At 42.8% G+C, this 143095-nt stretch overlaps 16 protein-coding genes across 16 annotated transcripts in view; 5 read left to right on the forward strand and 11 right to left on the reverse strand.

Moving 5' to 3' along the window:
• The window catches only part of LOC133447044 (histone H2A-like), a 604-nt gene extending 216 nt beyond the window's left edge, over window positions 1-388 (forward strand). The window contains exon 1 of the mRNA XM_061725454.1: window positions 1-388. This exon is cut by the window's left edge and continues 216 nt beyond it. Coding sequence (XP_061581438.1) covers window positions 1-173 — 173 coding nt within the window. The 3' untranslated portion in view covers window positions 174-388.
• A 3734-nt stretch (window positions 389-4122) lies between these two features.
• On the reverse strand, window positions 4123-4737 carry LOC133446997 (histone H1-like). The gene has a single exon (XM_061725330.1). It carries the CDS (start codon window positions 4735-4737, stop codon window positions 4123-4125), a length of 615 nt encoding a protein of 204 aa, XP_061581314.1.
• A 4463-nt stretch (window positions 4738-9200) lies between these two features.
• LOC133447104 (histone H2B-like) lies at window positions 9201-9626 on the reverse strand. Its single transcript, XM_061725556.1, has one exon. The coding sequence runs from the start codon at window positions 9620-9622 to the stop codon at window positions 9248-9250; it is 375 nt and encodes a 124-aa protein (XP_061581540.1). The 5' UTR covers window positions 9623-9626; the 3' UTR covers window positions 9201-9247.
• Window positions 9627-10872: 1246 nt separating this feature from the next.
• Window positions 10873-11196, reverse strand: LOC133447166 (histone H4). Its single transcript, XM_061725673.1, has one exon. It carries the CDS (start codon window positions 11182-11184, stop codon window positions 10873-10875), a length of 312 nt encoding a protein of 103 aa, XP_061581657.1. The 5' UTR covers window positions 11185-11196.
• A 24820-nt stretch (window positions 11197-36016) lies between these two features.
• Window positions 36017-43443, reverse strand: LOC133442471 (NLR family CARD domain-containing protein 3-like). The gene is made up of 8 exons (XM_061720507.1): window positions 43333-43443; window positions 42981-43086; window positions 40677-42051; window positions 40158-40331; window positions 37328-37501; window positions 37043-37216; window positions 36937-36950; window positions 36017-36672 (listed from the first exon to the last, which is right to left on the reverse strand). Exons 1-8 carry the CDS (start codon window positions 43441-43443, stop codon window positions 36128-36130), a joined length of 2673 nt encoding a protein of 890 aa, XP_061576491.1. The 3' UTR covers window positions 36017-36127.
• A 34149-nt stretch (window positions 43444-77592) lies between these two features.
• LOC133446999 (histone H1-like) lies at window positions 77593-78207 on the forward strand. Its single transcript, XM_061725362.1, has one exon. It carries the CDS (start codon window positions 77593-77595, stop codon window positions 78205-78207), a length of 615 nt encoding a protein of 204 aa, XP_061581346.1.
• A 1858-nt stretch (window positions 78208-80065) lies between these two features.
• Window positions 80066-80476, reverse strand: LOC133447029 (histone H3). The gene has a single exon (XM_061725428.1). The coding sequence runs from the start codon at window positions 80474-80476 to the stop codon at window positions 80066-80068; it is 411 nt and encodes a 136-aa protein (XP_061581412.1).
• A 963-nt stretch (window positions 80477-81439) lies between these two features.
• LOC133447050 (histone H2A-like) lies at window positions 81440-81927 on the reverse strand. Its single transcript, XM_061725468.1, has one exon. The coding sequence runs from the start codon at window positions 81923-81925 to the stop codon at window positions 81539-81541; it is 387 nt and encodes a 128-aa protein (XP_061581452.1). The 5' UTR covers window positions 81926-81927; the 3' UTR covers window positions 81440-81538.
• A 2111-nt stretch (window positions 81928-84038) lies between these two features.
• On the reverse strand, window positions 84039-84456 carry LOC133447120 (histone H2B-like). The gene has a single exon (XM_061725581.1). The coding sequence runs from the start codon at window positions 84450-84452 to the stop codon at window positions 84078-84080; it is 375 nt and encodes a 124-aa protein (XP_061581565.1). The 5' UTR covers window positions 84453-84456; the 3' UTR covers window positions 84039-84077.
• Window positions 84457-86961: 2505 nt separating this feature from the next.
• On the reverse strand, window positions 86962-87280 carry LOC133447142 (histone H4). Its single transcript, XM_061725636.1, has one exon. It carries the CDS (start codon window positions 87271-87273, stop codon window positions 86962-86964), a length of 312 nt encoding a protein of 103 aa, XP_061581620.1. The 5' UTR covers window positions 87274-87280.
• Window positions 87281-97579: 10299 nt separating this feature from the next.
• On the forward strand, window positions 97580-97984 carry LOC133447064 (histone H2A-like). The gene has a single exon (XM_061725494.1). It carries the CDS (start codon window positions 97598-97600, stop codon window positions 97982-97984), a length of 387 nt encoding a protein of 128 aa, XP_061581478.1. The 5' UTR covers window positions 97580-97597.
• A 1048-nt stretch (window positions 97985-99032) lies between these two features.
• Window positions 99033-99443, forward strand: LOC133447037 (histone H3). Its single transcript, XM_061725441.1, has one exon. It carries the CDS (start codon window positions 99033-99035, stop codon window positions 99441-99443), a length of 411 nt encoding a protein of 136 aa, XP_061581425.1.
• Window positions 99444-101253: 1810 nt separating this feature from the next.
• On the reverse strand, window positions 101254-101967 carry LOC133453901 (histone H1-like). The gene has a single exon (XM_061733127.1). It carries the CDS (start codon window positions 101965-101967, stop codon window positions 101353-101355), a length of 615 nt encoding a protein of 204 aa, XP_061589111.1. The 3' UTR covers window positions 101254-101352.
• A 2521-nt stretch (window positions 101968-104488) lies between these two features.
• On the reverse strand, window positions 104489-104865 carry LOC133453918 (histone H2B-like). The gene has a single exon (XM_061733128.1). The coding sequence runs from the start codon at window positions 104862-104864 to the stop codon at window positions 104490-104492; it is 375 nt and encodes a 124-aa protein (XP_061589112.1). The 5' UTR covers window position 104865; the 3' UTR covers window position 104489.
• Window positions 104866-105909: 1044 nt separating this feature from the next.
• Window positions 105910-106230, reverse strand: LOC133447181 (histone H4). Its single transcript, XM_061725700.1, has one exon. It carries the CDS (start codon window positions 106219-106221, stop codon window positions 105910-105912), a length of 312 nt encoding a protein of 103 aa, XP_061581684.1. The 5' UTR covers window positions 106222-106230.
• A 3197-nt stretch (window positions 106231-109427) lies between these two features.
• LOC133453934 (GTPase IMAP family member 9-like) lies at window positions 109428-127807 on the forward strand. The gene is made up of 2 exons (XM_061733129.1): window positions 109428-109517; window positions 126719-127807. The coding sequence occupies exons 1-2, from the start codon at window positions 109478-109480 to the stop codon at window positions 127741-127743; spliced, it is 1065 nt and encodes a 354-aa protein (XP_061589113.1). The 5' UTR covers window positions 109428-109477; the 3' UTR covers window positions 127744-127807.
• The last annotated feature ends 15288 nt before the right edge of the window (window positions 127808-143095 follow it).

Below are 143095 nucleotides of genomic sequence, written 5' to 3' on the forward strand. Positions count from 1 at the left end.
GCGACAACAAGAAGACCCGCATCATCCCCCGTCACCTGCAGCTGGCTGTCCGCAACGACGAGGAGCTCAACAAGCTGCTGGGGGGGGTCACCATCGCTCAGGGCGGCGTGCTGCCCAACATCCAGGCGGTGCTGCTGCCCAAGAAGACCGAGAAGGCCGCCAAGGCCAAGTAAAGCTGCTACTGAACCCCGAACCACAACGGCTCTTTTAAGAGCCACACATCTGTCTTCAAGAGCTGTGATCCGTCTTTATTTACAATGTAAACGAGGTTTTGAGGAGAAAAAGTTTTATATATTGTAGCGTTCCTGCAACTAGACTCAATTGTGACTATTGTGTGTGAGTGAATAAGAAAGGGAGGGACTTTGTGTGAGGGTTGCTAGGAAATGTGTGGCTGTTCTTTTTTCGCTTAGTTGCTGTATGATTTTGTAGTGGTTTCTGCCGAATAACAGATTCACTTTATAATAAAGAAGCTGCTGCTTGTACATGGACTATCTTTACTGCTTTTATTGATATACTTAGCGTTCTGACAATACACAATCTGTCATTACTGGTTTGGTAACTCAAAGGTGATCCCTGCTGTTCTAAAATCATTATGGAAAGTAAGATGGAAGCAATTCCATAGTGATAAATATTTATTCGCTTATCCATGAATTAGATCTCATTTTAATTTGCTCAACATTTTTTCTGTGTTCTTTATGAGAATAGTTTTATTGCTTCAAACCTTGTTTGTGTAAATGCTAAAATCTTATTATAATGGATAATCAGAGGCGTCTGAGACAGGCAGTTGCCGGTTATGCCACTTATTCATGACACTCAAAGCTGGCAAAAACTTCCTCATGCACCCCCCTGGTCTGCACCCTCTACCAACCCCGGTTTAATCTTAAATTTAAGATTAAGATTCCCAGAATATTCTAATTTTTTGAGATAGGATATTTTAGTTTTCTTAAGCTGTAAGCCATGATCAGCAATATTTAAATAATAAAAGGCTTCCAATATTTCATTTGATTTGTAATGAATCCAGAATGTATGACATTTTTGTTTTTGTTATTGCATTACAGAAAATCACAATATACAAATTTTCTGAGACAGTCCTGTAGTTGATTGACAGAGCGATGTCTGCCACTTTCTTCTCGTCGTTACATTATCATCGTTACGTAGCACATCTTCACACTTAAGTGTGTGTTCTTGTTCTCATAATGTAATATAACATAACATAGATAAATTATGAACATCTGCACAACATTGAAACAATAATCATAACCGTTACATTGTATTTTCAGACCAGTCAATTATGTATATAAACGTATTTATTTATTAGCTATAAATGAGCAGTCTCTTTTAAGAGCCACACACTCCTCTGAAAGCCACGATTACCGTATAACAATTACTATGTGATTTTATGCTTTTGTTCTCTCACATTGAAGTCGCTTTAGATACAAGCGTCTGCAAAATGACAGCATAAAACCACTAAAGATCAATCCACTCATACAATGACACAAACTTTAAAGCACAAAAGGATGTATGGAGCAGTAACATCTGTTACTGGAAACTAAACTGTCTCAGAAGAAACGACCAATAACGACGTCTAGAGATGCGAGATGACTGAGTGCAGATTGTTTAGAAAAGAAACATTTTAACATTTTGGATTATAGCACTAACTAGTTCATCGGTTCTCTGCTGGTTGAAGTGAGGCTCTGTAATAACTGATTTTCAGAGGTAATTAAATATATATATATATATATATATATATATATATATATATATATAAATAGCATGTTTGTGAAATGATTTACTTTCTCTATAAAGGAAAATGAATTCACTGGTGTTGCTACTGGGGGTTGGTTTCTAGTGATTGGAGTAAATAAACTAATAAATAAATTAACTAATTTACACAACCGGGACAGAGAGACGGCAGGGGGCGGGGCTCCGGACTAGGCGGGAGTTTTGAAAAGATTCTATCCAATAAACGGCGCACATTGAGGCGCGAGCTCGCTCCCGGGGGGGGCGGGGCTGCAGAGCAGAATCCACCAATCAGGAGCGGAGGTCTGGACTGCGTCACCGAGTCACACACTTTGAGAGCAGCGAGTCTCGCTTCTCCCAGCATTATCGTCCTGATCCAGAATCAGTCACCATGGCCAGAACCAAGCAGACCGCTCGTAAGTCCACCGGAGGCAAAGCCCCCAGGAAGCAGCTGGCCACCAAGGCCGCCCGGAAGAGCGCCCCGGCCACCGGCGGAGTGAAGAAGCCTCACCGCTACAGGCCCGGTACCGTGGCTCTGAGGGAGATCCGCCGCTACCAGAAGTCCACGGAGCTGCTGATCCGCAAGCTGCCCTTCCAGCGGCTGGTGAGAGAAATCGCTCAGGACTTCAAGACCGACCTGCGCTTCCAGAGCTCCGCCGTCATGGCCCTGCAGGAGGCCAGCGAGGCTTACCTGGTGGGGCTGTTCGAGGACACCAACCTGTGCGCCATCCACGCCAAGAGGGTCACCATCATGCCCAAAGATATCCAGCTGGCCCGCCGCATCCGCGGGGAGAGAGCTTAGACCGTCTCCCCTGGAACCACAACGGCTCTTTTAAGAGCCACCAACATCACCACTAAAGAGCTGATTCCAGCAATCTCATTCATAGTTGCTACTTTGTCGCAAAGCACAACATGATTCCCTCAATTCATAGTTTAGCTCTTCCTCCATTATAATTAATATGCTACACCTAACATGAGTATAAGATCTTAAAAATGCCCTAGTATAATTTTATTTCTACTTGTATAACCTACATTCCCTGCATCTTCCATCTTTCAGCCCTTTATTTTACATATTTATGCAACAAAAGACATTTTCAAGTTTTGAATTCTGTAAATTCCACATGAAAAAATAACTACATATCACAATAATCATGAAAATTGTACATTCATTTGACTTCAGTGGAATTTATTCATATTTGGAGGATGAACAATAGTGAAAAACATTATTTTCATGTTTTCATATTTGTTTTTATACCACTGTCATACCAAAACGTTTTTTTGCCCCTCTACACACATGTGCTAATCCAGTAGGTTTCCACTGCTGTGATGCTGGTTTTTTTTTATCAAAACATTTCAAAAGTAGAAAATGACTAAATTTGATTCAAAGTGCTCAAGATATTAAGACACTGATTGACTGTTTCAATTGTATGACTTAAACTGTAATCAAGAAAGAACAGGAAATATCAGCGTTGCATACCAAATGACAACTGACAGGATACATAACTGACTTGAACTTATGCAACTGCAAATTTGTTATTGATTACATTTTTATGAGTACCACAATATTTTCTTATAAGAAAACAATATTTCTTATGTGACACAATTTGCCTTTTAAGGAAGATGTGGTGGCTCTTAAAATACTAATACTCTTTAAATACTAAGATACTGCAAAAAGTGTCCTTATCTGTTAAACAGTCAGAACACACAGTAATATTGAATAACTGCCAGATATTGAAAGTTGAAGTTATCTTGGGAAAGGAATGGGCAGGAGCACTGATTCTTTGCACATTTGACAATTCTACAACCATAAAATCTAATTACATTCAGGCCGCCTGGATTTATTTTCAGTAGTAAAATAAGCCACATGAAGTGAATAATTGATTAAAACACTGAAATGTAGTGGATTAAAAAGTCAATTACAAATAAAAGAGAAAGGGGTTGAAACCTGGTTCTTGTAAATTCTTTGAAACTGTAATTTTACTTTTGTGTAAAATAATATATAGTAATGTTCCCTTGAATGTACATTTGATACATTGAGGGTAATTGTGCAATTTATTGTTGGGAAAACAAAGTGATAGGAAAACAACTCTCAGTCTGTGAGTGAATTATTGATTAAGATACTCTGAAATGTATAGTGGATAAAAAAAAACAACAACTTACAAATAAAAGAGAAATGGGTTGAAACTTGATTTTTGTAAATCCTTTGAAACTGTCATACTTTTGTGTAAAATATAGTAATGTTCCCTTGAATGTACATTTAATACATTGAGGGTAATTGTGCAATTTATTGTTGAAAAAAAAACAAATAGATAGGAAAACAACTCTCAGGACGAGGTGGTGGCTCTTAAAAGAGCCTTTTTCATTTCCTCCAGCAGTGATGCTTCACTTCTTCTTGGGTGCTGCCTTCTTGGCTTTGGGCTTGGCCACCTTCTTGGCGGGGGACTTGTTGGCTTTGGGGGCCTTCTTCAGCACCTTCTTGGGGCTCTTGGCGACCTTCTTGGGGCTCTTGGCGACCTTCTTGGGGCTCTTGGCCGTCTTCTTGAGCGCTGCGGGCTTCTTCACCTTCTTGGGGCTCTTCTTGGCCGCTGCTGGTTTCTTGGCTGCTGCGCTCTTCGCCTTCTTCGCTGCTGCGGGTTTCTTGGCGGCGGGCTTCTTGGCTTTAGGAGCCGTTTTCTTCACGGGAGCTTTGGCCTTCGTGTCAGTGTTCTTGCTCATCTTGAAGGAGCCGGAGGCCCCGGTCCCCTTGGTCTGGACCAGGGTCCCCTTGGTCACCAGGCTCTTGATGGCGGTGTTGACGCGGGCTTTGTTCTTGTCCACGTCGTATCCTCCGGCGGCCAGAGCTTTCTTGACGGCGGCGGCGGACACGCCGCTGCGCTCCTTGGACGCGGCCACGGCCTTCACGATGAGCTCTGCCGCGCTGGGGCCGGCCTTCTTCGGCTTGGACACCTTCTTCTTGGCGGCTTTGGCCGGAGCCGGAGCTGGAGCTACTTCTGCCATGTCGCCTCTCGTCTGTTCGCTGAGGTCTGAGAATCCCGGAGCTCGAGAGGGAACTTAAACACACCATGAGAACCGTGGAGACTCAACCCGCAGCGCCGCTCCGTCATGGCGGACGGACGGCTCCGCTTGTGTTTTCTCCTCGTCGATAAAGGAGGAAAACTGAGTGCTGGAGCCGCGTGAGACGCCGCCGTGAGCAGAGAGGACGGTGGACTCGTGTCTCCGGGGGTCCAGCTCATGTCCAGCTCGGATGTCTCTGCGGTTTGTCCCGGGAGACTTCAGACGTCCCCGAGTGGCCGCGCTGCTCGACACATTTCCTCTCTTATTTTTGTTTTAAAATGTCGTGAAATACGTAAGGGCACTTAAAAAAGCTTTTTTCCCAATGACCAAATGTACGCCCCCAGATGTGAAGTAAGAACAATCCCGTGTTGGTTTTTATTTCTTTATAAAGCTGAGATAAAGTGTGAGCAGCAAACACACTGGTGCAGGTGGAGGCTCGTGTCTTTCCCTTTGGTCTTCAGCAGGAATAATGTTGACAATCAGTGCAACTCTGTTCTCCACAGAGCACACATTGATGATGTGGCTGTATCCTGGCCTCTGACATTAACCGTTGGATGCACAACATGGGTCAAAAGTGGCCCGGATGATCTTTTTTTTTTCTATATCTTTGCAATAAATTAATTTCATAATTTAGTCTTCAAGGCAGTGGTGTAGTTTACTTTTCTGTAGTGGGTATAGTGTCCAAACTCATCCATCCCACCCGTCCAACACCTCATAAGCACCATCACCACCTCTTGTTTCTGATGCTGCCTCCTAACATGTTGATATAACTGGTCTTTAACATTTATACTGTAGGCTGAGCTTTAGTGAATGGGATTCAGATTCAAAGATTTTTTTGTTCATCAATGACAAATCTCTGAACAAACATTTCCATTTGGGGATTAATAAAGTTAATTTATTGTATGCATGACAATACTTGTAACAGTCAATGAATGAACAATAATAATAACTTAGGCTCATCAGTAGTAGTAACAATGAACATATTTTAAATGAACAAGAAAACACCTTAAATTGGCTTCAAACCAGACAAAACCAAATATTTAACAAATAAACTTCACCTCAACAAATGAAGGTTCAAAAAGATAAAATATCCATACTTTTTCACACTCTGAAGCAAACAAAACAGCTGATCCATCACTGGGCTGGTGGACAGCAAGCTGAAGAGAAGGTAACGACACAAAGGCCTAAACACGGTGAGGAAAACAGGACTTTAAACTTTAAGGGCTATCGGTGAGATCACTTTTGAACTCTTAAATACTCTGGAGCTTTTTATTTTGGCTGAAAATGTATCTGTGTTGCTCTGATGGCTAACATATTCTGTGTTCTGGATAAAGTTTAAATAAAAACCTTTATCTACATATATTTACCTTTTTACCTAAATTACCGTAGATGACCATTTAGTAGCCCGGGCGTTTAATATGCTAAATCCACTTGGACCCCAGGCGTTTATAAGAACCAGGTGGGTATTTGCACCAGGCTACAATTTATTTTTGCAATGAGCAGCACCAGACCATTACTTACAAAGAACATATGAGATCACCATAGTACCACTGGAACTAAAATTGTACACACTGTACACAACACAACACCTCACGACGAGCTCCCGATCACGAATCGTGAGGTCGCAAGAAAATCAAGCGTGTTTGAAATCCTGGTCGCTCCTCGTGAAGGAATCACAGTTGAAGCAGCTGCGACCCGATTGGACTCATCCTTTCACAGAGAGCATGCACAATCTCTGATGTTACGTCGAAAAACTATTATTTGTAGTTTAAGTTTTGCAAATTCACATTACAAATCATGTTTTAATAGCAAAAAAAAAGAGCGCATTTCCACGTATGGTGCAGGTCGCCGCGTACCCTACGCCGTAGGCTCTGCGTTGTTGTAACGCGGAACCATAAATCAGCCTTACGGCGTACCCTGCACCGTAGGCTCTGCGTTGGTGTAACGCAGAACCATAAATCAGCCTTCAGTGTGCGCGCTGTCTGCTGAACTCTTTTCTCTCTTCTCACTTTGCTGGGACGCCGGGTTCCTCCACAGACACAAAGACACAACTTTTGCGGTACGCGTTCTTTGTTGTGTCTAAAAATGATTCGCAGTGCACACACCCAATCAGAAACGGTACAGATATTTTGGGATTTTAATATATAAAAAAATAAAATTAAAAATAATAAAGAATCCCCTCGCCGCTTCACTCCACTTCACTCCGCTCACATGCTTTGATATACAAAGACAGTGTGTCTGTGTAACGGCGACACACGGAGCTGATCAGAGCAGTATGAACGATACTGTACACAATACAATGCAAATACAGTGTTATTACCAGGTTATTACCGGTAGTCGCCCGGGCTTTTAATTGAACCGGCGTTTATTATGCCAAATGGGCTCGGACCCCCGGCGGCTATTAGAGCACAGGCGCGTATTTGCGCGCGGGCGACTATTTGGTCATCTACGGTAACTGTACTTACTACATTATTACTTATCTGTGGCTCATGAGCAGTTTCTTTTCCGAGCTGTTCTGTATCGTTTAAACTGAACAAAATAGCACGAAACACAACTGCTTACCCTCCTACTGATTTTAACTGGGACATTTTGCAATGAACGTAAACAGAAATTATTTGATATTTAATTTAGCTTTTCCACGGACCACCTGCAGTACCGTCACGGACCACTGGGTAAACGCAAACCATGGACATTTTCTAGTGGGTATACGGCGTAAACCTGCGTATCACATAGACTACACCACTGCTTCAAGCTATACCTCAATTAGCTTGTTTTTAACCATGAAATATCTTTATTTTTGAATAAAACACCTTTTTTGAGTCACTACTTTTCTAATGCACAATATGGGTCAAAAATGACTCATATCCACTTGTTATTTTATTGTTATTTGATGTATGGCTGAGTGTTAGTATGATATACCTTTCATTATTCCATTTATGCAGTAAATGTCTTGATTTTATTGAGCATAAATACTCTTCATTTTTTGTTCTTACTTCTTACTTCATGAACCAACACAGCTTTTGTATCTGTACATCAAGTTTTCACACATTTTCCACACTGTTTGGTGACACCTGGAGACGTGTTTCAGACGCTTCACAGCGCAGCATTCTGCATGATGACAAAGCCGTGGGTGACAGCACTCTGGGAGAAACCAGAGGGCTGTTTCACTAAAGTAGGATTCAGAAATCCAGGATAAAAGATAAATCCAGGCTTGACATCTCGCCATCAATTCATCCTGGATTCATCCATTTCACAAAGACCAAACCAGCTCAGCAGGCTTTGTTCATCCAAGTGTCAGTAACTCAGGTAAATGCACATCTACAGTTTTCTTCAAGAGACCATGAGATCGATCACGGATTCACTGATTTTACAACAGATAAATTGCGTGCGCCAAATTTCACACAAAATGACCTTTTAATGGAGTGTTATGAAGAAATAAAGCACAAACTAATAAAGAAAAGAAACACTGTTGCTGTTATAAAGGAGCAACAACGCCTGAACGCGTAAATAGCCTCAAACACACATTTTCTAACCACTACTCTTAAGTTACAATCATATCATTCATGGATCTACCGGACATTTGCTCAGATTAACAACTTTAAAGTTGTTAATCTTCTTTGGTGGAAGTCTATAATGTAATGTGTGAATCTGACAGGTGATTAATCTGTTTTTTTTTTGTGACACATTTTATCAATATTTATACAGTAAGAACATGACTGGAACAGACAGGATTTGGCAACAGGTCCAGATTAAGTATAAGAACATTTTGCAGACTGGTAAGTATCTGGAAATAAATGTTTACTTCCCTCTACAAATGACTGGTCTTGATTTAGAAGGTGCTGCTCACAGATTTCATCCCTGTATTTATTTTAGCTATTAAAAAAAAGGCTTGTGTCTGGTACAGGACTCATTTTTGACCCATGTTCCAATCTGAAGGTTGAATAAAGTCTCATCGGTGGACGGATATCACTTTGCACAATGTCCAAGGCTTATTCAGCGCTTCTTAATGACCCCGGCTGGTGGCGTAACGCAGTAACTGTTTCTACTATAGCTTGAACACAAAATACAACTGAAATAGTTCTTTTAAATGACTTAAAAATAAACTCAACTAAAACCAATACAACAATTGTGCACATACACTTGGGTGTCACACTAAGCATACACTGTTCCTTGTCAGTTTATTTTTTGTTTAAACTATCAAACTCCTGATTTTACATCAGTAATATACAGTGTATTTAAAAACATTTTTCCCCCTCACACCCATACCCGCAGGAACGTAATTTAGCTGTCTGGTTTCAGTACTGGTGTTGATGTGATACTGCTAATCATTTAATGCTCTTAAAACACCATTATCTTTTGTTACAGTAATTGTTCACAAACTCAATAAATCACAAGCTCTGCAGATTGTGTGTGTGGCTCTGAAAAGAGCCGTTGGTTTGTATTGGGTGTTGGTCTACTTGGAGCTGGTGTACTTGGTGACGGCCTTGGTTCCCTCGGACACGGCGTGCTTGGCCAGCTCCCCGGGCAGCAGGAGGCGCACGGCGGTCTGGATCTCCCTGGAGGTGATGGTGGAGCGTTTGTTGTAGTGAGCCAGACGAGACGCTTCAGAGGCGATGCGCTCAAAGATGTCGTTGACGAACGAGTTCATGATGCCCATGGCCTTGGAGGAGATGCCGGTGTCGGGGTGGACCTGCTTCAGCACCTTGTACACGTAGATGGCGTAGCTCTCCTTCCTGCTCTTTCTCCTCTTCTTGCCGCCTTTCCCGGCGGTCTTGGTCACGGCTTTCTTGGAGCCCTTCTTGGGCGCGGACTTGGCGGGTTCAGGCATGTTTCCTTCTTCAGAAACGAATGAACTGCTTCGGTCAGAGAGGCTGCTTTTATCCAGCTGCAGGCAAACCGCGCTGCGCCGTCGCTCCTCTGTGATTGGTCGAGACTCCGCTGGTTGTTCAGCATGCAGACGCCTCCTCACTGCTGCTGCTGCTGCTGCTGCTGGTTGTGACGTCGCAGCTTGAATGAACAAACGCCACAGACATTTTTATTCCTGAAGTTTGGGGGTGAATAAATAAAGTAAATAAGTGACGCAGCACAGCCGCTCTACGAAGCTGCTGCTTTTATCAGACCTAGTATGTTAATCTTATATCTAGTTTATTCAGAATATTTTAATCGTGTGTTCCGTCTTTTTCAACTTTATTTGTCCCACGCTGCAGGTATTTGGACGGTTCTCTCTGGAGCAGCTGGGTATCGACACACAACCGACCGTTACGTTACCAGTCTGTTTTCTTCTATTTGTAAACCCTCTGGAATTGTAGACCTGAAAAAAAAAAAAAATAACTAGGCACACTCACATTGCGTGGACAAAGAAAATACATTAAATCAATGAATAAAATGCTCTCAGGATTTTTATCCAACACTTCAAAAAACTATAACAATCTAAATTAAATATAATAATAACAATAATAATAATAATAAACACCTAGATGCCCTCCTAATTCTTTTATATTTACACTCATTTGACTTTTATTCGTTTTCCAGTTTTATGTGATGTTTGGACCATTACATCAGAGCAGTTTCTGTTTTAATGACATTGTGCTCCTCACACAGATCAGTAAACAGTAAATACTTGAATCAGCAGATGTAAAGCACCAGACTGAACAGGATGAGGAGAAAGTGGAGCTGGACTGAAATGAGACCCAGCAGTGTTCACATGCTGATCAAACTTGGTGCTAAACTCATCGTAACCAGGAACTGCTGGTTCAAATGAGCAAGTCAGTCATGGTTTGTGGAGTTGGACTCGCCGCTGCAGGACCAGTATCTTTCTACCTGCATGGCCTGGTGTGGTTACGTTACACAAGTGCTGCAGTGAGCACTTGGAAAGGGAACAAAGTTTGTAAGTTTATAGTGGGCCGAAAGAACCGGGATGTAGGTTATTTATTACGTTTGATGTTTATTATAGACCACTATATTCCGATGTAAGAAATATTAAAGTATAAAAGTATTAAAGTACAGAGGTATACGAGCTCTTATGGTTGTAGTGGGTGGCCCTGAAAAGGGCCGTTGTTTGGTTGATAGTTAGATGGTTTAACCCCCGAATCCGTACAGGGTGCGTCCCTGTCTCTTGAGCGCGTACACCACATCCATGGCGGTCACCGTCTTCCTCTTTGCGTGCTCGGTGTAGGTGACGGCATCACGGATCACGTTCTCCAGGAAGACCTTCAGCACACCGCGGGTCTCCTCGTAGATCAGACCGGAGATACGCTTCACCCCCCCGCGGCGAGCCAGACGGCGGATGGCGGGTTTGGTGATTCCCTGGATGTTGTCACGGAGGACTTTACGGTGACGCTTAGCGCCTCCTTTACCGAGACCCTTTCCTCCTTTTCCTCGTCCGCTCATGTTTGCTGCTAGATTTGCTGATTCAAAGTGTCTCAGATCTACTGAATGCTGATTATACCTCTTGTCTGAGGACGTGTTAGAGGACAGGGGCGGGCCTGCTCTTCTTCTCGTGGTTAAACTGTTGTTGGTGAGTAGTTTGTGTGTCAGCGCCTCCTATTGAAAAACAACTGGTAGTAGCCTCGTGTTTTGTTGTTTCGACTGAACGAGGGTTCATTTCACAAATAAAATTGGGTTATTTCATACATTTTAAAAGTTAATTTGATTTGGGGCTATTTTAAAACGGATTTTACAAGAATCTATAGTCGAGTGACGACAGATCCAGGCTTTGTTGGAGCTTTGACGCTTGATTCAGAAAAGCTTTCCCTGCTGGAGGCTTCGATGACCCAGTGCTCCAGTTGGACATCTAGCAGTCGATACAATGAAGTGCGGTGGAGACGCGTCGTTGGTCAAATCCCAGCAATTTGCGTTAGTGTCCTTTTGTAATGTCTGATTGTAGCCGTTTACATGATACCCGACTTGTTGGGACACATTTAAACAGAGCTGCTACATGAACGTGACGTGCTCCACAAATACAGACCCATGTACGTTAACAGGATCGGTGCAAACACACATTATATTATGGAGGGCACTCAACAGAAAGGTCTGACTAAAGCTGTCAGTTACATATATGAACTATTGCTGAACCACTCATTGACTTGTGTTTTCTGCTGACAGAGTCCAAAGCTGAATGTTGTTCACAAATCCAGGGCATAGCGTCCATTTAAACCCCCCAGGCCTTTGTCATTTTTAAGAGAATCAGTAGGACGAAGGGAAGTTGATCAGGTAGTCGCAGATGTCGGGACATTGGAGGTCTGGCAACTCCGGTGCAGTTTTGATGCTTTTAAAAAGTCCTCTCAGAGCTTTGTACGGGTCAGGAAGTTTAGCAACATAGTTTTCTTTATCTTTTGGGTTTAAATGCGTGGTTAAATCAGACACTTGGGAGTTCATGGTTGTGCCACGACCTTTGACCTCTATAAGCAGTTCTCTTTCCTGCCCAAATGGACCTGGAAATTAAACAGGTTATTGGGGTCCGGAGCTCTATTCTTCTTCTCTGTTTAACGGTTGTTGATTATTAGTTTTTCATTATATTTGCACCACCTTCTGAAAAACATCAGGGGCCTCATGTACAAAGACTTGCGTGGATTTTTTTTTTTTAAATTTATTTAGCACAAACAGTATCATATAAATAAACAACATGAACAATCAACATTACTGGGATGTGCAAAGGGGAGGTATGAAACCCAAGAGGGCTTATATGAAAACCTCACCCAACATATTCAAATATCAAATTTGTTACAGTTTAAAAACAACATAGGAAAATAATTGAACAGTAATGAGAAATAAGTAGAAAAGTGTAGAGAATAAACAGTAAAATATATAAGGAAAAAAAAAAAAAATAGGAATACGTACCGTATTTTCGCGACCATTCGGGCACCGTGTGGAAAGGCGCACCCTCATTTTTGTGTGTCATTTTTAGATTTAAAACATACATATGGCGCACCGACCCAAAAGGCGCAGTCTACAGAGCAGAGCTGCACACACGCGTGCCGCAAAACACGCCGGCCGGAAAACACACACACCCGCTGCAGAACGCACACACATGCAGAACGCACACACAAGCACACAAGCGCTTATTTAAAAAATAGAGCAGGAGCAAAACCTCTGTTTCTGCATTAAAGAGCTCCACTAATTCAGCTGCGCCAGTCCGAATTTCCTCGGTGTCAGACACTTTCTGCACAACAGTAAATAAACTTTTTATACCCCGTTGTGCGGATCCTCCACCGCGCAGAGCCCGTCTCTCCCCAGCGGGGTGGAGCAGCGCGCGTCACAGCGGCTTTAACCGGGAATGTGACCTGTTCGGACCGGCTGGGACCGAGGCCACCCACCTGTATGGGAGCAGGGGCTCCCGGGGAAAGACCAGCGGCATTTCGGCCGGATCTGCCCCGGGGATGGTGCGCCCTGGCCCGGCAAACCCGCGGCGGGAGCCTGGCGGCTCCTGAGCGCATCCTCTGCATCTTGGTTACCGGAGATCAAACCGACAGATTTGCCTGAAAATCTCGCAGGGTGAAGTTGATCCGACCTGGGACAGACCCCTGAAATCCCTGCTCCTAAAGCGGGTGGGAACCAGGAGAATTTGATCTGATCCAGCTTCGGGAACCTGGAAGTCGGGTTGCAGCGGTGCGCGTCACACGCGCTGCAGAACACAGTTACACACACGCACGTGTGCTTATTTAAAAAATAAAGCGGGAGCAAAACTTATTTTGATTGTACTTAATTTCACTTTACCGTACACATCAAGCAAATCCTTCAAACTCTTCTTCTTCTTCATCACGTCCGCAAACCATGGGTGCTTCACACCCCCCACCTTCCCCCTTTAACGTCTGTGGCTGGTGTCATTCACGTCCGCAGACCACGGGTGCTTCACACACCCCCCCTTCCCCCTTGTCTGTGGATGGTCTCCTTCACGTCCGCAACTCCCCCGGGCTTCACCCAAAGCATAGATATGGCGCACCGTTTCATAAGGCGACCGGCACATTTAAAAAAAAAAAAAAAAAAAAGGGCGCCTTATGGTCGCGAAATTACGGTACATAAATGAATAATACCAAAACAAAAATAACGAATAAGCTCATAAGGAGAGAGAGAGAGAGAGAGAGAGAGAGAGAGAGAGAGAGAGAGAGAGAGAGAGAGAGAGAGAGAGAGAGAGAGAGAAAAAAAAAACACAACAATAATTATCTTATGTTTGATTTCCTACTGAAACATGGCGTACGCTTAAATCCAGAAAACGTCCTACGCACAAAAAAATCCAGATGTATGAAACTGTGCGTAGGCATGAATCCAAGCACATTTCCTTTGTACATCCCAATCAACGTGGAATTGAGCGCACATGTAGGAGTACGAAACTCCTCCCTGTCCACGCCCCCATTTAAATATGTAAATTTATTTAAATAGGCCCTGCAGGTGAGATTCCCCTTTCTGCGCGATCAGATAAGACAAAACAAACAATGAGTAAGACTGGAAAGAAAAGGAATTTCACTGAATGTGAGGTGGAGACGCTCCTCAGTGAGGTACAGGCGAGGAAGAGAGTCAACGCTGTCCTCGGGCATAACTAGTAAACGCAAGAGGAGTGAGTGGGACAAGGTGTGTGAGGCGATCAATGCTGTGGGGTCAGAGCAGCGGACACACGCAGAACTAAAAAAAAAGTGGTCAGACATTAAGGTGGAGGTGAAGCGGAGGAAATAGGTAAATTATGTGCAAAATGTATGTACAGTTTCCATTTGTTAATTTTATACACCACTTACATGGATCACACACTATTGCTGTAAATTAATGCAGAAATGCGCCGGGGACAAAGTGAGGCTGATAGTCATTTCAAACTTTACGCATGTGTCTCAAACTTTACGCATGTGTTTATTGACATAAGTACTTTACACACAGAGACAATCAGGGGCTTGTTAGAAAGTTCCGAAGCTGTAGTTTAACCAGCAAAACACAGCAAGTCACTAACTTGAACCACTGACTAGTAATGATGCTCTGAAGACAGGATGATATTTGGGGGCGCACACGCTCAATGCGCATCTGGGGGATTAATATTAGGACAATTACGGATTAATTATTTACTCACCAAGAAGCCACCCATCGCGCACGGTGCCAGCTTGTAGTCTGTTCCCAACCATGCTGTTAGTTAGAATGAATGAATCGTGCATTTAACCAGGCCACCTCGCCACAATGTTTGTTAATTGCATTTGCGCATCACATATAATCTGTACATTAATGGAATGAAAATACTTCCTGTTAACGTACACATATTCATCCAGTGATGGTGCTTTTATAGCAACGTGTGTGCAGTCGATAGCTCCGATTACATTAGGAAAACCGACTCTCGCTGCAAATTGCGCTCGAATGTTGGCCTGTTCAACTGCATTGTATGGGAATTTGATGAACCTGGCTGACATGCGGATAATTCCGTCCCACACAGCTGGCATGGCTCGGCTCAGGGTCGACTGGCACAGTCCCGATCGGTCGGCCAGCTCCCTCTGGAATGTCCCTGTTGCTAGGAACCCCAGTGTGGTCAGCACCTGTATGGGTACCGGCAATGCATGGCTCCTCGCCGTGTCGCGCTCCAAAACTGGCCGCAGCTCCGCGCACAGTTCCAAGAGGATCACCCTCGGGAACCTAAAGCGGCTGATGAGCCAGTCGTCATCGTTTGCCAGTAAATCCTCTCGCTCTCTAAATATTCTTTCTCTTCTTGCTGCGCCATTTGCGATATCTTCTAACACTGCCAAAGCTGGCATTGTTGTTAACGGTATTTTCTGCACCACTTTGCGCATGCTTTCACTCGTGTAATTGCAGACAGGTGAATGTGTTAATTGTTCATCAGTGTGTCTCTGATGTGCACATCACTCTGAGGGATAATTGTTTTCACATTATTAACAGTTTCCCAGCATCACCTCTAAGTGTCGCCAACGGACCAATAGCTGTGGAAACGTGCGTACGCCAGCCATGAAGTTGGCGTCGGGCACCGCACATTTCCACGGTCATTTCACTCTTGATACATCCGAACGTTTGCGTGGAAAAGGGCGTACGCACCCTTTGAATATGAGGCCCCAGGTCCTGCAGTGTTGGAATATCAGAACCGCATTATTCAATATGTTCCCTCGATAGCCCTGTCGCTTCACCGTAGTGTTTTACTGTGTTGGTGTTGAGATGACAGAATCAAAGTCAACACATTCCTTTATACGTAGCCTATTACAGGTAGCAATATTTTACCATCTTGTCTAAACGTGGCTCCATTTCATGAATTCTAAATCCTACGTATTTAATTTGTGTGTTTGCTGTTTGGACTCGGGAAAAACAAAAGTAAATAAATCCTTGGAATCCACAATTCAAAATGGAATAAGAATCAACTTGATTCCCCATGTTTGTACAAATAAACAAATAATTTGATTCAGTAAACTTTGTCTCTCAAGATGAAGTAAAAATAAATGAAAATAAATACAATAGATTAAATAAAAGCTAGAACATCAAAAAAAAATATTGACATGGTATTAATGCCAGAGCCAATATTTACAGATATGAACATATTGATACATATCAAATAGGACAGAGTTGTTACAGCACCCAAATGAATCACCTAAGAAAGTGTCTGAAAACTGCTTCCTACATGGCATTAATTCAGCCATCTGTATTTGCTTTGCAGGCTTGTCTTTGCTTGATGCAAGTATTTCTGATGCCACTATTTCAACTGTAAAATCAGATTATCTAGATTGCTGTGTTTCTTTAATTTATGTATTTTTAATCAAATGTCCACATGTTCTTCCAGCAGACAAAGCCCCGAATCTGTGAAGTGTATTACTTGTCATATGATTACTGGTTCTGTTCTAGGGCTGGATGAAATGTATATACAAGGACTTATATAAGTAAGGTTTGAGTATTAGTAGAGTCACAACCAGCCTCCCACCCACATTTACATTAAACATAATCTTCTTTATATGTACATGCTTAGCCTCCACTTAAAGCCAAATCACTGTATAAATAAAAAATAGATAAGAAGAGGAATAACAACTTAACATTAAAAACTTATATTTTTTCAGTGACGCAAATTGCAGTCAAATACGTAAGTCAAATACGTAAGTATATAATGTAATAGTCAAATAAGTATATTTTTTCAATCTTCAAATAGATGTAACCCATCACCTCTTTTCAGAAGGTGGCAGCAGAGAGACAGAACCAGTAACAAACAAATAGATAAATTACAGTGTATCAATTAATGGATTAGATTTACTACACAAAAAATATAATTATTTTTTTAAAGACATTTAAAAAAAAAGTACCCTGGTCTGGTATGAAGGAATGTTATAGAGATTTATGAAAGGAAAGATCAAATAAAAATAATATTAACATTTATAAGATTTGTCCTCCCACCAAAATATAAATAAATACATTTCAAAACTCTACATGGTATCTATCCGCCAAACGAGTTCATATGACATGGATTTAAAGTTAACAGTGATAACTGCTACATATGTAATAAACTTGAAAGAACAGCTTTTTCCTTTTTTGTTAATCTGCAAACACGTTATGGAAAACTGCTCAGCCTCCTGAGCATACATGAACCCTGCTCCCTTCAAATTGTTTTACATGGATATGTATCTGAGAATAAAAGTGTGGAATATCTTATTAAAAGCATTATTGGCATTTTAAAACGTCATATACATATGTTCAGATATGGCAAATCTAAACCTTTATTGTCCGTTTTTAAACAGGCACTGTTAAAACTGCCTTTGGACAAAATTGATCAAACCTGCAAAAGCAAAAAATCTTTCTTATCACCACTCTCAGATAATTTAGCCCTCTCTCAATATAATTTAATCAAGTATACCATTTTCTTTTTAAAATTATTCATGATTCATTTTTATTTCATTTTCATTTTTTTATGTTTTATAAACCGGATTGCATAATCTACAATATAATTGATTTTGTTAATGAGATTTCTCATAATTATCAGGAGGTATTATTATTGTTATACGTTGGTTTGTATAGTTTGTTCTTTCTGAGATTGTCCCTTTTTCTTATAATTAATAAAAAAAATATTATACAAAAATAAACCAGTGAGAGCAACTCAGTCCGTGACCTCAAATCAACTTCTTTCCGGTTTGTTGTTAAAAGCGTCCAAGCAACCATCGTAACAACCAAAGATCGTAGTATTCCTACTTCAGAGAAGTGGAAGAATATAGGTCGAAACAAAACAATTACGGATCGTATACACAAACCGAATAGATACTATGAAAATTAAGTGCACGTTTGGCGCTAGAAAAGTTCTCAAAAGGAAGCTAAAGCCACAATCTATCTTAAAATATAGACATTTCCACCCAAATAAAAGGAAGGTCCGCCATATCTTTTGTTCACGCCGACAAGAAACTCGGACGTCACGTGACCTAGTTTTTTTAAAAACTTTAATTAACAAGAACAATGACAAACTCAGATGTAAACGTAAATACATCAGATTGAGAGAACAATCACACATCCTAGTGAGATTGCATAAAGGGAAAGGAATAAATTAAATAAGTAAATAAATAAGAATGAGGGAAAATAAATAAACAAATGACTATCCACCTTATTCCTACGGCCCATGAGGCTTTGCGCGAATTGTGGGAGCTACTTCCGGTGCTGCCGGAACCGGCGTTTGTTTACATGCTGAGTGAACGCGTTAACCCTCTTTCTCCGAGCGTCGGGGATATAAAACATGTGGAAACACCACCAGTCACAGCTCAAACGGGACAATATCATCTCACCTCTGCCTCCTGCTGTTGAGGGATGGGAGGACGACCTGAAGAAGTGAAGAAATGCTTAGAAGATGGGAAGTATCTCATTCTTCCCAATGGGCAAAGTGGATACTCCTCCAGGTGGGTAAATATTGTTACTTATCAGTACTCGAGATGAGGGGGGATGGCATCCCCCCTGAAATAAAAACGGTCCAAATCCTCCCCCTTTCCATCCCTTATGTCATTTAATTAATGAATGTGGTTTTACTGCTATTTAAACATTTAGAGTCATCACCAGAAAATAACATTTGGCAATTTTCACCTGTTTCAAGTAAATTTTCACTTGAAATAAGTAGAAAAATCTGCCAGTGGGACAAGATTTATCTTCTTATTACAAGCAAAAAGATCTTGTTCCACTGGCAGATTTTTCTACTTATTTTAAGTGAAAATCTACTTGAAACAGGTGAAAATTGTTGTTTTTTCCAGTGATGAGTCTTGTTTTAAGTGTAATGAGATTTTTTTACTAAAATGAGACATTTTAACTAGAAATAAGACAAATATTCTTGTTAAGATTTTGAGTTTTTGCAGTGATCCATTTTACTTATCCTGTGAAGGACAGAGTCATATTGATAAGTTCAGAAAAGTGTTTTTTATTGTTGTGTTTTGATGTATTTGATGTAAGCCCAGTGGATATTTAAAGCTTACAGAAGGCTGCATTTAACTGCTGCTATGTCATTCCTGCAGTATTTCTGCAGCTGTTTTTGGTCAGTGCTATTGTTTGTAATATATTATATTATTTGTAATCAGCACAAATTATCTGTCCCCATATGATAAAATCCACCATCCCCCCTGATTTTTTTTTTACAACTCGAGTACTGGTTATAATCTATGAACTAATGTGACAGGTAGGCTACTTGTGAACCTTCATTAAGACAAACTGTAAGCCATCTTTTATATTTATTCTTTCAGGTCCAGCTGGCAGTGATGTGCCAGGGGCTGCAGAGCTGCAAGCTGCTTATCTGGACACCAACTGAGCACCTGGAGTTCCAAATTTCATTTGACAAAGACTTCAGATACACACATGAAACACCTCCAGAACTTTTCACACATACTTCACACAAACATTTGTAGATGAATTTGGTACAAAGAAGATTCAGCTCTGCCTCTCTGTATAAAGCTAGGGGGAAAACAGAACAACAGACTTCATTTTTGTTTTCAGTTTTATTAAAAACAGAACCTGAAAGATCCCCTCCTGACATATTAGGACATACAATATAGGGACATGAATCAAAACATTTTAACACAAAAATATTGTTTAACAAAAGCACATTACATTTGTGTCTTAAGTGAGAGAAATTCAGTTTACTGTCGGAGGACTTAAGAAACCAGAAAAATATTCACACCTGACAAACTGAAATCACAATATTTAGACTTTTATCTCCTCAAAAAAACAACAATTGCAGCTGGACCTCAGTTGTTTTCAGAAAATGTTTAATGAATGAAATATGTAAGCGCAGCTCTACAAACTACATACAGCACTTAACCTGTTGAGAGTTGTGTGTTAAAGATACTGTAAGTGTAACGGTACCTCAATTGTTTTCAGAAAATGTTAAATGAATGAAATATGTAAGTATGTTTAAGTGCAATATTAAATGTCTTCTCACTTTTCACTTGAAATAAACTCAGCTCTTTAATTCACTAAACCAGCACAAATCTTGAGCATTTTGTTAATTTGGTCCTGTTTGAGAAAGAATCCTGTACACCTTCAGGTGCCTTATTCAACATGAATGCGGGCATGAGCAATGCGGCGTGTGTGAGTGACCTCCTCACTGGTCAGCTGGCATCCTTTACCTGTGAATGCTGGAATGATTAGCTTCCCCCTACGCTCCTCCAGCAAGTCTCTAACTGTGAAACCACGGTCACCCATCACCTCATCTCCAGCACGTAAATAATAGAATAGGTGTGGTCCTCCATCCCTGGGTCTGACCACTGTGTTTGGGCATCACAGGAAGCTTTGGTGTTGATCACAGCTCCTCCTTCTGATCCATCTGGTCAGGCTCATCTGAGGGAGCAATACAGTACACAATTATTAAGATAAGATATGATACATTAGGGTTTTCCCTACCATTATAACACCCCCAGCCCCCTCATCAAATGTACCTGGGGGAAGACCCACAACCCCCCCAACTGCAACCATCAACATGTCTGTAGTGTATTGTATTTTTATTCTAATGCTGCCCTGCAGTCCGTGCCATAAACACACTTTGTATTTTAACTTCACAGAAAATAATAATAAATAATACTAAAGGTTGTCATTACCGGACAAATACTACAATGCTGTGTCCTCCATACACCTGAAATCATAACTGATGTTCTCATGACATTAACCTGAAATCATACCTGATATTCTCATGACATTAACCTGAAATCACACCTGATATTCTCATGACATTAACCTGAAATCACACCTGATATTCTCATGACATTAACCTGAAATCATACCTGATATTCTCATGATATTCCTGTCAATCCTCTGAGGATTCCCGTCTCTCCTCCGGCAGTCTGTCGGATCCGAGCCACAAAGTATGATGCAGGTTTTCCTCCACAAAACGACGTACCCGAGCTCCGCAAGGACATTTTAGTAAATGCTACAGTTGATAAACATGTTAAACATTAAATGTCAGAAAACAAAACCGTAACTTCTCTGCTAGATTGAAAGAAAATTGCTTTAAAATAAACCGCTGTTCATGCTCAGCTGCCATGGTTAGTCAATGGCGTTACGCAACTTCCGGCGGCTAACCGGAAGTTACTCCCACAGCCGATTCTACAGTAGAGGCTCCAGGAATAAGGTGGATAGCTCTTGCCTGAGGACGTGTTAGAGAACAGGGGCGGGCCTGCTCTTCTGCTCGTTGTGTAAATGGTTGTTGGTGAGTAGTTTGTGTGTTAGCGCCTTCTACTGAAAAACAACTGGTAGTAGCCTCGTGTTTTGTGGTTTCGACTGAACGAGGGTTCATTTCACAAAATAAAATTGGGTTATTTCATACATTTTAAAAGTTAATTTGATTTGGGGCTATTTTAAAACGGATTTTACAAGAATCTGCAGTCGAGTGACGACAGATCCAGGCTTTGTTGGAGCTTTGACGCTTGATTCAGAAAAGCTTTCCCTGCTGGAGGCTTCGATGACGCAGTGCTCCAGTTGGACATCTAGCAGTCGATACAATGAAGTGCGGTGGAGACGCGTCGTTGGTCAAATCCCAGCAATTTGCGTTAAAGTGTCCTTTGTAATGTCTGATTGTAGCCGTTTACATGCAAACCCGACTTGTTGGGACACATTTAAACAGAGCTGCTACATGAACGTGACGTGCTCCACAAATACAGACCCATGTACGTTAACGGGATCGGTGCAAACACACATTATATCATGGATGGCACTCAACAGAAAGGTCTGACTAAAGCTGTCAATTACATATTTGAACTATTGCTGAACCACTCATTGACTTGTGTTTTCTGCTGACAGAGTCCAAAGCTAAATATTGTTCACAAATCCAGGGCATAGCGTCCATTTAAACCCCCCCATGATTGATTGACTGCGAGAAGAACGGGCAGGGTCCTGGGGGCATCGAAGACCCTGCCCGTTCTTCTCTGTGGGGGGTGGCGGGGGGCTGCGGGGGAGACGCACCCGTTTCGGGGAAATGTCGCCATCTGCTGGACGAAAAAATGCACCACAACAACAAATGGATGGATAATGGATAAAACGATAATAGATAAAACAGATCAGCACCATTTAATTAGGACCATAAGTTAGAATCAGGTATGATGATGAAGGGAAATAACTCAAACATGCAGGACAGTGTGCCCTGCATGCCCCGATAAAGATAAAACCATAACATGGTTTATATTAAATGTGTTTCTCTTTCAGATACGTGGGCCCGGAGAACAACCAGACGACATACCATACATGTCCTCTCTGGATAGTAAAGCTGCAAAAATAAATAATATATATATATGAATAAACCAGATCCTGTTTTGGCTACTTACTCCAGTTATTTATGTTATTTATAACAAGAACAATTAGGAACAAAAAGGTTTTCCCTGAGGTTTTTTTTTCAATGCGATCTCATCTGTTCCAGTCATGTAATTAACAATCATTTCAAGTGGATAATCAAACTATATTTATGTATAATTTAAAGGGAAATTTTCGTTTTTTACCACCTGGACCTTATTTCTGGCATTTTTTATGGTCGTATACTCACCCAGAAAAGTTTGGTGTCATTTGGAGTCCTTCGGAAGATATTAGGAGTTTTGTGCGAGCCGCTTATCCATATATGGCCCTTTTGCACTAGTACCACCTATTATGATTATAAAGAATAATTTAAAATCAAACTGAATATGTAAACTGCATGTGCTCACTAATCGAATCTGTGTATGTGTTGAAACTAAGGTGCATTCTTCTGTCTTTTCACTGAAAGTACCATGCTGTAACAGGCACGAGATAAGAGAGGCCCCCAGCAATAAACTAAGGGGGGCCCCAAGCCACCCCTACTTTCAGAGGTAATAAACTTGTTCTCAAGACAGAGGCGGGCAGATCTGTTAGGATGGCTGCGGAGAGCTGTCCTGCAGGTCTCCCTCTGCAGAGGTAATGTCTTTAATTGTATTCCAGTTTTGTGTCTTATTTACCTTTTCCAGCTCAATTTAAGAACCCGGCGTGATGAATTCGATCACAACAATTTGGGGGCGTCGTCCGGGATTGAGATCAGGAAAGAGGTAATTATGAAAAAAAAAACAGCTTGGTGCGAAAAAAGGCGAGGACACGGCCCGCGCGGCAAATTCAGGGTAAGCAGACCGTTTATCTGCATTGGATATACTCAAATCAAGACCGTGTCCAAAGTCTTAAGTAAACACCCAGCTGCTGAATTTAAGAACTGCTAAATTTAAGGAATGATAACGGCTGAATTTAATAACTGCTAAATTTAAGGAATGACAACTGCTAGAGCTGGAATAGAAATAAAGAGGAAATATATAGAAATTAAGAGGAATACGGTATTTATTAAGGGTTAGAGGCCCCAAAATTGTCATGGTTTTAGGCCATTTGGCATTTTTGAAAGTCTCGGGCATGGCTGCCCCACCGTAGTACCGACGGGCACTACGGATTTGCTTGGTTAGAGTCCAGGGATTTGAGACCCCCCGAATTCTAAGAGCTGCCAAAGAAACTTTGAAAAGAAAAGTTGATGGTATGCATGGAGGATGGAATAGGATTTAGGTAACTGTAGAGAGGTTTAAAATGCCCGAGAAACTTTAAATGTTGAGGGTATTTGGCTTTGTGAAGATATTATAAGACCTAAGTTGACATGAGCCTGAAAAATAGAAATATAGATGGTAAGATTGTGAATTATATGTAAAAAATTCACCAGAAACTGCTGGCCTGGCTATGAGAAAGGAGGGGCTGCGCTTGTGGGTGAAGCGCCTGCATTTACGTGTGTGCTGGTGTGTGTATGTGTGTATGTGTGTGTGACAGAGACAGAGACTGCGTGTGTATGTGTGTGAGAGAGAGGGAGAGAGAGATGTGAGAGATAATGTGTGTGTGTGCCTTTGTGTATTGTATGTTCATGGAACTTTGTAGATATATTCTGTCATTTTAAGAGAAAGAAAAGTATGATTTAATTGACTTCGTGGTTGGCTTTGGAATCGAAATTGGTTAAAGGTAGAAAAGGTAAAAGAGAGATTTTGGAAGTTGCAGGTTCAGATGCCATGGTCGTTAAAGTCCTCAGTCAGATCATGATCTGCTTTGAGCGATAGCAGATTTTATGGTGCTTGGAGATGCAGAGAAGCAGAGATGCAGCGTTTCTCCGATGGAAGGAGGAGGGGCTGTTTGGGTCTTTCGGCAGCACAGATAACCAGTAATGCTTTAAAAAAGCTAGAGATTATGTTGATAATAATCTTATTTAGGGGTTGAATAGGTGACAAATTTTAGAATATATTTGGATATTATAAGATAAAATGTTAAGAAGTAAAAGGTTTAAATTCATATGAGCCTCTTTCTGTTGACTTGGTTAAAATAACATGAACAATGAGCTTCTTTAAATGATACATTCTGTGTCTATAAAGGAGACTTTTTATCTGTTAAAAATACATGAGCTTCAGCTTCTCTGTTGACATTTTTTAAGATAACATTAACAATGAGCTTCTTTAAATGATGCATTCTGTGTCTAATAAAGAAGACTTTTTTATTTGATAAAACATACATGAGCTTCAAGAAGAGGACTTTTTGGGAGTTTGTTTGTTTAGGTCAAGAACATTTGTCTGTGTACTGGAGCGCCCCCCCACAGCGGAATATGGTGAATTGGTTAGGGGCGGCTCACATTCACAGTTTCAAGTGAGGGCATAATAATATTAACGTTAGTTGATACAAAGTGTTGATAAATACAGATTTTGGAACCGGTGATAATAGGGATGATGTAATTCTGTCTGTAATTTGTATAGTTGAGGTTACTCTCATTTTTGGGAAGTGCTTTTGCAATTTCTATTTTATTTAGGAAAAGGACCAGATTGAAATGATAAATTACAGATATGGGTTAGTTTTACAATGTTATTTAGGACTATACTACGGTTATTAATATTAGGACAGTCAGTGGATAATTTACTTTTACATTTTTGAACAGGGTTTGTCACTTTCTGTTTACTGTAACTGTTGTTGAGAGAGGAAAAATATATAAAGATTATTTTCTTTTGACAAGCATTTGTTATTCCTCCATTAGTGAACCAAGGACTTTTAAATAAATTCGGATTAATATGAACGAGAAAGAAGCCTACGGACGCAAAAAAAGTTTACTAGGGAATTTAAAGGAGTGAAAACTGAAAAGCCACTAGGATAAGACAAGAGGGTCGAAAAGATAACGAAGGAATGTAGGGGTACGGTACAGACCAGTCTTCACTAAACCATGTCGTAAACATGTCGGGTGAAACAAAAAAAAAAAAGAGGGGAAACTTTCAGCGCCAGGCGCAGGGTCAGTGGGGTGAGGTCAAGCCAAGAGGTACTGGTAGTAAAATCAGGCATTAAACACACACAAATTTTATGAACCACCTTGAGCACCCAACCCCCACATTACCAATACGCATACATAAGGATGGGTGGACTAAAGGGGAGGGGCCCGGGGGTTTGGCGAGGGGGTTGCCATAGAGACCCAGGAGAGATACGCCCCACAAAGAGACACCAAGGGACTGGCTGCTTTGGAGAAAAAACAGACTTTACCATTCACATGCCCCCTCAGGATGAGGGTGAGGCGTAAGCCCTGAGCTCCCTGTGACCTGATGGGGACAGACCAACTGATCATGTTAGGGGTGATGATTCAGTGTGGTCCCGATGGTTTAACGCTGACCTTTCTGGACGGGGGACACGGAGTCAATCAACCATCTGAGTGGACATTGCATGTTATCTCCTCAGCCAGGTCTGGCTGCAGCAGTACAGTATGTTGGACTTTGTTTGAACCAGAAACATCGGTTACTCCTGGCTCGATATACGGTCTATCAACAGTGGCGCCCCTGAGTCACACCTGGTGTCCTTACGCTTGTTCCCCCAATCCTTTACATATCACATTATTTTATGATACACCTAATGGTAACATGATGCCTTGCACTCACATTATGACACGACTAAGGTGGTATGAAATTATCAAAAGGCTTGCCCTCATGTATCATTGGTTTTTGCGTCTGGCACATCAGGCTAAGGATTTAATGCCTCCAGGGCAAAATTATTATCACCACCCAATAGTTGTACGACATGGTGAAACAACTAGGCGTTACGATTTAGAGTTTTTTCTGTAACAGGATCATCAACAAGTGATCCTGTTTCAAAAGGGGGAGTAAGGTTGGTAATTATGTGACGTGTAAACACGACCCTACATGTATACAGCATGTAGCAGTTAAAGAAATTAATCAAAAGAAATTAAGAAAATGAAGCACCAAATATTTCGTACACACACGACGGATAGCACAGGGGGAAAACCACACAAGCGCATGCAAAGAATCGTTCGTGACGATAAAGTCAGGGAAGACTTAGTGAAAACACCATTTGACAAAGCGATTAATTTGTTTGTAGACGGATAGTGTTTTAGATACTGGAACAAAGGGTTACAATTAGCATAAGCGATAGTAAACGAGGAAGACGAAATATGGGTAACAGTAGATGCTAGAAGGAAAATAGGAATTAGAATCACAATCAGAATCAGATTTATTAGTCAAGTTTGAATATTGCCCAAGGAATTAGACTCCGGCTATTTCGCTTTCCACTCAGATTTAAAAGTAGCAACAGTAAATAATAAATGTACGGTAGATAAAAGTGTGGCACGTATTAAAATATATACGATTAAAAAAAGTGAAAGGTGTAACAGTATAGAGGTAGTAATGGTAAAGACAGCTCTTAATAAGAAATATAAATAGTAAGTGGCCTTGAGATGGGAAACGGAGATTGGAATGAGTAGAGTTAAACCTGAGACCACCTGATATATTGTACAAGCATTATGGGAGTAGTTTTATTCTTTAAGGTAAAGAATACCAGAATGGGCAAACAGATGGCGATTAGGTGAATTAAATTCAGTCCAGGAATGGCATGAGTAATTTTTCTTTTTTGTAAAAGGTCAACATTTTTTAGATAGCTGGGATAAGTATTACAGTAATTAATAGTACAGGAATTTAGATGTTGTCCAAACAAAGGATTATAAAGAATAAGAAGAGCAGAGCGTGGAAGCAGGTGTCTCGCTTTGAAAAGCAGACCGACATTTTTAGATTCTTAGATATTTAGTTTTGCAAAAGTGATCTATATGACGATTAGAGTTTAGACAGTCATCAATGAGGACTCCAAGGAACTTTGTAGAGTTTACTTTCTTGATTTCTTTATATTTTATTTTGATCTGAAAGGCCAGATTTTCCATATTCTTTTGTTCTTTATTGAAACTGAATGATATATAATTTGTTTATCAATATTAAGAGAGGTTTTGTCATTTTTGATCCAAATATCCACCTTAGAAAGCACATTGTTAAGGAGATTTTGAATTTCATGGATGTTGTTATGTGATACAAGAAAGGTTGTTTCATTGAACATTCCTAGAAAACATGTCAGTGTTTAGCCCCGGAGGCAGATCATTTTCAACTTTATTCTGTACGAAGATATGTCTTTATGTAACATTCAACAGTGAACTACGGAGGAGTTTAACAAGAAGGAATATGTTTTTCAGTTATTGTAATAATTCAGTTGATTGTCAACCAGTATTTTGGGGCAAATATGCCATAGTTTCATAAGAGTGAATGGTTTTTACTTTTTGTTACGTAGAAATGTCACTTTTTCATATAGGAAATGTTAATCGTGTGGACAATCCTGAGTATCCCCTCAACGCGTAAAGGATTTAACAGAGTATTTTGCATGTCTGGATTGTTGAAGTGGGTGTACATACAGTGCCCAAAGGGAAAGAAATCAGTAATGTTCATAAATAAGCAATTATTGCTCCACACCTATCTGTATGAAATTGTAGGATAACGTATTGAATCATCTGGAGTTGAGTATTGTGTAGTGGGTGACATCAGGAAGGCGTTTGGGAAACGCTGGATGGGACATGCGAATATGAAGACTAAATTGGCAAAAATCTGTGCACAGACCAAAATGACATGGGTGGACGCGGGCCACGGACTGACCCGTACGAACTACAGACTGGACGATTTTTTCTAGGGCCGCAGAATGCGCCCTACTTGAAGGAGACTGACGAATAACAATTTGGTCAGAAAGCTCACTTCTCCGAACTGCAAAGTTTGGTCTCTGCTTACTCCAAACAGGTCGGAGACGGACGGACGGACGGACACGGACCTCACAGACAGAATGGGTTCCCCTGTGAGTCATCAAGAGACAGTGGTCGGAGCCGAGGTGGACAGGACCCAGAACGGACCTCCCACGTCATCCGACTCCACAGGAAAGGTGACACGTGGTGTCAACGATCGCAGTGGGCAACACCGGACCCCCCCCCACGAAGATTAGGACTCCAGATCCGGCTGGATCTGGCACGGCAGCGTTCATAAGGCCTTAGCTCAAGAAAGGGGCAGAATAATCCCCTGAGCAGGGTCCACCGGGTGTTCAGAATAGTCTACCTCTGACCCTGAAGAGGAACAATAAAGAAGAAAGAAGATACATAGGGTGATCTCTGATTAGAGATCAAAAGGGGGAATATTATGATTATAAAGAATAATTTAAAATCAAACTGAATATGTAAACTGCATGTGCTCACTAATCGAATCTGTGTATGTGTTGAAACTAAGGTGCATTCTTCTGTCTTTTCACTGAAAGTACCATGCTGTAACAGGCACGAGATAAGAGAGGCCCCCAGCAATAAACTAAGGGGGGCCCCAAGCCACCCCTACTTTCAGAGGTAATAAACTTGTTCTCAAGACAGAGGCGGGCAGATCTGTTAGGATGGCTGCGGAGAGCTGTCCTGCAGGTCTCCCTCTGCAGAGGTAATGTCTTTAATTGTATTCCAGTTTTGTGTCTTATTTACCTTTTCCAGCTCAATTTAAGAACCCGGCGTGATGAATTCGATCACAACACACCTTAGCTCGGTTCTACCCGTTTTGCGCTTTCGCACTAGGGCTGAGACGGGTAGAGCCACTCCAAGCCGATACATTTTTCTGTAACCATTCGAGCGAGGTTCTATGCGGGCTGAGCCGGGACTATTTCTGAGGTCACCACCCTCCGCGCCACTGATTGGTCGTCAAACGGGGCGGGGCCGTCAAACGTTTGAATCAGGAAGCGGGAGTCAGCGCGAGGCGGCTCGCAGCAATTTTATTATACAGCACAAACGTCTGTTTGGTGATCCAACTATGAGGTGCAGATGTTCATAAACCTGGTGGCTGTCGAGAGAATTAAAAAAGGGATGTAGACGGGCTGTTTTTTTCTCAGCCGCTCCCGGCTCCAGCTGATTTCTCATCTGCGCCGACACAAAGGTGTTGCGCAATCGAGTACGTCACAGCAGCTTCACCCCAACCTGCCCACTTCTCCCCTGGCTGTGGAAAAACACACGGGTGGAGCCGCGTCGAGCCGCGCCGAGCCGAGCTGGGCTGAAGCGAGACTAGTGGAAAAGTGCCAATAATGGTAGCGAATGTGGGCACAGCGGGACACAGACGATGCAGCGTCTAAATAACACATTATTGCCGCGAAACTCGTTCATTTCTTTTATGAATCACTAGATCTGCTTCTGGGCATCTTCCAGGACCTGTTGTCTAGATCAGGGGCTGTGTGTGTAACAAGGAAATCAGTTTATAAACAAGACCTCTGACCTGCATGATGTCATCTCTGTGCGCGCATCCCAGACACAGCTCTGTGTACAGCTGGAGTTCGCTACTGTTAGTTTACTGTTAGTTATTTGAAACATGTTATTTGAGAATTATTATAGTTATTTACTTATGAAGCAAACAAATTCAAGGCAAATAAACACTTTTATGCATGTGTGTAGGCTACTTACTCAATCAAAAGTTGCCCGTTCGGTCCTGCAGGCTTTGGCTGGTTCTTCCAGTTTACTTTCGGGACCCAAAAAAAAGTCTCTACCACTGCCCGGTTGATCATGGACGTGAAATCCTCTGTTGTTGTGATGCATTCATTTATGGAAAGATCCAGGCATGCATCTCCTGGCCTCAAATCCCACTCGGAGCAACAAAGGCATTCCTCCTCTGTTGGCAGAGGCGAACATTGTCCACACGAGCACCACCAGTTACTATCTATTCGTGGACGTGCATGTGGTTGTTCTCTGGCCAGCTGTTCCTCTCTCTGCCTCCGCATCCTCTGTTCAGTGAGCTCTTCAGCCGTATACTCTGGCTCAAAACGGTAAGGATGTCCATCATATTCAAAGTCGTCGTCCACAACCTCAGAATTTGACAAATATTCAGACATATTTCAAATAACTACAGCGGGGAGAACAAGTATTTGATACACTGCCGATTTTGCAGGTTTTCCCACTTGAAGAGCATGTAGAAGTCTGTAATTTTTATCATAGGTACTCTTCAACTGTGAGTGATGGAATCTAAAAAAAAAATCCAGAAAATCACATTGTATGATTTTTAAAGGAGCTGTATGTAAGAGCAATAATAAAACGAATCATAAAATGACCCCGATATGTCAACAGACATTTAAAAATCATGTTCATTTCAAATACTTATGTCACTGACAACAGCACTCAAGCCAGGATATTCCAGTTTAAAAAGAGGAGTTGCAGCCCTCAACTGATGTTTATGTTGTCATTTTTTGTTTTGGCCTGAAGCTCCACCCTCCACCTATCTCCCAATCACCAAGTCAGTATTGTTTCTGAAGCTCCACCCTCCACCTATCTCCCAATCACCAAGTCAGTATTGTTTCTGAAGCTCCACCCTCCACCTATCTCCCAATCACCAAGTCAGTATTGTTTCGGCATCCGGGTTGCCATCTCGGCTCTAATTATGGCAGCCATAGCAGCCTACGTTCCTGCTGCATTCTGCAGCCTACCTGGCAACCTCTGGTCGGGGGGAGGAGGGGGAGGGTACACGCCGCTCAACAATATTTTGAAAGTGACTGCAGTACCAGTTTTGGCCATTTCTTACAGACGGCTCCTTTAAGTAATTATTGCATTTTATTGCATGACATAAGTCAGGTTAGTTTAATTACACCACATGATTGTAACCTGCTCATCCTGCCATTACTGTCTGATCACTGATCAATACCTGACTGTGACATCACTGTCGTCTGCTCGTTTCCAGTCTAAACTGTATAATGGCAGCAAGAATTATTGTAAGTTGTGTTTAATTGCAGTCATCATTCTCTCTCTCCTTCATTCTTATGTGATTTAAAGGCACCCAGGTCTGAGTCATCGGGTCCGGCCGCCCCTGACTCTCCCAGAGCCTCTGGAACCCTCTGGAAACCTCTGGAAACCGGTCTCCTGCTCCGCAGCACCCTCAGATTCTCAGGTAACCACCACACTCACAGCTGACTTAACAGACAAAAAACATTAGGATGTTCAGCGCTTACGTCACGCGCGTGCATCCTCGTCAGTCATTTCCGGGGCCAGACAGTTGTTGTGACTATGCCGCAGTGCTGTGTACCTCTCTGTTTCAACAGATCTGAGACTAAAAAAAAATCACAGTCAATAAATCAACATTGCTCATTTAAACATTGCCTATAGTCAATTCAATAAATCAAAAATGCATACAAAATAAGTATTGAGCCTAAAAAGAAACTAAGGAACCGTCAGAGTCAATCTTAAAGGACAACTAGCTTTTTGCATCTAAGAAGAGAAAAAAGGAACACAACTTGACAAAAGCAGAAACAGAGGCATTGAAATGGCTGTCAACTAATGAAAACATCATAATAAAAAGAGCTGACAAAGGAGGAGCTGTGGTCGTGTGGGGTAGAAACCAGTACATCGCAGAGGCCATGAGACAGCTGGATAATCGTGAGTACTATGAACCTTTACGGTCTAACCCAATACAACAAATGAGGACTGAACTTATGGAAATACTTTCACATGCTAAAAAAAAGATGTGGATTTCACAAAAAGAATATGATTTTTTATTTTGTAATAGCCCCAGAATTCCCTCGTTCTATATGCTTCCCAAAGTGCATAAGAACCTAGAGAATCCACCAGGAAGACCTATAATCAGTGGGAATGAGTCAGTTACAGAACCAGCTTCTCAATTTGTTGATTTCTTTATTAAACCATATGTTTCAGAACTTCCTTCTTTTATTCAAGATAGTACTCATGTATTGAATAAGATCAAAGACATTAAGAACATTGGATCTTCCCTTCTGGTTACCATGGATGTGGAGGCTCTTTATACCAACATTGATCATACAGAAGGACTAGATGCCTTATCACATTATTTGGAAGAGAGGCATCCAGAACAGATGCCCCCTGCTGCCTTTATCCTGCAACTGGCTGAATGGACTTTACATAACAATGTGTTTCTATTCCAGAATCAATTTTTTAAACAAAGAAAAGGTACAGCAATGGGAGCCTGTTTTGCACCGAATTATTCAAATCTGTTTATGGGAGTATGGGAAGAAACGTTTGTTTACTCTGACCTTAATGTTTTTTTGGATAAAATCATTTGGTGGGGAAGATATATTGATGATATCATTTTACTCTGGTCAGGTTCAAAAACTGAACTTCTTTCATTTCATTCATATTTAAATAACACTAACAGAAATTTAAAACTTAGTCTTGATTTCTCCCCATCCGAAATAAATGTCTTAGACCTAAAAATCTTTAAAGATGGCAATGGAGATTTACATACCTCCATCTTTAGAAAACCAACTGACCGCAACACAATTCTTCGAGCAGATAGTTTTCATCCTCCTTGGTTAACAGATAATATTCCTTTTGGTCAGTTCCAGAGACTAAAGCATATATGTGATTCAGAAGAAGATTATGAAAAAAATGCTCTAGATATGACCCAGAGATTTAAGGCAAGAGGATATCAACATAAAACTATATCCAGAGCTTACAACAAAGCAAAATGTCTCCCTAGAGAACAACTGTTAGCCCCTAAACAGAAAGAACAACAACATTCTGATCAGGTATATTTTGGGACACAATACAGTGATCATGCAAATGCAATTAAACAAATTGTCAAAAGCAATTGGGACATTTTGAAAAGTGATAGTCTTCTTAGAGAAGCTCTTCCAGATTTTCCGACTATTAGCTTCAGAAGAGCTCCTACTCTGAAAGACAAACTTGTTAAGAGTCATCTCCCTCCTGTATCACAGAAAACCTGGCTTTCAACCTTAAAAGGTAATCACAGGTGTGGACATTGCAATCACTGTAACAATATGATAAATGCCAATTATTTTATTGATGTGACATCTGGTCATACATTTGACATAAATACATTTATTAATTGCAATACCTCTTATGTTGTTTACAGACTTGAGTGCCCTTGTGGACGCTTCTACATTGGGAGAACAAAGCATAAATTGAAGGCAAGATTGGCAGAACATAAGCATGCCATTAGAAGTGGTAATCCACAGTACCCCATGGCTGTTCACTACAAAGATGTAAGTCACGGTAGTTGTGACTCCTTAAAAATATCCGACATAGAACATATTGAAGACTCTATCAGGGGAGGAGATAAACTCAAAAGACTCCTGCAAAGAGAGTCATTTTGGATTTACACATTAAAGGCCACTTATTATCCAGGGTTGAATGGAGAACTTGACTTTTCTCCTTTTCTGTGAGTGTATTTTGTATTCTTTGACTATTAGTGTGTTCTGTTGGCCTTTAAGATTGACTCTGACGGTTCCTTAGTTTCTTTTTAGGCTCAATACTTATTTTGTATGCATTTTTGATTTATTTAATTGACTATTGGCAATGTTTAAATGTGCAATGTTGATTTATTGACTGTGATTTTTTTTTTTTTCTTTCAGTACAGAGTCTCTCACCCTCTGCTTGTCATTGGCAGGTCTTGCTGTTTAGGTCATGTGACCTCCTACCTGCTCACACTGAGCAGCTGTTTGAAATTACCTATTTAATTGTGAATTGAGCTGTCTGACAAACATTTCTCTTTTGTCCTGACGAAGGCCAGTTTGGCTGAAACGCGTAGACACGCTTTTAATGGATTAGCCATGCAATAATAAAGGCTTTTTATTAATCTTACCCTCATGAGTGCCTCAGTTCTCTGTCTACAACAGTTCAAATATGTAATTGACAGCTTTAGTCAGACCTTTCTGTTGAGTGCCATCCATGATGTGTGTTTGCACCGATCCCGTTAACGTACATGGGTCTGTATTTGTGGAGCACGTCTCGTGGATGTAGCAGCTCTGTTTAAATGTGTCCCAACAAGTCGGGTATCATGTAAACGGCTACAATCAGACATTACAAAAGGACACTAACGCAAATTGCTGGGATTTGACCAACGACGCGTCTCCACCGAACTTCATTGTATCGACTGCTAGATGTCCAACTGGAGCACTGGGTCATCGAAGCCTCCAGCAGGGAAAGCTTTTCTGAATCAAGCGTCAAAGCTCCAACAAAGCCTGGATCTGTCGTCACTCGAGTGCAGATTCTTGTAAAATCCGTTTTAAAATAGCCCCAAATCAAATTAACTTTTAAAATGTATGAAATAACGCAATTTTATTTGTGAAATGAACCCTCGTTCAGTCGAAACCACAAAACACGAGGCTGTACCAGTTGTTTTTCAGTAGGAGGCGCTGACACACAAACTACTCACCAACAACCATTTACACCACGAGAAGAAGAGCAGGCCCGCCCCTGTCTTCTAACACGTCCTCAGACAAGAGCTATAAGCAGCATTCAGTAGAGCCGAGACACTTTGAAGCAGCAAATCCACCAGCAACCATGAGCGGACGAGGAAAAGGAGGAAAGGGTCTCGGTAAAGGAGGCGCTAAGCGTCACCGTAAAGTCCTCCGTGACAACATCCAGGGAATCACCAAACCCGCCATCCGCCGTCTGGCTCGCCGCGGGGGGGTGAAGCGTATCTCCGGTCTGATCTACGAGGAGACCCGCGGTGTGCTGAAGGTCTTCCTGGAGAACGTGATCCGTGATGCCGTCACCTACACCGAGCACGCAAAGAGGAAGACGGTGACCGCCATGGATGTGGTGTACGCGCTCAAGAGACAGGGACGCACCCTGTACGGATTCGGGGGTTAAACCAACTAGCCATTTCAACCAAACAACGGCCCTTTTCAGGGCCACCAACCTGATCTGAGAGAAAATTACCAACTTTTATACGCACACATTGCAAATTAATGCATAATTTCTCAATCTCTTATTCTGAATAATGTAAGCAGCTAATGTAAGCGTTGAAAAAAATAAACAGCTCTCAGCATAACGACAGCTTTGACATGAACAAAACTTGGTCATAAACTATTCAGTATGTAAATCGAATACTCTCACTGTTTTTACTTGCACTGTATTTGTTTTCAATTACATTTTTTTAAACGTGTATATATGTTCGTGTTCAGTCTGTCGTGAACTGTCACCCGCAACCGACTGATGAATGAACTGCTAGTTTGCTCTCTTGGAAAGTGGAGCGGGGTATGAAATTCAGTGACACTTCAGTTATTGCAATGTAACGTATACAATATTTACAATGTTTTTGTGTTTGAATTGATTAATACAAACTAGCAACACGTTAATTTAATGTAAATATTTGCTTTATTATTGTCCATTGCATTTATGTGGGCATATTGTTAATTCCTTTTTTAGCATGATGTATCTTGTATAATATGCATTTTGTCTTATTTGTATCATACTATCAAATATTGTACAAACTGGAAAAGTTGAATGTAAAATGGAAATGTTTAGATTTGAAGCTCAAACTTTCTTTCAGGGAAGAAACAAGACTAAGAATCTAAACGTGAAGTCAAACATGAAAACATTTAGAGACAGAATCAAGAATAAAACAAGAATAATGAGATAATAATCTAATTTATGATCAAACATCAACAATCCAGTAAATTATTTAATGTTTAAATGTGAAAAAGATAAAATAAAAATACAATAAACCAAAAAACTAAAGATAAACAGTGATCGTCGTTGTCATCATCGAGACACTGAGAAACCAGAACCAGAGTCCAAGTCCAGAATCCAACAGAGACAGTTTCTCTAACAGGACTCTTGAGACTAAACTGGACACAGAGACATTGAGGAACCAGACCAGGACCAGAATCCAAATCCAGGACAGAGAGGTTCAGTGAAGGTCGTGTTGGAAGTGTGGAGGTGGATCAGTCTGTCAGAGACGACTTCATAGAAGGACAGAGTTCCAGCAGGACAGTCCACGTACACTGCTACTCTGCCAGAGTCTGAAGATGAAGATGAGGAGATGAAGGATGTTTCTCTGTTATTGTGCCGGACACGGTACTGACCACCTGGATAACAACCCAGACTCCAGGAATGATCGTTTCTTCCAAATCTACAGTCATCAGAGTTTCCTCTCCTGCTGATTCTTCTGTAACTCACTGCTACAGAAACATCTCTGCTCCACTGGACCTCCCAGTAACAGCGACCCGTCAGAACCTCTCTACACAGCAGCTGAGGATGAACATCAAACCTGTCTGGATGATCAGGATATGACTGATCCTCCTCCACACGTGTCATCTTCCTGTTGTCATCAGACAGTTCAATCTTGTTGTAGACTGTGTTTGTGTCGATGGTGAGTTGACAGGAATCTGATGAAGAGAACAAACAAGTAGCTGGAGTTATTATTGATCAATTATTAATCACTGATGGACTCATGAACGAGTGAAGATGGTTGAACAAAAACACACTTACACTTCCTCAGACCTCCTGGTCTCAACCATCGTTGTCCAGCAGGCTCCACGCTGAAAGGGGGAGGGGGGTCAGACCAGTTCAGTCTCTTTCAGAGGAAGCAGAGATGTCAGAGACCCCCCACCCCCCTTACCTGTTGGGCACTCCCATATCCGCTAAATAACATCCCACCACACCCCTGAGCAATCAACTGCGGAAGATGAAAACCCCCACGCCTGTGCCACCATAACTAACACAATATAACCCCCCCACCCAGTAGTGTGTCCATACCTGAGAGTGTTCAGCCTCCAGCGGGGATCCTCCAGTCCAGCAGACAGAAGCTGTCCTGCTGACTCCCCTGGATGGTTGTAGCTCAGGTCCAGCTCTCTCAAGTGGGAGGGATTGGAGGTCAGAGCTGAGACCAGAGAAGCACTTCCTTCCTCTGAGATCAGACAGCCTGACAGCCTGCAGGCACACAACACAGGTCTGTTGCATGTTCTCTGCACAAATGTCCTGATGCAGACATATTTAGCAGTATGTTCACTGGAACTGGAAAAGACTTGAATGAATCCTGACCTGAGAGACTCCAGTTTACAGTGTGGACTCTCCAGTCCAGGACACAGCTTCTCCAGTCCAGAATCCTGCAGGTCGTTGTTACTCAGGTCCAGTTCTGTCAGACTGGAGGACTGAGAGCTGAGAACTGAGGACAGAACTGGACAGATGTCCTCTGAGAGGTTACAGCCACTCAGTCTGCAGACGGAAGTAAAGAACGACAACCAGGTTTTTTCACTGTTATGGAAGAAAATATACTTGTGCCTCCAACTTTTCTGCTGGTCTTCAGTAAAGTTTGTATTAAATCACATTTCAGCAACAAACAATTCAAGCTGCTTCACATGATAAAAACATGAAAAGTAAAGAGGAAAAAATAAATATCATGAGTTTTAGTGCAGTTGGCAGAATAAATAAAGTTAGATTTTAACTAGAGTTACAATTAACTACTAATCTTAACATTGTTCTAAGTTAAATCCAGAACAGTTTCAATAATCCACCAAAGTCTGTCAACCAACAAGTTTTAACTTGATTCAAAGGAACTGAGGGTTTCAGTTCCTGCAGGTTTCTGGACGTTTGTTCCAGATCTGTGGAACATAGAAGCTGAATACTGCTTCTCCGTGTTTGGTTCTGGTTCTGGTTACACAGAGCAGACCTGAACCAGGACACCTGAAAGGTCTGGGTGGTTGCTATGGTAAAAAGTATCTGATGTATTTTGGTCCTGAACCATTCAGTGATTTTTAAACTACCAGAAGTATTTTAAAGTCTATTCTCTGAGGTACAGGGAGCCCGTGTAAAGACCTCAAAACTGGACTGATGTGGTCCACGTTCTTGGTTCTGGTGAGAACCAGCAGCGTTCTGGATCAGCTGTTTGATTGACAGCTAGTCAGACCTGTGAAGACGCCGTTGCAGTAATCAAGTCCACTGATGATAAACATGGATGAGTTCTTTAAGGTCCTGCAGAGACATCAGTCCTTGATCCTGGAGATGTTCTTCGGGGTGATAGAAGGATGACTTTGTACATGTTTTAATGTCTCTGAAGGTCCATGACTACACCGAGATTTCAGGTCTCATCAGTGGTTTGTAGCTGTAATAGCTGAAGCTGTGTGCCGACTCTTAAACGCTCTTCTTCTGGTCCAAAAACAACTCGTTCAGTTTTGTTTGTGTTCACCTGAAGAACATTGTCCCACATTGATCTGTTCTCTGCATCTACTCAACACTTGTATGGGCTCATTGTCTCCTGGTGACATTGAAATGTACAGCTGTGTGTCATTTGCGTAGTTATGGTAACTTATCTTGTTGTGTATTATTATCTGAGCTACTGAAAGCATGTAGGTGTAAGTTACATGTTAACACAAAGTAGTCCCTGTCCTTTAAGTGAGACTCAAACCAGTCAAGTATTGGTCCACAAAGTCCGACCCAGTTCTCCAGTCGCTCTAGTAAAATACTGTAACAACGGTAGCAGATGCTGCGCTGAGGTCCAATAATACCAGCACTGTGGTTCTTCCACAGTCTGCATTTATGTTGATGTCATTGAACACCTTGAAAAGGACGGTCTCAGTACTGTGGTGAGCCCGAAAACCGGACTGGATGACGTCGGCTCATCCTGGTCCAAAAAGGAAATGTCCACCTGGACGGACGGATATGCGGACACACAGCTGTACCGATGGAGGTTCCCACCTCCAAGGTGTGTGGATGTGGGATGAAGAACCCCTGGTTCCTCCTCCAGCATCTCTGGATGATTCTTCACATTCTGCTTTTGACCAGAGGATAAAAACTGATGCATCACGTTGATGCAGCATTTGACAGATACCACGTCCCTATGGCGCTGCAGGGGCATTCTGCATCACTTCCTGTTGCGGTATGTGTGTCGTTGCGCGTCTCTCCTGTTTGCATCACTGATTAGACACTCTATTTCTGGGTTTATCCACATGTTTACCGCCGTGAACTCGGGGTACCCACCTGGCCACTAAAACACTAAGTTAGTGCGGTACCGCTGTATTACACTACCAAAACAATGTGGGACTCCAGAGTTTTCTCTGGACCTCAAATCTGACCGGTGACATGTTTCACGGCATGTCGTCCTTCACCGCTGGCAGTCCGGGTAGAGACCAAGCTCCGACCATCTCACTTCTGGGTCGGGTCTCATGAGGAACTCTGACACGCTGCAGTTCCTCGACTGGCAGCTAGAGGCTGCAAAAACCAGCTCATAGTTGATTTCACATCCACGGCACGAGGACGGTGAATGTCTCTGTACCACGTCAGGAGAGTTTATAGAAAACATTACATCTATTTGTTACATGACTGATGGACAGTCGGCTTAGCTGATGGTCATCCAGCACCACTCCTTCATCCCTCATTGTCATGGTAACAGTCATCAGTGGGTTGTAGTGACCCAGCGTTGCTAAACGCAGTAATCCTGGATTTCTCTGGTGAATCAACATGTGGAAGGAGATATTCTGCTGGAATCCTGAATCCTGCTGCTGCACAGCTGGATGATGTTGTTGACAGAACTACAACTTCAATGTCAACAACGTTGGACGGTGTCGTCCCTCAGGAACAGAAGGTCAACGGTCAGTGCAGGTCGGCCCCGTGGTTGAATTCATCACTGCAGGTTTTAAAGTAGACCTCCAGAAAGATGGAGAGAAAGTGTCGTTCCCATAACTTAATCAAGATTACATTAATCAAGAATCAATAATACCATACTGATTAGACCGCACTGAGGTTTAAACCTTTGATTTCTGTGTGGAATGTTGAGGTGAGTTTGTAGGGAAGTGGGTTCTACCAGTAAAACTGGACTGAAGTGAATTATCTGCTGCAAGGGAGTCAGCAGGAAAATACTTGAATTAATCCTGACCTGAGAGACTCCAGTTTACAGTGTGGACTCTCCAGTCCAGGACACAGCTTCTCGAGTCCAGAATCCTGCAGGCCGTTGTTGCTCAGGTCCAGTTCTGTCAGACTGGAGGACTGAGAGCTGAGAACTGAGGACAGAACTGGACAGATGTCCTCTGAGAGGTTACAACCACTCAGTCTGCAGACGGAAGAAAAGAACAACAACCAGGTTATTTCACTGTTATGGAAGAAAATGTAGTGGTGTCTCCAACTATTCTGCTGGTCTTCAGCTCATCCTGCCCCCCCAGTACAAACAGAAATGAAAGTGTTTCCTTGTCAGAGTTCATGCTTGTGTGTGATTTTAGGTCCAATGTGTCATTAAAGTCTCTGGAAATTAAAGAACCAGCGTAAACTCACTCATGTGAGGTTGTGCTGAAAAAAGACCCAAACAAGTGAAGAAAACATGAAATGTGGAGGTAAAACCAGACGTAGTCAGAAACTACCATCCATTCCAGAGGTCCAACATGTGTCTGTTGGTACTTACAGAACCTTCTTGGAGGCTTGGACCACCGGCAGCAGCCTCCGTAGAGCCTCCTCTGAAGCTGAGAACTTCTTAAGGTCAAACACCTCCAGATCTCTTGATGACAGTAAGATGAAGACCAGAGCTGACCACTGAGCAGGAGACAGTTTATCTGTGGAGAGACGTCCAGACCTCAGGGACCGATGGACCTCCTCCACCAGAGACCGATCGTTCAGTTCATTCAGACAGTGGAACAGGTTGATGCTTCTCTCTGCAGACAGGTCCTCACTGATCTTCTCCTTGATGTATTTGATTGTTTTCTGATTGTTCTGTGAACTTCTTTGGTTTGATGTCATCAGACCTCGAAGGAGGTTCTGATTGGTCTCCACTGAAAGACCCAAGAGGAAGCGCAGGAACAAGTCCAGATGCCCGTTTGGACTCTGTAAGGTCTTGTCCACAGTTCTCTGATAGAGGCGAGTATCGTCGTCATCATCATCATCATCATCATCATCATCATCATCATCATCATCATCATCATCCTGAACTTCTTCTCGTGTTTCAGATGTGTGAGACGTTGTCTGATCTTCCAACAGGTTGACTCCAGAGTTGATGAAGGTCTGATGGACATGAAGAGCAGCCAGAAACTCCTGGACACTCAGATGGATGAAGCAGAAAACCTGGTCCTGGTACAGGCTGCTCTCCTCTCTAAAGATCTGGGTGAACACTCCTGAGTACACTGAAGCCTCTCTGACATCGATGCCACACTCTCTCAGGTCGGGTTCATAGAAGATCAGGTTTCCTTTCTGCAGCTGCTCAAAAGCCAGTTTTCCCAGAGACCCGATCATCTTCCTGGTCTCTTGACTCCAGTGTGGATCTGTCTCAGCTCCTCCATCATACTTGGCCTTCTTCAGTTTGGCCTGGACCACCAGGAAGTGGATGTACATCTCAGTCAGGGTCTGGGGCAGCCCCCCTCCCTCTCTGGTTTCCAGGACGTTCTCCAGGACCGTAGCAGTGATCCAGCAGAAGACTGGGATGTGGCACATGATGTGGAGGCTCCGTGATGTCTTGATGTGGGAGATGATCCTGCTGGTCTGCTTCTTATTTCTGAACCTCTTCCTGAAGTACTTCTCCTTCTGTGGGTCAGTGAACCCTCTGACTTCTGTCACCATGTCAACACAGTAAGGAGGGATCTGATTTGCTGCTGCGGGTCTTGTGGTGATCCAGAGATGAGCAGAAGGAAGCAGGTTCCCCCTGATGAGGTTTGTCAGCAGCACATCCACTGAGGTGGACCTTCTGGGGTCACTGAGGATCGTAGGGTTGTGGAAGTCCAGAGGAAGTCGACACTCATCCAGACCGTCAAATATGAACGCGACCTGGAAGTCTTCAAAGCTGCTGATTCCTTTGGTTTCAGAGAAGAATCCATGAACTAGTTCCACCAAGCTGAACTTCTCCTCTCTCAGCAGATTCAGCTCTCTGAAGGTGAATGGAAGCAGGACCTGGATGTCCTGGTTGGTTCTGCCTTCAGCCCAGTCCAGACTGAACTTCTGTGTTAACACTGTTTTCCCGATGCCAGCCACTCCCTTCGTTATCACCGTTCTGATTGGTCCTCCTCTTCCAGGTGGGGGTCTAAAGATGTCTTCCTGTCTGATGGCTGTTTCTGCTTCGTCTGGTTTCCTGGAAGCTGCTTCAATCTGTCTGACTTCATGTTCATCATTGACCTCTCCGGTCCCTCCCTCTGTGATGTAGAGCTCCGTGTAGATCTGGTCCAGAAGGGTTGTCTTTCCTTCTTTAGTGATCCCCTCAAACACATGCTGGTGCTTCTTCTGCAGCTGACTTTTGAGTTTGGCTGGACAAACGGCAGCAACGGTATCTAAATAAAGATGAAATAAAGAAAATCACTAAGTGGTTTAAAACCAGCCCACAACAAGTTTTACTTCCTCTAAAGAATCAACATTTCAACATTCACTGATCAGCGGTTCAATGAAGAGTATTGAAGCGTTTTCCTCCGAAAAACCCCTCTGATCAATCAGAGGAACAAGAACGGTGTTACCTCTATGATTCCCTTCAGACACACCAGTTGTGTTTGTTTTGTGTTTGGTGGAACTGAATATTGAATCCACATGGTTCAACACTTTAGAATATATTTACTGGGATATTAATGACCCTATTAATGAGATGTTCCTAACAGAAAACTGGTGCCAGAAGATGAGCTGAGTTACTCCACCTTCCAGTGGGTTTAATGTTGTGTCTGATATGTGAATGTTGGTCATCTACTGAGATGGGGAGGTCGTTTATCCAGCACCTCAGATGTTCAGAGAAACGTCTTACTGCTGTGCAGGAGGTCAGCCAGCTTCTCCTGCTTCCTCCTCCTCAAGAACTTCACTGTGATCTTCACGAATGCCTCCCTGATGCTCTTCTGCTCTTCATCTTCATCCTCCTTCAGACTCTCTGAGGATTCTGGGTAATCTGGACTCAGAACCTTCTGGATCTTCTTGAGCTCGTCCTTCACAAACATGACGATGTCGTCCTCCAGCAGCTGGAACAGAAGACCACATGAATGACCCACTCAGACTGAAATCATGGTGACAAAAATCAGGTCCATGATGGACAGACTGACAGCCCACTGGTCTACAAAGACCAGCATGGAGACAAACATCAGGTCCATATTGGACAGACTGACAGTCCGCTGATTTACAATGACCAGCAAGGAGACAAACATCAAGTCCATATTGGACAGACTGACAGTCCACTGGTCTCCAAAGACCAGCATGGAAATGGACATCAGGTCCATGGTGGACAGACTGACAGTCCACTGGTCTACAAAGACCATCATGGAGACAAACATCAGGTCCATGATGGACAGACTGACAGTCCACTGGTCTACAAATACCAGGATGGAGATGGACATCAGGACAACATGGAGAAGCAGTTGTTGTTCATGTACAGACCTGAAAGATGGAGTCCAGCTGGGTCTGATGCTGCTGGACCGACGGACCACTGGGGGACTCTGAGATCTGCTGGTCCACTCTGTGGAGGAATCATGAAGAACTAGGTCAAATCATGTTGCAAGGTCCATGAAGTCATGTTTGGGATGAGAACAGTCCACCAGAGGACTTCCTGTCATGTTAAAGGTTCGCTGGTCCTCCTGAGATGACTGAGAACGTCTGCGTTTTACTCCCAGTACAAGCTCTCAATCTGGTGGTACAAGAAGGTCCACCGAGTGTCCACAAAGACCATCTTCTCAACAGATCAATGTTCACATGGTTCCAGGAACCATCTGTCCTCCTGCATCCAGGAACACCTGCCACCTGAGGAGAACTTCCTCCCTAAATGATGTTGCAACCACAGCAGAAAGATGCCCCCTGCTGTACAAACTGGTGAACTACAGTCACTCAGAAGAGCCTCCAACACCCCCCTTTAAGCCTGGGATATATTTGCTGTTGGTACTTGCGTTCGCATCCATTCACATCCGTTCGCGTCTATTCACATGCACCACCAACCGACACGTCGCTCGCGTAGTACGCGAGGAGAGCGCGTCGTACCGGAGGTCACCGATAGGGGGCAGTAAGCAGAGCAACAGTTGGAAAAGTGATTAAATATTTAGTAGTAGCAGTAGTAGTAGCAGTAGTAGCAGTAGCAGATTAGATACAACAAACAAGTTTACATGACAACATTGGATGATGTAGGAGATTATAACATTGCTTTGGTTGCGATCTCGGCAAAGGAAACGGCGCCAGCGACCTCCGCGTCGTCACTTATGGCCGGCTGGTTTCTGACCGGTACCAGCGTCACTGGCGGCCAGAGCGAGAACTGCAAGTCGCGTACGCGTTCAGTGTCGTTTTGAGAACGTGCACGTCGACGCGTCAAATGAACGCAGGATACGCGTGGGGGCCATGATGCGTACACAGTCTGAACTGGAAGTATATTCCAGGCTTTATAGTCTGCTGTGTTTCTGGAAACATCAACAACCATCTAAGAATGGCAGCAAAACAGAGAAATGTTGATGAAAACGTTTCATCATAACAACATTTACAACATTTACAAACAACTCACCTCTCTGAAGGAAAACCAGGAGCATCTTTAAAACTGATAATTAAATCCTTTGATGCATCACTCTTCAAGGACACACAGCTGGGACCAAGTCCAGGTCCGGGTTCAGGTCCAGGTCCATGAGAGTCTGTTTTCTGATGAAACCTGGGGACAACAAATCTTTAATTCCTGACAGTTGCATCTAAACTTCTGGAAAAGGTAGTTTCAAGCCAGTCATGTGACCATTTGTATAGAAATGATCTATTTGAAGTTTTTCAGTCATGGTTCAGAATGCATCATAGCACAGAGACAGCACTGATTCTACTGGACCTCAGATAAGGGATTAGTGTCCATACTGGTTCTACTGGACCTCAGATAAGGGATTATTGTCCATACTGGTTCTACTGGACCTCAGGTAAGGGATCAGTGTCCATACTGGTTCTACTGGACTTCAGATAAGGGATTAGTGTCCATACTGGTTCTACTGGACCTCAGGTAAGGGATCAGTGTCCATACTGGTTCTACTGGACCTCAGATAAGGGATTAGTGTCCATACTGGTTCTACTGGACCTCAGGTAAGGGATTAGTGTCCATACTGGTTCTACTGGACCTAAGGTAAGGGATTCATACTGGCATGGTGATTTATGCTGATGACACCACCATTTTTGCATCAGGCTTAAACTCTGAACAGGTCAATAATACACTTCAAAAGGAAATTATGTTGGGTGAATAAAAACACATTTAAATTGAATTTTTCTAAAACTAAATTTTTAATGCTATGTTTGAAATATGCCTTAAGATCCGATCATTAAATATCTCTCTCCCTAAATGATACTAATACTGAACAGGTCAGGGGGGCTAAACTATACGGGGTTACTATAGACAAAACACTGTCATGAACATATCATATTGGTAACATAGTAACGAAAATGAGGAGGGGTTTTTCCATCATCAAGAGAACATTTACAACATATACAAACAACTCACCTCTCTGAAGGAAAACCAGGAGCATCTTTAAAACTGATAATTAAATCCTTTGATGCATCACTCTTCAAGGACACACAGCTGGGACCAAGTCCAGGTCCGGGTTCAGGTCCAAGTCCACGAGAGTCTGTTTTCTGATGAAACCTGGGGAAAACAAATCTTTAATTCCTGACAGTTGCATCTAAACTTCTGGAAAAGGTAGTTTCAAGCCAGTCAGTTTTTCAGTCATGGTTCAGAATGCATCATAGCACAGAGACAGCACTGGTTCGACTGGACCTCAGGTAAGGGATCAGTGTCCATACTGGTTCTACTGGACCTCAGATAACGGATTATTGTCCATACTGGTTATACTGGACCTCAGATAAGGGATCAGTGTCCATACTGGTTCTACTGGACCTCAGATAAGGGATTATTGTCCATACTGGTTCTACTGGACCTCAGATAAGGGATCAGTGTCCATACTGGTTCTACTGGACCTCAGATAAGGGATTATTGTCCATACTGGTTCTACTGGACCTCAGATAAGGGATTATTGTCCATACTGGTTCTACTGGACCTCAGGTAAGGGACCAGTGTCCATACTGGTTCTACTGGACCTCAGATAAGGGATTAGTGTCCATACTGGTTCTACTGGACCTCACCCAGCAAACATTGGACGTCTGGGTGACGTGCAGATCTAGTCTATATTTGGTCGGTCCGTCAAAGACCATTTCTAGACGTCCATACAACATTTGACGTCTAAATATGAACGTCCATACAGCGTCAATATGCAGTTCAATATCTGACCTCTGTTTGGGTAATTTTTTGTGACGTCATGCAGACGTCTAAAACAGGTGCAAGAAATTTTGTGGAATGATAAATGTTACTAAAACTATGTAATATCTTGATTTTACTGATTGTTACCATTTTTTATTTGTGTTCTCCATTTAAAATGGGAAAGTTGTGAATATATTTATTATTGTAATGCTTTGGAAAAAAAATTCTACTGAATGTTCAGTAGCGACCCCTGTGGTAGTGCTGTAGTATTGCTCTACTTTATAACAGCAGTGTGGTAATCAGTGCCAACTGGTGACACCTGGGCCCGGTGTCTACCAGTGTATAAATCCAAGCCGGTTATTCATACTCTCTCTCTCTTCCTTCACTTGCAGGCACCTGGTCGGTGATGTGGCAGCCTTAGTTTCCTTTTTTATCCTGTTGTTTCGTTTTGCATCCTACAACACAAGTCGTTTCTTATTAATAAACTTAATTTGTTATTCCTTATCATGGTGTGTTCCCTCCTTGTCATGGCTGTAAGAGCCAGGCTGTGACAGTTACTATTTGAATGTTACTTTGTATTGCATGCTCTGTTTTAAAAATGGAAAGGTGGAGAGGTCCATTCCAATGTCGAAAAAGACGTTAGGAAGACGTCCCTAATGACCTTGTAGCACGGCGAGTGCTACGGGGCCGACCGACAGGACAGAGGACACAGGTTTCAGTGCAGGAACTCCGTTTATTTTCTCCAGACACACCCAAGACACGTGCAGAACCTTCTCCCAGCAGCAGCAGCCCCTTTCTGCTGTGCAGCCATGACTTATCAAGCCAGGCAGGGTGGAGAGGTTGATTGGGGCCACCTGTGCCCCAATCAACCTGAGTGGCTGCAGCTCCTCCACCCTGCCACAGACCTGTTTCGGACTAGAATTGGCCCTTGTCTGGAGGTCCTGGTGACGTTGATACCCAACGTCAAAATTAAAGACGTCATCTGGCGTTACATTCTTGTACCTTAAAAAGACGTTGTTTAGACATCTTTTTGCGCACTGGGCAGGTAAGGGATCAGTGTCCATACTGGTTCTACTGGACCTCAGATAAGGGATTAGTGTCCATACTGGTTCTACTGGACCTCAGTGCTGCTTTTACCCTGTAGATCAGCATCTTACTGCACAGGTTAGAGCATGTTGTTGGTATTAAACAAGACAGCTCTAGGTTGGTTCAAATCACATCTATGCTGATGATCTTGTTTACTCTGATCAACATCAGACTAAATAAGATCTTCAGGGAAGCTGGCTCTGGCTGGAGAACTTTGAAACATGACGTGTTGAGAGAGGCTTTGCTGATGAAGCGCATCAACCCGACCACTTTCTAACACAACAAGCTTCTTTGCTTTCGCCATCAGGAAATCCTGACAAAGTGATGACTTGACAGAAAATCACACGGAATCCACATTTTGTGCAGATTTTGGCTTTTAAAGGCTGTTGTCTTAAACCTTTGATCAGCTGATGAACATTTGAGTTAAATTGATGTTTTCAACAAACTGATAACTTTTGTTCTCTTGCTCCCATTTCTCTTTTTTTTTCGCATTTTGAAGTTCTTAGAACTGTCAGGAAGGTTGTAGTGAGGACCCAGATGCAGGAGAGCAGGAGGCAGGAGTACTGAAAAATTGTGATTTATTAACTCAAAGAAAACCAAAAACACTGCTAAGCAAGAATCCAAAAATTGTAAAAACCTGAATGTGGTAACATGGAGGTAGAAACGGTACGGACCAGTAAGAAGCAGGGGAAAGACTAGACTAGATATACACAAAGGATAACGAGACTCAGGTGCAGACGATCAGGGCAGATGGGGAACAGGAAGGTCAAGACAGAACTTAAACACAAGGACACAGGCTTCAAAATAAAACGTCAACATGTCAACATGAAATGTCAAACCCTGACAAGAACCTTCTTGAGATCCAGAGTGTAAATATAGACATGTTTCAGGTAGGGCTATTATACCTTTTTTATATGTTTATATTTTATTTTGAGCTTGTCACTGTCTGTTACTTGTATGTTATGATGCTGTGTCCCAATAATATCCCAATCCTGGGATCGATAAAATACATTTTATCTTATCTGGCAGATTCCAGTTTTTAGAATGGCAGCAAAACAGATAAATGCTCACTGTAAACATGTTACAAGGAAAACGATTCAGTATCAGTTACGTTTTTCAGAAACAACGTTTGAAAACAACTTACCTTTCTGAAGGACAACAGGAGGCATCTTTAAAACTTATAATTAAATCCTTTGATGCATCACTCTTCAAGGACACAGAGCTGGGACCAGGTCCAGGTCCAGGTCCAGGTCCAGGTCCAGGTTGTCTCCTGTAATACAGATGTTTGGTGACGTGAGGGCTGAACTCTGACGTGCAGAAGAGTCATGGACAGTTAGAGTGATCATCTCACCTCTCTTCTTCTCTCCGACTCTCAGGTTTTCCCCTCGGGGAGGTTTTAGTGGGAAGGACTCCCTCCTCTTTGTCCTCACACTGATCCATGCTTCTGGATTCACATCAGCTCACACACACCTTCTCCAAGTATCCATCTGCAGAGGAAACACGTCATTGTAGATGTACAACAACCAGCTGCTCCATCTTCATTTTTTGACATGATACAGGTGTGTACTGATTTTCGTGCATGTACGTCAAACCGTATTGTGGGGCTTGAGGCACAAAGATTTTTCTGTCTGGACCAATCAGATGAAGGGTGGGCGCGCTTTTTGGTCTCTAACGCTTTTGACTGAGAAAAGTAAGGCGCATCGTCGCAGGATCGAGACGCACATTTTGATGTATAACACATCTGGGTGCACGTTACGGTTCAGGCCGTATTAACTGCCGAAGGAATGGCATAAATTGCGCCAAAATTACACGATTAATTGAAAATTGCCGACTTCCTGTTCGGTTTCGGCCATGGCACCAAGAGACTTTTCTTTAAGTTGCAACATGATACAGGTGTGTACCGATTTTCGTGCATGTACGTCAACCCGTATTGTGGGGCTTGAGGCACAAAGTTTTCTAGTGGGGCGCTGTTGAGCCGTTTTGCCACGCCCATTAATGAAATGGCCAGCCACCAGCGGCAGCTCTGAGCACCAGCGGCAGCTCCGAGCACCAGCGGCAGCTCCGACCACCAGCGGCAGCTCCGAGCACCAGCGGCAGCTCCGAGCACCAGCGGCGGCAGCTCCGACCACCAGCGGCAGCTCCGACCACCAGCGGCAGCTCCAGCCACCAGCGGCAGCTCCGACCACCAGCGGCGGCAGCTCCGACCACCAGCGGCAGCTCCGACCACCAGCGGCAGCAGCTCTGACCACCAGCGGCGGCAGCTCCGGCCACCAGCGGCGGCAGCTCCGACCACCAGCGGCAGCTCCGACCACCAGCGGCGGCAGCTCCGACCACCAGCGGCGGCAGCTCCGGCCACCAGCGGCGGCAGCTCCGGCCACCAGCGGCGGCAGCTCCGACCACCAGCGGCGGCAGCTCCGACCACCAGCGGCAGCTCCGACCACCAGGAGCTCCAACTAGCAGCAGTGCATCCAGAAGCTGCACTGAGACTGGTACATCGTGCTTCCACCACCCTGCCTCAGCAGCTTCCACCACCCGGCCTCAGCAGCTTCCACCACCCGGCCTCAGCAGCTTCCACCATCTGGCCTCAGCAGAAGCCGCAACTATTGGGTCAGTGTTGTTTAAATTGTTTTAACATTACTAAATATCAGGATGCCACCAAAAAAGCCAGCAATCACAGACAAAGAAGTAGAGGAAATTAAAAAATCTTCAAACTTCTTGTCAGAAGAAATAGCAAACATCTCCAAACAACAAAAAGTGATAATAAACTTGATGGAAGAAATTAAGGAATTAAAAAGACAAAACGCTGAAAAGGATAAAGCGATAACTATGTTAGAATACCGGGTGTCAGAACTTGAACAATACTCCAGGATGAATGACCTGATTGTCAGTGGACTGGACACAAAGCCTCGCTCATATGCCAGGGCTGTATCGAGAGACGAAGAAGTCACCAAGCCTGACCAGGACTCACTGGAGCAGCAGGTGATCACATTCCTGAATAGCAAAGGGATAACTGTGGACAGCAATGATATTGAGGCTGTCATCCTCTCCCCCGGAGAGATAAAAACTACAAACCTGCCATTATAATTCGACTGGTAAATAGAAAGCAGAAAACAGCACTGCTCAAGCAGGGGCGGAAACTGAGAGGAACAAATGTCTATTTGAACGAACATTTAACAAAGAAAAATGCAGACATTGCCCGACAACCACGGTTTTTACGGAAGCAGAACAAGATCCAATCAACATGGACATCTAGCTGCAAAGTATTTATAAAACTCAACGGAACACCTGAGGAGGCCAAAGTGCTGCTTATCAAAGACATCACGGAGCTGGAAAAGTTCAAGAAATGACAATTCAAAGGTCACACAAGCAAAAAGACTGTCACCCCTGAAACTCACAGCCCATGACAAGCCCTGACACAAACCATTCACTCCCAACTGATGTCATGAGACAACAACAAATATGTATCACTGAATGTGAGGCCCTTGGACTTAAAACATCTAGATTCACAGACTACAGGGACCATGACATTGAAAATGATATTGATCCTGGGAATAATTTTTACATTAACATACAGAACCATTGTGAATACTTTACTGAAGAACAGTTTGGGAACAACTTTAGAGAGGAGAGGGGAATCTCAATCATACATATCAATAGTAGAAGTTTAAATTCAAATCTGTCAAAAATCAAACATTGTTTAGAACAGTTAAAGACTCATTTCACAATAATAGCAGTCTCTGAAACTTGGCTAAGCGAAGAACAAACCGCCTTGGATGAAATAGAAGGTTATGAAATGTATCATATGAATAGAAAACAGAAAAAAGGTGGTGGAGTGGCAATATACATTGATAAAACCTACAGAAGTAAAGCTATTGATAGCATGTCACAAGCAATAAACAATATAATGGAATGTATCACAGTAGAAATAGAAATGGAGAAATCTAAAAATGTACTAGTAAGCTGTGTCTACAGAACACCAGGATCTTGTGTTGAAATATTCAAAGAGAAGCTATCGATTACATATGAAAAAATAAATAATAGGAAACTGTTTTTTGCATGTGGGGATTTCAATATTGATTTGATGAACCCTCTTGCAAACAAACACACCATGGAATTCATAAACATGATGTACAGTATGAGCCTCTATCCACTAATAACACGTCCGACCAGAATTACAAGACATAGTGAGACATTAATTGATAACATTTTCACCAATGGTATTGATAAGAATATAATACGCGGAATAGTGATTAATGACACAAGTGATCATTGTTGGGTTATTTCGTGTTACCCCTACAAAGAAATGAGAACCAGACACAATTCAAAGTTTCAGCTTTGCAAAGGGGAGAGAGCTCCTCGGAGAATTCAGAATACTGAGGTGTCTCCGCTCAACTCCAAATGAGCTTCCCTCTTCAGCTTGAATTTATTCAGTACATGGGCGTATTCTTTTTACACATATTGAGTACATGGGCGTATTCTTTTTACACATCATGAGTTAGGCAAAAGTGCTGAGCTTGTTATTTCGCTGTTATTCCAGACAAAAACGAAACGATTACATAAAGGTCATACACTTCCTTTTAGTTAAAATAGCTCCAAGCTTTAAGATCAAAAGCGGGTAAATCAGAAGAACAGGATATAAAACTAATTTCACAATAGACATGAGACACGGTAAAAATGTCACTTGACTTCAGACTTTAAGGGTCAGCATTTAGTCTGTTTAAAGTGATTATACATGAATTTCTCCAACATCTCCCTCCTGTTTATCATTTTAACATACTAAATCCTAGTACACATCAGTACATCATCACATGTCAGGACAGTTTCGATGATCACATCATAATCAAGAGACAAAGTATGGCTTAAACAACATCATCATATTCCTCTCTAACATCCTCATAGTTATCTTCGGTTGGCTTCAACGCTTGATATTCATGTTGGAGCAGTTGGTACTGGACAAAAGTATTTGGCATAGTTTTTTTTTATCATGGATTTCACACAGAGCAGAACACAGGTGGTGAATAAGCAGAATAGTATTAGTACACACAGTATCGGTGCACTAATTTTCAGCAAAAGGTGCCACCAGGGGCCACTGGTTAACCATGATAGGGGATCCCAAGTGGAACCCCCTGAGTTCTCAGCATGTTGTCGACTAAGAAGGTCATCAAGGTGCTGCTGTATAGCTGTCATATTAGAGCTTCCATCTGGGATCCAGGTACAACACGTTTCTCGAATTATTTTACACACTCCGCCTTTCTCTGCCAGGAGGAAATCTAAAGCCATACGATTTTGCATGGTCATCATACGGATGGCCTGTTGTTCGCCAGTTAGCGTGTCGAAGCCCTGATTGGTCAAGGTGGTGAGGTTTTCTAATTCTTCAGACAGGTCGTTAATGCGGTGCGTATTATTGGCTGCTCCAAAGACCGGAAACAAGGACCCCGCGAACCCCATCCCATCGGTGATACGAGCACGTTTTACTCTTTCCGGACGGCGTACTCCTGGAATGTTGGTGAAATCGCGATACACCTGGAAACTTGGGAGTAAGTAGGCCAAGTAACACGTCCCACTCCAGTTATCTGGGAGATATAAGTAGGACCTATGCCCGCAGACCCATACCATGTTTCGTGGGCATCCAAAGCCCCAGGCGTTTGGAATACGCACGGCTACTTCCGTCACGGGGGTTCCATTTTTATAAGCTCCGACGAGAGTAGATGGGTTAGGGAACGCCGTGAGGTTCAGTATTATCAAATCAGGTACTGGAACTTCCAGCCCAGGGGTGTTAAGTGTGTATTGATCCATACGTTTTGGGCACGAGGACCCTAGCTCGCAAGATATGTTCAGATTAAATACACAATTTTCAGCATGGCCCAGAAATACGCTAGTGGACGCATTTTGCGTGAAACACAGGGCTGGGCGCCACCATCCTCCTGCAGAACGATGTGAGAATATCGAGAGGGCGATAGTAGCATTTGTGGCGACTGAGAAGTTAGCTGGATCCCTGATGGGGCGTAGCGGGACGGTTTTGGTCCATTTAAAGTATGTTTCAGCGAAATTTCTTCCGGCAGAGAGTAACAGGAGCGTGGCAAGGGATTCATTCAGGGCGACAGGAACAGGCACATAGATTTCTGAGCTAGGAGTAGCATGTGGGATAAAAGAGCACACATAACAGCTAGATTTTACATATCTGGTGGACATCCGGAGTGCTGCTAACCACCACGAGTTGTCCTTGTGGTCGTGGTGGTCGATGTCATGACTTCCTCGTTTTCGCCGAGCGGGCAGTGGTGCCGTCGTAGCGAGCTGGGACAGGCCTAGGAGGCCCATCAGGATGAGTATTCTCATAGTTGCCACGTGGAGGGTAGACTACCTCTCACGGGAGCTGGTCTCAGGGATTATTCTGCCCTGTGGTTGAGAGACCAGCGTCCTGGGTCCACAGTTGACCTTACCTTGTGGCTGGTGAGTAGGTTTCAGGTGAGTTCTTCGGCGGACAAAGGTTTTGATACCGTCCGACTTCCAACCTACTCAAAGGGGGTCCTGCTGGGTGGTCCCTCCTAAACGTCTGGCTCAGGTACTCGCTGTAGTTTGCAGTGGCTGAGGTGGATCCAGCTGGGTCGCTCGGCTATCTTCGCTGCAACTGGTGAACGCAGTAGATCATTCAGCAACCTTTTACTGCTGCCGGTGCTGTCGGTGTCCTGATCTGGACAGCAAAAGGGCCCGTCCTGACGGAGTGATGACGTTTCACCACTCAACTCAGGATCTGGTCACCCATTTTCAGCAGTTCCTACTTAGGAGAGGGAGAGGGAGGAACAGCAGCCCACTCGCATGTCAACAGGGGTAGGGGTCCCGCTGTCCGTGCTCCCACTCATTGTTGACCTCTGCATCCTGGCAAGTCACAGGTCTGACTTAATGATCCTCTAGGGTCAGTTTTCTATGTCCCTCAGATCGCTCAGATCCCCCCTCCCATCACCAGATTAGAAGGGGCAAAACCTGTTAAATTCCGTCTTCTACCTTAGTCAAAGACTACAGAATTTCCTAATTTCAAAATTTCCTTATTTCAACCCAAGTGGGTTATGGTTTTATTAAAGTAACAACACACGAGTCAATAACATAACGGTCCAATGAACAGTCCTGGCTGTTCATGCTCAGGTGCCTCACAGACAAAAACTGTCCGTGCAGCAACTCTCCTGCAACGTAAAACAACAGTCTTCAGTGAACTTATATATATATATATAAACAATAATTCACAGTCACAAAACGTCGGACTGAAGGAAGCATTCCATCAGATAATGCATCATCAACTTGCTGTTGAGCTCTATTGTAGCACGTCCAAAAGGAATGCCAGAAAGTTGTCAGAAAATTGTCTCCAGATTAATCATATAGTCTTCAGGAGATTCTTAATCTTCTGTTTGCATGCTGCAATTCAAGTGTATGCTCCTCTACAGAGACACAATAATCTGATTATTTAATTTTAACTCCAGATCTACCAAGCCAATTGCGAACTGGTTGGTATCCCGAAATGGATCTTTAAGACCATCCATCCATCCATCCATTGTCCACCGCATTATCCGAGTCCGGGTCGCGGGGGCAGCAGTCGGAGCAGGGATCCCCAGACTTCCCTCTCCCCAGACACTTACTCCAGCTCTTCCGGGGGGACTCCAAGGCGTTCCCAGGCCAGCCGAGTGACGTAGTCACTCCAGCGTGTCCTGGGTCTTCCTCGGGGCCTCCTCCCGGTGGGACATGCCCGGAACACCTCACGAGGGAGGCGTCCAGGGGGCATCCTATACAGGTGCCCGAGCCACCTCAGCTGGCTCCTCTCGATGTGGAGAGCATGGATCTTTAAGACCATCAGCAGCTTTTACCATTTCATCTATTTATTTATTTGTTTATTATTTTTTATTTATCTATTTTTTTTTTAGCCTTCTTTTTCCTATCCCTATTTACTCCTCTTTCTCATTCAAATTAATCAGAATGTATTTACAAAAGTCTTAAAAGAAATGAAACAAATTGTGGGATAAATTCCGATGCGTAAACTACACATAAAAAAAACTCACTAAACATAAACTTCAGATCATCTATATGTGGGTTTGTGTGTCAGTGCATATGTGTAAATCATTTATCCTCAAACTACACTAACCAAACTCAATTGGTGCATTTCAAATTAACTCCCAAACTAAATGATGGCAGCACTGATCACAAATGTACATTTTTTTTTTTTTTTTGGTGTGAACAGGCTGGTGTGCACTCAGAGTTCCTCTTTTTCTAAAAGGATTGCACAACGGGTTTGTTTCTCCTCCACACAACCCTTTCTGTGTAAAAATATCACTGACATGCAAATGACAGTAGGCTCATGAACAGCCTCACTCCACTGTATCCAAAACACAGCGGATCTAATTTCTTTGTATGAAATCCAACCCTGACGACGTTGTCAATTATCAGTAGTGATTTTACAACAAACAGAGTAAGGACAAATGATTGATTTGTTTCACATCCATGTCACAATCAACCCAATGATTTTATGCCTTCATTTATGGCTTAGAATGATAGAAAAAACTATATTTCTCCATGTCTATATTTATTTTTTTTTTTTTATTTATTTATTTTTTTTCAATAGGAGAGCGTCACCTCACTTCACCACTGAAAACCCCCTTTTGCGTCACTGTCTGGGCAATCCCGGGCCCAATGGCCGGGCTTCTTGCATTTAAAGCAAAGATCAGACTGGGTTTTGTGGCCAGGGGATTGTCCCTGTCCCTGTCCACGTCCGCGACCTCGACCGTGGCTTCTGCCATGCCCTCTACGGCCCCCACGGTGCTGTGAGTGATCTGCCCAGAAAACGTCTGACGAGTTCCCCTTTTTGTTCAACACGGCGGTTGCGTGTCTTGCCCATTGCATAATCTGCGCTACGCTGGCTGTGTCATGCTCAACATTATGTTTTGTCACCCACTCAGCAATTTTAGGCTAGTGACAATGTCCCAAAAAATTGACATACCCCTACCGGGGGTAGAACAAAACCTAACAATGTTTTTCCTCATCTCTAAGGTCTCCAATATATGAAATGGATTCTTAGGTTAAAATATTTTACTGCAAACATTGTTAAATTGATACATATTGTTATACACCCCAAACCTAAAAAAGAACCAAAATACAGCCTGGCCGTATGGGAGTTAAGATATATAAACTCATGTAGATTAATAACAGAAGCTCTAACAGCTTTGAAACTTAACATAATTGTGGTCAGGAAGTTGCTTTACCTATTAGAAAAACCTGGATGTGAATATTTGATGTGTGTTACATGTAGAGACCTTTGAACACTTGCCTAAAATAAGCGGACATGCAAAAAAAGAATATCTATGCAGAATGTTCTCATTTACATTATAGTTGCCTGGCCAGGAATTGTCATAGAAACACATATCATGGCTTGTTGGAAAGATGGGGCTGTGCTGAATCCAGTGATACCAAAGATATAAAGATACCATGTATAGGCAATGTGGTACATCAATCAATGTATGAGGTGTCCCAAATTAAAGAAAGTGAAAGATATATACATAATCAAGCCTCCACAGCTGACCAATTCAATATTGCTGCAAACTAAGCAGGTAACTTGCGGATATACATGATGCATTAAATTAATTATACACTCATATGACACCTTTTATCCATACTTGAGATAAAACTTTAATTATGGATACATGTACTGTCATATATGATGGCTTGTTGGAATATGCGGTTATGCTGAATCCATCAATACCAAATATGTAAATAGCATGCATAATCAATAATCACTAAATATAAAACTGTCCCAAATAAAGGAATATGTTGTATTGCATAGTAATGCAACATATTCTGTACTGTACCGGGGGCTGGGTCTAGCTAAGGCTTACGGCTCAGCAATAACACACACACGGGAGACTGGTGACAGGATTGCAGTTCGGCCTTGATGATCATTTTAATAAAACTATAACTAAACTTCACACAGTACAATTAAAATTACCGTCTCAAATTAAACAAATGTTCATAAAACAAAACACTCTGAGGAGGTATGAGCCCTCTCCTCACGCAGCTCTTTGGCTGGTGTTTTTCATGGGCTGCTTTTGGTAGCCATCACTGTCACTCATCCACATTATCATCAATTTAATTTTTTATTTATATAGTGTCTAATACAACAAAAGTTGTCTCTAGACGCTTTCCAGAGACCCATACCCAGAACATGACCCCCGAGCAGTTATTACATAAACAATGGCAGGTAATCATCAGTGACAAAGTGGGTCATATTTTGGCAGTCTTGGAAAGAGCAAGAGTAAAACTCAGTGCAAGTCAAGCCCACTGAAAGACACTTGGCATTTGCTGGTATTATTGCAGTTTCCATCTTTACAGTACAGGTGGGTGATGTCTCAAACCTTTTTAGGTGCTGGTGCATTCTGGCACATGACGTGTTCAATGGACCCATCTTGTCTGAGCCTCCATCCTCTACCAACTGGGTTCCAGAGATGAGGCTTGGCCCGGTGGCTGTTACGCCACACTGCTGTTTGATATAAGGCTCTTAATACGTCTTGCTGGAAGGCATCTTCTGTTGGGGGTAGATTTGCTGCTGAAGAATCTGTGGTAGATGCCAGTATGTACCTCAGCTCATCTAAGTTAGTGCAAGGATAGCCATTCTCCTTTTTCTTTTGGCCATACAGGAGGAAGGCATACTTTCTTGCCACAGGCAAAGCTTCCTCTAGGCTTCCAGACAGTCCAAACTTGGCCATTTCCTTTAATTCAGTCAGGTGGGTCTTCAGTCTTGTGAAGGCAGTGGTCTTCCCAATTCTATACAAGCTGCTTGTGGTATCACAACCTGTGAGGGTGTGGCATGCTGGTAAACACTCACAAAGAGCTGCTCCAAGACGCTGAGCGATTGAACAAACTGGGACAAATCTTTCCTTTAGACCAGTGTTTCCCAACCCTGGTCCTCGAGGCACCCCTATCCCGCATGTTTTAGATGTTTCCCTTCATCATCACACCTGATTCTAATTAATGGTCCTAACATCTAAAACATGCAGGATAGGGGTGCCTCGAGGACCAGGGTTGGGAAACACTGCTTTAGACCATATCCAGAGTACATGAACACTTCTGAGGATCCAAACATCCCTTTGCTTGAATAGTACACAAGCAAAACCAGTACATCTGTATCATCACATTTGACAATGAGACGAGAGTGTGACTTTGCAAGGTGTATTGCATGTAACACCGGTCTTGTGTCAGCCTCCTCCTGGTCACTGTAAAGATCTGTCAAGCAGTCAACACCTGATTTGCTAACTCTCTTGACCTCCTCACCATTTTCAAAGCCACCTACCAATATGACTGTGTTCTCTGAAAAGATTATGTGTGGCCCAGTACTAGTGATGTAATTGCTGACAAAGCTACATAGAGCAGCCTTGTTCCCACTGATCCTCAGGTATTTCTTGTAGTTTGGAACACTTGCTTGTCCTGTAATAATATGTGTTCGCCTGCTGGTTTGGATTTTGCCTCTTCTGAGTGATGATGGTCATACCTGTCAAACACTAAAACAACACAGCTGATTCCTTCCTTTCCCATTAACATTGTGATCTTACTCCAGATACACTCATCCAGGTCATTGAATTTCTGAAAGCCTGAATCATGGAGACTCTGCAGAAGAGCCATACCATTGATGAAATATCCTGAAGGTTCCTTAACACTGTGCAGTTGTTGCGTCTCTTCAACGACTGACTCCAGTTTCTTAGCAAGGTCAGCTTTTGTTGTCTTCCTCATGCTTCCATCATCATAAAACAAAAAGGGTGGGACAGCAGCGAGTTCATGAGACATCACAGTCTCCATGGACACCTCTCTTTGTTTGGAGACAGTGAGTAACCTTCAAAAGAGCACATCTGAGTCCATATGAATCTGTCTAGATACACTAACTCCTGCTGATGTTTTCATATCCTTGAAGGTTGCACACTGGTGCCTTTTCTCTGGATCCCAGAAGCTCTTTGTTCTTTTTGATTTTGTCAGACGTTGTTCAATAAAGATGGCATTCTGCTTTGCACCATCTTGGAGGAAGTTTGACAGCTCTTTTGCAACTTTCTCAGATTCAACCTGACCACTAACAATGTTGATCAGTTCCTCAGGAATGCTATCAAGGTCAAAGGGATTCTGCTTCTGCTCCACAGCTTCCATTATCTTCTGTATGTCTCTCTCATCTCTGTCTATTCTGGATGCTCCATGCTCCTTGTGTGCTTTTGGGCTCGTTGCATCAGTGTCACAAAGCTCTTTCATGGCATCTACATATGCTGTGGTCACATGTCTTGTTATCAGCCATCTTGCGAGAGCTCCCTTTCGTAATGTGAAGCCAACAACTCCACCCTGACTCTTGCCTTCTTGGTTGATGGTTTGCTCCAGTGCCTGATCAGTAGCCACACAGTTGAAGCTTCGATCCTCAGAGCAGCAAACAACAAATCCACCTTGCTTCATGAATGTGTATGCTTCTGGTTGTTCATGTTCAGTTAGGAATGTTAACCAATATCCAAAGTATGCTGATTGCTTAACTCCCTCAGTTGTGAACATCTTGATTCTCTGCTGGATCTCAGGGAGTTCAGTCTCCACCTCACTAATGAGCTGTTGAGCAGTGGCCTTGTCATTACCATCAAATGCATGCTGTACATCTTGTAAAAGTTGCTCTTGTGCTGTAGTCATTGCATATTGGCCTTTTTTTTCAAGCCATGCATGCATGGCTTTCCAGAAGAGCCTGAACAGGGCCTCAGAGGCTAGCTTTATGCTCCTTACGCCTCTTGCCAGCTGGACTGGACACTGAATATGTCAATGTTTCGGTATTCTTTCATTTTGGACACCTCATACATTGATTGATGTACCACACTTCCTATGCATGGTATCTTTACATATTTGGTATCACTGGATTCAGCACAGTCCCATCTTTCCAACAAGCCATGATATGTGTTTCTACGACAATTCCTGGCCAGGCAACTATAATGTAAATGAGAACATTCTGCATAGATATTCTTTTTTTTGCATGTCCGCTTATATTAGGCAAGTGTTCAAAGGTCTTTATATGTACCACACATCAAGATATTCACATCCAGGTTTTTCTAATAGGTAAAGCAACTTCCTGACCACAATTATGTCAAGTTTCAAAGCTGTCAGAGCTTCTGTTATTAATCTACATGAGTTTATATATCTTAACTCCCATACGGCCAGGCTGTATTTTGGTTCTTTTTTAGGTTTGGGGTGTGTGAGAAAGTGAGCAACCCCTCCCCTTCTCACCTGACTTTTTTTTAATGTGTGTGGAGGATTGGGCGTGGTCTGCGGGGGAGCAGCACACAGGTGTGCCTGGTTCTGCTAATTGGAGCCCACCTGTGTCCAATCAACCTCTCCACCCTGCCTGGGGTTATAAACAGCGGCTGGATATCAGAGAGAGTCTGCTGATTTGATGTAGCTTGCTGAGAGGCTATGCCCCTTTGTGCCATTTTTAGACTACAGATTTTGCCTTCACCTGTATGTCTTTGTGTTTTTTTACAATAAAAAGCCTTATTTTTTGGCATTCTACGCTCTGCAAGGTTTTTTTTACACCTCATCACCCAGGTCCAGTTTTGCCTTGTCCCCTTGTACATGGGGAGGCCGCTCGGGTTCCTCACATTTGGTGTCAAGAGTGGGATCTTTGGCGCCACCTGAAAACTGGAGAGAAGAGGTGGGAAGCGACGCCCTGGGTTTGGCGGAGTCTGGGAGACCCGGTGACCAGCAGGAGTCTGGGAGACCCGGTGACCAGCAGGAGTCTGGGAGACCCGGTGACCAGCAGGAGTCTGGGAGACCCGGTGACCAGCAGGAGTCTGGGAGACCCGGTGACCAGCAGGAGTCTGGGAGACCCGGTGACCAGCAGGAGTCTGGGAGACCCGGTGACCAGGAGGAGGTCTGTGACCGGCAGGATGCGTCCTCGGATACCGGGAGGAAGCGTCCTCGGATACCGGGAGGAAGCGTCCTCGGATACCGGGAGGAAGCGTCCTCGGATACCGGGAGGAAGCGGCCTCGGATACCGGGAGGAAGCGTCCTCGGATACCGGGAGGAAGCGTCCTCGGATACCGGGAGGAAGCGTCCTCGGATACCGGGAGGAAGCGGCCGACAACCGGAGGAAATGGCCGTTTTCCGGTCTCGCAACGGGGTTGGCGAGACTCCAGAGGGGGAGGGAACTGTGAGAAAGTGAGCAACCCCTCCCCTTCTCACCTGACTTTTTTTTAATGTGTGTGGAGGATTGGGCGTGGTCTGCGGGGGAGCAGCACACAGGTGTGCCTGGTTCTGCTAATTGGAGCCCACCTGTGTCCAATCAACCTCTCCACCCTGCCTGGGGTTATAAACAGCGGCTGGATATCAGAGAGAGTCTGCTGATTTGATGTAGCTTGCTGAGAGGCTATGCCCCTTTGTGCCATTTTTAGACTACAGATTTTGCCTTCACCTGTATGTCTTTGTGTTTTTTTACAATAAAAAGCCTTATTTTTTGGCATTCTACGCTCTGCAAGGTTTTTTTTACACCTCATCACCCAGGTCCAGTTTTGCCTTGTCCCCTTGTACGTGGGGAGGCCGCTCGGGTTCCTCACAGGGTGTATAACAATGTGTATCAATTTAACAATGTTTGCAGTAAAATAGTTTAACCTAAGAATCCATTTCATATATTGGAGACCTTAGAGATGAGGAAAAACATTGTTAGGTTTTGTTCTACCCCCGGTAGGGGTATCTCGAAAACTAAAGCCCTTTTTGACAGTTTGTCACTAGCCTATTTGCCGGGACATGTTTCGAAGCAGACCGTTTTTGAGTTGTTGCTGGTATACGCCGTCATCTTGATTATTATACTCGATGCCGCTGTGAGTTCTAAACTCTTTTTCGTAGCGTACGCGGAAGTCATCTATTTCCTCGTCTGCCTTTTGAACACTTCTCCATTTTGGGCTCTGCCAGTGAAGTCTCCTCTCACGCGGCTCCAATGTCTCCCCAGAGAACACTGTAAGGCTTCCTCCCTTTTTGGACTTTCTTTCTTCCAGACTTGGAGGCTACACTACCTTCCAACCGGACAACCACTTCTCTCCAGGCATCTACACGTAACCTGGCTTCAACCTTATATTTCTTCCTCCATTTAAGTAACCATTTCACGTTCTCTGGATTTTTCTGGAACATAAACTTTGCATTTCCTTCTAAGCGCCCCCCGTCGGGGGTCTTACTCATGCACTTGCCCATGTCGCCTATGTGGCAGTCTGCGTTGTGTTATTGTATTCAAAAAAAAAAATTACAAATCCAACGTGAAGTGACTTACTTCAACAGACCATTGACAACAATGCTGCTGCTTCAGTCATTTACTATTGGCATTCACTCGTCATTCGCACTTCACACAATAGTCTATCCCTGATAACTATTGTTGGCTAGCCTGATCCTTCCTGCCCCAGGCAAAGGAAGTTTTCTTATACGTATTTTCTTTCCTGCCCCAGGCAAAGGAAATTTTCTGGTTAACCTTGTTTCCTGCCCCTGGCAAAGGAAATTTCACTTACTTCTCAATTGTGCCGGTTCTCGATGTGTCGGATCCCGTCAATCCAGGGCTGACGAAGAGAGTAGACCTATGACGCCGGCCCGCTGAGGAAGTTACCACCCGGGTCTTTCTGTCAGGTCTCAGACCCTGACCGTGCGCGGTTTTTCGGCGCGTCGTCCTCTCCTCGTCAGCCGTGGGTATGTGGGAAGGCGGGTCACAAGGCACCAAGATGTTGGGTTATTTCGTGTTACCCCTACAAAGAAATGAGAACCAGACACAATTCAAAGTTTCAGCTATGCAAAGGGGAGAGAGCTCCTCGGAGAATTCAGAATACTGAGGTGTCTCCGCTCAACTCCAAATGAGCTTCCCTCTTCAGCTTGAATTTATTCAGTACATGGGCGTATTCTTTTTACACATCATGAGTTAGGCAAAAGTGCTGAGCTTGTTATTTCGCTGTTATTCCAGACAAGAAAAAAACAATTACATAAAGGTCATACACTTCCTTTTAGTTAAAACAGATCCAAGCTTTAAGGTCAAAAGCGGGTAAATCAGAAGAACAGGATATAAAACTAATTTCACAATAGACATGAGACACGGTAAAAATGTCACTTGACTTCAGACTTTAAGGGTCAGCATTTAGTCTGTTTAAAGTGATTATACATGAATTTCTCCAACAATCATCTGCCAGTGTTTGCAATTATTCAAAGCTCCACAGGATCAAACACAGAAGTCATGAATTGCAAGATAACAAGACAGGACTGGAGTAAAGTCTATGTTGATAAATTAGACGAAGCGTATGACACATTCTTATGTATAGTAATAACTCTCTATGAAAATAATTGTCCTCTGGTAAAGAAACTAATCAAACATAAAACTAACAAAAAGCCATGGCTAACTAAAGGTATATTAAATGCATGTCAGAAGAAAAATGCATTATATAAAGATTATCTCAAGAAGAGAACAAAAGATGCGGAAGATAAGTATAAGAACTATAAAAACAAATTAAAGCTGCAAGCAGCGATGAACGGGCCCTCGCACTCACGTCCACCGCCCCCCATAAGCATATCAGAAATGACACCACCCACGACTCTCTATGTCAAACCATTCAAAAGTTATAGCAGAAAAAAGGAACAACCAATCAGAAGAAGGGGCAGGGCTAATTCAGGCCAATGAAGGTCAAGGACTCCATACAGAGTCTGATGACACCACCCACGACTCTCTATGTCAAACCATTCAAAAGTTATGGCAGAGAAAAGTATTCTAGGGGGCGCTGTTGAGCCGTTAGGCCACGCCCATTAATGCAAACCATGAAATATCAAATGTAGCCTATCGCCAGGCCTGGCTTGCATGCAAAATTTGGTGACTTTTGGAGAACTATCAAGTATGGACCAATCAGATGAAGGGGACGAGCGCTTTTTCGCGTCTAGCGTCGCCACAGTAACACTTTTGAAAGAGAAAAGTAATGTGCGTCGTCACAGGACAGAGACGAACATTTTGATGTAAAAAAAACACAAAAATTGCTGACAAAAATTTCGGCATTTTGCCAGTCTTGAACTCTCGACCTCTGGCAGCAAAGACCGCAATAATCTGGCTGAGCTAAGTCTCAGCTATTCATTTCATTTGACCTACTGGCTTAGGACAGACCAACATAGCGATAAAATGTCTGGAACTTTTTTTTCCTAACTTTTTAAATATTTATAAGTTATAAATATTAGTAAAACCCTAATATTTTAATTATTAATTTTTCTGTAACCATTCTGCCAAGGTTGTAACCGGGCTGAGCCGGGAATATTTCTGAGGTCACCACATTACAGGGAGCTGATTGGTCGGGGGGCGGGGCCGTCATCACCCTACTCGCCACTGATTGGTCGGGGGGCGGGGCCGTCATCACCCTACTCGCCACTGATTGGTCGGGGGGCGGGGCCGTCATCAACCTACTCGCCACTGATTGGTCGGGGGCGGGGCCGTCATCACTCTACTCGCCACTGATTGGTCGGGGGGCGGGGCCGTCATCACCCTACTCGCCACTGATTGGTCAGGGGGCGGGGCCGGCAGACGTTTGAATCAGGAAGCGGGAGTCAGCGCGAGAGCGACTGGCGGCTCGCGGCAATTTTATTATAAAAAAAGGACAACCAATCAGAAGAAGGGGCGGGGCTAATTCAGGCCAATGAAGGTCAAGGACTCCATAAAGAATCTGATGACACCACCCACGACTCTCTATGTCGAACCATTCAAAAGTTATAGCAGAAAATCGGGACAACCAATCAGAAGAAGGGGCGGGGCTAATTAAGGCCAACGAAGCTTAAGGACTCATTACAGAGTCCCATGACACCACCCACGACTCTCTATGTGAAACCATTCAAAAGTTATGGCAGAGAAAAGTATTCTAGGGGGCGCTGTTGAGCCGTTAGGCCACGCCCATTAATGCAAACCATGAAATATCACATTTATCGCCAGGCCTGGCTTGCATGCAAATTTTGGTGACTTTTGGAGAACTATCAAATATGGACCAATCAGATGAAGGGTGGGTGCGCTTTTTCGCGTCTAGTGTCGCCACGGTAACACTTTTGAAAGAGAAAAGTAATGCGTGTAGTCGCACGATGGAGACGCACATTTTGGTGTATAACACACCTGGGTGCACGTTACGGTTCGGGCCGTATTAATTGCCGAAGGAATGGCATAAATTTAGCCAAAATTACACAATTAATTCAAAATGGCCGACTTCCTGTTCGGTTTCGGCCATGGCTCCAAGAGACTTTTCTTTAAGTTGTGCCATGCTACAGGTGTGTAGCGATTTTCGTGCATGTACGTCAAACCGTATCGTGGGGCTTGAGGCACAAAGTTTTCCGGGGGGCGCTGTTGAGCCATTTTGCCACGCCCATTAATGCAAATCATGAAATATCAAATTTATCGCCAGGCCCTGCTTGCATGCCAAATTTGGTGCCTTTTGGGGAACTATCCAATATGGATCAATCAGATGAAGGGGGGGCGCGCCTTATGGCATCTAGCGTCGCCACGGTAACACTTTTGAAAGAGAAAAGTAATGCGCGTAGTCGCAGGATAGAGACACACATTTTGATGTATAACACACCTGGGTGCACGTTACGGTTCGGGCCGTATTAATTCTCAAAGGAATGGCTCATATTGCTCCAAAATTACGCGATTCATTCAGAATGTTCAAAATGGCCGACTTCCTGTTCGGTTTTGGCCATGGCGCCAAGAGACTTTTCTTTAAGTAGCAACATGATAAAGATGTGTACCGATTTTCGTGCATGTACGTCAAACCGTATTGTGGGGCTTGAGGCGCAAAGTTTTTTCTGTCTGAACCAATCAGATCAAGGGTGGGCGGGCTTTTTGGCATCTAGCGTCGCCACGGTAACGCTTTTGAAAGAGAAAAGTAATGCGTGGTGTCGGAGGATGGAGACGCACATTTTGATGTATAACACACCTGGGTGCACGTTAAGGTTCGGGCCGTATTAACTGCCGAAGGAATGGCATAAATTGCGCCAAAATGACACGACTAATTCAAAATGGCCGACATCCTGTTCGGTTTCGGGCATGACGCCAAGAGACTTTTCTTTAAGTTGTGCCATGATACAGGTGTGTACCGATTTTCGTGCATGTACGTCAAATCGTATCATGGGGCTTGAGGCACAAAGTTTTCCGGGGGGCGCTGTTGAGCCGTTTTGCCACGCCCATTAATGCAAACCATGAAATATCAAATTTTTCGCCAGGCCTGACTTGCATGCAAAATTTGGTGACTTTTTGGGCATGTTTAGGGGGGCAAAAAGGCCTTCCTTTTGTCAGAAAAATAATAATAAAAAAAAAAATAATACAAAGAATTCCTGCAAATACAATAGGGCCTTCGCACTGAAGGTGCTCGGGCCCTAATAATAATAATAATAATAATAATAATAATAATAATAATAATAATGATAATGATAATAATAATAATAATAATAATAATAATAATAATAATAATAATAATAATAATAATAATAGCAATAATATAATAATAATGATAATAATAATAATTAAAGCTGCAAGCAGCGATGAACGGGCCCTCGCACTCACGGCCACCGCCCCCCATAAGCATATCAGGCATGACACCACCCATGACTTCCTATGTCAAACCATTCAAAAGTTATAGCAGAAAAAAGGGACAACCAATCAGAAGAAGGGGCGGGGCTAATTTTCACCAATTATGGTCAAGGACTCAATACCGAGTCCGATGACACCACCCACGACTCATTATGTCAAACCATTCAAAAGTTATGGCAGAGAAAAGTATTCTAGGGGGCGCTGTTGAGCCGTTAGGCCACGCCCATTAATGCAAACCATGAAATATCAAATTTATCGCCAGGCCTGGCTTGCATGCAAAATTTGGTGACTTTTGGAGAACTATCAAATATGGACCAATCAGATGAAGGGGGGCGCGCTTTTTGGCGTCTAGTGTCGCCACGGTAACGCTTTTGAAAGAGAAAAGTAATGCGTGTCGTCGCAAGATGGAGACGCACATTTTGATGTATAACACACCTGGGTTCACGTTACGGTTCGGGCCATATTAATTCTCGAAGGAATGGCATATATTGCTCCAAAATTAGGCGATTAATTCAGAATGTTCAAAATGGCCGACATTCTGTTCGGTTTCGGCCATGGCGCCAAGAGACTTTTCTTTAAGTTGCGACATGATACAGGTGTGTACCGATTTTCGTTCATGTACGTCAAAGCGTATTATGGGGCTTGAGGCGCAAAGTTTTTTCTGTCTGAACCAATCAGATGAACGGTGGGCGCGCTTTTTGGCGTCTAGCGTCGCTACGGTAACGCTTTTGAAAGAGAAAAGTAATGCGTGGGGTCGGAGGATGGAGACGCACATTTTGATGTATAACACACCTGGGTGCACGTTACGGTTCGGGCCGTATTAACTGCCGAAGGAATGGCATAAATTTCGCCAAAATGACACGACTAATTCAAAATGGCCGACATCCTGTTCGGTTTCGGGCATGACGCCAAGAGACTTTTCTTTAAGTTGGGCCATGATACAGGTGTGTACCGATTTTTGTGCATGTACGTCAAACCGTATCGTGGGGCTTGAGGCACAAAGTTTTCAAGGGGGCGCTGTTGAGCCATTTTGCCACGCCCAATAATGCAAACCATTAAATATAAAATTTTTCGCTAGGCCTGGCTTGCATGCAAAATTTGGTGACTTTTTGGGCACGTTTAGGGGGGCAAAAAGGCCTTCCTTTTGTCAGAACAATAAGAAGAAGAAGAAAAAGAATAATTCCTGCAAATACAATAGGGCCTTCGCACTGCAAGTGCTCGGGCCCTAATTAACAAGAATCATGAGAAGTAGCAAAAAGGAGTATTACAGTCACCTCCTAGAGGAAAATAAAAACAACATAAAAAATACTTGGAAAATATTGAATGACATCATCAGAAAAAGAAAGGGGAAAGATGGATACCCAAATTACTTCACAACCAACGACAACAAAAGTGTTGATAATTTGAACCTAATTGCAAATGAGTTTAATGATTTTTGTGTTGGTGTTGGTCCTGGTTTGGCCAGAGAGATTGCAGACACTGGTAGTATAAGGGAAGTGGAAATCAACTTTCAGCATGTAAATGAATCTATTTTTTTAAAGGCTACAGATGAAAAGGACATTTTTGATATTGTGAAAAATCTCAAGAGCAAGAAGTCAACTGACTAAAATGATATTGACATGACAATGGTAAAAAGTATTATTAATGGTGTGGTGAAGCCTCTTACATATATTTGTAATGGAGTATTCCCAAGTAAAATTAAATGAAAACCCTTAAATATCACATTTTTCGCCAGGCCTGGCTTGTGTTCAAAATTTGGTGACTTTTGGGGCACGTTTAGAGGGGCAAAAAGGCCCTCCTTTCGTCAGAAGGATAAAGAATAAAGAATAGAAAATTCCTACAGATACAACAGGGCCTTCGCACTGTAAGTGCTTGGGCCCTAATAAATAAATACTTAAAATAAATACTTTCATTTTGAAATATGTGGTCTAAAATCTAATTTCAAACTAAGCAAGAAAAACATTTCTGATCACCTCTTGAAAAGTCCAATCTTTTAACCATGTACTGTATAAATACTGTATTTCTCTGCTCTTAATATGTTGCCTTCAGTCCAGCAACTCTGATCAAATGCAGATTGAAAATGTATATACAGTGAAACGACGTTCGCCTCCATGTGTGATGTGTGTGCCCGCGTCCTGGATTAGCACAGAAAAAAAAAGGGTTTGTATGTGTATATATATATATATGTATGTGCGTATGTATGCGTATATATATAAATGAGATAAATATATTAACAATGCACATATATATGCCTTAGGTTCTTACCAGCATGGTATTAACCATTAATATGTGTGCAGACAAGTAAAAAAAAACAAAAAAAAGAATATATATATATATATATATATATATATATATATATATATATATATATATATATATATATATATATATATATATATATTTCCAAGTGTTTCCAGTAAAAGAGGCTTCATTCTTCCCCACTGAGCCATGACGAAGCCGGTTCAGCCTAAACAGCAAACTCTACCAGCGTAACCCAAAACATACTGTACCCCTTCCAGCTACAGGCAGGTCCTGCTCCATGAATTCAGCTCTGCTGGTCATTTTACGTCAGAATAGACGGACAAAAAACTTTTTACAATCACCTACAGTCAAACTAAACCAAACGGGGACCAAACAGTCACATCTCAAGGTCACAGGAAAAAAAAAAAAGCTTACCAACACCAGCACACACTGCAGGTAAGGCCGCTCGTTTCCACACCAGCTGACTGCCAGTGTTTGCTGTGGGAAATAAGGAGTGTCGTAGTCCCCCACCCGACCTCCGCTTCAGAGCAGCCAAGTGACGTCTGTGATGCCCCTATATAGATTACTCCTAATATGGAGCATCATGCAAGCTAACATTCCAGGTAGTCCTGAAACTGGAGAACCTGCTCATTGAGGTTGATTGCCTGCTTGTGCTCATTGGCGACACCTGGGCCCGGTGTCTCCACCCCTGAGTGTATATAAGCGGCCTGCACCTCAGTCTCAGAAGATCTCTAGGAGAGAACACCTTCCCTCAGCTCTCCATGTCTTTGTTTGTGTTCTAGTTCTTCTGTATTCTTTCCATCCACACACCCTGCACTACACTATGTTTCACTCAGCCATCACTCACACACACTACTGACTTACTGACTCCACACTCCATAGGATCCTTATGGCTTTTTCTGTTGGTTATGGTACCTCAGTTGTTTGTTTTTCGGTAAGCTTAATAAATATTATTTGTTTCACTTCCGTCTCTTGTCCCCTATTTTGCCATGACTTAGAGCCGGTCATGACAAATGGGGGCTCGTCCAAGATGTGAGTATTGTTAAAGCTAAGTTGAGTTGAAGTTAAAGTTAATTGTTTGGCACACGTGGCTTGTGAATAGCCAATTTGAAAGTAATTGGGGTGTTTCCCCTGTGACCTCTAGTTAGGCCAATCAGATGCGTGGGTTTGGTGGGCCTGGCTCTGGATTCCCTTTTTTGGGTTAATGCGGTTCAAGCTCCAAAACTTTTCAAGACGTGCGTGTTTTTGATTTGTTTGGCTTCCTTTTGTTTTCCGTACCTATTTTTGTTTGAACATGGAGTTGGATGCATGTGGAGGGTAGGTTCTTTTTGACATATTTGTTTAAGTGATTTATTGGAGTTGTTAAGCCTTTGTCCCCAGCAGGCTTAAGTTTTGCAGTGTTTCCCCAAGTGGTTTCATTGCATTTTTTGTTTTTCATAGTGTGTTCCACAAAAGCTGGGCACGTGGATACCACCGGGATACCTGGCTGGCAGGGAGACTCGGGAGGGCCACAAGAAGAGAAGGTTGAGTTAGATAAGTTTGTTGTAGGCAGTTAGGGGGGACACTCCCAAATTAATAGATCACTTTACTTTTGTGTCACTTTGGGCTTTATTCCCATTTGCATCCAAACGAGTAAAAAATGGCTCAAGTCAAGGATTTTATTGAGAATCCATCAGTGCATTTTTTAGATTGTTGTTCAAAGGACCAACTTTTTGAGATTGCAGAACATTACAAAATAGATGTTGGGGATAAGAGACGGAGAACTGAGACTATAAAAACAATACTGATTGCGAATTTGGAAGACATTGAGGTATTATCTGGTAAAGAAGATGAAGAGCAGCTGCCGTTGCCAATCCAAAAACCAAATCTTTCATTTGAACAGCAAAAAGAATTGATGTTAATTCAGTTAGAAATGGATAGGAACAAGCAACAAATTGAACTGGCAAAGATCAACTTGCAGAGGGAGAAGTTAGAGCTGGTAAATGAAGGTAAGATTGACCAGAGACTTTTGGAAGGTGAAGGAGATGTGGCTTCAGGTAAGAAGAGTTTTGATTTGGTGGGCAGTTTGAGATTAATGCCCAAATTTAATGAGAAAGACCCCGAAACCTTTTTCTCATTGTTTGAACGACTAGCAGAGTCTAGAGGCTGGCCTGATGCGGATCGGACTGTAATGCTGCAGTGTGTTCTGACTGGGAAGGCACAAGAAGCGTATTCAGCTTTGTCTGTAACTGACAGTGTAAGCTATGCTAAGGTTAAATCTGCTGTTCTTAAAGTGTATGAAATGGTGCCTGAGGGTTACCGTCAGCGTTTTAGGAATATGAGAAAAGATGATAAACAGTCATATCTTGAGTTTTCACGAGAACTGGTTAACAACTTTAATCGCTGGTGTATCGCTTCAGGTGGAAATACTTTTGAAGGCTTGTGCCACTTAATGTTGCTAGAACAGTTCAAAAACGCCATTCCAGGTCGTATAGCAACGTATCTCACTGAACAGCAGGTGAAAACTGTAGCAGAGGCAGCCGCGTTGGCTGACCAGTATGTTTTGACACACCGTGATTGGGTACCGCGGGGTATCCAACATAAGCATGTGTACCGGGAGAACACTGCACCCAGCCATCATTCCAACACACCAGGTCACGATAGCAGTGCACCTTTCACCCCGTTGGTTAAAATGGAGGATGAGAAAAGTCGGGCTGCCCGTGACGGTGACAAAACATGTCATTACTGTGGCAAAAAAGGCCATATTAAGGCAGACTGTTACTCACTCAAAAGGAAGAACATGCATGTGAAGTCGGCAGCGTTTGTGGCGCCTGTTGTGGCAGATGTCAGGTTGGTAGGTTCTCTACATGAGAGCGAGAGGAGTTTCGGCGGTGTAGATGAGGCGTATCAACCATTTGTTGAGAGGGGCTTTGTCTCTCTGGTCGGGTCCAAAGAAAAGGTGCCCGTGACAATTCTGCGAGACACAGCGGCGCTGGGCACATATGTCCTTGAGTCTGTTCTTCCATTCTCGAGTAAGTCGGCGACCGGAGATGCCATGTTGAGCCGTGGTATGGGTATGTCCATAATCTCTTCTCCTACACACAGAATTGAACTTGACTCTGGACTTGTCCATGGTGAGGTGGAGGTGGCATTGCGCAGGGCGTTCCCGATGGCTGGTGTCGATGTTCTCCTGGGAAACATGCATGCGGGTGGTCGGGTGTGGTCAAAAGTGCTGCCGCCACCATTAGTAAGTCCTGATCCTATTGTGAACAGTGAGCCAGATGAGAATGAGCGAGACTTTCCGCAGGTATTTGCGGCAGCGGCAGTGACACGTGCCAGGTCTCGTGAAATTGGAGATGAAAAGAATGAAAATCTTGAAAGTGTTTTTTCTTTGTCTGACGTGCCTATTTCTGTGTCCCAGGCAGAACTTATTGCAGAGCAGCAGGTTGATCCGTCCATCAGAGGTCTCTTTGAGGGAGTTCTGACAGGTAGTGAGGTGCAGGATAGCGCAAATGGGTATTTTTTGGATAATGGGTTGCTAGTGAGGAAGTGGGTGCCTTGTGGGGAACTTGGGGCAGGGGAACCAGTTTTCCAGGTGGTAATTCCAGCTAAATACAGAGATTTAGTTCTGAAACTCTCTCATGACCAGTCGGGGCATTTGGGGGTTAAGAAAACTTACCACCACATTTTGCAGTATTTCTTTTGGCCTAGGTTAAAGAAAGATGTTGCTGCATACATTAAAACATGCCACACATGTCAAATGACTGGTAAGCCAAATCAGGTCATTAAGCCTGCTCCATTACACCCCATACCTGCTATAGGACAGCCATTTGAGCACATCATAATAGATTGTGTTGGTCCTCTTCCTCCTTCTAGGTCAGGTGCCAAGTACCTATTAACTGTTATGTGCCAGGCGACCAGATATCCAGCTGCTTATCCTCTACGTTCAATAACTACTAGGGCTGTGATTAAGGCACTCTCCCAGTTCATCTCCATATTTGGAATTCCACGGGTTCTCCAGAGTGACCTTGGTTCCAACTTCTCCTCCCATCAGTTTGCTCAGGTTCTGAAGCAACTACAGGTGAAACACACTCAATCCTCAGCGTACCATGCTGAAAGTCAGGGGGCGCTAGAGCGCTTCCACCAGACCCTGAAATCATTGTTAAGGGCATGTTGTACAGAGTTGGGCAAAGACTGGGAGGAGGGCTTGCCCTGGTTACTGCTGGCTGCTCGTGAGGTGGTGCAAGAAAGTACTGGATTTAGTCCTAATCAGTTAGTTTTTGGCCAGTTAGTTCGTGGTCCACTTGCACAGCTTCACGACAACTTTACACCCCCGGACCCACCTAAAAATCTAATTGACTATGTCAATGGGTTCAGGCAGCGCTTGTATGTAGCTGGCACTTTGGCCAGAGAAAATCTTGCTAAATGTGAATTTGCTCGTGCTACGGTCACGTACCTTGGTCGTGTGGTCGGCCAGGGGGAGGTCCATCCTGTGCACGCAAAAGTCGTTGCTATTGAGAGTTATCCAGCTCCCACTACGAAAAAGGAACTCATGAGGTTCCTGGGGATGATTGGGTATTATAGAAGTTTCTGTAAAAGTTTCTCATCTGTTGTCTCTCCTCTAACTGATCTTCTTAAGGACAATGTGAAGTTTGTCTGGTCCTCCCGGTGTCAGCATGCGTTTCAAAATGCCAAAATCTTGTTGTGCTCTGCCCCAGTATTGGCAGCTCCTCGCATGGATCAACAATTCAAGTTGCAGGTCGATGCGAGTCATGTTGGGGCAGGTGCAGTATTGTTGCAGGCTGACAGTGGGGGGGTGGACAGGCCAGTCAGTTTCTTTTCTAAAAAGTTTAATAAGCATCAGCTTAATTACTCTGTCATTGAGAAAGAGGCTTTGGCACTGGTGTGGGCTTTGGTGCATTTCAGTGTGTATGTGGGGTCTGGCGTGCCTGTAATAGTTGACACAGATCACAATCCACTCACGTTCCTTAGTTCACTAAAATGTCCTAACCAAAGACTCATTAGGTGGTCTTTGCTGTTGCAGTCTTTTTCACTGGACATTAGGCACATAAAAGGGAAAGATAATGTGGTGGCGGATGCATTGTCTCGTGCTCCGGTTTAAATGTGTTCCTAATACTTTGTCCTTTGTTTTTTTTTTTTAGATCCTGGCATTGTGGTCCCTGGTCTGTCCTGCTCCTTACAGCCCATATTGCTAGCTGAAACACCTGGATCCAGCTGTTGAGGGGGGAGGATAGCCCAGCGGGTGCAAGCCAGGCTTCTAAAGGGGTTGTTTAACACCAGTGTTTGAAATCTAAAATTTTGCTATGGGGAAATTTGTAATTTTAAAGTTAATGTTAAAATTGTTAAATATGAATGCACTTTCTTGAGTTTTGGGTTAATGGTCTTCTAATTTAAATTTATTCTAAATTGGGGAGCCGTGGATCCTCCTAAAGGGACCACGACCTTAGGGGGGGAGGTGTGATGCCCCTATATAGATTACTCCTAATATGGAGCATCATGCAAGCTAACATTCCAGGTAGTCCTGAAACTGGAGAACCTGCTCATTGAGGTTGATTGCCTGCTTGTGCTCATTGGAGACACCTGGGCCCGGTGTCTCCACCCCTGAGTGTATATAAGCGGCCTGCACCTCAGTCTCAGAAGATCTCTAGGAGAGAACACCTTCCCTCAGCTCTCCATGTCTTTGTTTGTGTTCTAGTTCTTCTGTATTCTTTCCATCCACACACCCTGCACTACACTATGTTTCACTCAGCCATCACTCACACACACTACTGACTTACTGACTCCACACTCCATAGGATCCTTATGGCTTTTTCTGTTGGTTATGGTACCTCAGTTGTTTGTTTTTCGGTAAGCTTAATAAATATTATTTGTTTCACTTCCGTCTCTTGTCCCCTATTTTGCCATGACTTAGAGCCGGTCATGACACGTCTTTGTTTGAGAATTTTCAAGGCACGCCCAAAGCAGCCACTATTACCTGGGAAGGTTTTTTTCTCCCCTCCAGGAAGTACAGACAGGTTAACAGTTTGCCGCCATGAACACAAGCTCCTCTCTGCCAGAGCAGATCTGATTACCTTGTTTTAACTGAGTTCCTAATCAAATACAAAACCACAGAATCACAGGATCAGAGCAGAAACCTGTACTTTCAAAAAGAAAAAAAAAAACGTTACTTTTGAACCTCTGTCAGCAACCAAACTTTACTTACATGTACAATCCAAACATTTACAGGACTGTAAGATTCAGTTTCAAAGAATTTACAAGAATCAGGTTTCAACCCATTTCTCTTTTATTTGTAAGTTACTTTTTACTCCACTATACATTTCAGAGTGTCTTAATCAATTCACTCACGGACTTCAGCATTTCTTATTTTGGCTTATTAACCCTTTTCCTACTGTAATTAAATTCAAGCCACCTGGATTTATTTTGATTTTATGAATGTAGAATTGCCAAATGTGCAAAGAATCAGTGTTCCTGCCCATTATTTTCCCAAGATAACTTCAACTTTCAATATGTGGCAGTTATTCAATATCACTGTGTTCTGACTGTAATAACTGTTTAACAGATGAGGACACATGAGTTTTTCAATGTTAAAACTTAGTTTTAATTAGATTAGAAGAAATATTGGATGATTTTGTTAGGATTTTATGAAATTGCTTAAAGGACTTTCTATAGATGCTATATTCTAGGATTATGAGCTTTAGGCCCCGACCATTTGGCCTTTTTGACCTCTTCCGTGCTGTAGCGTGTCCTGGAGCCTGACACGAGGTTCCTTGTCTTTGTGAGGGTTTTTTCATGATGGGGACCGTTTTAAGGGAGGACCTGGTGCGATCCGTAGATTTATGTCTTTTGTAGTTCATGTGAAGCACTTTGGAGCTCCTAGAAATCCTTCTTGGTAACTGTAAATAAATAATTTCCATAACAGTCCTGTTGTTTAAAGTCCTGACTGTTTAAACTTTTTTGCTGAGTTTCCCAAGTAAAAAATAATCAACATGGAGATAAATTAAAACTGACATGTTTAGGTGTATTTCTTGGTGTCTGGCTCATAGATGGGGCTGGAAACCTCCACTCATAGAAAAACAAGAACTCCTTTTTTTGGTGATTGTGTGCGTTTCTCTCCTTCCTCTCTGGTTTCAGACAAATGTACCTCCGACTGGAAAATATTGTGCATGATATAATACAGCTTGTATTAACATAAAAAGATTATTTTCTCTGGTTTTCTTTTGGTGCACCAGGTTAACAAACACGCAGATCGTTCAATTTCTAGGATGCATTGTTAAGTTTTTCTGGTCTCCTCAGCCTAAAACCCACCAAGCATCACAAAAAATGTAATGATGGAGGATGTTAGAAGGAGAAATGCATTTCTAGTTTATTTAGGATAACAGATTTTAAACACATCACTGGTCTCTCATTTGTGGTGGTTCTTTTACATAATCATAGTGTATAGTTTTGACATTGACTCAGTAGCCTAATAGTTAAACTAATCAGTTTTAGTTAAAGCTGCTTCCTGTGCTGACAGACAGCTCTCATCTGCTGGTAGTACATACTGATTTACTATAAAAATGTCATCAGAAAAAAACAGCAAGTTATAAAACATTTTCAAATAGCAAATAAGAGACAACAACATTGTATTCTATTTTTTTTTTTTTTTTTTTACATTAAAACAGAAACAACAGTCGTATTGAGTCTAACAGGAAGTCGCTGCCACAAGAGTCTCCTCCATCATGAGTGTGTTTGCTGCTGCCACATTATCTCAATTTTACTAAATATTTAAGACCTATGGATATGTGTTGTTCTTTTTGGTATTTGAACAATCATTTGGCTCATCTGGAAATCTTCTTTTCTCGGAGCTCGGACGCATTTTAAAGCATTTTAGGAGAGAAAGAAGAGGGAAAAGTTGCTGATCGGCCCCGAGCTCCGCGGCGACTCCACGAAGTTTTAAACCCCCACAAACAAACTCCGGAGAACATCGGACTTCCAGAGTATCTGGACACGAAGAGAAACTAGTCCGCTGTCAGCTTCTCCTCTGTCAGCCTGAAACGACGCTCCAACACTGATTTTGGACCCGTTAAAGGACGAGGAGAAAACACAAGTGGGACTCCGCCGACTGCACACGGGAGCGGCGCTGCGGGTTGACTCTCCACGGTTCTCATGGTGTGTTTAAGGTCCGTCGGAGCTCCGACTTCTCATCATTAGCAGTGACTCTCGCAGCAGCTCGACATGGCAGAAGTAGCTCCAGCTCCGGCGCCGGCCAAAGCCGCCAAGAAGAAGGTGTCCAAGCCGAAGAAGGCCGGCCCCAGCGCGGCAGAGCTCATCGTGAAGGCCGTGGCCGCGTCCAAGGAGCGCAGCGGCGTGTCCGCCGCCGCCGTCAAGAAAGCTCTGGCCGCCGGAGGATACGACGTGGACAAGAACAAAGCCCGCGTCAACACCGCCATCAAGAGCCTGGTGACCAAGGGGACCCTGGTCCAGACCAAGGGGACCGGGGCCTCCGGCTCCTTCAAGATGAGCAAGAACACTGACACGAAGGCCAAAGCTCCCGTGAAGAAAACGGCTCCTAAAGCCAAGAAGCCCGCCGCCAAGAAACCCGCAGCAGCGAAGAAGGCGAAGAGCGCAGCAGCCAAGAAACCAGCAGCGGCCAAGAAGAGCCCCAAGAAGGTCAAGAAGTCCGCAGCGCTCAAGAAGACGGCCAAGAGCCCCAAGAAGGTCGCCAAGAGCCCCAAGAAGGTCGCCAAGAGCCCCAAGAAGGTGCTGAAGAAGGCCCCCAAAGCCAACAAGTCCCCCGCCAAGAAGGTGGCCAAGCCCAAAGCCAAGAAGGCAGCACCCAAGAAGAAGTGAAGCATCACTGCTGGAGAAAACCAAAAAGGCTCTTTTAAGAGCCATCACCTCGTCCTGAGAGTTATTTTCCTATCACTTTGTTTTTTTTTAAACAATAAATTGCACAATTACCCTCAATGTATCAAATGTACATTCAAGGGAACATTACTATATTTTACAACAAAGTAAAATGACAGTTTCAAAGGATTTACAAAAATCAGGTTTCAACCCATTTCTCTTTTATTTGTAGGTTTCTTTTTAATCCACTATACATTTCAGAGTATCTTAATCAATAATTAACTCATGGACTTCAGCATTTCTTAATGTGGCTTATACCTTTTACTACTGTAATCACATTCAAGCCGCCTGGATTTATTTTGATTTTATGGTTGTAGAATTGTCAAATGTGCAAAGAATCAGTGCTCCTGCCCATTCCTTTCCCAAGATAACTTCAACTTTCAATATCTGGCAGTTATTCAATATTACTGTGTGTTCTAACTGTTTAACAGATAAGGACACTTTTTGCAGTATCTTAGTATTTAAAGAGTATCAGTATTTTAAAAGCCACCACATCTTTAAAAGGCAAATTGTGTCACATAAGAAATATTGTTTCCTTATAAGAAAATATTGTGGTACTCATGCAACTGCAAATTTGTTATTGATTACATTTTTATAAATTCAAGTGAGTTATGTATCCTGTCAGTTGTCATTTGGTTTGCAACGCTGATATTTCCTGTTAATCAGTTCTACAAACAGCCATAGTTTCCCTAAACAGCCACTCTGCCCGGCCTTTGTTATGTCATTTATTGTTGGTGTTGATGAAATTCACTACCAGTGAAGACAAATCTCCCTATGGGACAAATAAACTAATCTAATCTAACATGCTCTACACATCATGTAGTACTACATACAATGTGTTTTTTTTTTGTTAACCAATTCCTTTAGTACTTGTGAATGTGAATGTGAATCACATTTAGTCATCTTCTATTGATGAAATATTTTGATTAAAAAAAAAAAAAAAAAAGTTTCTAGAACAACTTTTATTTAACCCAAATGTCAAAGTACAGCAGCACAGCCATGGAAACCTATTGGATTAGTACATGTCTGTGGAGGAAAAGAAAATAATAAATTCCACTAAACTCACATGAATGTACTGTTTTTGTGAGTGTTGATATCTTTTTCGTGTGAAATTGACAGAATTTAAAACTTGAAAATGTCTTGTTACATAAATATGTAAAATAAAGGGCTGAAAGATGGAAGATGCAGGTAATGTAGGTTATATAAGTAGAAAGAAAATTATACTAGGGCATTTTTAAGATCTTATACTCATGTTAGGTGTAGCATATTAATTATAATGGAGGAAGAGCTAAACCATTAATTGAGGGAATCATGTAAAAGGCCATAATGTGAGTTGTGTGTGAATATCCAAAAGGTAAAGTGGAAAAAAGAGAACAAATTAAAAAGGTAAATTCAAAGGGGCAAATTTGTTCTGGATTGTTGTAAAGCTTTCTTTTTGTTGTTTTGTTTGTGTTATGGGATTTATTTTTTCTATAAACGTTATCTGGCCCGGAAGGTATGTGCGCACCGAGAGTTTAAGTGTTTCCTGCACAGGTGAGCTGTAGTTTACACACTCATTAAGACAGCTGCGGCTAGGTGCCGCATCGCTCTGGCCGGGTAAGATTATTTCTAAGTTTGTGGGGGTTTGGCAACATTGTTTCTTTTTCTTTAGAGTTTGAATTAAATTATAATTAATAAATAGAAGGAATCGTGTTGTGCTTTGTGACAAAGTAGCAACTATGAATGAGATTGCTGGAAGCAGCTCTTTAGTGGTGATGTTGGTGGCTCTTAAAAGAGCCGTTGTGGTTACAGGGGAGACGGTCTAAGCTCTCTCTCCGCGGATGCGGCGGGCCAGCTGGATGTCTTTGGGCATGATGGTGACCCTCTTGGCGTGGATGGCGCACAGGTTGGTGTCCTCGAACAGCCCCACCAGGTAAGCCTCGCTGGCCTCCTGCAGGGCCATGACGGCGGAGCTCTGGAAGCGCAGGTCGGTCTTGAAGTCCTGAGCGATTTCTCTCACCAGCCGCTGGAAGGGCAGCTTGCGGATCAGCAGCTCCGTGGACTTCTGGTAGCGGCGGATCTCCCTCAGAGCCACGGTACCGGGCCTGTAGCGGTGAGGCTTCTTCACTCCGCCGGTGGCCGGGGCGCTCTTCCGGGCGGCCTTGGTGGCCAGCTGCTTCCTGGGGGCTTTGCCTCCGGTGGACTTACGAGCGGTCTGCTTGGTTCTGGCCATGGCGACTGGTTGTGGATCAGGACAGTAATGCTGGGAGAAGCGAGACTCGCTGCTCTTATAGTGTGTGACTCGGTGACGCGGTCCAGACCTCCGCTCCTGATTGGTGGATTCTGCTCTGCAGCCCCGCCCCCCCCGGGGGCGAGCCTGCGCCTCAATGTGCGCCGTTTATTGGATAGAATCTTTTCAAAACTCCCGCCTAGTCCGGAGCCCCGCCCCCTGCTGTCTCTCTGTCCCGGTTGTGTAAGTTAGTTAATTTATTTATCTATTTTATTTATTAGTTTATTTACTCCAATCACTAGAAACCAACCCCCAGTAGCTGGGCAGTTATAGTGTGTATACTGGTAAGGAAAAAAGAATGTGTACTTTTTTGGAGGACGTGTTAGAGGACAGGGACGGGTATTCTCCGCCTTAAAGGATGTTGGTGTATTACAGTGTGTTAGCGCCATATACTGAAATGTCGGTAGTAATATATTTTAACATTTCCTTTTATCAGTTCCTATTTCAAAACGAGCAATTACATATTTCCACATTAGATTAATAGACAGACTTTTGGGTTTGAACAGGTCACTTCTAAGTTTCTGAAGCAACACCAGTGAACACATTTTCCTTTATAGAGAAAGTAAATCATTTCACAAACATGCTATTTATGTTATATGTATATATATTGAATTGCCTCTGAAAATCAGTTATTAATTACAGAGCCTCACTTCAACCAGCAGACAACTAGTTAGTGCTATAATCCTATTGTAAATGTTAAATGTTTTTTTTAAACAATCGTTGTTATTGGTCGTTTCTTCTGAGACAATTCAGTTTCCAGTAAATGCAGATGTAACTGCTCCATACAACTTTTTGTGCTTTAAATTTTGTGTCGTTGTATTAATGGATAGATCTTTAGTGGTTTTATACTGTCATTTAGCAGACGCTTTTATCCAAAGCGACTTCCATGTCAGAGAACAAAAGCACAAAATCACATAATACTTGTTAAAATACTCGGTAATCGTGTCTCTCAGAGGAGTGTGTGGCTCTTAAAAGAGCCGTTGTGTTCCGGGTTCAGCAGCAGCTTTACTTGGCCTTGGCGGCCTTCTCGGTCTTCTTGGGCAGCAGCACCGCCTGGATGTTGGGCAGCACGCCGCCCTGAGCGATGGTGACCCCCCCCAGCAGCTTGTTGAGCTCCTCGTCGTTGCGGACAGCCAGCTGCAGGTGACGGGGGATGATGCGGGTCTTCTTGTTGTCGCGGGCAGCGTTTCCAGCCAGCTCCAGGATCTCAGCGGTCAGATACTCCAGCACAGCCGCCAGGTAGACGGGGGCGCCGGCACCGACGCGCTGAGCGTAGTTGCCTTTACGCAGCAGTCTGTGGACACGACCCACTGGGAACTGCAGTCCTGCACGGGAGGAGCGGGTCTTGGCCTTCGCTCTGGCTTTCCCTCCGGTCTTTCCGCGGCCGCTCATGTTGATAAAGTCTTTCTGGAACTGGTGTCAAGAGAAACTGTGTCTCCAGCAGCGGAAAACCTCCTTAAATACCGGAGAGCGCGGGACGAGTCCTGCCGCACCAATCAGGACAGAGAGAAACGAGGCGGGAGTTTTGAAAGGATTCTATCCAATAAACAGCGAACATGGGGGCGGGGTCTCTGTCATGGGGGCTAAAGACCTGAGTCTTGCTTGGTTTTCATTGTATGACAAGAAAAGTTGTGGATTTAGCCTGTTTTATTTTTTTTTAATATAACTGCTTGGTTATCTTGAATGTGGAAGTGTATGCTATATAGGTCAGAACTGACAATCTCCTATGTAAATAAAGATATATTAATCACACATTTTAAATTGTGAAACATTTTTCTCTCTTGAAAATGTAAAAGGAAACTTCCTCCCATCCCACCTTCTATCAGGTCCAGTGGAAAAGAATCAAAACTGGATTACAAGATTGTTTTGCTGTGCCAAATCCTCCAAAGTTTAAATTACATTTCATAAAATGAATAGAAACGTACTGGGAAAAGGTGGCCATGTTGACATAAGTTGTTTCTTAATGAATGGATCAATAAACATGCGTTTAATGAAAAGAAATAACTAAACTAAGACTGATATTGGAGATGTGGGGGCTTCTGTGTTTGCTGGTTGAACCCAATACGACACAGCAAATATGCTGGTTGTGATGGGCAGGTAGGGTTGCCACCTTTCAGAAATAGAAATAAGGGACGCCCCGATTTCAGCAGCGCAGGGGCCAAAAAAAAGCCCCAAAACTTCTAAACTGCATAAAAATCTGTTTATTTTATATGAAAAAAAACAAAACGCTTTGATTTAAAGTTTATAGTGCTTTAATAGCATTGAACTTGCATGACTGTATAGACAGACAACCGTACTAGTAACTGAAATATCCTCCTATGCTATGTATGTCCACATCAGCCAAGATGTATAATATAGCTACAGGTGAAGAATATGGTGTAAAAGTTAATTTATTTCAATAATTCAACTAGAATATGGTGTAAACGTTAATTTATTTCAATAATTCAACTAGAAAATGGTGTAAAAGTTCATTTATTTCAATAATTCAACTAGAATATGGTGTAAAAGTTAATTTATTTCAATAATTCAACTAGAAAATGGTGTAAAAGTTCATTTATTTCAATAATTCAACTAGAATATGGTGTAAAAGTTAATTTACACAATCAAAGATTTTGCTGGCCTTAATGTTTTCTGTGTTTTATTTTGTTCATTATTGTTAAATGTAGATGTTTGTGTGACAGACGTGTGTATGGGGCGTTAATGAAAATACGGAACAAATTGCGGCCCGTATTAGTTCAATACGGGACGCAACATTTTTTTCTCAAATAAAGGACAATTCCGTATTTTACGGGACGGGTGGCAACCCTATGGGCAGGTGAAGCTTCAGGAAGCATTGAAGCCTTTCATCCGTTCACTCCAGTAGTTTGACAGGTATGTCCTAAACACACATTTAAATTAGACTCAGAGGGAACAAAGTCCAACCTCGCAAACAGTTTAGTCAAGAAGTCATTGGAGTTGAGACATTTTCAAGTAACTTAAAATTATACAAATTAATGCTGATGTTCAACAAATAAACCATCTTACACCTTTTTTTGAAAAAAAAAGTAATGAATTTTACTGTCTAGTACAATTATTTTAATTAAAATCATTCAGCTCAACCATGTCAGAAGGTATTTGATGTGCTTTAACAATGCTGAATGGAATAAATGATTTCTGTCATGCCTTACTTGCACTTTTGTGGATTTATAATTTTAGAGTTTATTCTTATACTGTTAAATTCTCTCTCATTAGTCAATGACTACAGAATTTCTTATTTCAACCCATGTGGGTTATAGTTTATTATAGTTTCTGCACACGGATCAATAAGATAACAGCCCAACCTGTTCATGCGTGGTGCATCACTCAAAAACTGTCCGTATAGCAACTCTCCTGCAACATAAAACAATAGTTCCTATTGAACGTATATGTAAACAATAGCAAATTGTTACAAACCACAGATTAATGAATATTTACTAATCATATTTTTTGGTTGAAGTAAGTTTTATGCTCTGCAGATTGGGTGTGTGGCTCTGAAAAGAGCCGTTGGTTTGTATTGGGTGTTGGTCTACTTGGAGCTGGTGTACTTGGTGACGGCCTTGGTTCCCTCGGACACGGCGTGCTTGGCCAGCTCCCCGGGCAGCAGGAGGCGCACGGCGGTCTGGATCTCCCTGGAGGTGATGGTGGAGCGTTTGTTGTAGTGAGCCAGACGAGACGCTTCAGAGGCGATGCGCTCAAAGATGTCGTTGACGAACGAGTTCATGATGCCCATGGCCTTGGAGGAGATGCCGGTGTCGGGGTGGACCTGCTTCAGCACCTTGTACACGTAGATGGCGTAGCTCTCCTTCCTGCTCTTTCTCCTCTTCTTGCCGCCTTTCCCGGCGGTCTTGGTCACGGCTTTCTTGGAGCCCTTCTTGGGCGCGGACTTGGCGGGTTCAGGCATGTTTCCTTCTCCAGAAACGAATGAACTGCTTCGGTCAGAGAGGCTGCTTTTATGCAGCTGCAGGCAAACCGCGCTGCGCCGTCGCTCCTCTGTGATTGGACCGCTGGTTGTTCAGCATGCAGACGCCTCCTCGCTGCTGCTGCTGCTGCTGCTGCTGGTTGTGACGTAGCAGCTTGAATGAACAAACGCCACAGACATTTTTATTCCTGGAGTGTTGCAGCACAGCCTCTCTACGAAGCTGCTGCTTTTATCAGACCTAGTATGTTTATCTTATATGTATTTTATTCACAGTACTTTTTTTTTTGGCGGTTCTCTCTGGAGCAGCTGGATATCGACACACAACCGACCGTTACGTAACAGTTTTTTTTAAATCTTTATTTAAATCTTTAAATACAATGATAAATTAAGAACAAGGGTAACATACAAATACAGAGATTCGAACACCATATTGAAAATAAATAAACAAAATAATATATAAAGGACAAGACAGTTGAATTTTTTAATTAAAAGGATAAATAAAAATAAAAACAACATAATGTGCGAGAGTAGGTTTCATGTAGACACATTTACATACAGATGTCGATGGTCTTTTGTGCCTTTGTGTTTTTTGATGAGTAAATTGTCATTATATATTGATCAAGTTCTTTTTTTAGTACAAGGAGTTCAGGCTTTCTGTGGATGAATTTGGACTTGTGTATGTGAAATTTAGCTAAAAATAAAAACAGATTGATAAAAAAGAAAGCGTCCCTATCTTTGTGATTAAAATTATGAAAACCAAAAATATCATTCTTAAAATAAAGATGAAAATCAGAAAAGACAGAATCAACATTATACTTGTGGAAGTCCCTCCAGAATTTATAAGTGAATTCACATGACCAGAATAAGTGAGAATATGTCTCAGGATGCCTTTGGCAAAAAGAACAATTAACGTCTATATCCTTCTTAAATTTTGATAAATATTGTTTTGCAGGGTAGAATTTGTGTATCAATTTAAAAGAGATCTCTTTGACTTCATTTGTTAGAAAGAATCTTTGTGGTAACGACCAAACTTTTGTCCACTCAATAATAAAATGTGGCTGGTGGGATGGAGGTTAATCCATCCTGAAACAAGGCTTTTACTTTGGCATTCGGAAGCTTAGCAGATGAAAAGCAAACACTACCAAGAGAAGACTGTGACACATCAGGAGGGTTGCATGATAGAGGAGAACTGTAGGAGTACCTGAATAACATGCACAGACCAGAAGGAATAGCATCAAACACGACTGGAAATTCTCTAGGTGTTATTGGTACATTATATCTCATTAGAAATTTGGAGTAATTATACAACAATCCATCTTTTTTGAACAATTGACTAACCAAAACAATTCCACTGTCAAACCATTATCTAAAAATAATGTTTTGTTTTTGTAAACAATATTACAGTTGTTCCAAATTAAGCAACTTTGCGGAGAGAAATTGTGTTTGTAAATCAATGTCCATGCTAAGAGAACCTGTTGATGGAAGTGAGAAAGTTTTAGTGGTATTTTTTGAATGCTATAATTACAGAGCAGCAGGAAATTAAGGCCATCTAAGTTTGAGAATACATGGTGAGAAATAAAATTCTCACCATGTGGGGTTTTTCAAATACTTTATGATCCAATTTATCTTGAAAGTATTATAAGCGCGTCGAAATCAATACAATTCAAACCACCTTTGACATAGGAGCTTAAAGTGACAGATTTTCATAAGTAGTGGGTTTACCGTAACGTTACAGTCTGTTTTCTTCTCTTTACTCAGTGACGTAAACCCTCTGGAACTGTAGACCTGGAAAAAAAAAAATAACTAGGCACACTCACATTGCGTGGACAATGAAAATACATTAAATCAATGAATAAAATGCTCTCAGTATTTTATTCAACACTTGAAAAAACTATAACAATCTAAATTCAATATTTCCAGGGTGCAATACCTGCACGCCCTCCTAATTATTTTAAATTTACTCTCATTTGACTTTTATTGGTTTTCCAGTTTTATGTGATGTTTGGACCATTACATTGTGCTCCTCAGGCAGATCAGTAAACAGTAAATACTTTAATCAGCAGATGTAAAGCACCAGACTGAACAGGAAGAGGAGAAAGTGGAGCTGGACTGAAATGAGACCCAGCAGTGTTCACATGCTGATCAAACTTGGTGCTGAACTCATCGTAACCAGGGACTTCTGGTTCAAATGAGCAAGTCAGTCATGGTTTGTGGAGTTGGACTCGCCGCTGCAGGACCAGTATCTTTCTACCTGCTTGGTCTTGTGTAGTGAAGTTACACAAGTGCTGCCAGTGAGCACTTGAAAAGAAACAAAGTTTGTAGGTTTATAGTGGACTGAGAAAACCGGGATGAAGGTTATTTAACACGTTGGTTTTTTTATAGACCACCGTATAGCGATATAATAAGTATTAAAATAAAGAGGTATACGAGCTCTTATGGTTGTAGTGGGTGGCCCTGAAAAGGACCGTTGTTTGGTTGATAGTTAGATGGTTTAACCCCCGAATCCGTACAGGGTGCGTCCCTGTCTCTTGAGCGCGTACACCACATCCATGGCGGTCACCGTCTTCCTCTTTGCGTGCTCGGTGTAGGTGACGGCATCACGGATCACGTTCTCCAGGAAGACCTTCAGCACACCGCGGGTCTCCTCGTAGATCAGACCGGAGATACGCTTCACCCCCCCGCGGCGAGCCAGACGGCGGATTGCGGGTTTGGTGATTCCCTGGATGTTGTCACGGAGGACTTTACGGTGACGCTTAGCGCCTCCTTTACCGAGACCCTTTCCTCCTTTTCCTCGTCCGCTCATGTTGAATATGAAGTTAGTCAACAACTGAACTGGAACTATGTTGACCACGTTATTTACCTCCTTCTGAGGACGTGTTTGAAGACAGGGGCGGACCTAATATTCTTCTCCACATTAAAGGATGCTGATACCAGATCGTTCTGTGTTATAGCGCCACCTACTGGGACACAATAGTTAGTAACTTCACCTCCTGACATGGATGCGTTCAACAAATATAATGTTGGTTTATTGGTTATTATCTGGTACATTTGACGTTTGGAGTGGTCTTTCAAATGAACCAGTAAATTATTATTTTAAGTTTTAACCATTTCATTTCGAAAATCTATACCAATTTCCCATGAAGGAATAATTTATAGGAGGTATCATCAAGCTTTTGTCTTCTGGGTCTACTGAGTTAAAACCACCCAGGACTCCCAACCTGAACACCTGAATTTGAAACTGCCCATTATGTGGAATGAACTATGGCAATACAGAAATCATACATTTAACATTTAACTTTTGTAAAACAAAAGTATGAAATTGAAAATATATAGAGATAAAACAAGAACTTACACTGTAGAAAATGTAGGAAAAATAAAGAAAAAAAAAACAAACAAATAAACAATTCTATTCATCTAGGTGAACATCAAGTAATTATATATATATATATATATATATATATGTATATATATATATATATATATATATATATATATATATATATATATATATATATATATATATATATATATATATATATATATATATATGTGACCAAATGAGTGTTGCTCATGCCCTTTTAAACAATCATGTGGTCAAAGCTACACCAGTCTCGTTTTAATATTAATTCTGGTACTCAAAATCCCCATGCAGGTAATGGTAACTTAGGGAGAGACAGAGGCTTCTGTGTGTACAATTATATCACCTTTATTGATAATCACAGTTAAAAGAAACAAGGCATCCAACAGATAAAATGGGTACTTTAGGTACGGGACCGAGGGACACAATGACACTTCCTACCACATCACTGCAAACGTAAATAAAGATAAATAAAAGCTCTGCCCAAAGGCACAAATGAGCACACCAATACTATAAAAAATGCTATAAAAACGTCACACTGTAGAAGTGTGGAGGGGGGGGGGGGCCCGGTCACCATGTACGAGGTACACCAAAATAAAATGACTTTTCCTAGAAAACTAGTTGAGGCACGAGAGTAGCAACGCTTCAGATAAAAACTGTATAAAAATAAAACTGTATAAAAATAAAATTGAGGAAAGGAGCAATGGCTGCCTGCTGACCGCTGTGTCACCAGTCCAGCCTCTTGGGCCTACAGCACCATGCCCAGCAAGTAGGAATAAGGTTCAGGATCCTTGCAGGAATCCAAGTCCAGTCTGACACTGTTTCTGCTGCAAGATGTGTGTGGAATCTGTAGCCAATTATGGCCCAACAGCACCAGTAACAGTCTTGGTACTCTAGATACACACACAGGTGCTGCACGCACACACGCACGCACGCACTGACCCAAACGGAGCAAACGAGAACAAACGAGAGATCCGCGTAAACGGCGTAGGGTACGCCGTCTACGCCGTAGCCGTGGCTCTAGAGCCTGCAGCGCACCGCCATCCTCTCTCGCCGCCGCCGGGATGGAGACGCCGGTGGGCAGGACGCACGTTTGGGTGGGCATAGCCCACCCCTGCCGCCCCCCTAAAACCGGCCTCGGTGCTGGGTCCACCGTTTGATGACAGACCAGAGGCTGAGGGGACTGGCCCGGGACTTTGACGAAACGGGAGGCGCAGACTTTGCGTCAAATAGGCAAGAACATCTTTATTTAATTTAATGACGCCAGATCTGGCTGGGGTTTTTATTGTAGCATCGGCTATCTGCTAGTTGAAACGTGTGGTCTGTTAGTCTATCTGAGTTTTATGGTGTTTTTATAGTTCATGCTTTATGGTGCGGTACTTTTTTTTTTTTTTTTTAACTTTTTTGTAGGTGCGCTGTCACCTTAATGTTTAGCTGTGTTTTGATCTGTGTTTCTGTTGCGCCATCACCTGTTTAGCTGTGTTTTCATCTGTTTCTGGGTGTCAAAACAGTGTACGGGGGCTAGCAGGAGCCACCGTCTGACGTCACTACCCAGAATGTAAACAACAATGGCGACCTACGAGTTAAATTATATTTTCAAATATTATAAAAACGAAGACATCAACAAGGTTTTTTATATCACATTGTTATAATTGATACCAACATTTATCTTTTAAGACCTACATGTCTTAATAGCCAGGGTTCCTTTTAAGGCACTAAAACTTCTCTCAGCCTCTGCTGAGTAGCATGGCACAACAAGAAGAAGCCTGACCAACACTTCTACTTGAGTGAACAGACCTCGAACCTCTGGCAGCATAGACCTAAATGTATCCACCACTTCACTGACTGTGCTGCAGGGATACTGAAGTTTGAACATGGCCAGCTGAACCTCCAACGAATGGCGGTTTAGTTCTGGGTACGAACTGACCACATCCACATCCTCCACCTTTCCAGTTATTAAGACTTTATATATCACTGGCGGCTGGTGACTGAAAAAATTGGGGAGTATTTATCATGGATGTGAGGTGTAACAAGAAGCAGGCCAGTGTTCAACACCTGTCAAGTCACCCAGTACGTCACAGTGGGACTTAGTTAGAAAATAGTTTTCTAGGGACAAAAAAAATTCCCAGAACGCTTTTAGCCGTCATACAGCAAGAAATATATATTTTACTTTCATAATATTCACTCAGTGAATGTACATAATCACTTTTTTGCAAGTTTTTTGCAACCTCGCCAGAATAAAGGCTGATTTCTGTCTGCCTGCCGGCTCCGGAGCTGATTTATGGGTCTGCGTTACACCAACGCAGAGCATACGGCGTAGGCTACGCGGCGACGCGTGCAACGTACGCCGTACCCCTACGCCGTAGGCTCTGCGTCGATATATATATAAACTGGCTGTGTTTGACCATGGAACAACGCAATTTTGCTGTTTGGCCACTCAAGGTAAAACTTGATAACTTACTTAATTTCTTATGTCCATCTCGGCATCTCCACATCGGCTTGCCTCAGACTGACTGAATGTTTTGAATGATGCTGCTGCCGTGTTAAAAAACAGAAGTAAAACGCGGAGTGGATTTCTGTAGATATGTGTAATCTCCTACTCATAAAGTGGAACGGATTTGATTGTGAAGCAATGAAAACACGCTGGACTAGCAAATGTCCGAACGACTTTATTTCAAGAGTGGGGGGGACGCGTCCCCCCCAAAATAAATGGTGGCGACGCGCATGCGCAGAACCATATTTCGGCCTTTTCTCTCTCTCTTCCTTGCGCATCTGAAGCGAAGGTGACGTCACACCTGCCAAACCGACCTCTCAACGTGTTGAGGCGCCACCTGGTGGTGGAAGGTGGAACAGGAGCATTCCTGGGATACCAATCCCTATTAATTTCCAATGCTCACCAAAGGCCAATCAAAATTAAAAAAACAGGTATATAATAACAAAAATGTGACTACACTTTTGTGTATGTCACATTGGCATCTCACCAAAGATTGCCAAGTCAACAGAAGTGACAGGTCTGAGCCATTGTGTGTCCGTCAAAGAGCTTCCATCATCGACACCAGCTGCTGTTCTCAGAGTCCTTGAATCTGATTTTAGAGACACAAACTATGGGGAAAGAGAAATTGCCACACCAAAAGAAAATCCAGAGCTCATGGTAGGAGATTCTGAGATAAAAACAACACAAGCACTTCAAATAAGATAAGATAAGATAAGATATCCTTTATTTTCTCCCTCAGTGGGGACATTTATTTTCGTTGTCAGCAGTACACTTAGCACACACATGCAGGGGAGGTTGTAAAAAGACTGAAAAGTCAGAAATAAAAAAATATATAAAAAAATATAAAAAAATACATATAAAATATGTATAATCACAGAATATGAACAGTATATACAGTTGGTTGAAAGAAGAAACGGTGCAGAAAAAGCAGGTGGAGTGTTGTGAGGTAGACTGGCAGATTGGCAGATATTGCACATCTTATATTATTGCACATCTTATTGTCATATTATTGTCCACTGGCTACTGAGAGCAGGCCTGGTTATACAGTCCGATGGCAGCGGGGAGGAAGGACCTGCGATGCCTCTCGTGGTGCATCGTGGGTGACGAAGCCGGTCACTGATGGAGTTCTCCAGGGCTCTGACAGTCTGAAGGGAGTGGGAGACATTGTCCATGATGGAGGACAGCTTAGCCACCATCCTCCTCTACACCACCACCTCCACCCGGTCCAGACTGCAGCCCAGGACAGAGCCGGCTTTCCTCACCACCTTGTCCAGTCTCTTCCTCTCTGCTGCAGTGATGCCGCTGCTCCAGCAGACCACACCATAAAAATGGCCGACGCCACCACAGAGTCATAGAAGGTCCTCAGGAGGCCGTCCCTCACTCCGAAGGACCTCAGTCTGCACAGCAGGTGGAGTCGGCTTTGGCCCTTTTTGTAGAGAGCCTGAATGTTAACAGTCCAGTCCAGTTTATTGTTCAGGTGAACACCCAGGTACTTATAAGAGTCCACAATCTCTATGTCCTTTCCCTGGATGTTCACCGGAAGGGGGGGACTTTGCGCCGGCGGAAGTCCGCCACCAGCTCCTTCGTTTTTCTGAGTTAATGTGTCCAGAGTTAATCTGGAGGTGGTTCCGCTGGAACCAGTCCACGAATCTGTGATTCAGTTCTCGGTACTCCGTCTCGTCTCCATTGTTAATGAGACCGACGATGGCGGAGTCATCCGAGAACTTCTGGAGGTGGCAGTTTGTTGTGTGGTGGGTGAAGTCGGCTGTGTAGACGGTGAAGAGGAGGGGGGCCAGGACAGTCCCCTGTGGAGCTCCGGTGCTGCAGACCACCGTGTCAGACACACGGCCTCCTGTCCTCACAAACTGTGGTCTGTTTGTGAGGAAGTCCAGGACCCATGATGTCAGCTGCTGGCAGACTCCAGCATGGTGCAGTTTGTCCCCCAGCAGTTCTGGCTGGATGGTGTTGAAGGCACTGGAGAAATCATAAAACATGATCCTCACAGTGCTTCCAGCCCGCTCCAGGTGGGCCAGGGACCTCTGCATGAGGAAGACGACGGCGTCTTCAACTCCGATGCTCGGCCGGTAGGCGAACTGCAGGGGGTCGGCGCAGGTGGTGGAGGACCAGCCTCTCCAGGGTCTTCGCCAGGTGGGATGTCAGGGCCACCGGCCGGTAGTGGCTGGAGTCGCTGGGGCGAGATGACTTGGGGAGATGTGGCAGGGAGGGGGGTTGAGGTGAGAGTCCTTGGAGCAGAAGAGGCTCCAGTCGGGGGAAGTTGCAGCAGGGCTGGGTGGGTGGTGGGAGGGGTGTCTGGTTGTTCAAAACGGTTGAAGAACCGGTTCAGGTCATTCACCCACTCCTGGTCCCTGTGCAGCGCAGGTCTGGAGTTGCTACGTCCTGATATGGTGTTCAGGCTCCTCCAGACCCCGCTGATGTCGTCCCGCTGCAGTTGGTCTTCCATCCTCCTCCTATGCTCTTCCCCTCCCTGATCAATGAAATCAATGTAGTTAAGGAAGAGAATTTCCTAGAGAGATTTGAAAGATTCTCTAAGTGGCATACTGTAATGAACGTAGTAGCTCGAATCCTACGGCTAGCAAAAAGAGACAAATCTCCAGAGCTCATAACAGTTGAAGAAAGGAGAAAGGCTAGTTTAGTGCTTGTGAGACTAGCACAGAGAGATGCCTTCAAAGAGGAGATACAGAAGCTCAAGCAGGGAAAATTGTCACATAATAATCTGGGCTGTGCGCACCCAAACGTGCGTCCTGCCCACCCAATCAAAGTTATGGGGATCCTTTATTTTTATTAAATAAATCATTTTTATTATTTGATTTTTTTATAAATATAAAAAAATATCACAGAATATCTGTACCGTTTCTGATTGGGTGGGCACTGGGCATCATTTTTAGACACAACAATGAAGGCATACCGCAAAAGTTGTGTCTCGGCGGAGGGACCCGACGTCCCAGCAAAATGAGCACAACAGAGAATTGTTCAGAACCATAGACATGTAACAGCACACAGAGCGCACACTAAAGGCTGATTTATGGTTCCGCGTTACACCAACGCAGAATGGTGCGCGTCGTAGCAAGGATCAGAACACCGGTCCCAAGCCCGGGTAAATGCAGAGGGTAGTGTCAGGAAGTGCAATTGGGTATGTTAATGCTGAGGAAGATAAAACATATGGGAATATGAACATGAATGAATATAAAAAGATATTGTAATGCTTAAGACATATATGACTGAAGGAATTGTGAGTTATATATATATTTTGTGAAGATGATTGATAATAAAACAGATGCGCAAGGAAAGAGAGAGAAACGCACTCAAACTGACTCTGTCCCGTGTTTTTCCCTGTTTATTCAGGTTTACCTGGCAGAGCAGTTTACAAAAAATATAATCTGTTACAAAGCCACATCCTGGGCGTGTAACATTAGCATACTGTGGAGAAGATAGATGAACTGATATGATGATACCATAGTTTTCTATGCATTTCGGGGGTTTGACCCCCCAAATTTTTTTCACCCGCGCCGCGTTGACGCACGGGCAGCATCGCCCACCCTTCATTTCAGTCTGCCCACTTTAGTGGGCCTCGCTAAATCCGGCCCTGCTGTGAACCGTATCAACCCCTCACCACCGTTCACATTCTGTGAGATGGACTGCTTTGGACTCTTTCTAACTAAATAGGGTCGGAAAGAAAGTAAGAGATATGGTCTGATATTCATTTGTTAAGCATCAAGAGCCATTCACATTGAGATGCTTGAGGATCGAACAGCAGATGCATTCATTAATGCTTTTTGATGTTTTATAGCTATCCGAGGACCCGTAAGAGAGATCAGATCAAGGAAAAAATGTTGCAGGGGCTAAGAATTAACTCTCAAAAGCTCTAAAAGAAATGGACAAAGACAGAGTGGCTGCTTATGGCACTTTTGCACTAGGACTTACTCGGCCCGACTCGGCTCGTCACGCCTTTACCCGCCTCTACCCGTTTGTTTTTCCACGGCCAGGGGAGAAGTGGGGGGGGTGGGGTGAAGCTGCTGTGACGTACTCGATTGCGCAACCGCTTTGTTCGTGTCGGCGCTGATCAGAAATCAGCTGGAGCCGGGAGCGGCTGAGAGTAAAACAGCCCGTATATATCCCTTTTTTAATTCTCTCATCAGTCACCAGGTTTATGAACATCTGCACCTCAGAGTTGGATCACCAAACAGACGTTTTGCGCTTTATAATAAAATCGCCGCGGGTCGCTCTCGCGCTGACTCCCGCTTCCTGATTCAAACGTCTGCCGGCCCCGCCCCCGACCAATCAGTGGCGCGGAGGGTGGTGACGTCAGAAATAGTCCCTGCTCAGCCCGCAAAGAACCTCGCCAGAATGGTTACAGAAATAGTATCGGCTTGGAGCGGCTCTACCCGTCTCAGCCCCTAGTGCAAACGTGCAAGACGGGGCCGCAGTAACTGAATGTATTTCCATAGTTACCAAAATGTGTAACATGTTCTTGTGTTGAGAGATGCATAACCGGTCTTAATCTCAGAGTTCTTCTCTCATACTTCATTTGTGTGTTGCTGAAAAATTACTAGATTTATTCAAGGTCAAAGGTGATCATAAATCATAGTAATTGGTGGGAGTGTAACTGTCTGTGACACAGAGTTAATTGTTCAGAGTTCATTTTATAACATTTTACATGTTATAAAAAATACAAACATATCCAAGTTCATGAAGTGTTTAAATTGATTAATAAGAGAGTTTAGGATATTTTATTTTGAAAGTGTGTGGTCACATCCCCTGGTCTGTCGTGAGGGTCAACTGAGAGATTAGGGGTCAATAGAAAAATGCGGCAGGAAGGCGTGACACGGGATGAGAATAATTACAGTGCGTTCAAGAGGCGCAAACGGTAATTGTGTTTGTCTTTTACATGTCTTTGTTTTGTGGTTGTGTACAGATGCTTTGAGCAGAAAGTGGACACTTCATGGGTTTATTCGTTGACGTTGGGTCAGTGTTTAGTAACAATGGACTCTCTGCTTTTTTTTGTAGTTTTCACAGTTTTCTCAGTGTTCTATGATTTTGCCAACGGAGGAGAATGAGAATAAAAGAATGAAAATCAAGACATCAGTTTGAATGGTGGCCTTTGTTAAACCGTTGTAGCTACACCTCCGCTGCTCCTGATTGGTGGGCGGCTGCTCTGCAGCGAGGCCCCGCCCCCAGGAGCGCTGTTTATTGGATAGAATCTTTTCAAAACTCCCGCCTACACATGTGTAAATGGATGGAAAAGTCTTGGTCTGGAGACTCAATTATACACTAGAGCAGAGAGGATCCTTTCTGAAACAAAGTTTAGAGTTAAAGTAGGGCTGGATATATCAGAAGAATATAAATAATCAATGGAATTCCCCAAGGAATTGCCATTAGTCCAGTTTTATTTAATATAATGATTAATGACATTTTTATGAATCTAGATAGAAAGATTTGTTCGTCCTTATATGCGGATGATGGAGCAATTTGGATTAGGGGGAGAAATGATACAAATGTTTTGAAAAAGATAAAGGAGGCTATTCTGAAAGTAGAACAATGGTCCTACAACTGGGGATTCAAATTTTCAACCGCTAAGTCTTGTTATATGTACCTCACCAGGAAGAAAAAGATAGATGAACAGAGTCTTAGTTTATATGGGCAACCAATAGAAAAAGTCAAGGAATTTAAATATTTCGGGATATGGCTTGATGAAAGGTGTACATGGAAATTTCATGTTGAAAAACTAGAAACAAAATGGAAAAAAATAGTTAATTTAATGAGAGCTATATCTGGATATAACTGGGGAGCAGATAATATATATATATATATATATATATATATATATATATATATATATATATATATATATATATATATATATATATATATATATATATATATATATATATACATATATACATATATACATATATACATATATATATATATATATATATATATATATATATATATATATATATATATATATATATATATATATATATTCCACCATGGTTTTTCCATAAGTTAAAGTTGATTTTAGTATTATGAACCTAAAGAAGGATTGGATGGAAAGGGAAATTGGACACTGTGCAAAGCAGTAGATAAAGAATCATGTTTACAGGTTTTTACAGATATTCACTGATGGCTCAAAAGATCAAAACGATCGTGTTGGTACAGGAGTTTACATCCCACTTTTCCAAATTAAACTGAGCAATAGGATAACTGATCGACTTTCAGTATATTCAGCAGAGATGATGGCAGTTATTTTTGGGCTTCAGTGGGTGCAGGAGGTCCGACCAGACAGGGTGTTGATGTGTGTAGACTCTGCAGCAGCTACTGAGTTTACAGACTAGGAAATCACTCGATTTGCTATATGAAGTTCTTCAGTGTCTGTTCAGGACTCAGAGAATGGGGATCGAGGTAGAATTGTGCTGGGTACCTGCTCATGTGGGAATACAAGGAAATGGACGTGCAGATAAGCACAAGACATATCACTGATATTCAATTTGGAAAAGGTGAAGCTAAAGCAATAATCAAAAAAAAAAGTAAGGGCATAACTTATTATATAATACAAAACACAGTCAGAGCACAGAGTATCAAGGGAATAAGTAGAAGAGAGGAGGTAGTTTTAACAAGACTAAGATTTGATCACACTGGACTAAATGAAACTTTATTTTTATTGGGAAAAGTAAATTCAGACCTTTGTAATGTATGTAAGAAAACAGAAAACGCTGAACATGTAATTATGCTATGTACTAAATATATCAAAGAAAGGACAAGGTTGAAAGACAGGGTAAAAGAGGCAGGTGAATCTGACAGGGATACTGGGCACTAAGGGTGATAAGGTGTGGGAGACACAGAGAGGGGTCATAGAGTTTCTAAGAAAAAATGGCTTGTTTTACAGGATATAGTGAGTATAAAGCGGTTTATTTGTTTTATTTTTATTTTATTCATTTATATATTTTTGTTTGTTTGTTTAGAGTTTTTTTCTCTTTTCATTATTATTATATATTAGATAATTTAATGTAAAGCTATAGACAACTAGATCCTGTCCTACATACTCCGGTTCGGTAGGTGGCGGTATGCACCTTACAACTGGTATTGCAATCCGCCAAAAAACGCAAAGAAGAAGAGGAAGAAACTCCCGCCTCGTTTCTCTCTGTCCTGATTGGTGCGGCAGGACTCGTCCCGCGCTCGCCGGTATTTAAGGAGGTTTTCCGCTGCTGAAGACACGGTTTCTCTTGACACCAGTTCCAGAAAGACATTATCAACATGAGCGGCCGCGGAAAGACCGGAGGGAAAGCCAGAGCGAAGGCCAAGACCCGCTCCTCCCGTGCAGGACTGCAGTTCCCAGTGGGTCGTGTCCACAGACTGCTGCGTAAAGGCAACTACGCTCAGCGCGTCGGTGCCGGCGCCCCCGTCTACCTGGCGGCTGTGCTGGAGTATCTGACCGCTGAGATCCTGGAGCTGGCTGGAAACGCTGCCCGCGACAACAAGAAGACCCGCATCATCCCCCGTCACCTGCAGCTGGCTGTCCGCAACGACGAGGAGCTCAACAAGCTGCTGGGGGGGGTCACCATCGCTCAGGGCGGCGTGCTGCCCAACATCCAGGCGGTGCTGCTGCCCAAGAAGACCGAGAAGGCCGCCAAGGCCAAGTAAAGCTGCTACTGAACCCCGAACCACAACGGCTCTTTTAAGAGCCACACACTCCTCTGAGAGACACGATTACCAGATAACAATTACTATGAGATTGTTCTGCTTGTTTTCTCACATGTAAGTCGCTTTGGATAAAAGCGTCTGCTAAATGACAGTATAAAACCACTAAAGATCAATCCACTAATACAACGACACACTTTAAAAGCACAAAAGGTTGTATGGAGCAGTAACATCTGCATTTATTGGAAACTAAATTGTCTCAGAAGAAACGACCAATAACTACGATTGTTTAAAAAAAACATTTAACATTTACAATAGGATTATAGCACTAACTAGTTCATCGGTTGTCTGCTGGTTGAAGTGAGGCTCTGTAATTAAAAATGATTTTCAGAGGTAATTAAATATATATACATATAGCATAAATAGCATGTTTGTGAAATGATTTACTTTCTCTATAAAGGAAAATGTGTTCACTGGTGTTGCTTCAGAAACTTAGAAGTGACCTGTTCAAATCCAAAAGTCTGTCTGTTAATCTAACGTGGAAATAAGCAATTGCTCTTTTTTGAAATAGGAACTGATAAAAGGAAATTATAAAATATATTACTACCGATTTTCCAGTAGATGGCATTAACACACTGTAATACAACATCCATTAAGGCGGAGAAAACCCGTCCCTGTCCTCTAACACGTCCTCCAAAAAAGTACACATTCTTTTTTCCTTACCAGTTTACACACTATAACTGCCCAGCTACTGGGGGTTGGTTTCTAGTGATTGGAGTAAATAAACTAATAAATAAATTAACTAACTTACACAACCGGGACAGAGAGACAGCAGGGGGCGGGGCTCCGGACTAGGCGGGAGTTTTGAAAAGATTCTATCCAATAAACGGCGCACATTGAGGCGCGAGCTCGTTCTCGGGGGGGGCGGGGCTGCAGAGCAGAATCCACCAATCAGGAGCGGAGGTCTGGACCGCGTCACCGAGTCACACACTATAAGAGCAGCGAGTCTCGCTTCTCCCAGCATTACTGTCCTGATCCACAACCAGTCGCCATGGCCAGAACCAAGCAGACCGCTCGTAAGTCCACCGGAGGCAAAGCCCCCAGGAAGCAGCTGGCCACCAAGGCCGCCCGGAAGAGCGCCCCGGCCACCGGCGGAGTGAAGAAGCCTCACCGCTACAGGCCCGGTACCGTGGCTCTGAGGGAGATCCGCCGCTACCAGAAGTCCACGGAGCTGCTGATCCGCAAGCTGCCCTTCCAGCGGCTGGTGAGAGAAATCGCTCAGGACTTCAAGACCGACCTGCGCTTCCAGAGCTCCGCCGTCATGGCCCTGCAGGAGGCCAGCGAGGCTTACCTGGTGGGGCTGTTCGAGGACACCAACCTGTGCGCCATCCACGCCAAGAGGGTCACCATCATGCCCAAAGACATCCAGCTGGCCCGCCGCATCCGCGGGGAGAGAGCTTAGACCGTCTCCACTGTAACCACAACGGCTCTTTTAAGAGCCACCAACATCACCACTAAAGAGCTGCTTCCAGCAATCCCATTAATAGTTGCTACATTGTCGCAAAGCACAACATGATTCCCTCAGTTAATGGTTTAGCTCTTCCTCTATTATAATTAATATGCTACACCTAACATGACTATAAGATCTTAAAAATGCCCTAGTATTTTCTTTCTACTTATATAACCTACATTCCCTGCATCTTCCATCTTTCAGCCCTTTTATTTTACATATTTATGTAACAAAATACATTTTCAAGTTTTGAATTCTGTAAATTTCACATGAAAAAATAACTACATATCACAATAATCATGAAAATTGTACATTCATTTGACTTTAGTGGAATTTATTCATAATTGGAGGATGAACAATAGTGAAAAACATTTTCATGTTTATATTTGTTTTTATACCACTGTCATACCAAAACGTTTTTTTTCCCTCTACACACATCATGTACTAATCCAGTAGGTTTCCATTGCTGTGCTGCTGTACTTTGACATTTGGTCTTAATAAAAGTTCTAGAAACTTTTTTTTTTTATCAAAACATTTCAAAAGTAGAAAATGACTAAATTTGATTCAAAGTGCTCAAGATATTAAGACATTGATGGACTGTGTCAAATTTATGACTTGAACTGTAATCAATCATACATTTGTAATGCATACATTAATACATTGTCACAAAGCACAACATGATTCCCTCAATTAATAGCTTTCCTCCTCTTGCGCTAATAGTCAACATCTAATATGAGCAGTATAAGATCTTAAACATACACTAGTACAGATAGATTTTATAACCTACGTTACCTGTATCATCCATATTTCAGCCCTTTGTTTTATTTATGTTAAGAAAAAAAATTTTTTTCAAGTTTTAGATTCCTTAAATTTCACACGAAAAAAATATCACAATAATCATCAAAACGGTACATTCATGTGAGTTTAGTGGAATTTATTAATAATTGGAGGAAGAACAATAGTGAAAAACATTATTTTCATGTTTATATTTGTTTTTATTCCACTGTCATACCAAAACGTTTTTTTTTTCCCTCTACACACATCATGTACTAATCCAGTAGGTTTCCATTGCTGTGCTGCTGTACTCTGACATTTGGGTTTAATAAAAGTTGTTCTAGAAACTTTTTTCTTTTCATCAAAACATTTCAAAAGTAGAAAATGACTAAATTTGATTCAAAGTGCTCAAGATACTTTAACTTATAAAAATGTAATCAATAACACATTTGCAGTTGCATGAGTACCACAATATTTTCTTATAAGAAAACAATATTTCTTATGTGACACAATTTGCCTCTTAAGGAAGATGTGGTTGCTCTTAAAATACTGGTACTCTTTAAATACTAAGATACTGCAAAAAGTGTCCTTATCTATTAAACAGTTATAACACACAGTCATATTGAATAACTGCCAGATATTGAAAGTTGAAGTTATCTTGGGAAAGGAATGGGCAGGAGCACTGATTCTTTGCACATTTGGCAATTCTACAGCCATAAAATCAAAATAAATCCAGGCAGCTTGAATGTGATTACAGTAGTAAAAGGGTTAATAGGCCGTATTAAAATATGCTGAAGTCTGTGAGTGAATTATTGATTAAGATACTTTGAAATGTATAGTGGATTAAAAAAAAAACAACCTACAAATAAAAGAGAAATGGGTTGAAACCTGATTTTTGTAAATCCTTTGAAACTGTCATTTTACTTTTGTGTAAAATATAGTAATGATCCCTTGAATATACATTGAATACATTGAGGGTAATTGTGCAATTTATTGTTGAAAAAAAACAAATAGATAGGAAAACAACTCTCAGGATGAGGTGGTGGCTCTTAAAAGAGCCTTTTTCGTTTCCTCCAGCAGTGATGCTTCACTTCTTCTTGGGTGCTACCTTCTTGGCTTTGGGCTTGGCCACCTTCTTGGCGGGGGACTTGTTGGCTTTGGGGGCCTTCTTCACCACCTTCTTGGGGCTCTTGGCGACCTTCTTGGGGCTCTTGGCGACCATCTTGGGGCTCTTGGCGACCTTCTTGAGCGCTGCGGGCTTCTTGACCTTCTTGGGGCTCTTCTTGGCCGCTGCTGGTTTCTTGGCTGCTGCGCTCTTCACCTTCTTCGCTGCTGCGGGTTTCTTGGCGGCGGGCTTCTTGGTTTTAGGAGCCGCTTTCTTCACGGGAGCTTTAGCCTTCGTGTCAGTGTTCTTGCTGATCTTGAAGGAGCCGGAGGCCCCGGTCCCCTTGGTCTGGACCAGGGTCCCCTTGGTCACCAGGCTCTTGATGGCGGTGTTGACGCGGGCTTTGTTCTTGTCCACGTCGTATCCTCCGGCGGCCAGAGCTTTCTTGACGGCGGCGGCGGACACGCCGCTGCGCTCCTTGGACGCGGCCACGGCCTTCACGATGAGCTCTGCCGCGCTGGGGCCGGCCTTCTTCGGCTTGGACACCTTCTTCTTGGCGGCTTTGGCCGGAGCCGGAGCTGGAGCTACTTCTGCCATGTCGAGCTGCTGCGAGAATCACTGCTAATGATGAGAAGCCGGAGCTCCGACGGAACTTAAACACACCATGAGAACCGTGGAGACTCAACCCGCAGCGCCGCTCCGTCATGGCGGACGGACGGCTCCGCTTGTGTTTTCTCCTCGTCGATAAAGGAGGAAAACTGAGTGCTGGAGCCGCGTGAGACGCCGCCGTGAGCAGAGAGGACGGCGGACTCGTGTCTCCGGGGGTCCAGCTCATGTCCAGCTCGGATGTCTCTGCGGTTTGTCCCGGGAGACTTCAGACGTCCCGGAGTGGCCGCGCTGCTCGGCACATTTCCTCTTTTATTTTTGTTTTAAAATGCCGTGAAATACGTTGAGCGCTACGTAAATATGTTGTCAAAGAGACAAAAGGTAAGCCCCCATTTATGAAGCCACGACACCCGTCTGGTGGTCGTTATTTCTTTATAAAGGGGAGATAATGATGCAGCATCAAACACACTGATGGAGGTCCATTCCTGTCAGACTTCCTGGGGGAGATTGTCAGCTCCAAGATTGAATCAATTGCTAACCTTTTCTTCACGGAGAAAAGATTAACGTGATTCCTTTCTGAAATCTTAAATGTAAATAAATGAATAAACACTCCGCTGATATAGTGAGATAGTCGTGTATTTGGCGAACATTGCGGTCTCTGCAATATCTGAAACGTGGCTCAACAGTGAAATGCGAATGGACTTTGAAATGAAGGGTTATGAAATGATATTTAAAAACAGAAAAACAAAAGTGGATTTGGTGTGGCTCTTTTTTTGCACAAGAATATCAATTATAAGATGATAGTATTCAACTGTGGGGATTACAATGTTGATCTCCTAAACCCAAAAACAGAATGACAGAAGAGTTTAATAATACCATGTAGTACAGCCTAAGCCTGTATCCTAAAATCACCAGACCATTAAATTGCATTAAATTGTACAACCTTAATTGACAAAATGTCCCAGAGAACCGTTTAACTGGAATATTAATAAATGACATAACAGTGTTCACCATCTATGATCGCAACTATAAGAAAGTTGATGAAAATACCAGACCACAGACAGTTTAGGACAGATGACTCCTTGATGCCTCTAAAAGCCGAATTGATGAGATAAGATTGAGGATAAATATATAGAAACAAATTACGTAAATGCAGCATATGAAGACTTTTGAGAATATTTAAATCATTATAGGATAAAAAATTGTCCTGTTAAGGAAGATACGAGGAAAAACAGGCAAAAAAAAGAGCAGTGGCTCTCGAAAGGATTACAAAACGCATGTAAAAAAAAAAAAAAAAACTAACATTTTAGGGAATTTATAAAACATCGAACAACTGAACCAGAAAAGCCATAGAAAAAATATAAAAATAAGTTAACTAATATTATAAAAGCATATAAAAAGGAATATTAATATAAATTATTGGATACAAATTATTAAAACTACATGTACCATTAAATATCGTTATGAGAAAAAAACTCTAAATATAACAGTTACCTTCAGTATTTTAAAGATAATTATGTGGTAAATAAATTAGTTATTTTGTGAATGTTGGACCAAACTTAGCAGAAAAAATAGCTGTGTCAGAAATAGCAACTAATTTAAATTACATTGAGAGTAATACTAGTTCAATGTATCTTAATATCATACAAGATAAATAAATCATTGATATTGTTAATGATTGCCAAAACAATATGGATCCAGATCAAACCAGTAAACATCACTAGCCGTAACCGATCTCATTGAAGAAATTACCAATATCACAGACCGTAAGAAATTAGCTATATTCATATATCTAAAGAAAGCTTTCAATACAATGAATAATGGCATCTTCATAAAAAAATGGGAACGTTATGGTACGTACATCAATTCACGGCGTAAAACTATGGAACAAGCTAAAGAAGGAGCTAAAACAATGTCATAATTTAACACAATTTGAAAGGATCAGCTAATTTTCACAAAATACAGAAATATTGGAGGGTGAAAGTACAAATGTGTAAATGTAAACTGAGGTATGCTCAATGTGTGTAAATAGACAAAAATACAAAAAATATATTAAAGACTTCTAATTTTGTCAGAAGCAACACATGTCAGTTTTTGAAGGTCAACTTTCAGGCCAGTGTATGCAAGTTTATATGTCTAAGAGTACATATGGGTATGTGTACTGGTGTTTGTGCAGTGTCTTGTGCTGACCAGTCGGGACAGGGGACTTCCTGTTCTGTCATGGGGGGATGCATCTACTTGTCATTGATGTATCTTGATCCAGATTTATCCGAATATTACAAGTGCAGACCCAGGGGATGCATGATAAGTTTGCCAGCTTTGATTAATAACCATTTGTGCACATTTAAACTATATTTAAAAAAAAAAAAAAAAAAGACTGTTCGGCTACTGCCAGTCTTTAACCGCTACAGTATTAAGCACAACGTGGTTGCAACTTAGAGAAGAGAAACATGAGCTCTGCAGATTGGGTGTGTGGCTCTGAAAAGAGCCGTTGGTTTGTATTTGGTGTTGGTCTACTTGGAGCTGGTGTACTTGGTGACGGCCTTGGTTCCCTCGGACACGGCGTGCTTGGCCAGCTCCCCGGGCAGCAGGAGGCGCACGGCGGTCTGGATCTCCCTGGAGGTGATGGTGGAGCGTTTGTTGTAGTGAGCCAGACGAGACGCTTCGGAGGCGATGCGCTCAAAGATGTCGTTGACGAACGAGTTCATGATGCCCATGGCCTTGGAGGAGATGCCGGTGTCGGGGTGGACCTGCTTCAGCACCTTGTACACGTAGATGGCGTAGCTCTCCTTCCTGCTCTTTCTCCTCTTCTTGCCGCCTTTCCCGGCGGTCTTGGTCACGGCTTTCTTGGAGCCCTTCTTGGGCGCGGACTTGGCGGGTTCAGGCATGTTTCCTTCCTTCAGAAACGAATGAACTGCTTCGATCAGAGAGGCTGCTTTTATACAGCTGCAGGCAAACCGCGCTGCGCCGTCGCTCCTCTGTGATTGGTCGAGACTCCGCTGGTTGTTCAGCATGTCGGTGATTGGACGGCGGCAGACGGGGAGGTGACGCAGCACAGCCGCTGTCGAAGCTGCTGCTTTTATCACACCTAGTATGTTTATCTTATATGTATTTTATTCACAATACTTTAATCGTCTGTTCTGTCTCCTGTTTTGCAACTTTATTTGCCCCACGCTGCACGTATTTTTTTCTTTTTTACGGTTCTCACACACAACCGACCGTTAGTCTCTTTTCTTCTCTTTTTCCGCTATTCAGTGACGTAAACACTCATTGCGTGGGCAAAGAAAATACATTAGATCAATGCTCTGTGTTTTTATCCAACATCGGAAAAATATAATTTAAATGAAATATTTTCAGGTTGAAACACCTGCACGCCCTCCTAATTATTTTATATTTACTCTCATTTGACTTTTATTCGTTTTCCAGTTGTATGTGATGTTTGGACCATTACATCAGAGCAGTTTCTATTTTAATGACATTAAACAGTAAATACTTTATTCAGCAGATGTAAAGCACCAGACTGCAACAGGATGAGGAGAAAGTGGAGCTGGACTGAAATGAGACCCAGCAGTGTTTTTCTTTCACATGCTGATCAAACTTGGTGCTAAACTCATCGTAACCAGGAACTGCATGTTCAAATGAGCAAGTCAGTCATGGTTTGTGGAGTTGGACTCGCCGCTGCAGGACCAGTATCTTTCTACATGCTTGGTCTCGTGTGGTGAAGTTACACAAGTGCTGCAGTGAGCGGATTGAACAGGAAGTTTGTAGGTTTATAGTGGACCGAGATGTAGGTTATTTGATGAGTTTATTATAGACCACCATATTCTGATGTAAGAAATATTAAAGTATAAAAGTACAGAGGCATAGGAGCTCTTATGGTTGTAGTGGGTGGCCCTGAAAAGGGCCGTTGTTTGGTTGAAACGGTTAGATGGTTTAACCCCCGAATCCGTACAGGGTGCGTCCCTGTCTCTTGAGCGCGTACACCACATCCATGGCGGTCACCGTCTTCCTCTTTGCGTGCTCGGTGTAGGTGACGGCATCACGGATCACGTTCTCCAGGAAGACCTTCAGCACACCGCGGGTCTCCTCGTAGATCAGACCGGAGATACGCTTCACCCCCCCGCGGCGAGCCAGACGGCGGATGGCGGGTTTGGTGATTCCCTGGATGTTGTCACGGAGGACTTTACGGTGACGCTTAGCGCCTCCTTTACCGAGACCCTTTCCTCCTTTTCCTCGTCCGCTCATGTTTGCTGCTAGATTTTCTGGTTCAAAGTGTCTCAGGTCTACTGAATGCTGCTTATAGCTCTTGTCTGAGGACGTGTTAGAAGACAGGGGCGGGCCTGCTCTTCTTCTCGTGGTTAAACGGTTGTTGGTGAGTAGTTTGTGTGTCAGCGCCTCCTACTGAAAAACAACTGGTAGTAGCCTCGTGTTTTGTGTTTTCGACTGAACGAGGGTCGATTTCACATCGTGTGTGTGTGTGTGTGTGTGTGTGTGTGTGTGTGTGTGTGTGTGTGTGTGTGTGTGTGTGTGTGTGTGTGTGTGTGTGTGTGTGTGTGTGTGTGTGTGTGTGTGTGTGTGTGTGTGTGTGTGTGTCCCACCTTCAGCCTTTACCAGAAATGGTAGCACTTCTTTCAAACTGCAGAACAGCTGAACACGTGTTGAATCTGAAATACCTTAGTAGGTGATGAAGTGATAATGAATCATGATAACGAATCGTGTGTGTGTTTTCTCTTGATAAAAGGTCTGAAAAATAAATATAGATGGTATCTTAATCTTTGTTGTACCCCAGCTGTTTTATCAACGTACTTTACTTTCTTTATTGTCAGTTATATCTGGCCTTGTCTTATATTCATACGTAATTATTAAATGTCATGTTTTATCTTTGAGTCAGACAGCTTCAATACAATGTTTGTTTTGTAGAATAAAGCCTAGAAATGCTTGACAGAATCATGTTACCCATGAAACATCAAACTAATAAGTCTGTTAGCATGGCCTGTAATAGAGGATGTTCTTCCACCTTCTTGCAGTTGCTGAATGACAGTTAAGTCTGTCGAGCCTGTGTTTCGTGGGAAGACGAAGTCTGCAAAAGTACTCAATAAACTTGTGACTCTTCTAAAATACATGTTCATTCAGTACCCATTTACTTCCTCCCATCAGGGAGCTGTTTGACAAACAGGAGAAGCTTCCAGAGACAGAGATTTTTCTTTCTGTGTGTTACAGTTCATGCATCAGTGATCACTGATGAATCAAGTTTGAATAAATCCAACGCCTGCAAACAGAAACATGTACATATTTGTTGTTGGAAACCATGAAAAAACTTACAAAAGGATTCTTCTTTTACTAAAGTTTTAATGAAATCCATATTTATCTCCTGGTCCCTTCAAGACACAAACAGGAATGACATGACGCAGGCTCTCTTAAACCTGAACAGAATGGAATGCTGAAAGAGTTCAACTAGTGCTTAGTTCTGAGGGGGTCCCACTAAATACTGGTGTTTGCTCAGAGTCATTTGGTTCTGAACATTGCATGGTTTCATTTTGTCTTCTTCTTATCTGGATGTCGTCTAACATGGGTTTTCTATAGCTGATGCCTTAATTAAAACATGGGACATTAAAGCCAACAACAATCAACGTCCAGACAATCCACCTATAAATTAATCCCACCGTCTCTACTACCATTTTTTTAACTTGATAAAAAGTCTGAAAAAGAAATATAGATTAGAAAGGAGAATTGGGGTCTCCAGGAAATATCTGGTTTAGAGCGGCAAGGTATGGATGTGTGTCCAAGTTAAAGGACACAGATACGGATTTCCAGGTCAAATGAGTTTAATTAACTGTGGTCTGTAACAATACAAACAAGAGAAAAACGTATTAATATACTGAAACCAGAATACAAAGTAAATAACATAACATACATGTTTCATTAGCCAAATATTACAGCAAATTACCAATTAATATTAACATACCACCTCCAAAGAGGTTTATAAACTATAGAAATGAACATAGTAGCATAACTAATATATTACATAACAGCAATTTAACTGTAGCTTCAACAAAGTGTGAACGGATAAACATGCTCGTGCTCAGTTCACCTTATAATGTCATTTAAGCTCACCTTTAGGCATCTACGCACAGTAAAAATAGAATAGAAAAAATAAATAAAGTTCTTATTTTTGCCATCTGAGAAAATAAATTATATTATATTTGGTGCCTAACTGTTTCCCAAGTATATTAGTGCGTGTGTGAATGAATAAATGAGACGTAAAAGGTAAATTTCTTACCTAATTTCTTACTCACATAAAAACAATCCTAACCCTAATAATTTATCAGACTCATGTGTGTGACAGCAGAATTTGGGGTACAACTTTTTTATTTACATACAAATGTTTATCATTACGAACTGCTGCATGTAAACGTACTGACTGAGAGCTACCCCGACTAGTGGGGTGAAGGCTGTATTGCTACTGTAGCCTGGCGTGAGCCTGTGAGTCCGAGCTCAGGGCAAAGGAAAAGTTACAGATTGCATTTTCAAATTGAATATTGTCCCTAAAAGTACGTTGTAATATGTAAATGTAAAATGGAATAGACTGGGGGGCGCTGTTTCTCCTATTGCATTTGAAAATAGTCCTTTGTTCAGCAGTTTCAGTCTTTGTAAATGAAATGTGAAATGCCCTTGTCATTTGAACATTCAAGTTGTTAGAAAATTGCATTTTAATTTGAATTTTGTCCAACAAAGAGCTTGGTGACATTTAAATGTAAATGCAATAGCCTGGGGGCGCTGTTTCTCTTATTGCATTTGAAAATTGTCCTTTGTGCAGCAGTTTCAGTCTTTGAAAATGAAATGTGAAATGCCGTTTTCATTTTAATTTGCAAGTTGTTAGAAAATTGCATTTTAATTTAAATTTTGTCCAGAAAAGAGCTTGGTGACATTTAAATGTAAATGCATTAGCCTGGGGGCGCTGTTTCTCTTATTGCATTTGAATATTGTCCTCTGTAAATCAGGTTAAATCTTTCAAAATGAAATGTGAAACAGCTTTTCCATTTTCATTTTAATATTGTCATAGAATGCCCATACAAGTATGTGAAAATGAAAATTCAAATTGAATTATTGCATTTTAATTTCATTTTTGTCCCAAATAACTCATGCATATGTGGAAAATTATAATGCTATTGTGGAATTACATTTGCATTTGAATAAAGTCCCCTATGGGCTTCCATAGCCTATAGTTATTAAGTGTTGTAGCATCCAGATTAGATTTTTTTAGAAGAGGTTTTATTACTGCAGTTTAAATAAATGGTGTCTGCCTGAGTTTATTTTTAACACAACGCAGAAGCCAGCTGCAATCAGCTACACTAGAGTTTCACTTTTACTTTGTACAACAGGAACATGTGGGTGTGGTTTATTTGTCTATATTAAAGGCATGCGGGAGACATTTTGTGATCACACAGATCTGCTTTGTCACTTGAGCTGAAGAATCCACGCTGCTCTCTTCAACCCAAACATGAATAGACATTCCAACACCAACAGGAAAAGAAAATTTGGTAAGAAGGATTTTTCTTTCTGCGTGTTACAGGTCATGCGTCAGTGATCACTGATGAATCAAGTTTGAATAAATCCAACTCCTGCAGACAGAAACATGTATATACAGGGATTAAAGCAAAAAAAAATATTTTTGACAGAATTTTTTTTTTTTCAGGCCAGTTCATATTACCTATCTATGCGCTGCACCACACTTTAAGAATGGCCCCTTTTCTGCCATGCGGTCGCTTCCCAAAGGTTTCAAGTAAAAAAGTTAAATGCTGTATTAGCCCTTCTGTGTTCTAATACAGCATTTAAGGTGTAAGAAGAATTTAACCAACACCATTTAAAGGTGACCTATTATGGAATTTTATGTATATTTTAAACAGGACTTTAATGTCTTAAAAACAATCTAAAGCTTGTTTTTTCTACATAAATCAGAAATTCAGCCTGTGGGCCATGTCTCTAGTTTTACCGCTTCTAACCCCTTTTTCTGTGCTTCATTCTAAGGGAAGGGGGGGGGTGTGATAATGAGGGTCTGTGCTGATTGGCTGCTTGAATGACGTGTAGCAGGGGAGGAGAATAAGCCTCGCTCCGGGGAGAAGAGCAGCGGCTGCATGTCCCATGCCAGGAAGCTTCTGCGACAAAATAAAATCCATTGCTTTATTTTTTTTTGTATTGACTGTCCTAACTGGCCACAAGTTTAACGGTTTCAGCGGGGACAGAGAGCGTCCGATGTCACACGTGATAGTCGGACGCTCTCATTCAGTTACACGGTGTAAACGGATCTTAAAGCCTGATTTACGGTTCTGCGTTAAATCGACGCGTACCCTACGCCGTAGGCTCTGCGTTGGTGAAACGCAGAACCATAAATCAGCCTTTAGTCACCTCGTCTTCACACAGGAAGATTTATAAACAGGTACACCACAGTTCTTTACTCCAATTCCTCAAGACAAATGAATCATGTTAACTGTAAAGAAATCACAACACTGAATTTTCACACATGACAACTTTATTGTTAAAAAATAAAACATAAGTTGTATATAAATAACATGTATGCACTATTGCTGGCTCAAGGAAGGACTGTACGTCTTCTGAAGGTGTCTGAACAGCTTCAGGTGCTTGGAAGATCTGAAATCATGAACAGAAGAAAAATATATTAAGGTACCCGTCAGGGCTCCTCACCGGTCCGGTCCGTGAGCGGCCCCGGAGCCCCGAGCTAAGCTAAATACTTAGCCCATGCAAAGATCATACTCATAGTCAAATATAAGTAACGTAAAAAAAATAACGTCACTTACCGCTGACTCGTGTGCAGTTGCCGGGTCCGTACTGTGGGCACTGATCCTTTTATGAGGGTAAGTGTCGATGCAAAACCTCATCTTAACTGTCCCCTCGCTGTGGAAACAGCCACCGCTTCTAAACAATGGCTGAAGCTCCAGCCGGCGGAGAGAGTTGTGGGCGTGGTTTCAGCAGCGGAGGCCGAACCTCTGCGCCTAGGGTGACGTCACCATAGGCGCAGATTCAGAATGGCTCGTAAAAAAGTCACGTGACCCTGGAAGATTCACCGGGCGTGGGTACAGACCTTGCAGATTTTCATGGGATTTCATCTTCCCTCTACTGGCAAGGTGAGGGGAGACCACTATATGTTAAAACAAGAAAAAACGTGTTTTTCATAATAGGTCCCCTTTAAATACTCGAGACCAATGGCATTAGGGATGGGAATTGATAATATTTTTCCGATTCCGATTTCCATTTTCGATTCTGCTTAACGATTCGATTCTTTATCGATTCTCTTATCGATTCTCATTTGGAAAAAAGGAGAACAAACGATTTTAGTATCAACTTTGTTTTATATCTTTATATCCTTAAGACGCCCCCAGCCTCGGGCTCCTCGATGGTGCCAGGGTGTGGTCCCCACAAAATTATTTGTAATATAAAATATGTATTTAATATAAAATAATATAAAATAAATATTCTTCTGTAGAAATTAACTAAATACAACAAATTATTTTGTGGCAATTACACAAGAATGTCCAGTTACATGTTCAAAACCACAAACGTAGTCACTGCTCGGTGACATTCATCTATTCTGGCCTGGGTCATACTCAGGCTCGCCACCCGTCCCTTAAAAAACGGAATCTTTACTTAATTTGGAATTAAAAGTTGCGTTCCGTATTGAACCAATACGGACATATATCATGCTCTTATTTATTGATGTCATAACATACAGGTGATGGTTGAAAAATTTGAATATATTGAAAAACTTCATTCGTAGTAAATTCAACTAAAGGTGAAACAAATATATTATTTCCCACTACATGAAAAGTGAGATATTTCAAGCCTTTATTTGTTATAATGTTGATGATTATGACTCACATTTTATGAAAACCCCAAGTCAAAATTTGAGTATTTTACGAAATCAATAAACAATTCAATCATCAAAATTATAACAAATAAATGTTTAACATATCTTTTTTTTTATGTAATGAGACTATGTAATGTATTAGTTTCGCCTTTTAAGTTGAATTATTGAAATAAATTAACTTTTACACCATATTCTAATTGTCCGACCATCACCTGTAGCTATATTATACATCTTGGCTGATGTGGACAAACAAGCATAGCAGCATAGGAGGCTAGTTCAGTTGCTAGTAGGTTGTAGTCGGGGATCCAGTCACTGAAAATTTGAGAGGACCTGTGATGTCATGCTATACTTTTTTTGTGTGTTTTTTCTATTAATTTGGCCATTAAGGTCCACAGAATGAGAGGCCTGCTCTGCCGGAAACATTGCGAAAAAAAGTTATGGCCATTTTTGTATACTGAAGCCTGTATTTTTTGACTATGTGACGCAAACTAGGTTTATTTTCTTTAAGTGCTCAATAAGTTGGTTAGGCTGTCAATAAATGATTCCCAGATACACAGAACACATATGTGAACAACACCAAGTCAAGAAATACACTCACAAAGCCTTTTCTAAGGATTTTTAGTCATTTTTTGTACAAAAATACAACCGTTTTTTGCATTTTTCCCAATTCTTTCATCTTTACTTCAACAGTAATCAACTTTGCCATGGGTTATGACATCAGCCAATGTCTCATTATTGTCAACAATCTTAATAGTCATTCCACAAAAAATATTATTAAAATCAAGCCTATATTAAAGAAACTGTGGTGACTTTATTACCCTTATGCTAAAAATTCCCAGAGACTTTTTTTGTTCTTGAAAAAAACTGTACCCTCCCAAAAAAACAAATTCAAAACATATATACATTTTTATAGGAAAATAAACAGTTGTGCACAGTAGATTTGTTATGTATTAGTAAAAAAGGAAAAACATTGGCTGAATAAAATAAAGATACGTCTAATATCACAAAAATTAAAATGATCAGGAAAATAAAAACAACGGATTAACTCACTCACTCTCACTGTCTTCGAGCGTGAGTTCAACTCGTGAACATTTGTTCGGGTCCCCAGTGCAGAGACACGCAATAACACACTTGACACCGGCTCTTGCACAGGAGCATCCTCGGGCACACTTGCTTTTCTTACAGTGGCAGTATTTGCTGCGCTTGCGATGTGCAGGTTTTGCATCCTTCAGCATCATTTTTGCCACTAGCTTACCACTGACAAGCTCTCTGCCAAAGTTTGTTGCCACAGGGTAATTTGGCTGAGACATGTGTGCCCTCTTACATATAACCAACTGATGCAGAGCTCTGAGAAGGTGTAATTGGAAGGCATCTTCAGTAGGTGGAAGGCAACGCATGTCTCCTTTGACGTTGCCAAAAAGATGGGCCCGCAGTCAGGGGCGTCGCCAGGTGTAATCCCTTATGGGTTCTGAGCCCAAAGGGGCCCCCGCATAGCGGAGGCCTAAACTGCGTGCGCGTGCTTTGCGCGCGCACGCGCAAAATTTTTGGGATCTTACGGGTCGGATCGGTTAACTTTGCATGACTTTAAGTCGTTTAGAAACAGATTGACAGCCACAAGCAGCTTCAATGATTATAACAAAAAAGACCATTCCAGATCAGCAGATGAATGCATAGCACAGGATAATAATAACTGCAGGGTGGCGAATAGTGCAACAGGGCAAAGCTCTGTGTATTCCCCTATTCAATTTTAGACAATATAAGGAGTAAAAACTGAATGAGAAACGAGAAAGCCAAAGAAAGTGTCATGACAACAATTATAATTATTATCCTCCTCATTTTATTGCTGCATTCAGCAAAATAACAATGACCTCCAAGTTCCAACTCACTGCAACATATAGGGCTAAACAAACATCCATCCATCTCAGACTTTTATTTTATACAAAATGGCAAAATAAATAAATACAATAAATAAGAAAAAACACATGACTGACCAACATAGCAGCATATAAATAAAATTCACATTAAACATTCCCAACTCAACCCACCCCCCCCCAAAACAAAAAAAAAAAAAAAAAAAAACACTGGGTTTGTATGTGTATATTTATGTATGTGTACGCATATGTATGCGTATATATATGTACATTATATATATTAAATATAGTAATAATGCACATATATTTACTTTTGGTTTCTACCGTCATGGTATCAATCATTAATATGTGTGCAGACAAGGTAAAAAAAAAAAAAAAAAAAACATTCCCAACTCAGTCCCAATACAAAGACATACTCAATAAAATTACAATAAAACAACTTAAGGTGCCATTACAATCCCAACAATAATACATCTGGATGCCAAAAATAAGATACCTATTGATGAACATTAAAGTGCAGTATCAAAAAGGGCTATTGGAGAAAAGGAGAAGATGCATATTTTATGCCAACTGCCAACAATTCAGAACTTAGTTTTTCTTTTCTTCATCCTGGAAAATGTTTCGATAGCATTATCCAAAGTAATGGACGCAGTAACCTCTCTCTCAACATAAAGCATTGCGAGATCTGAGAGACGACTCTCAGTCATTGTTGAGCGCAGATAGGTTTTAATGAGCTTAAGGCGACTGAAGGTGCGCTCAGCCTGTGCGCTGCTTGTAGGAATAGTGAGAAATATACGATATAACGTTGCAACGTTAGGATACGCTTCATGCAAGTCATTTGCAATTAGAAAGGGCAGAATCTCTGCTGTAGTAAACCCTGCTCCATCAGGGCTAGGGAACAGTTGTTTGTACACGTCTCTGAACGAGGAATATTCATTCTCAACACATTCTGCATCCAGATCCTCTGAATAAAATTCTGCCAATTCATTGATCCTCTGGATGGAATTCTTATCAAAAAAGTGCTTTTCATTTAGGACCTGAAACTTACTAACTGTGTTTCGAAGGTCTGTGAAACGTGTTTCAAACTGTGTGTCAAATACTTTTAGAATGTGCTCAAAGGTCTGCTCTTTAAAACGTGCTCTACTGTCAGATATAGGCTCGTCTGTGGCAACTTCATCATGGAAACGTTTTCTCTTTCTTACTCTCCCCTGCTTGAACTCTGTAGATGTTTTACATTCTTCTGCTTTCTCTTTCGCAGATCTCTCAATTTCCTCAAAGCCCTCATCAGATTTCAGTTGTTTCAATGTGCGTGCGCAGCTGTCAATTTGCGCAAGTGCAGAGATTAAATCGATTGATTCTTTCTGAAGATAGTTTGATAGACAAAATGTTTTCCCTAAAACAAAGTTCCAAAAGTTGAGCATGAACATGAACTCAAATGTCTCAATTGTGGCTAGCAGACCTTGTGCATCTGCTGCTGCTTTTGGTGTTGAGCCGACATCCTCATTGATTACTACATCAAGTGCCTCTATAATTGCTGGCATACTTCTTAGTACCGCTTCAGTGGCTTGCTTTCTTGAGGCCCACCTTGTATCAGAGAGACTTTTCAATGTCAAAGCTGTGTCTTTAACCAATTTATCCTGTTTTTCTTCTAGTATTCTGTAACGAGGTAAACTCAATGTTAAAAAGCAATACAATGCTTCAAGAGTACCAAAGAAGAGTTTCCCAGTTGTACATGATGACGCAGCATCAACAAGAATAAGGTTTAAGTTATGGGCACAACAATGCACATACAGAGCCTTAGAGCTACATGAGTCTTTCACTCTTTTTTGAAGGCCTGATATGTGACCAGACATAGTCCTAGCTCCATCGTATGCCTGCCCTCGCATTTTGGTAACATTAAGTCCCAGGTCCTGGAGCGCTTTAATTAGTAATTCATAGAATGCTTCTGCATTGCCACTGGACAGCTCATCAAATTTAATAAATCGCTCAACACTTTTACCACTCTTATTGACATACCTTATGGACAATGAAAATTGATCCACCCTTGAAATATCAATTGTTGAATCAACAATGACAGAGTAAAAAACAGCATCCTTAATTTCTTTAAGAATCATTTGCAGTGTCTCTCGGGCAAGGCATGTGATCATCTCGTTTTGAGAGTCCGGATGTATGTATTTGTAAACCTTATTTTTTTCATTTAAGTGATTCTCAAGGATGTTGTCATATCTTGCCATTAGTTTCAAAAGTTCAAGGAAGTTGCCCTCATTAACAGATGGGGCTCCTAGGCCAGCATACTCCCTGTGTGCCCTAAAGGCGATACCTTGCTTGGCTAAATAGAGAGTAATATCCATCAGCCTTTTAACTACTTTCCTGTTTTTCTCAATAGCTAGTCTTTCTGCCTGAATGAGTCCTGCGATTACAGTTTTGTCCTCTGTAATGCGATATTTAGTGATGAATAGTTTCCTCTCTGCCTCTTGGTGTGCTGGTGACATTTCATGTTGCTTTATTCTATCCATGCCTTTGTGGAAACCATCAAACCCCTTGTCAGGGTCAGACCAAGTAGATCTTTCTGTTTTTTTGGCAAAAAGCCAACAACAATGACAAAACATCTTGCCAGCTAGAGGGGAATACACCAGCCAGTGTCTAGCTACACTGCATTTGCCACTCTTGTTTTTGTACCAGTGTGTCTTAAACTTGTCATTTAATGAATTTTTAACAAAATCTGAAAAGTTATCTTTTAACCCAGGCTGACATGGACCATGTTGTACAATAGCTCTGATTTTGTCTGTGCTGAAAGACTCCTTTTTAAAAAGACGTGGATCTGTGGGGTATGGTTGTGCAAAGTCCAATAATGGCTCAGAGGAAGACAGACTTGCCTGGTGGTTGTCATCGTGATCACCTGTGCAGGTGATCTGATCAATGTCATTAATGTCCATATCAAACTCTGCTTCGTACCCGCTAGTGGCCACCGTCACTGTGGCCACTATCTCTGTGACTGCCGCTGTCACCACCTCCTCATCGTCTTCTTCAACAGCAGCTCCTGTTTAAAAAATAATAATAACTTATTATCTAAGCTCACAACACCTAGGCTAGCTATGGCAGCTCGACAAGCTTACTATGTGTCACAGAGCTTGTCAAGCAGCTATTTTCTGCAAAAGCCTTTTCCAGAAAAAACTTGGATGCTGGGGCTCAAGTGGTTAAAGTTACAGAGTTAAACTATAACTAATTATGCCTCACCTCCTGGTTCAGTAGTTGATGGTGGTTGTTGTTGGACGAGAAGTGGAGGGGAGGCGGACACGGTGGTGTCCTCTTCAGCAGCTCCTGGTTACAAAAAAAATATAGCTTATCTACAAGTTCACACATATAACTATAGCTAGCAGCTTGACAAGCTTACAATACATCACAGAGCTTTTCAAGCTGCTATTTTCTGCAAAAGCCTTTCCCTCCTCAATGTAAACAAAATGTAACCAAGTGTAATGCATAGAGTAAAGCTTTTTAATTGACTTTGTACCAGTGAATCTGTACTGTCATGAAACTGGTCTGTTCCTATGCAATTTCTTCTAAAACAGGGGTTCTTAACCTTTCTGACCTTGGGGCCCAATTTTTTCAGTACAGAGTGGCCCGGGGCCCATTAAATATAAACACTGTATAGCAGGGGTATTCAACTTTAAGAGGTCCATTTAGAGAAAATTTACTCAAGCGAAGGTCCAGAACATCATAATATATATATATATATATATATATATATATATATATATATATATATATATATATACACATACATGTATGTGTGTGTGTGTATATATATTCAAGTAGCCTCATAGTTGTATCAACATCTGCATCTGACTGTTATATTAAAAAAAGTACATATTTGCCAATTAACATGTTTAACTTGAATTAAACATATTTTTTTCTCTTAAAAATAAAGTATTTTATTTTATTTTTCAAATGCTATCTTATTTTATTTCTCTACCAGCAGTTTGAATTTCCCCTTTTCTTTGTTAATTGTCTCAACACATTTTTATACTAAATTAATATAAACACATCTTAACAATTTAAGGTTCAGGTTCTCATATGCATGTGGAGGTGCTCATTGATGAGCCTGAAACGATATTTAGTTTTAATTATGTTCACTGTGGAGAAAGCTGCTTCACAGCTGTATCTGGACCCAAACATGGGTGTTTTAAGATGCTCAGCTTATTTTTATGTGACTTCAGTTCAGACTTGAGTGGATATGTTTGATGAAAAACTTTGTGTTTTGTTTCAGTGGCGTTTCACTTTCGCACTTTGAACGCCACGGTCTCTGAACGTATGAGACACTGGTTTTGTCCCAGTGGGAAGACTGAACAGGATGAATTTGTCCATTCCGGGTTGCATATTTAAAAATACAGCGAGGACAAAACTTAGTTTGATTTTACTTTAAGTTATTTACATTAATAAGTTGTCAGGACTCAGTGTGTCGGGTTCATCCGAGCCTGATCAGCTGCGACGGGCACAGCCCGCACCGCAGCTCTCTGGTCGCGCTGCAGCAGTTACTTTCTGATGCTTTTTCGAAAGCCCGAACAGTCCAGTCCAGCAGACACGACAGCCCACGCATCTACATCTACCATCCTTCAGCAGTAACGACGGAGCCCACCGCCCGGGCGGCAGCCTCAGCCGACCTCCCCGGCCGCGGGGACGCGCCGGGATAAATGAGCACGCCGCGCTCGCTCGCTCTGGGCGCAGACCCAATTAATCGATCCCTAATCCTGGAGGATCTAAACCTACTCTGTGCAAAATGAAGGATTTTCTCTGTAAAGACACACCATTTCTCTTACTATTACACGTACAGCTAGCTGAGTGTCTTCTTCTCCTCATTTGGTCGGGAGTTGCTATGCAGTCCCGCGGCCCTCGCGGCCCACACGTACAAAACTGAATTTTTTTTGGCGGCCCACTAGATGGCGCTCGCGGCCCTAGTGTGGGCCGCGGCCCTAGTGTGGGCCGCGGCCCTATGGTTAAGAATCACTGTTCTAAAACATTATTCAGAAAAAAAAAAAAAAAAAAAAAATACCGTGGCGGCCGTAGGCGGCGCCATCTTGCGCATAAGCAAATAATCAATCAACAGAACACCCAAAAAACGTGGATACTGGGGTTCACGTGATACAAAGACAGTCAAACTATAATAATTTATTATGTCTCACTCACCTAGTCCTGCTCCTTGTTCAGTGATTTTGTCGTCCTCTTCATCAGACGGGGTCTGCGACGCCGACCCCCCCGCCTCCATTTCAACGTCGTCGCGTGCTGCGGCTGCGTCATCACTGCTTTCGGTGTTATCAATGTGTGGCGGTGCAGGCGGCCGCGCCGTTTTAAAAAAATTTGTCACTGAGACACACTTGGCAGCAGCAGCCTGGACATATCTCTTTTTTCTCTCTTTTCGTTTCTGTGCTCCTGATTTATTCTGTTTGGTTTTAGCCTCCGCCTTCCCCATCGTCGCTCTTTCTTTTCCAACTTTTTTTTTTTCCAACTTTCCCGCCTTGTAACTGAGTGACGACGTCACTTCCTTTCAACTGTGAGCACGCTACCGGATGTTTTGATGCTGCAGGCATCAAAAAATAAAAGCCTCGAGCGAGTCGAGCCTCGTCGTGAGGGGAGGCGGCGGCCCCTTAGGGCAGAGGGGGGGCCCTCTACTTTGAAATGTTGTTGACATTGGGTTTTTATAACCCGGAAACCCGCGCCAGCGTCGCTAGTGCCCGCAGTGCATCCAAGTTACCACTGAAGTCACTCCTGTCATACAGTGAAGCCATGTATCGTCTGGCTGCTGTCACAACATCTTCGGTAACATTCAGACTTTCCCCAGAGTCACCGTATTGGCCCAGAGGCAGAAGATCCTTCAGTTGATCAACAGTGGCTTTGTAGGCACGCCTTTTCCCTCTTCTGTAAAAGTAACTCACTGTGTCACATCCGGTTAGTATATAGGTGCTGAGGAGTATGGATGAAAGATCTGAAGCTTCAACACAGTACTTCAGTGCCAGGGCATCCACAATTGCATGAGCAGGTAGGTAGGTATCCATCTTCTTTACCCATAGCTCCTGTAGGTCATCCATGTGTGTGATGTAATATATGCACATCATGATTACATCTGTGTCAGTGGTGCAGATGTTGTGCTGAGTATGCAATATGGGCAAACATCCTGGTATCTGCCTCCTCGTGCTTCTCACAGGACAGTTCTGGAAGCTCAACCTGACAATCTGCTGCTAACAGAACAGTGCGACCAGGATCACAGAAAAGTCCACCGAGAATAAGTGTACATCCAGGAGGAAGTAATTTGTGCTGAGCAGCCCATGTTTCTCCCATATAGTTCAGCAGGTTCGCTTTATTCAGTGGATTTTGAACAAATCCTTTCCATTCCGGTAAAGCAAGTGTATCATGTGGCTTGTACTCCTTCATCTTGCTGGGGCAAGTCTTCATTCTCTTCTCTCGTTCCTCTCCTTTCAGACTTTCAGCTGGAGAGACATCATATCGATCACCAACAAAGTGGATGCAGTCACAGTTGTCGGTGATACCACTAAGGAGATGCTTCAGATACTTTGCTTGCAGTTCATGGAAGGTGCTGCTACCAAGATGTTGGTGACACTGGATGAATGCCATGGCATCAACTACCATTACAACAGGCTTGTCGAATGTGGGAAATCTGTCCACTTCACACTATGAGCTGCCAAGGGATGTCTGGATCGCAGCCAAGTAGTTATGCATGGCATAACCTTGGTCAAGGGATGGATCTGGCTCAAACAGGGAAGCTGGGCAACTTGTCCACTCATAACCAAAGACTTCTACCTTCTTGTCTTCATCCAAGTCCTGCACAAAGTACAGGTTTCGTACAACAGCACTCTCTTCCTGGTAGACCTTCTTGGCTTTGAGAGCCATGGACATTGTCTTTTTTGTCTTTGCTGCAAATGTGGCAAGTTTCATTGGGGCTATTTTCTCACTGTATGTTTTTCTTGCTGCAGCCAGTGCCTCCAATCCTTTTTCATGGGCGTACACCAAGTCTGCAGATGCAGATTTGTGGCCTGTTGAAATGTTAAGCAGCTCCTGTTCTTCACACATGAAGGGATTGATCATCTGGTTTTTGACTACATCTGTTATTTTCAGAACACTTTCTGTGTCCTTTTGTCCTTGGCTTTTGGAGTCTTCATGGTGTTTGGTGTCCAGGTGTACCATAGCTTTTGTCTGCTCTGATACCGCTGTCAGACATGGAAGAGCTCGCAAGTATTTGTCCATGGCTGCTGGCTGCTGACTGATGCCCGTGAAGAGTTTTGTTTTGGCATCACGGTTGTATGTTTTCTCAAGTGCCATGTCTGTCCAGACACCATTGAAACGACCTTCAGTTTGATGCACAGTAAAGTTCCCATTCTTGAATTCTCTATGGACCTCCGGAGCCAGTGTAGGTAGGCTTCTCATGGCTTCCAAATAGTGAGGCAAGCAAGATACATACTTGTAGTGGCCAGCAGCTACAAGGTATGGTAGCATCCTTTCTACTTCAGCCAGGTGTTCCTCCCACAGGCCTGCACGCTCAGCATGGATGAATCGCTTCAGAATCATCACCATGTCCATGTACATTATCCAGAGCTTTGAGGTAGGTGAAGTACATGTGTCATCAAACTCTGCCATCAAACACGACAGCTCTTTCAGCTGGTCAGTTGCATCAGCACATGCAGCAGATGCCTTCTCCTCATCCTTTTCTGACAGGGCGTCTAGGAGTAGCTGGACATTGATGGTAAGTGCAGATATGCACTCCGGGTCCTTCTCTTCAATGATCAACAATTTGGAAAATGCTTCCCAGTGTAGGGCAAACATGGCTGCATGTACCATATTGTGGGCACGCAGCATTGCATAGTAGTCTTTCCCACTGATGATCTTGTTTGCTGTTCCACGGAGACAAACATCAGCTTCTACCATGATGTCTTCGATTCCAGTTGCCTGCATGAAATGCCCAATTGCTTTAAGGAAATTTTGAGCAATATGAAATCCACCCATGCGCAAGATAACTTTTGCATACATCTGAGGGTTCTTCTTTTGCAGACCCAGAACCACTTCATAGATTGCTTGGTCACATGTAATGGTGGTGAACTCTTGGCCTTGTTTTCTGGACACATCCATGCAGTATTGGACTGACTGTTCAACCACATCTGGGTCTGTTGGAGACTTGGGAAAGAAAGGCCCATAGCCAATCACAGTTGCAGGGGTAGCAGCTGGGATGAGAAATGCCTGGAATGAACTCCATGTTGGAGCGGTGCAGCTTGGTTTCAGATCCTCCAAGAGAACAGTAGGGCAGATATGCACCAAATGCCACAACATGCTCAGGTGGTTAAGAGGTTCAGCTAGACACATGGGTAGCTTAGGCTCTGTTTCAACTCCAACCAGAGAACGACTCTTTTGACGATCTTTGAGACTCAGGTGGCTATCCTTGGTTTGAAATGGCTGAGAAGGGCCCAGGGATGCTTGGCGGGTTTTCAGCAACGGTAAACAAGGCTTTGGCGTGGGATCTTCATTAGGATCCTTGTACTGGAATATGACATGTGTTGTGCCATGTAATGCTATATTCCAGTAACAGCTTAAAATGTCTATTGCCTTTAGTTTTTTGTTTTATTTTTATTTTTTCTTTTGCTCTTAGAATTTTGAGCATAAGGGTAATAAAGTCAACACAGTTCCTTTGATTTAGGCTTGATTTTAATAATGTTTTTTGTGGAATTACTTTTAAGATTGATGAAAATAATGAGACATTAGCTGATGTCATAACCCATGGCAAAGTTGATTACTATTGAAGTGAAGATGAAAGTATTGGGAAAAATGCAAAAAACGGTTGTATTTTTTGTACAAAAAATGACTAAAAATCATTAGAAAAGGCTTTGTGAGTGTATTTTTTGACTTGGTGTTGTTCACATATGTGTTCTGTGTATCTGGGAATCATTTATTGACAGCCTAACCAACTTATTGAGCACTTAAAGAAAATAAACCTAGTTCGCGTCACCCAGTCAAAAAATACATGCTTCAGTATACAAAAATGGCCATAACTTTTTTTCGCAATGTTTCCGGAAGAGCAGGCCTCTCATTCTGTGGACCTTAATGACCAAATTAATAGAAAAAACACACAAAAAAAGTATAGCATGACATCACAGGTTCAACCCATTTTCAAGAGCTTTTGGGCATGTGGATCCCCGACTATTGGCGTTTTGTTTTTTCATATAAAATAAATACATTTCTGTGCATTTTAGAAGTTTTGGGGATGTCCCTTTTTTTTGGCGCCTGTGCTGCTGAAATCCGGGGATCCTTTATTTCTATTTCTGAAAGGTGGCAACCCTAGTCATACTCTCCCCTGCCTTGATGAAAGGAGAAGCTAGCACTAGACTGCTCTTTAACTTCTCTCATAGATGAGCTGATGCGCTGCAGCTGTGTCGGGAGCGCGCTCCGCTGTCCGACGGAGCGCCCGGCCCGTCCGCATGGCCGCAGCTCTTCTACCACACGCCGGCTGACTCCGCGCTCCAGCCGCGCATCAGCCGGCCGAGCCCTAACAGTTTCCCCCCTTTGTTGAAATGTCCACATTGCAAGTATTGTTGCCCTGTTGTCAACCTTTTCGGTAAAATGTAACCAAACCTTCGAGCGTTTATGCCACTTTGTCCCCGTGTTTTCCTGCTGGGCGCGAATGCGCACGTTGTGCAACGTGCTTGGTGACGTCATTCGTTCCCACTGGAATCGATAAGGGAATCGTTTGCGAAAAAGGCAAACGATTCCAAGGAATTGAAACACTGGGAACCGGTTCTCAACAAGAAATGGTTCTCGATTCCCATCCCTAAATAGCATTTTATAGGAGGAAGGTGATTTTGAGCAGTTTTATTATTGTCAGTTTGCTTTTAATTGGTTCAATTGGTGCAGTACTCTCATTAAAGCCTTTGCCCTGTTCTCCTAGATCTGAATCCACCTGGTAAGCTTGCACTTCTTCGTCCAGTTGACCCAGCTCCTCTGATGTCACTGCATTTGGCAAGGCTTTGGCCAAGGTGATGAATGCCTCCTGGAATGTTTCATGGACAATCAATGATGGTGTTAGTGCAGACAAAGAGATGATGATGTTATTGTTGAGAGGAAGGTTTCGCCTTCTGTTTTAATTAAACAGTTGGATTCCCCTGTTTCGCACCAGTTCTAAGTCAGCTGCTAGGCGCCAGCCGAGGCGACCCGCCGGGGGGCCCGCGCGAACGGGTCCCCGACGGGCCCCGCAGCTGGGGAGATCCGCGAGAAGGGCCCGGCGCGCGTCCAGAGTTGCGCCCCCGACCGCCGTACCCGACCCCCCTCGCCGATCCGTGCGGTGTCAGACACCGCCCCGCAAAAACAGATGATGCGCGACTGCCGCTGGACGAAGGCCCCACGAGGCGGGCCGGGCGGGGATAGGTGGGCGACGGGGCGACGGGGCGACTGCTCTCCCAGCCGTGGCTCGAGCCCAGCCCCGCTTCGCACCCCAGCCTGACCGACCCAGCCCTTAGAGCCAATCCTTATCCCGAAGTTACGGATCTGATTTGCCAACTTCCCTTATCCCCCTTGATTCAACACGCCCTCCTGTGTTTCTGATTGGCTAATACCAAGGCTCTGGCTCGCTTTATTGGTTTACAACAGTGTCAGTTTAATGCCTAACATGATTTCATTGGATAGTCTAAACTGTACCACAACAAAACGCACATGCAAATATTTTTTTGTTCTTTTTTTTCCCTCATTTTCCAACTGACGGAAATCCGTCTAGAGACGGAGAACTTTAATCCCTTTACATATTTGTTGTTGGAAACCATGAAAGAACTTACAAAAGGCTTCTTCTTTTATCAAAGTTTTAATGAAATCCATATTTATTTCCTGGTCCCTTCAAGATACAAACAGGAATGAGATGACGCAGGCTCTCTTAAACCTGAACAGAATGGAATGCTGAAAGAGTTCAACTAGTGCTTAGTTCTGAGGGGGTCTCACTAAATACTGATGTTTGCTCAGAGTCATTTGGTTCTGAACATTGCATGGTTTCATTTTGTCTTCTTCTTATCTGTATGTTGACTAATGTGGGTTTTCTTTAGCTGATGCCTATTATTAAAACATGGGAGATTAACTAGCCAACAACAATCAATGTCCAGACAATCCACCTATCAGTTAATCCCACCGCCTCTACTACCATCACTATGGGGTTTTTTATCTTGATAAAAAGTCTGAAAAAGAAATATAGATGGTATCTTAAACTTTGTCGTTCCCCTGTTGTTTTATCAAAGTACTTTATTTTCCTATTCATACAGAATTATTAAATGTCAGGTTTTATCTTTGAGTGAGACAGCTTCAATACAATGTTTGTTTTGTAGAATAAGCCCTAGAAATGCTTGACAGAATCATGTTGTCTGTCCTCTTGTGAGATATTTAGAATCTTCTTAATGGTCTCATGTGTCCTCAGATGGATGGGTGAATGGATGGATGGATGGATGGATGGATGGATGGATGGATGGATGGATGGATAGATGGATGGATGGATGGATGGATGGATGGATGGATGGATGGATGGATGGATGGATGGATGGATGGATGGATGGATGGATGGATGGATGGATGGATGGATGGATGGATGGATGGATGGATGGATGGATGGATGGATCTTTTCCCTTTCATTTAGGGCCAAAAATGATCACCTCTGTCTTTTCTCCATTTAGCTGGAGAAAATTCGGGCACATGCACTCATTGATTTAATGAATACAGTTACTCAATGAGAGTAAGGGACTGTAGTCACGTGAGGACACTGAAATATAGAGTTGTGTGTCGTCTGCATAAGTATGGTAGAAAATGTTGTGATGTTCCACCTAGCATCGCGGAGTTGAATGCACCTCACTCCATAATTGATTTTTTTCTTGCGCATGTATACTTGGATAACTCTGAAACTCCAGTTTCATCCTTAGCTAGATTTTGCCAATAGCTTTATTTAGATGTACATGTCTGAAGTGATGTCCTTCAGCCTGATGTACTGTGGTGTGTCAGTGAGGTAGCTTGAAATCCAAGCAACCACGCAGGGGTCCACTCACTTTCTGGTCAGTTTTCCCTGAACTGCAAGGGGATGGATTGTGTTGAAGGTGAAAAGTTGTTACTATTTACAGAAAATTGTTTTGTTTCTAAAACCAATGAAACATCAAACTAATAAGTCTGTTAGCATGGCCTGTAATAGAGAATGTTCTTCCACCTTCTTGCAGTTGCTGCAATGACAGGTAAGTCTGTCGAGCTGGTGTTTCATGGAAAGAAGTTTGTGAAAGTACTCAATTCAATTCAATTCAATTTTATTTATATAGCGTCTAATACAACAAAAGTTGTCTCTAGACGCTTTCCAGAGACCCATACCCAGAACATGACCCCCGAGCAGTTATTACATAAACAATGGCAGGTAAAAACTCCCCTAGTGGGAGAAAAACCTTAAGACAAACAGTGGCAAGGAAAAACTCCCCTTTAGGAGGGAAGAAACCTTGAGCAGGACCAGGCTCATAAGGGGGGGCCCTCCTGCCAAAGGCCAGACTGGTGGGTCAGGGACGGCAGCAGCACAGCAGGCAGGTGGAAGCAGCAACGGGATGACCAGAGGTGGGGACCGCAGGCCAGCATGCAGCTCCTGAAGCTCCGGCCCAATCATCAAGTCCCAGGTTGCGTTGCAGGGTCGGGGAAAGGTTGAAAAGGGGCAGGGCCAGGGAGAGGAGTCTTGAGGGACGAACTTTCTCCCCCGCCCTAAAGGGGCCGTTACCCTGCCCCCCTCACTCCCACACTGCAGGTTCCGGTGTCCGGCAAAGAATGAACTTGTGACTCCTCTACAAGTACATGTTGTTTCACTGCTGCTGATTCACTATTTACTTCCTCCCTTCTTACTGTAGGTCGTTCAAAACAATTGTGTTTTCGTCTGAGGGGTAAATGAATTTGTAAAACTGTGACATGCTAACTCAGTCTCAAACATTCTTGTTCACAGGATCCAACCTCATGAATGATGATGAGCTGAGGATCGTGATGGTGGGGAGGACTGGAGTAGGGAAGAGCGCTACTGGAAACACCATTCTGGGATGGTCCCGCTTTCGGTCCAGGTGCAGTCCGCGGTCTTTGACTGTGGATTGTTCTAAAGATAAAACTGTGGTGAAAGGACAACCAGTTGCTGTCATTGACACCCCAGGCCTGTTTGACACCAGGTTTGGTCAGGAGAAGACAACCAAAGATTTGAGCCAGTGTGTCTCCTATGCTGCTCCTGGACCCCATATCTTCCTGGTGGTCATTGCTCTGGGCAGGTTCATTGAAGAGGAAAATCAGACGGTGCAGAGGATTCAAGATATCTTTGGCCAGGCTGCTGACAAATACAGCATGGTCCTTTTCACTCATGGAGACGTCCTTGAAGACACCACTATTGAAGAATTCCTATCTGAGAGTCCAGAGTTACAGGAGCTTGTAGCCAGATGTAACGGCCAGTACCATGTCTTCAACAACAAGCTGAAAGATAAGAAACCTCAAGTCACTCTGCTGCTCCAGAAGATCAGAAATATCGTGCAGAAGAACGGAGGAAGACATTACGACATCAAGATGTTCCAGGAGACCGGGAGGGCAATTGAAGAGAAAAAACAACGCCTATTGAAAGAGAAGGAAGAGAAAACCCGAAGAGAGAAAGAAGAACTGGAGAGAAAACTGCAAGAAAAGTATGAAAAAGAGATGGAGGAAATCAACAAGCGACTCCAGGCTGAGAGAGAGAGGGAGAGAAGGATGAGAGAGGAGGAAAGACTAAATCAAATTAAGATCAGGAAGCAGGTGATGGAGATGGAGAGGAAGAGGGAGATGGAGAAAAGGGAGGCAGAAAGGAAGCGAGAAGAAGAGGAAAGAAACAGGGAAATTGAAAGGATGATGAAGCATTTGGAAGAACAACGTGAGAGGGAAATGGCAGAGGAAAGAGAGAGGTTGAGAAGAATAGCACAACGTCGTGCTGAGGAGAATGATGATTGTATAATTCTCTGAAAATATGGTTTGGATCAATCTTTGGTTGTGAAACTTGTAGCATTCCTACTTAAATGTAATAAACTTGTAGGGACACCTTTGATTACAAAGGAAAAATAATTGTATTTATCAATCTCTCACCTGAAAGCAGTTTTAACTTTTACCAGTATATCCAAGATCATAGCCTCGCCTTTTCTCTTTGATAAAACAAAAATAAGAGTGTCTAAGACTTTTGAACAGTATCGTACACCTGAACTACCAGCATCACAGCGCTGTGGCAACCATTTCTCCCATCAAAATATGAAATAGCAACGTTGGTCCACAGTACAAAACGTAGTAGTTTCACAATAAAGCCTCTCAAATTGTGACATGTTCTGTCATGTGAATGCCCGCAGCTGCCTTGTAAAAATAAGAACATGGCGGCCATCCTTGTCTTTCTCAGTGGAAAATGCATTATTTTAAGGTAGTTTCGACATATAAAAGTGTTTTGATCATATTTCTAGCAAGAAATATAAATTGAAATTTCATAATATTCGTTCAGTTGCTGTATATGATCTTTGGTTTGTTAGTTATTTTACGATTAATCTTTCAGGTCTCGGGATACAATTCTTACAGTTTTATGTTTTCTGTCGTTGCTATGCTGGTTGCTAAGTGCATCGCTATGGATGAAACCAAGTGGCTTGTATACTATTTGAATTATTCTTTATATTATGTAGTTAAATGAGCTCTTAAGACATTTGTTTTATTTTGTGTAACTGTTGATGATATTATTACAAAATAGAACAAAATACATTTTAATTCTTCTTTTGAATTTCAGCACCCCTTTGTTTTTGTGAGACAGACCAGAAATTATTGCTCGCTCCAAAAAAGCACGCTTAAAAAAAATATTATTATACCTTTTGTTTGGCAAAACAATCAACGAATGAATTAATTTTTTGGTGCTTGCAGCATAAATGCAACCTATAAAGTAAAGGCCTGTGATATAAATATACAATTTTTTTCTTTTTTATAAATATACTACACCCATAACTACACTTACAGTCACATTATCCAACGTCAACGTAATGATGACTAAATTAATTTAGCAGCTTGTTAGCGGACTTAAGGCAAAAAAGTAACCCTCTATTAAAAAAATTTATTTTTGCTGTTACTACAGACATGTCTATTAGTAATATAGTATAGTAATAATAATAATAATAATAATAATAATAATAATAATAATAATTGTATTAATATGCATATTAATATTTATTGTAGAACTGTAGAAAAAACAACTATATATATATATATATATATATATATATATATATATATATATATATATATATATATATATATATATATATATATATATACTTTTTCACACAGGGCCACGTAGATTTGGATTTTTCTTTCGCCTTATTAAAAACCTTCATTTAAAAACTGCATTTTGTGTTTACTTGCGTTATCTTTGTATAATATTTAAATATGTTTGATGTTGAACATTTGTTTGAACATTTAAGTGCAATAAACATGCAAAAAAAATAAGAAATCACGAATTCACACACGAGAATATAGACTGTGTGGGATGGAGAATAGTGCAAAAAAATGCAACATCGGTTCGTCATTGAGTCCAAGTACATGGAGTGCTAAAAACAGACCCTTACACCCTTAGGTCACTCACACCATCTCTTAATCATCAAGTTCTTCATCAGTGGCGGAGCTACTGTCCAAGTTTTCCTCTTCAGAGGAGTTATCCAAAGTCACCATTTTCTGTCCCAAAATACTCTGGTATGTGTTGCGTGCTGTGGCCTGCTGAGCTTGAACCTGGTGCAATATTTTCTTCAGTACACAGAGTAGCCCCTCACGTCCTCTCTCTGTCAATGCCTTGGTACTGCCTGAAAATATACAATATAAAAATGTATTATCCACATGTTACCAGACAAGTAATTTGCAAATAATGCTTACATAATACTTACTTTTTCCAGTGATACCTTGGGAGTAAAGCTCTTCAGTCACTCTTGCCATATTGCCATATTTTCCAGACATGCTGATTTGCTTGCTGATTGGGTAACGTATTGCGTCACGCAACACGTCACTTCCTGGTGTTGCGATCAGTTGCCGTTGCACAGCGTTTGCAGGCTCTGATCTCTCCAGACTTTTTTGTCTAAACTTAGATTCTTTTCTGCTAAAATAATTTCTGTCTTTATTTCAACACTCACACATTACTCTTCCGTAACTTTTATTGTCACCAATCACCGTTACATTTTCTTTCTGTTAGCCTCTGTTAGCTTCTTAGCATGGCCTCCTCTTCTCCCACGGTTTCACCTCTTTGCTGCTCAGTGTGTGAAATGTTTAGCTATTCCTCTGCCTCCTTTAGCGACGACGGTAAGTGCTTGAAGTGTAGTTTATTTGCAGGACTGGAGGCGAGGCTCAGTCAGTTAGAGGTGCGGTTCCGCTAACTTGACCATAGTCCAATAAACTTTATTTACTTTAAACTTTAAACTACGGAGCCCCTCTGGTGACATTTGAAAAAAAAAAAATAATGCGTGGCCACGCATTAATAACTCGTGGCCACGAGTTAATATCGCGTGGCCACGAGATAATCAATGCGTGGCCACGAGATATTCATGCGTGGCCACGCATTATGTATCTCGTGCCCACGCATTATTTTATTCGTGGATGGCATTATAACCTACTGTCTGGACTTCGTGGATGCAACTTCCTTGGTGGGATGGTTATTCATCATTAATAATGGTAATTAAAGTCTATTCATATTAAAGAGCAAGAGTATTGTCATGGCGAGTGTAGTAATAACATGTGACATTTGAAAAAAATAAAATAACTCGTGGCCACGCATTGATTATCTTGTGGCCACGAGATATTAACTCATGGCCACGAGTTATTAATGCGTGGCCACGCATTATTTTATTTTTTTCAAATGTCACCAGAGGGGCTCCTTATTAAACTTTATGTATTTATATAGCACTTTTCATGCAGCTGGAGTGCAACACGAAGTGCTTTACATTAATACATAAAAAAAAAACAACAAAAAAAAAAAAAACAATCTCCCTTGACCCCCCCACTCCCCGTACCCTTATTCATACGACACACACACACATACACACAGCATACTATACAGATGCAGACACACCCGGCACCCCCCACCCTTGTGATAAAAATTGAGTATGGCTGAGCTGATAGACCAAGTCAGGAAACACCATCCTATGGGAACCATCCACACCGAGATCCGTCCAAGCCCACAACTACAGGGGACGCCGCTGCAGAGACCCCCCGACCCAGACAGAGAGGAGCCCACACCACGGCTATAAAGCCCTGGAGCAGGACCCCCAACTACCCAGGCCAGGACAGCAGGACCCCCAACTATCCAGGACAGGACAGCAGGACCCCCAACTATCCAGGACAGGACAGCAGGACCCCCAACTATCCAGGCCTGGACAGTAGGACCCCCAACTATCCAGCCCTGGAGCAGGACCCCCAACTATCCAGGCCCTGGAGCAGGACCCCCAACTATCCAGGCCTGGAGCAGGATCCCCAACTATCCAGGCCCTGGAGCAGGACCCCCAACTATCCAGGCCCTGGAGCAGGACCCCCAACTATCCAGGCCCTGGAGCATGACTCCCAACTATCCAGGCCCTGGAGCATGACCCCCAACTATCCAGGCCCTGGAGCAGGACCCCCAACTATCCAGGCCCTGGAGCAGGACCCCCAACTATCCAGGCCTGGAGCAGGATCCCCAACTATCCAGGCCCTGGAGCAGGACCCCCAACTATCCAGGCCAGGACATCAGGACCCCCAACTATCCAGGACAGGACAGCAGGACCCCCAACTATCCAGGCCAGTACAGCAGGACCCCCAACTATCCAGGCCAGTACAGCAGGACCCCCAACTATCCAGGCCCTGGAGCAGGACCCCCAACTACCCAGGCCAGGACATCAGGACCCCCAACTATCCAGGACAGGACATCAGGACCCCCAACTATCCAGGACAGGACAGCAGGACCCCCAACTGTCCAGGCCTGGACAGTAGGACCCCAACTATCCAGGCCAGGACAGTAGGACCCCCAACTATCCAGGCCAGGACAGTAGGACCCCCAACTATCCAGGCCAGGACAGCCCCCCGTAGGCAGACCAAGCTCCCGGCGTGGAGGCCCCCATGAGGAGAACACTGGAGCTGAGAACTAAGAAACAATAAACAAGATATGAACAGAACTAAAAGGCAGGGGCGTCAATTGGGTATGGCAAGGCATGGCAGCCGCCACACCTTGGCTTCAAGGGAAATGTAAATGTTTCTTTTTTAAATACATTTATGGAATTACTCTGTGTCTCTTTGTATTGATTATTCTATTACTTAATACATATAGAATAACTACAAATGCAAATCAGAACAACATGATCGATTTCACTAGTTATTTTACACTGCAAAAACTCAAAATCTTAACAAGAATATTTGTCTTATTTTTAGTTAAAATGTCTAATTTTTAGTCAAAGAAAATCTCATTACATTTAAGACAAGACTCAAAAACAACCATTTTTACCTATTTCAAGTAGATTTTCACTTAGAAAAAGTAGAAAAATCTGCCAGTGGAACACAATTGTTTTGCTTGTAATGAGAAGATAAATCTTGTCCCACTGGCAGATTTTTCTACTTATTTCAAGAGAAAATTTACTTGAAACAGTTGAAAATGGTCAAATAACAAGTTATTTTCTGGTGATGACTCTTGTTTTAAGTGTAATGAGATTTTTTGACTAAAAATTAGACATTTTAACTAGAAATAAGACAAATATTCCTGGTAATATTTTGAGTTTTTGCAGTGAGTGAGACTGCATTTGAAAAAAATTTCTTGACCACAAAGATAAGCTCCATAGCAGACTTCTGTGATGAGTATTTGCTGGACGTGTTGATTGATACTCTAGTTCTGTGACTCGTAACCTTGCCATACCTTAGCTTCGACTGAATTGACGCCACTGCTAAAAGGAGTGTAAAACATACTAAAAACAGCATAAATGAATGTTAATATAAAAGATAACTTATGGGCACTAAGGCAGTAGGAGCAACGTTAAAAAATAAATAAGTAAATAAGTAAGAAAATAAATAAGTTCCTCTTAAAGCTTTCATTAATTACTTTAGAGGAATAAAATGACATAAAGGGAAAAATTAGTAAGTAGTGCTAAACAAGTAAAAGGAGACTCAGTTAAAAGCTAATTTAAAAAGGTGAGTCTTGAGCCGACCTTTAAAAGCATCGACAGTCTCTGCGGCCCTGAGGCTCCGGCAGGCTGTTCCACAGGCGTGGCCCATAAAAGTGAAATGAAGCTTCACCAAAAGTTTTGGTTCTAACTTTGGGAACAGATAAAAGACCAGGGGCCTCATTTAAAATGGACTGTTTAGGATTCATACTAAAAGTGCATGTACACCCAAAAGCCCAAAATGCCGGGCGCAAAAAAAAATCCGGATCAATAAAACCATGTGACCGAAATCTTGCGCGCAATGTTCTCTTTATAAATCTCAGTCCAGCTGGAAGGTTGCGCAGCTGAATCCGCCTCATATCCCGCCCTCTACACGCCCACTTCATACCAAAAATGGTATGTTTTTGCATATGAATGAGCCTGCTGAGCATGCGCAGTGGCTTCCTGAAGCCTGTTTGGCTTCAGGATGAATGAGAAGTATCCAGCCACCGTACTGAATTTCACTGAGATGTGCAGCACGCCGTTGCTGCGCGGAACGCCGTGAGTGCCCCGGCGCAACAGTGGGGTCTTTTCAAAATCATGTTTTTGTCCCCCCCACTTTTTACAGTTTAAAAACTAACGGTGGGATCAGCCATTAATTGCAACTCATCGACACACCCTGAAGACGATGCGAGAACAGCCCCGCAGCCCCGCTTCACCCCCCGCTCCCCCTCCTCCTCTCCTGTCTCCCCTCAGAGCTGCTCAGGGCTGATTTATGGTTCCGTGTCACACCAACACAGAGCCTACGGCATAGGTGCGCGTCACCGCGTACCCTACGGCGTAGGCTCTGCGTCGTTTTAACGCGGGACCCTAATTTAGGCTTACACCCGCACCTAAAGGTTTCATGCGCGCGTAAAACTCATTATATATATAAAAAAATCTGTGTCCCTTTAGGGAAGAAATGAGAGGCTCCGTGGAGCCCCTAAACGCTCTACGAAGCCCCTCATTTGTTCTGTCCTAAAGCGGTGGGTGAAGGAGGTTCCCGGCGTGTCCTGCATCGCGGCTGCATCAGCAGCAGAGTCTTGACTGACGCTGTGTTTCAAACACAGAGGAACACGATCAGCGCTATTTTATTATAAGTCTGATATATTTTGTGATATGTGATGACATTATTAAGAGTATGACATGAATCTGGCTTCATTTCACCACCTCACAGCCTGCGTCGCCAGTTCCCCGTGTCTTAAGTAAATTCTTACGGGAGGGTCAGGGTTGCCGTAAAGATAAGCAGATTTTTCGGTTAGTTTTTTCTTTTTAGATCCTAGCCTTTGCGTAGAAGGTGGCTTCCGCATCTTTCAAGCCCTTTTTGTGCGCAAGCAAGCTTTATAGATGAGGCCCCAGTACCGGAGGATCTCAGGGTCCGCGAGGGCCAATATGGTAAAAGCAGGTCTGAGAGATAAGAAGGGCCAAGGCCATTAATAATAATAATAATAATACATTTTATTTATATAGCGCTTTTCAGGGCACTCAAAGACGCTTTACATTAAAACAAAACACATAATACAAATTACAATACACAGGACAGTACATAAGGACACAACATGACACAGGACATTAATCACACATTAAAAGCTGCTCTGTAAAGGTGAGTTTTGAGATGGGATTTGAATGCTGGGAGGTCTGTACAGTCACGGATGTTTTTGGGGAGGGAGTTCCAGAGGGTGGGAGCAGCGATGGAGAAGGATCTGTCGCCCCAGGTCCGGTGCTTGGTTCTGACAGGAAGGGACAGGAGGTTGGCGTCAGAGGAGCGGAGGCTGCGGGAGGGAGTGTAGCGGTGGAGCAGGTCGGTGAGGTAGCAGGGGGCCTGATTGTGGAGAGCTTTGTGGGTGAGGAGAAGGATTTTGAAGTGGATCCGTTGAGGGATGGGGAGCCAGTGGAGCTTCTGGAGGACTGGGGTGATGTGGTCACGGGAGCGGGTGTGGGTGAGCAGGCGGGCGGCAGAGTTTTGAATATTTTGGAGTTTATTGAGGACCTTGGAAGTTGAACCGTAGAGGATGCTGTTGCAGTAGTCGAGTCTTGAGGTGATGAAGGCGTGGATCAAGGTTTCAGCGGTAGAGAAGGAGAGTGATGGACGGAGACGGGCAATATTTTTGAGGTGGAAGAAAGCAGTTCTTGTGATGTGGTTGACATGGTGTTGGAAGGAGAGGTTATTGTCCAGAATAACTCAGAGGTTGCGGATGTGAGTGGAGGGAGACAGAATGGAGTTGTCAATGGTGAGGGTAAAGTTGTGAGCAGTTTTGGTGAGGGATTTTGGGCTGATGATGAGCATGTCCGATATGTTGTAGTTGAGTTGGAGGAAGTTCGAGTGCATCCATGATTTGATTTCAGCGAGGCAGTTGGTCAGGGTAGAGTGGGTTGCAGAGGTGAGGGATTTGGTGGAGATGTACAGTTGAACGTCGTCAGCGTAGCAGTGGAAGTGGAAGTGGAGGCGGTGGCGGCGGATGATGTTGCCAAGGGGGAGCACGTAGAGGATGAAGAGTAGAGGACCAAGCACCGAACCCTGGGGGACGCCTTGTGACAGAGGGGCAGTGGAGGAGGAGCAGTTGTTGATGCTGATGAATTGATGTCTGTTGGTGAGATAGGATTTTAACCAGGAGAGGGCGGATCCGGTGATGTTGAGAGATGATTCCAGGCGGGAAAGGAGGATGTTGTGGCTGATGGTGTCGAAGGCTGCTGTGAGGTCCAGGAGAAGGAGAATGCTGAGGTTGCCGGAGTCGGAGGAGAGAAGGAGGTCGTTGGTGACTTTGATGAGGGCTGTTTCTGTGCCGTGACGTGAGCGGAAACCAGATTGAAATGTTTCAAACAGATCATTGGAGGTGAGGTGGAGCGAGCTGAGTTGAGGGCATCCTTGTATTGGTGGAGATGATCAGAGTAGGCGAGTTGATGAACAGTTAAACCAGATTTCTTGCAGAGTCGCTCGAGTTGACGTTTACGGGATTTCATTTTGTGGAGTTCAGGGGTGTACTAGGGTGCTGAGCGTGCGAAAGAGACTGTTTTGGTTTTGATGGGAGCCAGTTGATCAAGACAGGAGGAGAGTGTATGGTTGTAGTAATCCACGAGGTCTGAGGGGTTGTCGGGTGACGGGGGAGGGGAGGTGGACATCTGAGTGGCAAGAGAGGCTGAGAGGGCAGAGGGGGAGATGGATCTGATGTTGCGGAAGGATATTTTGCATGCTTCTTTGGGAGTGGGGATGGGGATGTTGATGTCCATAGTGATTGCCAGGTGATCAGACACGTGGAGGTTGAGGCTGGAGAGCTGATTTATTGTGAGGCCGGTGGAGCAGACGAGATCAAGGGTGTGGCCGCGGGCGTGAGTGGGGAAGTCGATGTGTTGAGTCAAGTTGAGGCAGTGTAGCAGGTCCAGGAATTCAGTAGCAGGTTTACAGTTTGCATCGTTGATGTGGAAGTTGAAATCACCCAGGAGGAGAACACAGGGAGAGATGGAGCAGAGCTGGGTCAGAAAATCCGAGAAATCCGAGAGAAAGGAGGGGTTTGGTTTGGGGGGGGCGATAAATGACGGCGGTGACAAGAGGAGTGGGGCCAGGTAGTTTGAAGGCAGTGTGCTCAAATGACGGAATGACAGGAATGGGGATGGAGGTTGCTTTAATGTCCTTTCTGTATATTGCTGCAACACCGCCCCCCCGCCCCTTAGCGCGAGCTTGTTCAATGTAGGTGAAGTTGAGGGGAGTGGCCTGATTTAGTGAGAAATAGTCCAGGGGTTTGTGCCAGGTTTCTGTTAGACAGAGGAAATCCAGATTATTGTCCGTTATAAATTCATTCAGCAGCAGGCTTTTGTTGTTGAGTGAGACAGAGCCAGTTTCAGGTGGTGTTGCTTGGTGATTGGCTGAGAGGACTGAGGAAGTGGACGGAGATTGGACAGATTCACATGCTGTTTGTTGTGATGACGTAACGTAGTAGTTGCGGGACGGCAGGAGGACCAGAAGGAAGGAATGGAGTTTGGCGACGTGAAGTTGTAGGAAAACATGCGTCCTGAGCGGCTGTGTGGAGGATGGTTTTGCCAGAGTGGACCAGGTGTCGGACGCGGGTGGGAGTGGTGGGCCGCGGTGGAGTGGAGCGGCGGCATGGTCCCGGTGGAGAGCGGTAGCTGGAAGCTAACGTTAGCTAGCATCGAGGAGCCGAGGGTCCGGGTGTAGAGGAGCGACGAAAACCCCAGGAATATCCACGGGATTAGACACAGCATGCTACATCCAGGTAAGCTTGTTGAGGTGGAGGTGGTGGTGGCTGAGGAGGGAAAACAGCGGTGACCAGTAAAGGAGTAATGGCAGAGTAGCGAGCAGCTAGCTGGTTGCTTTAGCCGGTGGTTCAGAGCAAAACTTACTCGCGAGGGCTCCAAGAGGAGCCCACAGCGGAGAGAAGACTCAGACAGTTGCGGTGTACACACGGTAGAAGTTAAAAGTTGTATCAAAACTTACCGGCAGAGGCCCAAATACTGGGCCTGCTGCATTGGAAAAGCTTCGGTAAGCTTGACGTGAGCGGGTGCCAGGGATACACAGACCACGGTTCTGCTGCAGTGTCAGGACCGGAGGTTCTGCTGCGGTGTCAGGACCGGAGGTGAGATAAAACACTTAAAAACAAGTAAAAGAACCTTAAAATCGATCCTGAAGCGTACAGGGAGCCAATGCAGCCATTCTAAAACTGGTGTAATGTGAGCCCGCCTTCTGGTCTTCGTCAGCACGTGTGCTGCTGAATTCTGGAGCAGTTGGAGCTGTGACATACTCTTTTTTGGAAGGCCAGAAAACAGGGCGTTACAGTAATCTAACCTGCTAGAAATAAAAGCATGCATTAGCACCTCTGTGCTGGCCAGAGAGAGAAACGGGGTGACTCTGGCTATATTCCTAAAATGGTAAAAACCTAACTTTGTGGTGTTTCTGATGTGTGGAATAAAATTAAGCTCAGAGTCGAAAAGGACGCCCAGGTTTCTCACGCACTGTGAGGGTTTCAAATCATTCAATTTTGGTAAAAGTTTCTCTCTCTTGTCTTCAGGACCAATAACTAAAAATCCATACAGTTCAAAAGATTTAAAAATTCAGTCGTGGTGGGATCTGAATTGTCATTCATGTGTATGTTAAAATCACCAGTAATTAAAACCTTATTGTAAGTGGAGTGTAAAATCGATAAAAGTTCAGAGAATTCACTGATAAAAGAGGGATGGCGCTTAGGTTGTCTGTAAATAGTAATAAATAAAATCAGATGACTGCTAAAAACAAAGGCATGGTGTTCAAATGATGAGTACTTAGTGAAAGAAATGTCCTTAGTTATTATGGAGTTTGAAATAATTGTTGCAGTCCCACCACCTCTTCTCCCAGTTCTGTTAGAAATTAAAAAACTATAATTTGGTGGGGAAGCATCAGTGAGAACAGCTGGTGCATCAGTGCTGAGCCATGTTTCAGTTAAAAACAAACAGTCTAAATTGCTATCTCAGGTTGTTAATGATAAAAGACTTGTTGGACAGAGAGCGAACGTTAAAAAGTGCCATGTTCAGGGTTGCATGTGGGCTGGTGGACTGAGAGTTCTTGTTTAGGATGTTGACATGAATCAGGTTAGGACGGGAAGAGCGGGTAGGTGTACTGGGACAGTGGGTATGTACATGTCTTTTGCTTATGATGACAGGATGTGAGATGGTTGTGAGGTTGAGCTGAAGATGGGAGTGGATAGACTCGTCAGCTAACCAGGCTAAAGTAGCGGCGGACCGGCCTGTAGCAGTTGCTGCTAGCCGCTCCCCTGCAGCTCCCAAGCAGCCGGCCAGGCAGGGCGGCTGGGTGACGGTTCGGAGGAAGCATAGTCCTAAAGGGCGCACGGAACACCACCACCCCCTTCATGTGTCTAACCGACTTTCCCCACTCAGTGACACACCTGTTGAGAAGCCGACCCTGGTGATTGGCGACTCCATAGTCAGGCATGTGAGGCCGACTCCAGCGACCATAGTTAGGTTCATCCCGGTGGCCAGAGCGGGCGACATTGAAGCAAATTTGAAGCTGCTGGCAAAGAGTAATCGTAAATTTGGTAAAGTTATCATAAATGTTGGAGCTAATGACTCCCGTCTACGCCAGCCCGAAGTCACTAAAATGAATATTGTCTCGGTGTGTAACTAAACTTAAACTTAAACTTTATTTATTTATATAGCACCAACTCATGCAGTGTAAATGCAACTCATGGTGCTTTACATACAAAATAAAATAACAATCAAAAGTACAATTTAAAACATCCCATACGACCCCACCCCCCACCCCCCACGCATACACACACCCTCACTCACACTCATACACAAGTGCATACACTCACACGCCCACACACTCACACACACACAATAAGTGGACTGGTGACATGGCTTAGCACTAACGATCCAGGTGAGGAAAACACTACCTATGGGTGGCCGCCCCCACCGAGAGGCTCCACCGACCACGACCACAGGGAGCATCGCCACAGAGACCCCCCCAACCCGGACAGACTAGGACAGACCCCACACAGAAGGTGGAGTCCCACCCCCAGCTACCCAGGCCTGAGGGACCCCCATGACGACACCCCCATGGGCGGAGCAGGCACACCTCCCAGTGTGGAGGACCCACCTGAGGAAACACTGGAGCTAAAAACTAAAAGATTAAAAGAAAGTAAAAAATGCCTAAAAAGTGTAAAATTTTTGAGAAATCTATACAAAACTTAAGATGAATAATAAATAACATAAAATACAAAGTCACTAAAATGGATTAAAGGTTTAAAGATAATAAAAAAGCTAAAAAAGTAAATACAATAAATGCAATAAATAGCTGAAAAGACTAGGTAAATGAGATCAGATAAAAGCCAACCTAAAAAGGTGTGTCTTGAGCCTCCTTTTAAAAATATCAACGTTCTCTGCGGTCCTGAGGTTCTCTGGCAGGCTGTTCCATAAAGAGGGGCCATAATGGCTGAATGCAGCCTCACCGTGGGTTTTGGTCGTGGTTCGGGGAATGGTTAAAAGGCCGGTGCCAGAGGACCTCAGGGTCCGTGAGGGTTGATACGGTAAAAGCTTCGTAATATTCTTTATGTGTGGAATAAAAGTGAGCTCAGAGTCAAAAATAACACCCAGGTTCTTTACACATTTTGAAGGTTTAAGATCTTGTAGTTTTGGTAAAAGTTTCTCTCTCTGGCCTTCAGGACCAATAACTAAAACCTCTGTTTTGTCCTGGTTGAGCTGTAGGAAATTATCTGCCATCCATGACTTAATATCTAAAATACAGTTAAAAAGGGCATCAAGTGGCCCTGTGTCATCAGGAGACACGGCGATGTACAGCTGTGTGTCGTCAGCGTAGCTGTGGAAGCTGATGCCGTGTCCCCTGATGACGTCCCCCAAGGGAAGCATGTAAAGGTTAAAAAGAAGCGGACCTAAAATTGACCCTTGGGGGACCCCACACTTAATTTCATGCATTCTGGAGGAACATGTATCCAAACTTACGAAGAAAGATCGATCTGTGAGATAGGAGCGGAACCAGTTAAAAACAGTACCAGAGAGGCCCACCAGGTGCTTCAGTCTGTTTAATAAAATGTGATGGTCTACTGTATCGAAGGCGGCACTAAGATCCAGTAGAACCAAGACTGTCAGTTTGCGGTTATCTAAATTGCACCTGATGTCATTTAAAATCTTTAAAAGGGCTGTCTCGGTGCTGTGGTTCATCCTAAAGCCAGACTGAAATTTCTCTGAAATATTGTTTCTTATTAAAAAATAATTTACTTGGTTAAAATTCAGCTTTTCTAAAATCTTACTTAAAAAGGATAAGTTGGATACAGGTCTGTAGTTATTAAAAATGCTGTGATCTAAATTGCTCTTCTTCAGAAGGGGCTTCACCACCGCCATTTTAAAGGCGGCAGGGAAGACACCCGTCTGAAGAGAGTAATTTACTATATTTAAAATCTGTTCCTCAAAGAATTCATAAAATGTCTTTAAAAGTGATGTGGGAATAGGATCTAAAAGGCAGGTTGTTGGGTTTACCTGGGAGAAAACTCGACCAAGGGTCCTCGCATCAACCAGGGCAAAACTCTCCAGTGTTTCCTCGGATAAAAGCAACTGTCCAGATGTGTTAAAAATGTCATTTTGATGTGGTAAAAGACTGGACCTAATGTTGTCAATTTTACTTCCAAAGTGGTCTGCAAAATCCTCACAAAGATTGTCTGTTGGTGGTTGTGAGGAATTCTTAAAATGTACATTTGTTAAAAGATCGAAGGTGGAGAAAAGAAATTTAGAATTGTTTTTATTGTCTGTAATGAGTTTTGAGAAATGAGCAATTCTTGCCTGTTTGACGGTTTTATTGTAGGATTTGAGTTGTTCACGAAATATTTGATAATGTATTGTAAGTTTACTTTTTCTCCACCTTCTCTCAGCACTCCTGCATTTTCTTTTTGATTTTTTGACTTCCTCAGTTCTCCATGGGGGTGTAGGCTTAGTTTTTATGGTTTTTGTTAAAAGTAGAGCAACTGAGTTCAGCGTGGATTCCAGTTTCCTGTTAAAATTATCAACAATAAAATCACATGATGCAGGTAAAACATCAGCAGGAGTGCTCTGTAAAATCTCAATAAAATTTGCAGCCACTTCAGAAGTCAGGTAGCGTTTCCTCACCGTTCTCATCGAGGCTTCCTGATGATTAAGACTGGTGATGTTAAAAAACACGCAGTGATGGTCAGACACAGCCAGGTCGACAACAGAGGACACACCGGTGGACAGGCCATAGGTTATGACCAGGTCCAGGGTGTGTCCTCTGTTTTGAGTCGGCTGTGTGACATGTTGGGTAAAATCCATGCAGTTTAAAAGGTTTAAAAATTCTCTCGACAGTGGGTCGGAGGTATTGTCAATGTGTAGATTAAAATCACCGGTTATTAAAATTATGTTGTAAGTGGTATGTATGATTGATACGTGATTGGTACGTTGAAATACGTCAAAAGCATGTCGGACTCCGTAGGTTTCTCTGGTCCCCTCCCCAATCTGACCAGCGATGAGTTTAGCTGCATGCTCTCGCTCCGCCGCTGGCTGTCGTGGTGGTGTTCAGAAAACGACGTGGCCTTCATTGACAATTGGAAGACGTTTTGGGGAAAGCCTGGTCTGACTAGACGGAGATTCATCACACCGGGATGGTGCAGCTCTTATTTCTAGTAATTTGGCCAGTTTTATTAGACACTCCCCCTGACACTGCAGGGTCCAGGCCAGGATGCAGAGCTGTAGTCTCACACGCTTCTCTGCTGCTTCCCGAGGACCAACGCCTGCCAATAAAACTGTAGGATTGCATTATGTAATTGGCGACTCTAAAACTGTAGGATTGCATTATGTAATTGGCGACTCCAACCAGGTGCCTAGCAAAATAGAAGTGGTTGCAGTTCCCCGCCTTCCAAAAGTTCCACAGGTGCGGCGTTATAGAGGCGTTAACCAAAATAACCTTGTAGAAATTAAAACCAATGCGCATTTGGTACCAATAAGAGACCGACGAATTAGATGCAGACTACTAAATATATGATCGTTAAGCTCCAAATCTCTGTTAGTAATCGATATAATTACAGAGAGCAGGAGTGATATTTTCTGTTTAAGAGAAACATGGCTACAGGAGGAAGAGTATGTTAGTTTGAATGAATCGACTTCGCCCGGCTACTTTAACCATCATATTCCTAGAAGCACAGGCCGAGGCATAGGAGTCGCAGCAATTTATAACTCCAGTCTCCAAACAAAAACTGAACCTAAGTGCAATTATAATACATTTGAAAGTCTCACGCGTAGTCTGAAATTTCCGAGCTGGAAATCAGAGAAGCCAGTTTTGTTAGTGGTAGTGTACCGGCCCCCTGCCGTTGCTTATCTAGAGTTTCTGTCTGAATTTTCAGATTTCCTATCTGGATTATTGATCAGTACGGATAAATTAATCATAGTGTATGACTTTAATATTCATATGGACGTTGAAAGTGATAATCTTAAATTATCTTTCAATTCTCTTCTAGAATCATTGCGTATCTCACAAACTGTTTTAATCATACCCTGGAATTTAGGGAGGACATTGCTCATCTTACGATAGTGGAAAATAGTGAAGTAGTCAAGGCCAGTGACCTGGGTTCTACCTCTGCAGATGTTGATTTCCTTGCTAGTAACACTGCTGACTTGTTGCGTTCAGCTTTAGATGAAGT

Source organism: Cololabis saira, chromosome 1 (genome assembly GCF_033807715.1).
Source record: "Cololabis saira isolate AMF1-May2022 chromosome 1, fColSai1.1, whole genome shotgun sequence".
Classification (NCBI taxonomy): domain Eukaryota; kingdom Metazoa; phylum Chordata; class Actinopteri; order Beloniformes; family Belonidae; genus Cololabis; species Cololabis saira.

Coding starts and splice junctions, on each gene's coding strand:
- LOC133442471 (XM_061720507.1), bottom strand. CDS start 43,443: ATGGACCTGATGTCCATTTCCATGCTGGTCTTTGGAGACCAGTGGACT. Junction 43,087..43,332: donor TCATTGTAAATCAGCGGACT/GTCAGTCTGTCC, acceptor AGTCTGAAGGAG/GATGAAGATGAAGAGCAGAA. Junction 40,332..40,676: donor CAAGCCTCCAAGAAGGTTCT/GTAAGTACCAAC, acceptor TTCCGTCTGCAG/ACTGAGTGGTTGTAACCTCT.
- LOC133447142 (XM_061725636.1), bottom strand. CDS start 87,273: ATGAGCGGACGAGGAAAAGGAGGAAAGGGTCTCGGTAAAGGAGGCGCT.
- LOC133447050 (XM_061725468.1), bottom strand. CDS start 81,925: ATGAGCGGCCGCGGAAAGACCGGAGGGAAAGCCAGAGCGAAGGCCAAG.
- LOC133453918 (XM_061733128.1), bottom strand. CDS start 104,864: ATGCCTGAACCCGCCAAGTCCGCGCCCAAGAAGGGCTCCAAGAAAGCC.
- LOC133447037 (XM_061725441.1), top strand. CDS start 99,033: ATGGCCAGAACCAAGCAGACCGCTCGTAAGTCCACCGGAGGCAAAGCC.
- LOC133447120 (XM_061725581.1), bottom strand. CDS start 84,452: ATGCCTGAACCCGCCAAGTCCGCGCCCAAGAAGGGCTCCAAGAAAGCC.
- LOC133447064 (XM_061725494.1), top strand. CDS start 97,598: ATGAGCGGCCGCGGAAAGACCGGAGGGAAAGCCAGAGCGAAGGCCAAG.
- LOC133446997 (XM_061725330.1), bottom strand. CDS start 4,737: ATGGCAGAAGTAGCTCCAGCTCCGGCTCCGGCCAAAGCCGCCAAGAAG.
- LOC133447181 (XM_061725700.1), bottom strand. CDS start 106,221: ATGAGCGGACGAGGAAAAGGAGGAAAGGGTCTCGGTAAAGGAGGCGCT.
- LOC133453901 (XM_061733127.1), bottom strand. CDS start 101,967: ATGGCAGAAGTAGCTCCAGCTCCGGCTCCGGCCAAAGCCGCCAAGAAG.
- LOC133447166 (XM_061725673.1), bottom strand. CDS start 11,184: ATGAGCGGACGAGGAAAAGGAGGAAAGGGTCTCGGTAAAGGAGGCGCT.
- LOC133447029 (XM_061725428.1), bottom strand. CDS start 80,476: ATGGCCAGAACCAAGCAGACCGCTCGTAAGTCCACCGGAGGCAAAGCC.
- LOC133453934 (XM_061733129.1), top strand. CDS start 109,478: ATGAATAGACATTCCAACACCAACAGGAAAAGAAAATTTG. Junction 109,518..126,718: donor CAACAGGAAAAGAAAATTTG/GTAAGAAGGATT, acceptor TCTTGTTCACAG/GATCCAACCTCATGAATGAT.
- LOC133447104 (XM_061725556.1), bottom strand. CDS start 9,622: ATGCCTGAACCCGCCAAGTCCGCGCCCAAGAAGGGCTCCAAGAAAGCC.
- LOC133446999 (XM_061725362.1), top strand. CDS start 77,593: ATGGCAGAAGTAGCTCCAGCTCCGGCGCCGGCCAAAGCCGCCAAGAAG.